Source organism: Drosophila arizonae, chromosome 3, assembly GCF_054131065.1.
Source record: "Drosophila arizonae isolate 15081-1271.41 chromosome 3, UAZ_ARI_1.0, whole genome shotgun sequence".
NCBI classification, from domain to species: domain Eukaryota; kingdom Metazoa; phylum Arthropoda; class Insecta; order Diptera; family Drosophilidae; genus Drosophila; species Drosophila arizonae.
The window spans coordinates 28,020,543-28,142,438 of NC_142923.1; the positions used below are offsets into that span (position 1 = coordinate 28,020,543).

Genomic DNA, 121,896 nt, shown 5'->3' on the forward strand with positions numbered 1-121,896 from the left:
CAGCTGCTTAAGTTCTCGGCTGTAGAACCGGTAGCAATTGGCTGCCACCGCAGGTTGCTACAGCAAACAAATGTAATAACCGATTAAAACATATTTAAACGGGTGATTAACACAGCGGGCGGTACTTAAAGAAACTGTGGCTATGTCGGAGTCGAACGGAACAGAACCGGATTTCGATGCCAGCAGCAGCAGCCGCAGCAGCAGCAGCAGGAGCATCACAATTTATTTGCCTTTGGATCTCTTACAGTTTTAGTCGGCGCCTCTGGGAGTTTACACCTTTGGGCTAACCCCTGGATCAGCGTCCACCTTTCATTCACCTTTGCTGTGCACCACATGCGGTCTCGCGGCTTCTGCTCAGTTTTTAGCTTCATATTTGGCTCCAAAAAAAAAAAAAAAAAAAAAAAAAAAAAAACAGAAGTCGCGTTCGTTGTCGGGTGATTATTTCATAACTCACGCGAACGGAGGCGGAGGCGGATGAGGAGGCGGAGGCTTATAAATCTCTTTAATATTATTTTGATAGGCCAACTAATTGGTGTAAATATTGTTTCTAGGCCAACTTAATGGGCCTTTCCGAATGCTCAAGCACCTTGAAACTGTGCGTATTTATAGGCATTATAAGGCGAATGGCGCCCGCTATCGCATTGTTTATTGTTCAACTTGTTGTTAACTTGTTTATTTGAAAAGCAATTAGAATTATTATGAACAGAATATATTTATTGCCGCTCGATGGGGCAAGACCAAGAGAAAGAATCAGAAAGAGAGAGAGAGAGAGAACTAAACAATAAACAGTCGCACTTGGCCAGTGATTTGGATTTGGGATGCCAAGCAGCCTCGCTGGCCCTCAAATATGAAGATGCAGAGCTTGTCTTCAGGCTGAGGACTGGAGTTGAGCTTGCAGAGCCCCAAATTGCCGCTGACTCGACCTTAAATTATTTCCAAGTTCTTTCTCAAACAGACAGGCGAACAGAACGCAAGAACAGCGAGATTTTTGCTTAGTTCCCATAATTTAAGTGTCAAGTTTTGTCTATATTCAGAATGGTTGCATTCAGCTTCACAGTCCTCGGCTAACATACTCCAACTTTCCTCTTAATCTCTGCAGTCACACGCCCTGTCTCAAGCTGACTCGAGTCTGGCTTAAATGCCATGGTCAGCAGCAAATTGGCCTCATTTTGTTCCGATATGAATATTTTTGATGTTGGTAAAGGTTTGATCGTTGAGCCGGATTTCATATTAAACAAACGGAGAGAAACATTAAGAATGTTGCTCTAATTGATTATATAGAAACTGAACAACTGGAATACTAAACAATTAACAGCGTCTTTGTCTGCAACACCTAGCTTCGTCCCCTGACTTCCTCAATCTTATATACAGTACTGCTATTTCTTTGATTATATGGTTCTTAAGCACATACACGTTTTTTTTTTTTTTTTTAATCAAATATACACAATTTTTGTGATGTTGGCTATAATAATCATTTTATTTGGCATTGCTTTTGAATATGATAATTCTCAAATAGCCGACTTGAGCCTGAATTGTGCTCGTCTCTGTCAAAAGGTTTGCCGTCAACATAAATAGACTACTTCAAACAGACATATTTTGCTCAGCTGCTTAACTCAGTTGCTTCTGAGATCTTTGTTTCCGAATATGCTATTGTAATGAAATTTGCTTGGCGAATACTCTACTATTTGATTGTTTATGGATATTAGAGAGCTGCATGGCCGCACTCATAACCTAGCAAAATAGAGTGCACTCGAATTGTTACTGAGTGAGTGAGTGATAGACATAAAATGGTTGATTGAGTTTGAGTTCGCATGCACTCAATATCCATTGGATATATTATTGTTATGCTTTACGACATTAATTAAAATTTAGCAAAATTAATAAAATTAAATTAAAATTTTACTTTAGTAAATACAATTCTAGCAATCACAAAAAAATTAACAAGTAAGAAAGCTCTAGTCGAGACTGCTCGACTACGAGATCCCCTGAACCCTTGGAGCAATAGATATTTCAATAATTTTTCGCGTCTTTCAGCTTACACAAGAAACACGCACACACACACACACACACACGCACGCACGCACACACAGGCATACATACACACACACTCATACAGACACACACACACACGCATACATACACAAACGCATACACACACACATACACATACACACACACATACACAAACACATACACACACATAATAATAACTTTATTAACTTTATGGACGTACGATCTTCATGAAACTTTCAGATTATGATTATAACATGAATATGCATGTAATTGCCAAAGCACAAGTCTCTAGTATTTGAAATACGCTTCTTACAAAAGTGAGGGTGAGGGGGTGAATTTAGAGGTGGGGGGTTAATTTTAACAAAAACCGAAATTGTATAAATTGCATATAAGCATACATTAAAAATTTGGAGACTCTAGCAATAAAGGTGTAGAAGATATAATTTTATAACTGGTTTTCGATAAGGTTTTTTATCGATAAAAAAAGATCGGGATGAGTTATCGATTTTTAATGATAAACTTGATATGCGCGCTGTAATTACGGACATTTAAAAATTAAAAAAATTTTTAAGTCTCTAGCTGTTATATCTTCTGAAATCGACGCGTTCATACATACGGACAGACGGACAGACGGACAGGGCCAAATCAACTCAGCTCGTCGCCCTGATCAAGAATGTATATACTTTGTGGGATCTGCCACGCCTCCTTCTGCCTGTTACATACATTTCAACAAAACCAATATACCCTGATTTCCCATTGAAAATGGGTTCAGGGTATAAAAATAATATATTAAATATTAATTCTATAAGCTAGCAATAAGATTTTAGCAATGTACATAATTTCTATGAGCTAGGTGAAAAACCAGAAATAGGCCTTAAAACTACAAAACTTCTTCTACTAAATAAAATAAAATAGAAAAATAAAAATTATTATTTCACAATATATCCATACAAAACTGTGCTCCAATTGTAAGTGCTAGAACAGAAACCCGAACCCGATCATAAAACTTCTTCTTCTCCTACATGCACTTCAATAAAAACAGTATGCCCCAAAATGCCCTCCCTAAGGGTATAAAATAGGTTATTGAAAATACTGGCATTTGAGAGCTATTAAATATTAGATGCAACGCCGACTTTTGTATTAGGAAAATTTCGTAAACTTCGTGCCTCTCAGTAATTTGCCACTCCAAGTGGTCTCCAATACGCCAGCCCACGACATCAACTGCAACAGCAACAACCACAACAACAACAGCAACAACTACAACCACAACAACAACAACAATGCCGACTCTGAAGTATTTGTTGTACAAGTCGGTTATTACTGATATTCTCGCACGCTGTGAACCATTGTAATTTTCATGTTGCAGTGTTACAGCTCCATGCCTGCTCAGTCAAATTAAGAGCGACAGAGAGAGAGAGAGAGAGAGAGAGAGAGAGAGAGAGACTGACACGAATTGTATGCCAGACCGCGCTGATAATGGCAAATCAAACGATGACACATAAAACGATCGTGCTGGAAAATTGGCGACGGGCCGCAGCGAGCGAACGGATGAGGGAATGAGCGAATGATTGGCCATTTGTATAGGAGGAGGGCAAGAGGAAGAGAGACAGAGCACAGCAATCATGACGATCATGACGACCATGACGATCGTGTGGAGGGGAAGTGCTCCAAAGGAAGTGCAACATTTGTTTGAATTACAGAAATGCCAAAAATTATTTCCTCTCAAGTCGCTGTCCCGAGGATCGAGGGTGCCCTCAAATAATTATTTATTATATATGTATATGCACTTATCAGCTGTAGAGGCTCACGGAATTCAACAGCCACTTAAAAAGGAAAGACGATCAGAAAGCTGTTGCTGCCGCAGCTTGAACAACTGTTCAGCTGAGCTGAGCTGAGCCTGGGAACTATATTCATATCGCTCATCATCTACACAGCAGAGCATTCCATTTTGCGACATTTTCCACATGCCCTTAAGGATCGAGGATCGAGGATCGAGGAACGAGGATCGAGGATCCAGCAACGAACCCAACGAGGCCCAGTCTCACTCACGCTTAACGATATTCAAAATTCATTACAATTGATATTGTTTCGAATGCATAAATACAAACAAATGGGCATATGCCAGACTCACAGTCCGAAGGACCATTGAATTCGCTTCCAGCTCCAGCTCCAGCTCCAGCTCCAACTCCAGCTCCAGCTCGATATCAGCGACGAAGCATCTGTGAGCTTTACAAGAAATAACAATCTTACTAATTGGCCGACTTTAGCATAAACAAATGTATTTTAGCTCTAACTAAAGTCCAGGCACCAACCTCCAACCAGACCAGCAGCCGGCCGGACGGCTCCAGCTCCACATTGGGGCCCAATCGTTTTGTAGCTCTACTCGACCGTTTTGCATACGTGGCCGCAGCTCTGTTTGTGAATTGTTCCCAGCAGAGCGGAAGGGCCGCAGCAGCAGCAAGGTTGTTAGCTGAGTGGCATTAGAATTGGTATGCGGTGGATGGGTATGCAGCTTGGTATGGGGCATATCGGTTTAGTGAATGCTGTTGAATGAAGAGATCTGAGATCTTTCACCTGGCTTACGATCTTCATAGCAACGGGGCCATTCATAGCATCTTCTATCTTCCATCTGCTTGATCTGCAGTCATAATGAACTCTTTTTATTTTCTCGCTCATAAATATTTATAAGGCGATGTAAATGCAGTCGCGGCAGACGCCGTAGCGCCTCGACTTGTGGGGCCGGCTAAATTACGAATTCTGAAAGAGAGCCCAACTAAGGCGTACAAAAAAGTCAAAGTCCGCTTTTGGTAAGCCACCAACTAGGCGCACAAATCACAAGCACAAACACAAGCTCAAACAGAAACAGAAACACAAACTTAGCCAAGATCATGTCACTCACTATGCTTGAAACAGGGGGCGGTCAGGTGGGCAGGCAGGCAAGCGGTGGGCAAGTTGGCTGGTGGGCAGGTGGGCAGGTGGGCAGCTGAGGGGGCAGCGGGCAGCTTTATGACGGCTTCAAACGGCAGCCGAACGGCAGCGAGCGCGTCGCATAAATTGCAAAACGCTTTAATAATTCACCTCTGGCTCTGCCAATATGGTCACTGCTCGGCGGCCCCATTGGTGGGACCCGGCCGTAGCCAGCCGCGCACAGAGTCATACAAATCACAGTTATGATTATTGCCACGATTAAAAACTGTCGCCCGCCACGACAGCAGCCGCCGTCGCCGCAACTGCTGAGCCGCTGGTGGCCACTGCGCGTGCGGCACTCAATGAGGACGTCGCGACGTCCGGCTCTCCGCTGCACTGCATCACGGCACTGCGGCACTGCATCGTGCGGCAATGAGTCTATTCGACATTGATGTCGCCGCTGTCAAAGTTGCCATAAATATCATCTTTTTCGCAAATCTCCAGCTGAGCACTTGCAGCACTCGCAATTGCCGAGCCGAGTTTTTGCCTCTGCTTTTGTTTCGCTGCCCCAGCGGTGATTAATTAAACAGTTGCTGCTCATGATTTATAATGATGAATTTATTTAGGCCTTGTTTCAGACTGAACCAGTCCGATTTCGCTCTACTGCGGCCGACGGCGGCGCCTTTTACTGGACTTATTCAGCTTTAATTCAATCAGCGACCACAGCGATCGACTGAGAGGGAGACTTACGACAGTTCTCTTCTCTTCTCTATCTCTATCTCTATCTCTATCTCTATCTCTATCTCTATCTCTATCTCTATCTCTATCTCTATCTCTATCTCTATCTCTATCTCTATCTCTATCTCTATCTCTATCTCTATCTCTATCTCTATCTCTATCTCTATCTCTATCTCTATCTCTATCTCTATCTCTATCTCTATCTCTATCTCTATCTCTATCTCTATCTCTATCTCTATCTCTATCTCTATCTCTATCTCTATCTCTATCTCTATCTCTCTCTCTCTCTGTCATATTGAGTGCGCACGAACAAAGAGCTGTAAATAAAATTTATTTAACTGCTCTAAAACAAATTGCATAGCTGTTCAGACATTTGGACTAAACTTTAACTGACATCTTACATAAGGAAAATTATACAACATACGACTTAAAAATGGGTGCACACACACACAGACACACATTTAACTCCATTTTAATGCGATCAAGTTGCCTGAATTGGGGGTAAAGGCACTCCGGAGGGTAGGCGACCCGCTGAGCAGGCGTTCAAAGGCCCCGAAAAGAGTTAATTTGCATAATTACGTTGGAACCGGGTAGAGGCGGAACCAAGCGGAGAGGGCCGGGGCCTGACTCCATGGTGCATAGCCAGTCAGTGTTGAGGTGTTTCTATCTGTGTGAGTGTGGGTGGAGAAAAGCGAGTGTGCGCAGAGGGGGGCCAGCGGAGGGAGTAGAAAATGTGCAAGGCACGAAACGAGCCACGAAATAAAAAAATGAAGTCGCTTTATCATTTTTAGCTCGCGGCGCTGTTTGCCCAAAGTGTGGAAAATAAATGTATGGAAATTTGCATACGAATTTCGAATTTCAAATGGCGTTGCCGCCGCACCGTCCCCTCACTCACTCCGCCCACCTCCCTCCGTCCCTTCCGTCCCCTCCTCAACCCCTCTCCGCTCTAGCCATGTGCCGCGTCTTCCGTTCGCTCTATCCAATGGCAGCGGATGGTGCTCCGTTAGGTGGTGCCCGCCTAGCCGTGGCCACTTAAATTCCAGCCACGCCCCCTCGCTCACATCACATTTGGCTGGGGCGGGCCCAGCGGCGAGCCATTGACGTCATTAAATTATTTATTATTGTTATTATTTGCAAAACGGAATGAAGATGAATTGGAAATGGGATTGGAATTCCAATTGGAATCGGTATTGGTATTTTTATTCGTATTTCGTATTGGAATTGGGATTGGGATCGGGGCTGGGATTTGTATTGGCATTGTAATTGGGAGGCGGAAATATGCGCTGGTGTTGGATTATTGCGGTCTTTGTTGATTTAATTAATTAAATCGCAGTTGTTTTTTTAATTGATTGACAGATTAAAAACAAAACCAATTAACAATTTTAATACAAAATGACAACCACATAATATGCTGTAATAAAAACGGAAGGCAGCTGAAGAGCGGGCACTGAACGCACACTATATACATAGTATATATATATATGTGCATACATGATAAACACAAACTGAACTGGGATGTCATAATCCGAAAATGCGCATTAAAAACAATTTTAATTACTGAACTTGGCTCCAGGGAATGGCCAATGGTGGCCAACAACTGGCAGATTAAACATTTTCAGGGCATATAAATTGTGCGCCCTCATTTGGATTCCCAAATCAATAAACCGCCAATATTATTTAATTAGATAAATAATTATGCACATTTGCGATTTGCAAATTGGAAATTTGCAACATTCACGTTCTCACCGTGTCGCATCTGGCCATAAATATGTGCGAAATGTCTCTCGATTAATTCAAGTTGAGACATTAGTTTCGCTGCCATGGGACATGGGAAGCATTATTGCAGAAATTAAGGCGACTTAAAATTCAGCTTCGATCAAATTCATATTGAGTCCAACATATAAATAACTATTTTCAATTAATAGAGACAAAGCGAATCGCGAACCGCCAACCCAAACAAAAGAGTTATGCATAACAAATGCCCTGGCACTGTGACAATTTGAATAAACATATTCCCACGAAAAGCGAAGAGCGCAACAGGTTCAATTCGCACGCCATAATCAGTATCAGTATCAGCATTAGTATTAGTATCAGTATCAGTATTAGTATCGGTGGACGGACGCGTTCATTTCGGATTCATATTTCTAGATTGTGATTTAGGCACTGAAATCGAGTGAGTCATGAACGGGATTTGTGGCTGGGGCGAGAGATAACTCTCAGATACAAAAGATACATTCTCATGGCTGGGATATTTTGTGATATGGCTGAGGCAGTTGCTCTTGGCCATTTCATATGCAAAACAGCAATGGTCAATCTCCATGGCAGTAGCTGCCGCAGCCAAGAGAGACCGAGCGCAAGACGAAGATGTCAATAAATCTGCCGCATTGGCCTTGTTTTGCATTTCCGCTAACAGCCAAAGCAACAGCCAAAGCAACAGCAACAGCAACAGAAACGAAAGCACGCAAGCCAGGCCAGAACTGGATACAGCACAGTAGCCCCACGTCAAAATCAGGTGATTTAGAATTGTCGAATTTTATTTAAATTGGATGCAAACATGCGAAATTTATTGTAGAAAATCAATAAATAAGAAAATCACAAGCTCAAGAAACTGGATCTGGCAACGCATGTGCGTACACTTTTGACTGCCACTGTGCCAGAGTGCCAGAGTGCCTTTGCGATTCGACTCCATTTCGTTCCATTCCATTCCCTTGGCATTCACAATTTGCATGCTCCGATCGTGGACTCTGGCGGCGATTACAGGTAAAAGGGACGAATGCGTTACCTGAGCACGAACTTTGTTTTTGATAATTTTGTGTGTGGTGTGCAGCTCTGGCCTCTTCATTATTTTATTTCTCTCCTGCACATTTCATTTCATTTTATTTGCTATCGATTTTATTTTTATTGAATCTTTGCAGTTCATTAAAATTTCGTTTTCGGCTAATAAATATTTCGTGGGTATTCCAAAAGTCTTGCTTCACTTTGCTCTTTCGCTGAGCTGAGGCGCATGAGTCAAGTGACAGCTCCCGAAGTTTCCAATAAAGAACCAACTCATATGCAATTGGGTTGGCCAAGAAAGTCACTCAAATTGAAGACTTTGTGCTGCAGAGTATCAGCCATTCGGCAATGGACTCTCGAATTTCCTCTTCTGTTTTTGGGGCAGGGAATACTGGACATACTCAAAATCGATGACAGCGATAGCATAAATGAGTCCCTGCTGCTGCTTAAGGTCTGCGGTTCGTGTCTTGTATCTGATTGCCTTTGACTTTTAAGGTTCTCTGTTAATTAACTCCAATTAGAATTTTGCCAAAGAGAAGAGAGACATATTTTTGATATGGATTAATAATACTACAAGAAATGGTTTAATGACAACGATGAATCTAAAGTGGGTTCAACTTACTTTTCAACTCCTTTTAAGCTTCTCTGTCAATTCCGGTTAGAAGTTTTCAAAATCAATTAATATTACTATGAATGTTCCTAAACATAGAACTGCCTCTCATCTAATATTCCTTGAACTATTTTAGTAACTTCGTTCCAAGTATAATTATGTTAAACATAAGAAACTTTAGAACAAAATATTCAGTCAATAAATTATTAATGTATTTTTTTTTTTTTTTTTAAATAAGATGTACGGGGTACTTTAGAAACCCATTTGCGATTTTAGTATCAAAACTGTAACCATTATGAACAATATGAAAAAAGTAAAAGTCATATTCAATATTTAGTCAACTTGCTTTCTTTTAATGTAAACATATTTTTAACTTTCAGTGTTAACTGAATGCAATCAAAATGTTACCGCAATAACAGAATAATGCAGTATATGGATGGCAATACTATAAAGAGTAAATAGGTTACTTCGACGCAATTGGGATTCGGAGTATAAATTTACATTCCCTTTAGAGGTTTCTATAATTTAGTTCCAATTAAAATTGTGATAAAATTTACAATAATATACAGTCTATTCTCGATAATTTGTACCTTGCTAAATAAAAAAAAACGCGATAAATAAAAAAAAAAACAAATATCCACTTAAAAAAGTTGTTTTCGATAATTATCGATATTATAATTTCTATGTAAATCGAAAAAAAAATGATCCGTAAATTTAAAATTAACTCGACTGAATTTTGTTAATAATGCCTTATACTTGTATGCATGACAATATGTCGAATCAAGATATTCTTCCGGCTTATCTCAACTAAGCTGACTTTGGACTATCCTTTGACCTGCTTCAATTGGCACTTTTCTTAGACAAGTGCGTTCTAAAGATGAATTCTAAAGAATATTTTCAGATACCCAGCTATAAGTAGAGTCCACATCGGCTCGACCCTCAGCAGGCACAATTCCTTGAAAGCGAGAAACCAGCTTGATGATTCTAACCCTATTGAAATGCCATTGGCCCAGTTATATTTCAGCTCGCATATATAGTGGCATTAGCATTAGTTATTATCAAATTGGGAGCATATGCATTGGCATGAGGCATGAGGCATGAGGCGTTACCCTCACAGCTGGGTTTCCCAGTGCGAAAGGGGAACTGCAGGAGCAGAGTGTCGCGAGGGTTCGTTGCGTTTCTAATTAATGTGCACAACTTTAAAAGGTGTTAAATGACAAACAAACCATAAAACTCTGATAACAGTTGACACTATGCCAATGCCAGCGAGGCATTTTAAATATGCCAAACAACGACTGAAATAACGAAAGAAAAACAGCCCCTAAAATGATATACGAGGCAATATGCCGGCCGCTCAATGTCTTCGAACTCACCCACTAGCAACTGCGGAGGAACAGGTGCATGATGCCGAGGGATCGCCCCGGCGATCAGTAGAAACGCGCAATGTGCGTTGATGTCTGCTTATCGAGTTGTCATTGTCCTGGCTCAGTCCCTCCGCGACGCGCCCAATTAATACGAAAGGATCAAGGCGACGGCGAAGGCGAGTGTGAGCATGCATGAGAAATGCGCAAACATGCACTTAATTAATATGGGCCTTCGGCGCATTCACTCCAAGCTGCCCTCGCGATGTCCTTTCACAAGGCGCAGTCGCAGTCGCAGTCACAACTTCCGCTTGAAGCTGCGGGCAATGTTTCATTGGCCCAGGATCAGAGTCAGCTGATGCTTATCGCTGGCTTTTTGCAATTCGCGCGCTTGTTTCGCCTTGGCAGGAACACGTGGTCAGGCCGCATACTGCTACCGGCATTTAAGCCCGCTTAAGCTCTCCATCTGATTTATGGCTGACTGCCGGCCAGGTACGCGACAGGTGCTTCGCAATGCACCCAAATTGTTTTGTATCTTCGACTCGAGTTTGTTGGCCTACGCCACCAACGCCGAGGCAACAAATGACACCTAGCCCCATATCTAACCAGACTCTGACTACGACTCTGACTCTGGCTCAGGCTCTATCGGCATCGCCGCATTCATAAATCAAGCGCCTAATTAATGGCAATGCAACGGCTGATAAAGCACCAGAATTAGAACTCACTCGTGTTTATCAATTATATTTTCTCTACTTAATTTCTGTGCCGTTTTATTTGTCGGCTGCTTTGCTCTTAACTTTTCAAGTCTCCTGCCTCCAGTCTGCTGCCTCCAGCCTCCTGCCTTCTGCCTCCTGCCTGCAGCTCTCAGCTAATCTGCATGAGTTATTCTTGCAAATATTTTCATATCTGCATCGCTCCATTGCTTCATTGCATTTGCAACAAGTTTGTGGCTCTCCTCTCGGCCTTTTAGTCTATGTGGAGTCTGAAATTCCATGATTAAATATCTACGGCAAGCAGCTCCGGAATGAATAATACGAATGTAAATGCATTTCTAGAGTGGGCTAATGAATTAGGATAACTTACGTATTCAAAGAGATCACATATCATATGTTCTCTCAGTCCAAATTGCATTTTATATAAATTAATGGGAATGATTTTTAAAGAGTTTTCTATTGACAGGGGATATTTAAGTCTTATGATTAAAATACATTTTTCCGTATAAAAAGTTTTCTTTTATATTCTTATATATTTACACACATATATATATATTTAAATATTATTAAAATATGATGATTAAATAAAATCAGCTGGTTAAGACTTTATTAAACACAAATAAAAATTTGGCTTAATTGAAATTTGAATCATATAAAGTAATAGTTTTTTCCCTTTGACCAGTTATCTCTTCTACAGACGGAATTATATTATACTCTATACATAGTATATATTGTATTCTATCATATACCAGTATTGAATTCAATTCCCTAAAGTCATATTTCATTACCTTAGGCCATATGAAAGACTTTGTTCCTTAAAGCTTAAAGCCAAATTCTGTTCCGTAGATTGTTACAGAAAAAACACCTGCCTCTTTAAAGGCTCTATAATGGGATCTTTTTGCCAAATGTTTGACCTTAACATTCAATCATCGACTATATGGAATCACTTCCTAGTTACATTTTCCGTACTGCTCGAACAAGACGCTTACTCCATAACGAATCGGGCCAGTCAAAGGCAGAGAAGAGAACCGAAAGAATTCGCGCAGAAGCAGCGGCTGATTAACGTGCAGGGCATGATCCAGCCAAAGGCGTTGCCATAATTTGTCAACACCCCAAATACTTTACGAGAACTCATTGCAATATAATTGGGCCCCTCAGCCATATCGTATTCGCAGTCTGCTGTTTCATTTCACATTTCGCATTATTGCGCATCATAATGGCCGCCATATGTCTGTCCGCCCGTCTGTGTGCCCCGATGAAGTCCCCTCACCTTGGCTTGGCTTATGTTTTATGTATCAGAGCAGGCGGCTCTGCGCTATGTGTGTAGCTAAAAGATACAGATATGTATGTAAAAGATACAAATGTATCTATATAACATTTTAACACGCAGTCCGCCAACCCATTGTGTCAAATATAAATCAGATCATTTTTTCCGCATGAAACCCAAAAACGACAAAAGGGGATTACTCTGATCAGAAGTGACTGATGCCGAAATACCCTAAGTACAAGGTAGAGTTGTTCTCAACAAAACCAAAAGTCGTTTCTTTCGATTGACAGTGATGTGCCACAAGTTGAGAAAATACTTTTGATTTACTCTTATCTTAAATACCTTTCCTCATATAGTTAAAGCTAACTTCTATCCCCTTGAGCGGTTTCTCTTGAGCGAATTAATATATCAAACTTACTTATCGAAGGTCATAAAACCTTCGATAGATATAGGGTTGAATTGAAAAGTGTATCGATAAACTATAGGATAACATCGATCTACAGTGCTGATGATGATGGTGCTGATGATATATCTGCATTCTCTATAGCATTGCCTACGTCTCTTTCTGGCTCTTCAAATATTTCAGCGAAAACATTATACCCCTATTTAAAGCTTTCAATGGGTGTTCATTGTAAAAAAAAACATATACCGAGGGCTTGAGTTTGTTTTTTATCGCAGAATTGGCATAAATTTATTGCGGGCGGAGGCAAAAGCCGCTTTAAAATTTTGACAAACATTTTGGTGCGCCATAATACTCCCAACATTTATATCGGGCCAGTAATTTTTGAAAGTGTTTTGATTTCGTGGCTGTAGCTGTAGCTGTTTCTGGCTGGCTGACGGGCTGATGCCAGAAATTAAAATTCAATGCACATTAAAATGACAAAAACGAATCAAAAAGCGAGTCGAGTACATTAAAAAGTCATGCCAGTATCCGAGTAACTGACAAAATGCCCGTCGCCCGAAATTAAATCGACAAATAAACCGAAAAAAGGCAACACATCAAAATGTAGATCATACGTCATTGAAGCTACCAAAAGCCCATAGTTTCGATGGCAATAAATAAATTTAACACGCTGCCAACACATCAGCATTCGAGCACTGCGAACGGGGCTCCAGACTCAAGACTCAACTGGAACGAGGAGCAGAGAGTCACGAACCAATTCAAGAATATAAAATTGTATGCTTCTATAACGGTTTATTGCCAATTTAATGCGCTGCCAATTCGCCATTGTCCATTCGAAAATACTTGTTTTATGTTTTACTCAGCTAATCAGTTGCTTCATCTGTTAGTTGGAAGATTTTATCATTTAAGTATAAACATTTCGGTAGATAAATATTATATGGAATTCGTGAATCCTAAAACAAATATTTGTCGGTACAAATTTGTGTTTCACAATCCATGGCCTTTACTCTAAAGCGCAGATATGGGTTTTCCCAATTTGGCCACGATTCTTATATACGTAAATATTAAATATACAACTGTTTCAATTGCCTATAGAGAAGGTCAAGAAGAACCACAAAATTCGAACCTAATTTTCCGAGGCCAAAAGCCAAGAAAGGCCAATCTTCTACTAAACAGTATATGAACTGAGTATATTTTTTTTAAATTTGCAGTTAATACTGTGAATTCACGAGAATGATTTCAAAATATTATTTTCCTTTCGGCACAATAAAAGGAATTGAATTTAAAGGTTATGCTCCATGTACAGTAGAGGAATTGCATTTAATCTTTAACTATACTATGTATAGTAGTCATTGCTGGGACAACATTCTTGATTCCTCATTCTCCCTAAGCATAATTACTTCTCAGTTCGTTAAGGTGGTCTTCTCAGTGTGCTCGTTGTTGGTCAAGAAATAAATAGTTTTCAGGCTGAAAACGAAAATAAATAATTAAAATTTTATTGATAAAAAAAAAAAGGTAATGAAATACAAAGTGTGAAGAGCTCATAAGAAAATTTGTATTAATTTATTCTATTAGTAGCATATTATTAACAAATAATTAGAAATGTGAATGGTAGTAAATAATAAAATAATAATATTAATAAAGTATTTCATATATAAAAGACAATATAACAATTGTGAAAATAAAACTTTATTTTTTCGATTTACACAGAAATTCAAATTATCGAGAATTATCGAGAATAGGCGATTTTCGATTTAGTGGGGTTAGAATATTGAGACTCGACTTTATATTTAGTAGTAATAATAGTAGGTAAGAAGAGTAATGTACTTATTTAATATTAGTAGTAGTTGGTAGGAAGAGGCACATATGTAGCTATAATAAAAATTCATATAAATATATATTTCAAACGAACTTCTACAGAATTTAACAGGTAACCCTACATATATATCACAGATACATTATATAAATCTTCTTTTCACTCCCTTGAATGTCTATGGAATGATGCGAGAGTGCATAAAAGTTACATTCAATTCAGTTTACCTTTAATTTCTCACACATTTTGATTAATTTTGCAGCAGAGGCGAATCCTTTACCTCACAAAGGGCATACAAAATACAAGAAGCCTTTTCAGAAATGTATTACCAGCAGAGAAAGTGGCTGGGGGAAACGAGAGAGAGAGAGAGAGTCGCAGCCTGAGCCCATTGACTACGGCTGGGCGATATGGCGGATCCTTTGACCAGATGACCGACGCGAACGACAGCGCGTCGATGGATGCGAATGCGAATACGAATGCGGATGCGGATGAGGCTGTGGTGCTTTCCACGTTGCCTTTTTGCCATTGGGCAGAAGGCAGAATCAATGCTTTGCCCGTGGGATACGTAATCCGGATTTTACCATTCAGAAAGTGTAAATGAAAAATCTGTTTTTGGAAGCATTTTAGCGTGAAAATGCAATATTGAATTCATTTAAATTCAGCAGCGCCTGGCTGGGCGGCGTAGGTGGTTGGCAACCCAAAAAGCAATTACATGACAGCCAGCTCCAGCATCAGCCGCCACACCTCCCGCCCACTTCCTCTCGAAACACGTTCGGTCCTCAAATTTGTACACGTTGCTTATTGGATCGACGGGCGATGTCAATGTAAAGGATGCAATATATAAAAATTGTCACAATTTTTGTATTTTCTTTTCGCTTCTGCAATGCAAAAGATACAAAAAGGTGAGGCAGGCCGAGGTGAGGCGTCCCCGGGCGGGAGAGAAGTTCAAACAGGCTGCGCCGTATTGAAAAGGGGCATTAATAATAAACAGAAAATGAAATGTAAATACGGGCAGGAAATCTCAGGCAGCGACAACTCATAAATTTTGTCCACAAATCGCCGGCGAGTGCACAAAATCTGTCACCTATCAAAAATACCCTAAAAGGGCATAAAGTTCTGAAGCAGCAGCCCACGTCTGCCTCTCTCTCTCTCTCCCTCCCTCTCAGCCCCTCCATCGACGTTCGCCTTTTTTTAAGGTTTGTTGCGCGTGCGCAGACGTCGCAGCAGCCACCGTCTCTGACAATCGATGACAATCAATGTTTGCATTGCATTATTATTATTGGAATAAATGAATAAAGTATCGTGGCTCAGTGGCATGCAGTGACAATGGCTCTGACTGCGACTCTTTGGTCTCCCTCTCTCTCTCTGTCCAACTTCGACACATTCTGTTCCTGTTCCCCATGTTTCTCCTGTTGTTGTTGTTGTTCTGCCTGTCTGCCCCGTGGCCCCGCTTGTTTATGGGATTTATGTATGCCTCTGTTTTAGCAGTTCAAGGGAATTGTCAACGCGTCGCGTAGCAGTCAAAATCGTCGACATCAAATATCGAGATCGGTAACAAGATCAGCAGAAGCCGCTGCCGAATACGGCATACAGGAGACTCTGCTCAGCCAGACGAAAGCAAATCTCGGGAGTCACAGTCTCTTCCCCATCATATTTCGTGACTCTTCACGAGAATCTTTTGCCGTGACGATGGAATATTATTCCTTAGATTAAAGGTAAAATGATTATGAAAACTTTTTCTATAATGATATAATAAATATGAAAATGTATTTACTATCTTCAGACTTGGAATCTTATTCCTTGCGGGAAAAATAATTATTAAACAATTATCTAAATATATACATATAATAAATATTAATTATAATATAAGTACTTCAGATTAAAAGGAAATTCGACAGGGTGATCTATAATATATTTTTAATACATTCTCAAAATTTATTGCTAATATAAATAATATAATATAATTGATGCCTTTTTTTAACGTTAGAATTTTTGCTTTAATTGATTATTATTTTTATTTGTATTTTATTTTTTTTTTTTTTTAGACTACAGGACATATAATATTTAGCTTTATATATTTAATTTAATGTAAACAACAATACAAAATATTAAAAAAGATATAAACAAACAGTTTACTTATCTTCAAAATTTCTAATATATACATAAATGTTTGTGTATATAATTTAATTATATATAAAATATTCTACTATATTTTTGTATTGACATTAAGTTTGCACCACTGTGCCTGCACAATTTATGTTTATCAAATAAATTCTATCCGTGTGAGAGACAAACAAACTGCATATGATTGTGATTCGTTCACGCTGAATTCCAATAAGAGTTCCAATAAGAAGATTCGAGCACCGATCCGCGTTCGTCGTCTCAAATCCAAAGATTTCTATCATATTTTGCATAGAATGGTTAGATTAGACAGCCTCGAGCTCTGCCCAGTTTGGATTCAAAATATATGTGAGTGTGTGTGTATGTGTGTGTATGTCATACATATGTAGACACACGAGTCGAATCGAGTCGAGTTGAATCGGATGCATAACACGCCTAAAGAAGCTCCGATGGCATCTCATCGCGCTGTATCGGGGCGACTGGGCGAACTATTTTAATATTTCACTCGGCCTCTGCAGCTGAAGATGAAATTCAAATCGCGGCTGCTGTTTTAACAAACACGTAAGCTAATAATGCGCTCGAAGACAATGCGACGCCTGCTTCGATCTCGCTGCGAGACTTCCGCCGGCCCCCGATGCCCGCCAATAGCCCCCGAGGCAGGGCTCCCCAGACGACGCGGCCTTTGTCTTTGCCAGGGCGACAGTCCACTCGCATTGCCAGACAGCGTGTCTGAAGCTGTGGCTGTGGCAATGCCAATGCCAATGCCAGTGCCACTGCCAGTGCCAGAAGACGAGGACGTCGACGAGGGCGGGAGGCTGGCCGCTTCATTTATGCAGCAGGCAGCTCTTTTTGCGATCTGGCTCTGGCTCTGGCTCTGCTGCTGGCTCTGGCTTTGTTGTTAAACAATTTCTTCGACACCTTTTTGCAGTCACTTGAAGCGATTGAGAGCGGACAGGAGGCGGCGGAGGCGAAGTTCCGAGTACGTCTGCGACCGCATTGCGCATATCGCATCTGTGTGAAAAATGGAAATCCCTTTTTGGCAATTTTTGTCGCTTTTAGGAAGCGCTCTGATCGGCCACTTTGCCGACGACAATCTCCTGGGTGAATGGCGCAGCAACCCGCCAAACCGCCAAAGTACCCAACCGGCGAATCGTCAAAGATCGCCTTGCATATTTCCAGCACTTGCAGGCGATGTCCTCCTCCTCCTGCTGCCTGTGCTCCTCCTCGTGCTTTGTAGGACGACGCGTCGGCTAGCAGACATCAAAACTGAGTAATATTTATGATCATTGCGATATTTTTGTGTTTTGTTGCACTGTGTCCATCTGTCAGTTGAGGAATTGACGCTGCCTTCCCCTTCCTCTTGCTGTTGCTCTTCCTCCTGCCCTTCCTCTTGCTCTGTTCGGTGCTTTTGCAGTTGCTTAATGTGCATTGGAATGCGGTTCTTGGCCTGTCGCACTGATTTACAGATATGTCATTGAGCGATTCAATGCGAATCACACACACACACACACACATCAACACATGCATTGACATACGATGTTTTTAGAACGAAAACTTATTATATATATGTATATATCGTTGGGATAGTTTTGCATTCTGGAATTTAAACGATTTCCAGCTTAAACATAATTGAATGCCCAAATCGATCAACACTGGAGAAGGAAAGGCTGTTCTAGGAAAGTCGAAAAAACCAGCAAGATATATGTATGAAATACTTATTTTTTACTATGCAATATCGTTTCTTAGGTTTATATTTTTCTTGATAGGTATTTCTGATTACCGATCCAAAGAAATAATTTAAATAATAATAAATAATATCAGCATATTAGCCGACTAATTAGTTCAGGATTTGAGCAAAATGCTCAATAAAAATAAATAAATAAATAACGATAAAAAAATATAAATAAATAATATTTTCGAAAACTTTTCTCTACCCCCAAGCTCGCAAAGACTGTATTTAATATGCTAGAATTAATAATATATGAGAAGTAATATAAATAATTTTAAAGCAAATACAGCACATTTAATCTAAATTAATCTGTGATTTTATATTTTTATTCACTCCAACAACAGTAAATGAATACATTTTACTTTTGCCTTCCTGGATAAAGGCTTTAGAGCTTGAATGATTTTAATGCTACTGAACATTATTAAATATAGTGAACCAGAACTCCATGAATGCGTATAATGGTATTTACTAATATTTAATTTTCAATTTCAACTACATACATAGATCCGTTATGCGAAATGCAATCTGTGTATAATATACGTACAGACGGCAATCGGAACACTACTCAAAACCTGTATACTCTTCACACTTTGTGAGCAGGCATAAAACAATCGCATAGGCGTATTATAGGCGTATTATATACATACATAAACCTCGATTGACGAATAACGCCCGCAGTTATTCAATTGACTTTCCTGAGACTAAAATGTCATTTACAGCACACAGCAAAACTTCGCCCGTGGCTAAATGATGTAATTTTAAAAAGCACTCCCACTGAACACACACTCGCACTCACACTCACACTCATACTCACACACACTCACTCATTGCGTGTGCAGTGCCAGGCCACGCCCTTGCTCTATTATTTTGCCATAAATGACAAATGAGGGGAGACTCTCTTCTTCTTATTCTTTTTTTGCATGTACAACGAGGACAAATGTCAAAAACAATAAAGGCAGCAACAAACGCGAGTGGGAAAAATTTTATTGAAAATTTATAATTGAAATGGGCCCAGCACACCTGAGGCCGCGGGCCATGTCGCAGCCCATCCAGAAGCTGCCTGCGCCCCAGCAGCGTAATTGAATTTGACATTCGAAATGGCGACTGCCTATATAGGCGTGGCACACACACACACACAAACTGTATTTATATACATCTCGATAGATGGATCCATCCAAGATTTGGCTGGCAAATATTTGCCAGAGCAATTCGTGAGCCAGCGCACCAGAGACACGCAGCGTAATTAAGAAGAGAGAGAGAAAAAAAAAACAGCTCAAGCTATCGAGATGACAATGTGGAGCCGGGTGCGGGGGGCATTAAGCTCTGTGCCCGGCAATAAGTAACAAAATAATTGAACAATTATGTCCAAATGTCCGCCTGCCACTCATTATGATAGACAAAACTCTGGCGTCTGTCCGACGGACTGACGCAGTGACGGGCCTAAGGCGAGCCTGGAAGGACATTTATAATTACCTCGGGGTATTTGGGGAATAATTTGCCCGTCCATCTGTCCATTCACTTCTCCCACATCCACGTCTCGGCGTTGGGCTAATGGCCAACAGCAACGGCAAAAAGTACGGAGCATTTCTGGCCAGATTTGACCCACCACCCAGCAGGTCTCTGCTCTGCTCTCCCCTCCTCTCCTCTCCTCTCCTCTCTCGACCACAGACCCAACACCCATGCTGACCAATCCCTCTGGCAACCGCTTCTGGCTTAATGAGCCAGATTCTGCTGGCCCAGGCCCAGGTCGCAAAGTCTGTACGAAGAAGCCATCATCAGCAGCTTTTGTCCATTTTTTCTTCTTTCTATTCCATTCTTTTCTTTTTGTGTGTTTTCTGTTCTCTTCTTTCGCTTGCTGCGCGTTTTTCTTGCCCTGCCAACTGAAAAATGTTATTGGCCGCAATTTATATGAAAACTGCGAACACGTACCATATTCCCCATTCCCCATCCGCCTCCCCTCGTCCTCCTGGAGTCCAGGCAACAATAATTTGGTATCCGCCCCGCAACGAAAATGAGCAAATTTTCTAAATGAATAAACTTTGCCCACTGCCAGCAGCAGCAGCAGCAGCAGCAGCCGGAGCAGGAGCAGGAAAACAAAGGGCACATCTCGATGTCGCCTCGCATCTCATTGTCAGCATCTCTGATGAAGCTGAGTAGCCGAGCAGCTGGGTGCGACGAGGCCAAAGCTGGAGATAAAGAAATATTACCGCCAACGGTGGTGGACAGCGCCAAAGTGGCTACGTGCGACGTGAGCAGAGCCGAGCCGAGCCGAGCAGAGCCAGACCAAGCAGAACAGAGCCAAGAGCAATGGCTAATTCTCATGACCTCGCAAAAATTAAGAAATTAAAAAATTGCTTTTGCTCCATTGCTGACGGTGCGGAAAATTCACAGGGTGTTTTTGGCATTTTCTCGAATTGGATGGCAGGCCGTTGAATAATTGCATTCCATAGTTTTCACAGCAAGAAAAGTGAGGAAAGATGGGCGACAGACAGAAAGGGAGAAAAGCAGACAGAGAAAGAGAGAGAGAGAGAGAGAGAATATAAAATGCAAGTCAAGTCGCTTGAATTAGAGCTTAATTAAAGTGTTAACTAATGAACAGGATTAAATATATTTTTCTATTTTTCTGTTTTTCTAACTTTGCAGATTGGTTTTAGAACTCTTGAAGTCGAGAAATAAATTCCAGCTCTTAGTAACTTGCTATAACATGAAACATTATAGCAAGAAACATAAAAGAATTCTAAGTGAACTAGTTCTGTATAGATGCATTGATGCACTCCGTCGAATCCCGTAAAATCGCATCGAAAAATCAGCAGCACAAAGTCGTAGTGCTCGGATAGCCTTCACAGACTTGTCAGCGGTGTTCAATGGCTCAATGGATCTACGCACTAGCAGAGTTAAAATAAGCAATCGGCTGCATATCTTTTCAAAATGATTCTTTATTCCCAGAACACTCTGTCACTGGAGAAGACGGGAAATACTCTAGCGGATATACCTAGTATACGTACAGGACCATTTTTATTTTTATACCCATTCATCTGTCCGTATGAATGCAATTTTTTTCGACGTTATTGAAGCTAGTTGCATTCTCTATATCATTTTTACATCTAAGTAAAAAAATCTTTTAAAAAATCTCTCATCTCGGTAAAAGTGTTCCATCATCCCAAAAATAACTCTAGCTGTACATCTAATCATCTAGCACTACCAGACCACAGCAACCTAGAAAAACTTTTACAAACGCAAATTATAAATTTAATTTAATTATAGTAGAAAAAGCGTTGAGTCCCGATTCAAATGTAGCTCAGTTAATTCATAAACTTTTAGGGAGAACTTCTGGGTGCCATTTTTTGAGTCATCTTTTCCTCGGCTTAGCAGTTGGCCGTCTTGTAGATTTGTAAACACATATATTTATTGTTATTAAAATTAATTAATATATTTACAACACATTTGGATAAACATTTACAGGCCTAGGTCGTTATTTACAGGTGATTATTGTATATTTTGTCCTATTTGCTTTTTACTATTTGGGAAATGCTTTACCTAAATTCAAAAATTTACTAAAAAATCAAGAATTTGTACAATCAGAACTCTTAATAAATTCCCGAAAAATATTTACTCAAGCACTCGACGCGTCAAGCTGTAAATTTATTAGAGCATACTTTGCGGTGCTCGAAAAAAGTCAGCAACAAATATGTAAACACTTCAACAATTTACGGCTCTGAACATTGCTGCGAGCTTGACTACGGCGGGGGCCACCCCATAAACATGGAGTGAACTTAGCAACGGCTATAGTGAAATATCGAAAGATGTTTAGATTTATTAAAAACTTTGGCTCTATTTAAAAGTTTTTCCATTAGCAGACAGCAAAGTGGGTGAGTGAGCCAACATAACACACTCGGGCTGAGATAGATTGGATAGGCATGCGGTGTATGTATGTAATTACGGGCATTTCAGTAGTCCCACCGATCGTCGCAATCTGGCGAGGGTTCATCATTAAATAATAATCAGTAAGTTGCCCTGCCTGGTGCAGTTTAATGGTAATTTGTTACGCCTAAACGTGGGCACGCGTTCCTAATCTACTCTATGCCCCCACTCGCTCTCCCTCTATCCATCTCTGTCTATCCCTGTCTGCGATACCCGATACGACTAGCTCATTCCCAGTTGGAAACTAACTTTGGAACTAACCGCAGCCTGCACGCAATGGCCAAGGACGGAGTATTTCGTGACTTTATGGCTGACGTGTCGCGGTTTTGTTGAGGAATGAGCGCTGCCTGGGTCCTGTCAAGTCCTTGATTGACTCGGTAGCGTTGGCGGTGGTGGTGGTGGTGCTGGTAGCCACCCCTTGTTTGCATATTACTTAATGGCGCTTGCATTTGAAGTGTGCCAGAAATTACCTGTCCGCCGGCAATTAACTTTTTAACTCCCTACCAACTGAAGAGCCAACTCTGAAAGTTTGGCTCATAAGCGCGAGCTAATTTTTGGCAAGGAGTCGGGGGGCACTCCAAGTGGGCGGCAAGACAACGGGAACGATCAATCAGCACAGACACACACACAGAGAGAAGTCTTCAGCAACCGTTGGCTAGTCAACACTTTTTGTGGGGGGTTTGTGGCCAGCCACCCAGCCAGCCACCCAACCACCCGCTACTTTGCTAGGCAATCAGAGCATATGTTAATTCAAGTGGAATTAATTGTTTCCGGTGTTTAAGTTTTTCCGCAAAGCAAATTTCCAGTCACTGCTGGCGTTGAGTGGCTCCTTGGCTGCCTGTTGTGGTTAGCCGTTCCCGCAGAAAAGGAGCCAACTAAACGCGTCACGAACACCATCAGCGCACACCTACACACCCACACACACTCTTGCACAGACATAGCCCCTCTGTGTCCACTGTGGCCCGTCGAGCTTCGATGAATTTTTGACTTTTATATTTGATTTGAATTGTTGTGGTCGACTTTGTTTGCATTTAATGAGGTCAACCGAGTGGAAGCAATTTCCTTGGCCCGGCTCTATGTAGTGCCTACGCCATGTCAGTGGGACGTGGGCAGGCGCCTTTTTTGATTACAAAATCCGAGTCGTAAATGAAAGTAGGACTCCGTGGTCGCTCGTGGGTTGCATAAGACATGAGCACACACGGATGGAGCTCAACGCGAATTGGTTCATCGGTGAAAATAGATGCCCTATATATACGTATCGTAAGTCCCATTCCAGTGCTGCATAACGAAAATGAAAATCCTGTAATCGGAATTTTAATTACTGCGAATTTTTATAAAATTCATTCACAATTCCGGGTGCGCTTGCAGTTCCATCCGCCTTGTGCCGGATTCCTTTTAATCCCTTTCGATTTTCACATATTGCCATTTTTATGGACACGCGGTTGAGCCTTTTGTATTCGGAATGGGAATCGGAATCGGTACAGACGTTCGTAATTGTGATTGATTCCACTGACTGCAGTTTGATGTGCTTTTAATTAAACTTTTAGTGATATGCATAAATACGCCGCGACGTGGCGCAATGTTGCCCTGACCGCGGCCATCGATTGATTGTGTCCACATCCAACTTATCCGCTCCGCATTGTGACATTTCGTATCTTGCCGAATTTCGAATTTATTTTATTTAAAAATTCAAATACCCTACAAACATGGTATATTAGTTTAGTTGACATGAGTGATGAAAAGAAGAAGGGATGTCATTAGGCTCTCAATAAGAAGTAACAGCTGCATCAATTTAACCCTCTCTTAAATTATATTAAATTACATCTTCTACATCATATTAAATTATTAAATTATTGATTTATTGAATTATTATTAAATTATTACATTATTAAATTATTAACAGTTTAAACTAACATTTTATTATATTAGTATATTATTATAATGATATATGTATTATTTTATATTAGTATTACGCATGTGGCTCAGTCTCGGGTACTGGGAAAGTCGATGCTTTGCACTCTATTAGAGATTCCATCTGGTATACAGTTAATTGCACATTATGTGCCTATCTATCATAAATGTGTGAGTGTAAGCTTGTGTGTATGGGTGCATATGTTTCGTGTACAGCTACAAGTTAAGTCGTTCGCAGCAGGGTTCACAGTATTGGGCAGTCGGGCAGCCCCGACTCGCGTCTCAGTTCGTATTTGCATTTTCATTTTTGTCATTACTGCAGCCGCTTCAGTTGCGAAAAGCGATGTAAATCTCGAACGAATTGAAGTTTTCTGACAAATGAAAAATAAACAAGTTTATATCAAGCGCGCGTCGCTGCCCGCCGCCAGCCGAGTGGAAGTGGATCATAGCTGGCGGCACCCCTTTAGGTCCGCGTGCAGGCGCAGTCGACCAACCCTCGACCCCTGCCTACTCATTGTCATTGTCATTGTCATTGCCATTGTCACTGCCGATCGTCGGGCATTGTCTCGCGCTTGTTTGCACACATGTCATACGGCAGAATTTTGACAAATCACTAACAAGCGTGTTAATAACTGCAGCAACACAAATGTGACAAATACAAAAAAAAACATAGAGCAAAAAGGATGCGGCAGCCCTAAAAAGGATGTGCAGATGGATGATAAAGGCTGCTTAGCTAAGCGGAGACGGTTGACATTTCAATCGATCATCGCAGATGGGCAAATGCATTTTAAATTACTAACCAAATATGCTCGCAGCTCGCTCAACTAGAAGCCCCCATAGGGCCTAGCGCCGGCAGTTATAACAGCCATTTTTAAACTAAACACAGTCTGAGCTTGGCCCTCCGTTGGCCAGCTTTTATTTTCTGTTTTTCTATTCATCAAACAGGCAATTTTGGTCATAGTTTAATTTAATTACATGCGCTGAAACGGTTCATCGATTGAACAACATTTATTTTAATATTCGCAAAAAGTCGGCCGGCAGCTCGCAAAGGACTTCAATCAATCCGCCAGGCCAGCCACTGGTCTGGGGCCCTGTGACAATTGCCATTTTTGCAATTTCACGAAATTGAAATGCAACATTGATTTGAGCTGCAGTCTACATCGCGGACGAGCGGACGGCCGGACGCTATTGAGGTGCAGCTCGGTCCGCCGATTTTGAACTGTGCATCGTGTTGCACTGTCGACTTTTTATGCTCGTTTATAGCAGTTATTGACACGTACCAATTGCCCTGTCCCGGCTCAGTCCACGGCCCAGTTCGCTCCGACATGGCCATAAAATAGAAGCCAGCCAATCGTCCAGCTTTTGGTCCGTGCACGCAAACACACACACACAGAAACACACGTACAAACGCATACTACGTAGGCATTCGCGCTTATACATATGTCTATTTATAGTACTCGCTCATGCTGCTCAAAGGAGTGTATGAGTATTTGAGGATTAGAAACTAGAAAGAGGTTCGATCCACAGTTCCTGAGATTGGCGCTTTCACACATACCAGGTAAATAGACGGAGGGCCATATCATATCAAGAATATATTTATGGGATGGGACCCCTTATGGGGTCTGGCCAGCCTCCATCTGTCTGTTACATACATTTTACAGAAACAGTATACCCTAATTTCACATTTTCAATGAGTTTAGGGTATAAAAATACATATATCATAATTTATACACTCGTATGAACTCTGTATATCTTGTTCAGCTCGATATTTATTATAGCAGGCGCTTTCAAAAAGAGGTTCTTTAAATAGGACCTTTTCATAATTTCAATTTATTATATAGATTACCTTCTCTGGATTCTAGAATGGCCAAACCAGATTTACTTCTTAAAAATATTGAGATAACTAGAGACAACTTAAGATCAAATATTAAGGTACATTATATAGGCTAAAATGACTTTATTTACCAGTTTGGCCAGCTATGCCTGAGTTCAGAGATATCTGTGGATATAATACGATACTTTACAAATTAATAAATAATAATTACTTGTTAAAGTTAGATCAGATTATAGATTACATCAGATAATGCTAGTCAGATCAGATTATATAGAATTGATAGTAGTTTTAGGTCTAACATCATCAACTGACTCTATCACGCGTTGAGATATGGCGAATCAGAATACAACTCTCCCTTAACTCTTTACATCAACTCAGCTTCTATCATGGGCGAGTATTATGCAGTTGGCCACAGCCACCGCCGCCAGCCGAATTCTGAGTTGTTTTAGTTTGGAATCGCCTGCTGCTGCTCTCTGTGTGTGTGGCTGTGTGTGTTAGTTCGTCTATTTTTTAGCGCTTCTGTTGCCGGCGATATTCAATTTCGTTTGACTGCTGTTGTTTCTCGCTGAACAATTTGTTCAGTTTTCGCACGATGTTTACATTGAAAAGTCGAAAGCGCGGCAATATTTCAAAACGATTTCTATGGCCAGCACAGACAGCGCGGGCCGACGGACGGACGGACGTCGTTCGTCAATCACATCTGCCGTAGCGACGCGTCGACGTGACTCCTCGAAATTGGCAGCCTATTAGAATAATTGGAAACCGGCGGAGTCGCGTGACTTTGCCAAATTCTCATGGCACCCTTCCCCTCCCTCTCCCTGCATGGCTGCTCGGCTTATTAGCAGAAATTATGAATGAATGGACGGGAAAAGAGTTTAGTCGCGCTCTAAGCGGATTACCATTAGCACATTTGTGCGAGCGAACGACGCTCGCTACGGCTGCTGGTGTCGCATTCTCCGTGCGTAATCTGAGGCGTAAAGCGTGCCACGGCTCAGCTCTAATTATGAAATTAAATACAAATTAAAATGAAAATCGCCTTGGAAATGCTTCACGTGCTCACCAGACTTCAAGTGCCAGATGCTCATATTCTCGTTGTCAGGACTCTCTCTCTCTCTCTCTCTCTCTCTCTCTCTGTCACTCATTTAACTCATCATATGATCCACCAAAAGTCTCAAGGCTTGAATAAATGAGAGAACATTATTCAATATTCAAAGTTGAGAAAGTTTGAGCTTACGCTCGGATTGATCGATGACATTGAGCTCGACTGTCTCTGGTGTCTGCTGGTTAGGAATACATAAAAAAAAATAAAATAAAATAAACCAACCCTCCTTGGGCTGGCTCTGAAGCGCTCAACCACTTCGCATGATAAATTTAATTCCGCTTCTATTTTGATGGCACTTGTCAATTCAAATACTTTTGTCATTTTTGTTTTCGTTGTTGGCGAAGTGCTCTTCACGCTGCCACGCCCACTCCAGCCCTGCACCGCCGCCCTGTGCTCATTGTGTACGCAAATGCTGCGAAAAGTTGAAGGATTTTGACGCTTGACGAGCGCTGCCGAAGGGCGGAAAGAGCTCCTGCCTCAATCATGACACCCATTAGACTGGCGCACACCTGCAGGCAAATTAATGTATTTGTTATCATGCTCCGCTCCGCTCCGGTTTGCTCTGCTCAGCTCTGCTCTCCTCACTCCGCCGTTGCCATTTGAGTCTGGCGAAGTCCAAAAATAAAAGTGCGAAACAAAGAATCGACTTTCAATTATGCCCCCTGGGCGTGGCAGCTGATGCGCTTAAGATGCTAAGCATACATATGAATTGATAATATATATACACCATATAGAGCTCGGGGGTTATCGATTGGGTTGGCAGCAGAAAACTTGTTTAATTATAATATATAATATATCAATTTTAAATTATTAAAATGATATTAACTTTTGTAGCTCACAAACTCTATTCTATATTCTACTGCATACTTCTAGGTCTATCAAATATTAACCAAGGCAAGAGAACGTCTGAGTCACGTGGAGGCATCTCCCAAGCACAGATGCCTCCACAAACTTTAAGCACTGCCTTCAAATTGAAGCTGACCCCAACTGAGGAGGACAACTTAAACTGAGCTCTTATTCCCCAGAGGCGTCCATCTCTTCCGAGAGGGCAGGCGGCGAAAAATGACGACTTAATGCAGGCAAATCACAAAACTGATGGATTCCTCTAGGGTGCTTTTTATTTGTCACAGACGCAGAGGCAGCTCGAGTGCCCGCCGCGATTCTCTATGACAGCTGCAGAGCTGGGCTGAGCGAAGGCTACGCTCGATGGCGTTTATTAGTTATTAAGCGGCGTGATTTATGCCTGAATATACACGCGCAAAAAAGGAAGCGGAAATTGGAGCCATGCTGACTCTACAATTGGTAGATAATTGCGCGTCTTAACGAGCTCTTCCTGCCTGACAGAGGGCAGTGGGCAGAGTGCAGCGAGGCCGTTCAGTCGGGACATCTGTGGTCTGGGCCAGGCACTTCATTAAAACGAGCATGTTAAACAGCATATGAACAAGTGAAATCAAATGAAAAGCAGACAGAAGACAAGCTGCTGTCCGAAAAAAAGTGCCAAAGTGAAAAGTGAAAGGGGGCGAGCCACTGCTAATGGGCGGAAGCAGATCCTCGACAATGCGAACTGTCACGCGCGTCTCTCTCGGCCAGTTAATGTCATGCAGCACTTGCACTGATTCCACGGCCATGGCAGAGGCAGAGGCAGTGGGAGTGGCATCTACTGACTGCAACAATATGCTGCCGTCTTCAATCTGCCTTTCACAAATATTCAATTTTTTTCCTTTGTTTATTTCAGTGCTTAAAAAAAGAGCGAGCTCTATAAGCTGGCAGCCCTCGGAAATGGGTTTTTGAGACACCCTGCATGGCCATTTGACTTGGCTCTAAATTGAGCTGTGACTGTGCGCTTCTATTTGTTTATACTCATTTCATTTTCACACTACCCTCAGCCGAATCATCATCATCAGCATCATTATCACCATCATCATCATTGGCAACCATTTTTCGTTTGAACTTCGTTGCGTCTTCTCAGGTTACTTTGTTTTCCTTCGCTTCATTGTTTGTTTTCATTTCCGTTTCACTTTTCGTTTTGAAAAATGTACTTTGCAGTTTTTTCTTACTTTTAATTCAATTGCGGACTGCCACAACCCCCACAGGACGACTCCCGAAACGCACGCAGTCACCCCTTTTTAGCGAGCCTGCGCCCTTCGCCCAGACCTCCCCCTGCGGCTAATAAAAGTTCCGTCAGCCTTTTCCGTGTCGGCAAATTATGGTTTAAAATTTAAACACAAATTTGTCAGCAGATTGACGAACGGCTGCAGCCCAGCGTGAAGCCCAACTTAAATTATTAACTCTGATAAGCGAACGTCGAATAGGAAACCCATTTAGAGTGACGGCAGGCAGAGTCTCACACTGACGGGGCTTACTTCATAATACTCGTTCGTGGTACTACCAAAGGGAACAATATATTATAATGTTGATATATTACAATATACTATTTCATATTTACGGAGACATAAATATGTCTATACGTCTTACATTAAAAGGAAATACTTTATTGTTTGTTTGTATTAAATAGGTTTTAAAAGTACGACTATCCATTTGAATAATTATTTATTATTAGAGTTATACATTATATATGATGAACACAAACTGAAGAATATTTTGAAAAAAAAAAATATTAAAAAAGTGTGAACAAAGTTCTGAAATAATATTTTGAATTCACCATTTCTCACTAACAAATATTATTGTTTTAAAAAATATATTTATACAATTTTAAAAAGACACAAGTGACATTAATATATCACTCTCGTATCAGAAATACATCATCTTGAAGAAGAAGTAGTAACACACCTCGATATTTTTGACTGTTTATTGCAAGACTATCTATAGGAATCAGATATGAGCGATATCCCATTTCTTTCTATCATTTACCAAGTTTGAAAGATAGAAAATATATCAGATAATGTTAAAGGTGACTATATCACATTAAATGCAAATATCTACGAGCTGATACATATAGATGATCGAGCAGCTAGAATCAGACTACTCAATATCAATATGCCCTTTCCCACATCTATTTACTTAATCTACGAATTAATAAATGACACAATTTCCAAATTCTAAATATTATTCAGTGATAAGATCGTGAGTCAGAGGAAAAGCCTGGGCACGCTCTTTTAAAAGAAAATAAAAAATACAGTAGTCTGTTCAAGTTGAAGCGTTCACGTGCTAGTCTCACACTTAATCCTTTCCGATATAATCCCCGGCGTGCGCACAGATTGTAGGCAGTGTTGTAAGCCTTCACTGAAATTGCAGCGGAAACCAGAAACGATGCCACGACGATTTGTGTTCGGGGTGGAGCAATGAGCAACAGAAAGGGAGAGGGAGAGGGAGTCGGAAAGGGTGAGGGAGAGACAGTTGCGACCCATTTGTCATTTTCATAATGGTCGCAAAGTCAGTTTTCAGCAGGCGGAACGTGTCTGCGAGATTAGATCCTACGGATTACCAGGGCGAAAGAGGCACGGTGCACGTGCGCGGAGAGTGTTAGAGATCGCTAACACTTGATACACGAATATTTATGTTAAATTAAGACTACGTATTAACCGAAGTCAGCAATCGCGCCCTAACCCCAGGAAAGTCCTGCAAATGACACGTAAACCAAAACTTTAAGAGTGGCCAAATCCGTTTGCGCTCTTATTGTGATTATTAAACGGAAAATTGCTGAAGATCTTTTTGTAATTTATGTGGGGGTGCTATAAGCCGAGTTTCATGGGGGCGTCGACTGTCACTTCTAATTTTTTGGGGCCATCCGAGCTAAATTGATTGATTTATTTTGGCAATTATGTGCATTTGATTAAAAAGTTCAACTCGAAGTCACGCGGTGCTCGCTAATAATATGCAGAGGACATACAGACAGTCCCCCGCCCCTGGCCAATTCTCGGGCCGCCCACGACTTGCCTAGCGCTAGGAATAAGAAAAAACAGGGACAAAAACAACATAAATCCCTGAAATATCCCACGGAGCTGGGGATTACATGGCCATGAATTGAAAACCAATTGCGCTTGGAATGAAAAATCACGCTAACAAAGCACAGCGGGCAGGAGTAGGGCAGGAGGAGGGGCGGGATGACGGGGGAGCTCTTCTTGGGGGCGCCTATGTCGGAGTTTTTTTTTTTGTGTTTTGGACAAGGGGATTTCAATGTTTTGCTGGATTTTAATTTTGAGCAACGAATAAATTAAATCGACCGACAGTCAAAATAATTGCCGGAAATTGGAGACGTTGTTGACTTTCTATTTCCATTCTAGCTGACAACAAAAATCCTGTTTATATAATAAGATTACGCTAATCAAGGAACCAACAGGAATGATGGCCTTTTTAGCTTGCATAAAGATATACTTTATATATACTTCCTTGACTTTATCTGTATACCTAGCCAACTACTCAAAAAATCGTCTTTGAATTTTGATATTATATTTGCGATTTCCTATGATAATGCAAACAGCACAAAATCATGGGGGAATCTGGGCATTGAAACAACTCTTAATGGCAATCTAATTATGAATAGATCCAACACTCGCAAGGTAAATGAAAGATACTAAATAAATGCACGCAATATATTGTATAATTACAATATCCCCAACTAAACCTTCAAAGTTATCAGGAAACCGGAGAGCTGCTCAAAGCATCTATCCAAAATATAATGCAGTCCATTTATAACATACTCGCACTCAGCTGTTCGACTGCCTCGTACGCTCGCACAAATCAACAAATCAAAAGTGTGTAGTAATAAATTAAACAAGTGGTAATTATTACTTCTGTGTTCTGTGTTTGCTCGCCAGCAATCAAAATATTTCAGGGCCGTGCAGAAGTTAGTAGAGCTCATGCTGGGCCTAGGCAGTAGTAGGCCTAGCCTGCACCACCTTACTTAATTCAGAAAGAAGAATGTAAATGAGTCTCTAGCGACTAATAAATTCCCAATTACACGTCGACTTGACCAAGAAGCGCCGGCACATGAGGCGCATGAATTCCCCAGCTCGACTCATAAAACTGTGCAGCACAGACCCTCCCTCCTCCAATGCCAGCCTGATGGTCAGGCAATAAACTAAAAAGCATAAATTCTTCTTCCTATTTTGTTTCTTTTTTTTTTTTTCTTTTTGCCTGAAACGACAAATTCATGCACTACCAGGGGGTGTTAGCGACTTCCGTCCCCCGCCCCATCCCTTAGCTGTTTTCATTTCAATAATTTTTTCACGCAACGCGTCAAGTCGAAATGGAAATGGAAGTGGAAATGGAAAATCAAACGGAAAACATGGAAAATCACAATTATTTGCGGACTCCAGACTCCTTATCCATAACATTGCATGAAGGGTCGCTCGTCGGGTCACAGAACCTGCCCACTTGAACCAATGTCCAATTATTGGTAGCGCTGATGGCACAAATATAAACATCTGTGACCTCGCCAGGCGAGCGTGAAAGGCCCTTTGGCATTCGCATTTGTTCCGCACTCTGTTCTCGCCAAGTGCCGAAGATTGATACCCGAAATGATATCAGATGCTTTTAACGCGGCGCACAATTGTAATTGAAAGCATTATTAACGCACCGCCACACATAAGACATTATAAAACTATCAATAGTGGTATCAAGTAAGAAAGCTCTATTTGGGCGATATTCTCAACCCCGAGTCAGCACCTGAAGATTTTTAATATTATTGCTTGTTATCCAAAATACCATAAAAGCTTAAATTATATAAAATATACATAAATGCAAACTTCAGAGTGTTTAGCTCGTATAATGTACGAGATATAATTAAATAAATTGCTCAAAATATTTTAATTTTTGTAGTACGTGAATCGATAATTATCGATAATTTTCGATAATTTAAATTTCATTTAATTTGCGTATGCAATAAAAGTGTAACTAAATAAAAGTGTAACTAAAAATTTTCACTGCCGTAACACGACTAACAATTGTCTGAATTATATAAATATGTATATGCACATACATATATAATTATTCTTTAGTTTACCTATATATATATGCATTCTGTATTTCTGCATGTAGAGTGATATGTGAGTGTATATATATGTACATATATGTATATATATGTATATCCGCTGCCTTGTTGTGCCTCGTTAAAATTCCTACGAAATCACTGCGTGCAAAAAATAACAAAAATTCACAAAAAAAAAAAAAAAAACGAAATGGTTACGACTTTTCAGACTCTTCTTCATGTTTTACGATTATTCGTAACAATTTTTGGTAAGCATGTGTGTGTGTGTGTGTGTGTGGCAGCGAGTTTCCCAGCTCATTTTTGTGTGCAACATTCGTTGCCATAGCCCCACACTCACACACACACACACTCTCACACATTCCTCCCACATGCCCCTTCCCCATGCCATTTGCAGGTTCTTTGTTCGTTTTATGCTGTTTTTGCATACTTTATATATACACACACATACACCCATCCATTTACATATATATAAATACATATATACGTATATATTTGTGCAGAATTTATGTGCGCTATTGTTTTTATGGCATGCACCCATTTTCCCCATATGCCCCCAGCTCCAGATCCATAGCCATGCCCATTTCCATGGCCCATTCCAATCTTCATTCCCATTTCGAAATGCTGAAACGAAATCCAAGGTTGAAAGGCAAAAAATTGTATCCTTGTTGTGCCGCTTGGCTCTTGGCTCAAATAGTAGTGGGGAGCCGAGTCTCGTATGTGTGTGTGCGTGTGTGTGTGTGTGTTGACTCTGCTGGCACTTTTCTGCAAATTATGGCACATGAGGCAACAGAACAGTAAAACGGCATGCCTTGTAGTCAGCATTATGCATGATCCTTTCGTTCTTATGCATATATCTACATGTATGTATGTATGGGTATAGCCATCTCTCTTTCGCCCTATATAGATTGGCTTACATATCTATGTAAGTGTGTGTACGTGTGAGTGTCTGTGTGTTGCCACTTAAGCTGCTTATGTGGCGAATACATAAAATAAAAAGAAAATCCTCGCATAACGAGCATTTCCTTCTGCCATATTTGCGTTATTTTATTATCATTTTTCTTCGTTGTCGTCCTCATTCGCTTATATACACACACACACACGCACACACACATACACGCATGTATACACAAAATGGCGGCAGCTAGTCATTGTTGTTGTTGTTGTTGTTGCTTAAGCTTTTATATCTTTCAGATATGAGTTGCCATAAACTGAAATACATGTACACAAGCTATATGTATATGTATGTAAATGTGTGTGTGTGTGTGTGATTGTGTACATATATATATGCATGTATATACATATCTTTGATACAAATCCAATTTCTGTACGCCACAATAAAACTCAGCGCTGCTTTTGTGGGCGGGGCAGCAGCTGCCGATAAGCAGGCAAAATGGCGAACTGCCTTATGAGGCGATTTAACGGGATTCCATGTGCTGATTATGGGCATAAATACAAACCCCAAAAGAAATTTAAATAAACCGATAAACGAATCCCACACTAAGCCCTCCCCGTAAAAAGCTCCGCTCCGCTCCGTTGTTGCCTCTGCTTCAGCTTCTTCGTGGTCTTCTGCCTCTTTGGGTTACTTTGCTGGTTGCATGCTTGGGAGATACAAAACTAAAGACAAGCAAACTGCTTTAATTAAACTCGCCAAAAAGAAGCAAAACAAACACAAACACAAACGAAAATAAAAATAAAAATAAAAATGGAAAAGAAGTCGCCCAGGATCGCGCCCCACATCCACGCATCGCTTGTTTATGACCCGCAGCAGGCGCAACGATCAGATACAATATCTTCACCTGACACGGTCGCAGCCCGTCTTGGTAGCCAGCCCCAGTTGCAGTTCGAATTGGAAATGGTGCTGAAGCTGGAGCTGGAGTTGGAGTTGGAGTCGCGTCTGCCACACTCGCCACGCGGTGACAATTTATGACGTACAACACTGGCGCGCTACAAGAACAGCAAGGAACAGCGTCCAGCGTCGTCACGATGTGGTAGCTGCAGCAGCAGAACCAGCAGCACCAGCAGCAGAAAAGAAGGGAGAAGAGGAGGACGCCGCGCAATGCAAATGCAGCCAATGGCCGCAACGTTTATGAAAATCATAAACATTCGCCGACGGCCACAAAATGACATCGGAGCAACGAATATGCATTTTAATAAAATATCCTAAAAGCCATATAAATCACACAACCAACAGAGTCGCCTCGCCGAGCTCAGCTGCCGCTTGGCCTGTTTATCGCGTGGCTTTATCCAGCTTCTTCTTTTAGTTTGTTGCCTCAGTTTCGTTTTAACTGGGCATAGACCTTGATCGCGGCATTCGTGCCAGGACTGTCCTGGCACATGCAAGCAGTTACGCTAATTGAGCTTTTATCGATCCATAACGATTTGTTTTGGCAGCTCGCCGTCTCCTGTGCAGCATTATAATTGATGTAATAACTAATTACGGAGCTAACTGGATAACGAATTTGAGCTATTCTAGAGGTTTAATCTTAGTGTACTCGAATATGATATCAGGAAAGGCTAATCTGGCAGGATATACTATACATTTTCTCTACACTAACATACCTCTTGAAGTATCTTTTCAAATGAGAGGATTTAAGAAGGATTCGGAAGTTTTATAGTATTTCCCTCAGATACATTGTCCAAAATTTACTGAAAATAATTGTTTCAATGAATCGCAATATTTAATACCTCGTTTTCTGATATTCCAATGACATCAAAAACGGCTTGAAAATTTAATAATAGAAAAATTTTTCACAAGAGTGGTAAGGGAGTAATTTTAGTATCAGATGTATTAATCTGAATTTAATGAAAATCTATATCTTTTAATATACGATACAACGATGAGATGAGTTAAGAAGTCCAAATGAAAGGTTTTAAGATCGGAGGTCTTATAGTATTTTCCTCACATATATTTTCTAGAACTTACTGAAAATAATAATAATAATACTTCGTTTTCGGATATTCCAATGGCAATAAAGATAATTTAGAATTGTAAAAATAACATTTATTACAAGAGAGGTAAGTGTAAGGGAGAAGTTATACCGTTAGATGCATTGATCTAAATTCACAGAAAATCTCCCTTTCATCGAATCGCAATATCTAATACCTCTTTCCAGTATTATCTTTTGATAAACGATATTCCAATGGCAATAAAGATGACTTAAACATGCTTTACAAAACATGCTTTAAGTTCATAAGTAAGTCAGATACATTTAGTTAAATTTACTGCACAGCTAGCTTTCATTGAATCTGTTGCCGGCCTGTTGTCGTATTTTGAGACACAAATTGTGAGCTTCCTTCCCGTCACTAATTGCAGAATAGTCTTCAATTTAAGCCACATTGTGCCAATCAAGTGCCAACTGTCAAATCCCGAATTCGGCTTTTGACTTTTTAGTCTAGACTTGAGCAGCCGCAGGCGCAGTTGTTCATACTTTTTGGGCCAATTATGAGGCGAGGCATCGGCCCTGGCGGAGGGTTCTGCTCCAGCTATAATTATGACAGTTGACGGGCAGCCGGAACCCTTGTCAAAACGAAAAAGGATAAACGCATACACACATACACACACGTACGATGTACATGCATATTTCAGTTTTAGTTTCGTGGAATATAATGCTCTTGACACATTTGAGTGCCAATTTAAAAGTCACACATGATTCGAGCTGCTGCGATTATGCAGCGCACACTCAACCTGATGCGCACACGAAATTGAACAAGAGTACTGCAGTGGGGACTGCTCGACCATAAGATACCCTCGACCCTACAGCAGAGCTGCTACTTCCTACCTAGATTGAGGGATCTAATCTGCATTCATGATTAAACACTCACTCACATCGAGATGTTCCTTACACTCCGGTATTTCCTGTTCTTATATAGAGATCACACACACACATGATAACTTGGGTTGTAGATGTACGATCCCTATTACATTATATAAATACAGATACTTCCACTGCTCTACTTTTTAAATTTTTGAGTGTATGTTATATATACAAAATCGTAAATTTGCATAATCAATCTATATATGAAACTAAACTAATATATTAAACAATCATACTAAATATTTATATCTTTTTTGCAAGAAAAATTTATTATATTTTTGTTGTTTTTAATATCGATATTAATATGATATGGACAGCGAAATGATTAGTTGGTATTGAGTATACTCTACTATAGCATACATTTTGTAATTACCTAGATCTTAAATATTATATTTTCTTCACCTTTATAATTTGTTCCATATGAGGCTAAGTGATTTTACTAAAATATAAAAAATAGTATTTCATAGTGAATTCAACTTGAGAACGGTACTAACGCTCTTTCTGTATTTCCAGCGGTTACCCATTGCAATGGTTCCGGTCTCATTGCGTTCCCACAACATCAATATACCCCATTTACCAACTTTCAATTGGGCTCAAAATATAAAAAGTGTTAAAATATCGAATAACGAATAGCGTCTACCAAATATATGTATGTATGTATATGTAGACAGCAACTTGTGCCGCCTGTTGGCGCTGCTTTTATGGCCATGCTGATATATACATATAACAACAACAACCAACAAAAAAAAGAAAAAAATAAAATGAAAAGTAAATACCAAAAATGCAACCATAATCAACGTGCCACAACGTGCCCTCGTCTCCCATCGCCCATCGCCCATCGCCCATCACCCTCGACGAGCAAACATTTAACGATAACACCCAAAGATATCAAAATCGAAATATCGTTAGACAACCCAGACCTGAACGCCCATCCATCCATCGCAGCCCAGCCCCACACAGACACCCGCACCCGCACCCGACCCACACCCACTCCCGGCTCGCCGCATGCGTAAACTGCTTGACAAGCATAACAAACACAAAGTACACGAAGCCCCGCAACTTGACTGGATGACTGGATGGCTGGATGGGTGGATTGCTGGGTGCCTGGGTCTCTGCTACGGTTTTATGGCGCTGAAAACCATCCCCCAAGTGAACCCAAAGCCGAAAACCAAGGACCCATCGCACATTCAACATGGCGACGTTCTCGGTTGTGTTTCCTTTTGCGATATAAACGAAGTTTAGCAAATAAATAAAACCGTGCCGTACTTCCCTCCCTCCCCCTCCTCCTGTCTTTGCCCCCCTCGCACCATTCGATTGTATTGCAATATATATCGCGTACGTGCTGGCATGCCATAAATATGTGTGCGTCTGCATGAGAGCCAAACAAAAATTATATTTCTGTTTGTATTCGCAACAATTTATTTTGACTGCGTTAACGCCCACAGGCGAAGCTCCACAGAAGGAGGACCCCATCCTCGGACTCCCAATGGGGCAACCAGCTCCTATTGCCCTGATGGCTTATGGCAGCATTTCACTTATGGCTCAGCTGAATGGAAGCAACCCAGTTAGCATCTGCTGCCACCTGTCGCCTGCTCAAATGCAAATTCCTGGCCAAGTAGAGGCAAAGCCTCGAGCTAACCACACACAAAGCCTCGCAGCAATTGCAAGTGCAGAGGGCCACAAATAGGAGCCCATATTTGAGGAGTTCTCGTTGAGAAATAAAAAGAAAACTCTATAAATATTTACGGCCATCTTTGAAGTGGCTCTGACCTGAGAGGTAGTAGCCAGAGCAAGCACCGTCAATAACTCAAGCAAGACAGAAATTCGGAACAGGCAATTCAATTATTTAAAAACAAATTAAATCTTTACTCATACCTCGCATCTAAAGTATATTTGATTAATGTCGGCCAATGTATTGTTAGGATGAGCAGGGCATATATTGTAGTTCTGTTTAGTATAGGAAATTGGCAAACTCAACATCGCCTTAGCAGACAGCAGAGAATAGTCGAGTATCAGAAATAAAAACGAATAGAAGCATTTCAGTCGGGCATAATTGGCTGTACAATACTCGTTAACTTTTTGAAAATGGAATTTTTATGAAAGCGAATATACTCTATTGATTTTTAAGGGTATAGAGCATACACGAAATTCATAGATTTTGTATTATGTAAAGAGGACAACAGTTATACTGCAAATTATGGTGAAAATAACTCTAAAGACCGGAACAATATAGTGCTTCTATGTATTTTACCTACCGGCCCAAGAAGCGTGAATATATTATTTTTATAACTTTCACATATTATTATTAATATTATAATTATATGCTGCTAAGAGTTACCTATTCTCCATCCACGTCGCGTTGCCATTGCACAAAACCAATACACCCATACATATATCGAGTATGGCGAGTATTTAGAAAACATGAGAACCCTCAAGCGCAAGGAAAAGAAAATGAAAAAGAAAAATAAATGGAGACTAGCCAACTAAAAATTTAAAATGTGCAAAACTTTGCAGTTGTAGTAGTTGTTGAAATTGGAAAATGGGCAGCGGGAAAATAGGGGGAAAACTGCGAGCGAACCGCAGCTAACTGAGCCAAAGCTCAGCTGAGCTAAAGAGGATAGAACAAAGTCGTCTGCGGCATTCAACGTGGCCCGTGTGTCTTTGTCTAAGCGGGAAGGAGGAAGGGACGCAAAAAGGTGCAAACACGGAGCAGGTACGAGATACGGGCAGGCGAAAGACTTGATGATGATGATTTTCAGATATATATATAATATATGTATGTATATATATGTATCTGGCTACATCTATCTCTTCCAGCATGTCTGTATAGCTGCTGCTGCTGCTGCTGCTGAGATTTTCTTTGTGGTTTTCCACTTCTTTTGACAAACCATTTTCATTTTTCACAAAGTGCGCTGCAACTGAAGGCAACCAAAGTAAACTTCAAAGGACCTCCACCAAGGACTCCCCTCAAGGACTTGAGCTGGGTCGCCATTTTAGAACTCCGCCAGCATTGGTTGACGCCCACACGCTGTTGTGGCCAACTCCTGCCACTGCTACTGCCCCTGCTCCAGCTCCTGTTTCTGCTCCTGCTATTGTTATGAAATATGATGAAATATGAAAATGATATTCCACCCCAAAGGCTGCTCGTGCGCAATCGCATAGTGCGCTAACCCCGAGGGGGCACACACTGCCGCACTACCACACTGAAGCACTCCTATATCAGATGGAGAACTCGTTTCGACATGCCAATGAAATTGCGGCATAGCAAATATTATCACAACAGGCCACACAATTGATGTTCGTTTAGTCAGTCTTTGGCTCTCGGCCAGCGCACTCATCAATCAAACGCACTCAGAAGCTCAACCAATCATCCAATCGAACAATCGCTCAGCCGTAATGCTCACTCGTCGCAGCCACAGAAACACAACAATTTTCCAATTAAGCGACCAAAAATTTGAGCATATGATGATTATTGACGATAAGAGCTCGTAAGGAGCTCCAATCCACTCGTAAAATGTGCAAATAAATCGCACAATTGTTTCGTTGTTGGTTCTCCCCGTCTCTGACCTCCTCCACTCCCCCGCTCAATGCCAGACTATCTACGAGCATTGAAACTAAAAGTAATCTGCGGCCAAGCCAAAACAAAGAAACTTTCATTTCCAATTTTCTTGATGTATTAAATTATTTACGCCCTCTTGAGCACAGGATTTTTCGTGTGCGTGGCCAGCCATACCGACTATGATGAGATATGTACATACACAACGATATATGAGTACATATATGGCATACTATATACATATGTATAAAGACTACATAAAAGCATGTGTATTCATCTGGTTTTGATGTTGTTTCACCATATATTTTGAGAGTTTTCTGACAGTATTTGAGTATTCGTAGCAAAAGTATGAGGAATGCTTTTATTTTACGATATTTACACCCTAAATAAAACTAAAGAAATCAAGATATAATGGTACATCAGATGCAAATAAAAGAAATAAAATTCGAACACACTTTCACACGATTAGATATAATTAATAGGCAAGACGCTATTAACCAAGTAGAAAGTGTTGAAAAGTGTCTCCAACATTTTTCATCACGTTAATTGTAACGAGTAAGAACGTTGTAATCGGGTGCAACTGACTGCATGATACACGTTCACGCTACTAGGCCAGATTAATTTAATTTAATTTCTTTGAGCATCATTGTTTTCGGGCATTAAAATGATTTCTCTTTCCGTCGAATAGATTTCTTGTAATACCTCTTTTACTGAGTGAGCACAATGTTTCATTTTACCTCTAAAATCATCTGTTCACTTATAATTTTTAACAGAAATGTACAGCAGATCAATTACGAATCATTTGTGAAATTATTGTATTTTAACTCTCAGACATAGATAAAATAGCTTAAATTATATAAAAGTAGAGAAAGAATTGAAAATTTTTTTATTTTATCTACTCAAATTTTTAATATCTAGTTCCAATTTATTATAAAAAATAATAATATAAATAATTTTTAGCATCAAGTTCTATTTCCTTCTGCTTCCGTATCATAATTTTGATTGATTTTAATATGAATTTGGATAGATAATTTAATCATAACGCCAATCGAAATTAAAATACTGAAGGCATTTCATTAACCATTTCTTCACTACTTCATTACTTTATTACGTTAAATAAAAAATAAAATGTTTGCCCTTTTATAAATTCCAAATTAAATGTTTCTCCAGATTACATTAATAGACTGTTGGACAGACTTTCTAATTGCCAGACTAGTTTCTCGAGCCCAATATACTCTCGTACACTTTGCGAACGTGTATTTAAAACTGTCCCTAGTTAACAAATAAACTAGGGTCTTCCCCCTGGGGGCCGCTTTCATTGTCAGATTGCAGCAGGCCGGCGCTCCTAAGACACATTTCGTGCAAGCTTTTTACAGTCGCTGCGCAAGTTGGCGGCGAAGAAAAGAAAATTTCTTAACTGTACTCAACTCAATTTCACCCACCGGGGCCCACTGCACCAAATGTGCAGCCTAGCTCAGAGCATCGGCGGCTTGCCGAGGCCAGCAACCCAAGCGATCCATCTTCTCACATGTGCAGCTGGCTGCGCTGCGAGGGACCAGCCGTGGCCAGCTCTTTGGCTGCTTAATTGCATTATGGCACGCATCATAAAAATGCATTAGATTTTCCAAAAACTGGCGGCTCATTGCTGCTGCTAAAACTGCTAACCGTTTTGAATTGCAGCTCTCCAACTAGGCTCTGGCTATTTGTTTTGCTTGAAGTCTGTTCTACTAAACTAATTTCAGATTGGTAGTAATTTAACTTGAATAATTCTTTAACAAGCTATGCATTTCACAAGTCAGTTTGTTATACCCTGTTATACCCTAGATAACTGTGTCCATTTTCATATAACTTAAGATCTTAAGTGTTAATTCCTTTACACATCCCGGATTAAACTATTGGTCATTGTAAAGTATATATTGCTGTAATTTGGCTCATATATACACATAATATATAGTGATATTCCAAAAGTTTATTTTACTCACTCACTTTAAAGAATCACATTAAATGTATCAAATAAAAACAAACCAGCTGAGTGATTTGTAATTTTGTAATTTTTTCCCATTTTCATAAAACTTTGTTATTGCAGTACATTTCAAAGACACAATTTTAAGAAAATTGTTAATTCAGATAAAATATACCTTTAATTCAATGTGGATAAATAAATAAAATCGAAAAAATCTAATTGCAAACATATTTATATGAATGTACTTATATCCTATATATTACTTTCAAATATGTATTCAGATATATAACCATATAAAAACCACTTAGCAGTATGACTAGGATATTATGTAGTCAAGCAGAAGCTTAACTCTGTTGTGTACTCTCTATAGATGTAAGTTGGAATAATTATAATGTTCATCACGGCCACAGGGTATTTGCTAGTGAGGCACTCTAAACAAGATCACTCTTACTTGCTTCTCACAATTAGCCATTTCATTTGATTTTATATTTTTCTTGATGATGATTAACTTTTGTTTTTGGTTTTAGCTGGAGCCCTGCAACCTTACACTTGAGACTTGTACCAAACGCCCTTAGCAATATATGCATACGTATTACCAGATATCCGGCGAGGCGAAGAAAGATCTGTTCAATAAAAGCAACAGCAGAAGGCAATGCATTTGGCCAGCTGAGTCAGTGCAGCAGCACGAATGCGATCTGAGCATGAATGAGCAAGAGCATCCATCCCATCCATGGGTGAGCAAGTAACGAATACATGTCAGCCCCATAACGCCAAATGCCGATTATACCGATCAAAGAAAGGCAAATTTTGAAGAAGAGTAAACAAAAAGCAAAAATATGGCCAATTTTAATTGGCCAACACCAGTGGCAGCCAGATCTCGCCTCGTCTTTCCAACTGAGTGAACAGCCTTGGCCATGGATCGCAATTTATAAAAGCAACGAGTCGACAGCGTTTTCGCTGGAGTATCATTCGAAGATCGTTGGCGGTTGGTAGCAAGTGGAAGTGGACTCAAGTCGGAATATTCATACGATATATCAGCAAGCAGAACAATGACGCGTCTCGAGTGGCTGCTGCTCCTGGCGTGTGCCGCCAGCATTGGAGCGGGTGTGGAGGCCGCCACAACTCAAATGCAGAGACGACGCCGGCACAGCATCGTTGAGAGTGCACAAGCTGCCCCTGCAGCTGCAGCTCCAGCTGGCAGCAGCGATTGGGGATTGGGACCGGAGCTGACATTGGCCCGGCGTGTTTACGACGATTGCCAGGGCAAGAACGACTTCGTTGGCTGCCTCAAGCAGAAGGCGCTGCACGCCTTGACGCGCGCCCTGGACCAGGACTCCATTAAAATCGTGGACGGTCTCGTGCTCGAGAAACAGAACCACAGCGACACTGAGAGCATCATCGGGTCGCTGACAGATGCCAGGCAGTTCGGCAACCTAGCGCCCATCGATCGCGCTCTGCTCTCCAAGGCTGACAAACTAATGCGCACCCATGCGCTCAAAGTAGACATGGACCTGGACTTGGACGTGGGCGTCGGTCGCGAGCATGAGCATAAGAAGAAGAAGCACAAAGACGGCGGACACATCAAGTATGTGATTGCTGCCCTGCTAACGGCGATGGGCATTGCCGGCCCGCTCGGCCTGAAGGCGCTTGCCGCTATTGCCGGCAAGGCGCTTGTGATTAGCAAGGTCGCCCTGACCATTGCGGGCATCATAGCGCTCAAGAAGCTCTTCTCGCACGATCACAGCGAGGAGACCAGCTTCCAGGTGCACGCCGGCGAGCACAACAGGTAACTCTGACCCTCTACGCATGCCCAGTCACAAATCAAGTACAAATCAATCTCCATCAACCATTTTAGACGCAACACGTACGTCATCAGGCCCGTCTCGAAGACAAATGCTGGCGTGGGCGTAACAGCTGCCGGCGGCAGCTCCCCGGTGGATCCATATCGCTACTACTACGAGTACCACCAGAAGTAGATACAGAGCTCAAGTCTTTGCTCAAGTTGCGTGTGCGTGCGGATGTGGGTGTGTGTGTGTGCGTGCTTAAACGTCGTTATTCTCCAAAGCCGATGCAGCTAGACTACCAAAGAATCGAGCCGATCCGAATGCAGTGAGGTCAAGTCCTTACATCCTTTTGTGCGTTAAGGGACGGGCGCTAGCTCTTATTGTAGCTCTTTAGTTTAAGTGTAAAATAGGTTACTTTCAAGTGGTTTGCACATAATAAACAAGTATTAAGTGTTACAACAAGTTTTACAAAGCCGTTTTATAAAATACTTTATTCGGAATGAAAGCTGTAAATGGATTGAGTTTATATCCATGAGACAATCGATCGGCACAATCTGTTTTTGGAGTATATTAAAAGTGTATTTCTAGTTCTAGTTACTAAACTTGTTAAACGAAACAAATATTGTATATACAAACTTATTAATACTAACAGAAAACGAGTCGATCGACAATACACAACTAGGAAATTATAGCCGGGTGCAACCCATTGAAGACAATTTTGAAAAGTATTTGCATTATTTGTAATGTTAAATACTATCATATACATCTTAGTCGGAGTCATCAGATACAACGTAGGTTACTGTTGCCTTTGCTCTACGTCCCCTACTAGAGGCTTCCAAAAGCCCTTGAGCAGCACTTGATGAATTCTGAGCGAGAAAATAAATAATGAATAACATGAATCATAGGTAGAACTGTAAAATTAAGCTTACTTTAGTGTTGACGGACACATCTAACTTAGCTTTAGCCCGAGTTGCAGCTGCACCTCCTCGACCACGAGTTCCAGCGCCTCGACCAGCTCCGCGGCCAGTAGCTCTGGCACTGGATGTCACTTGCGCATCAGACAGATCGGCTTCATTACTTGTCTTAATGTTGGCAAGTGAGCTCTTAGCTTCTGTCTTAACGCCAAAGTCATCCAGCATTTTAAGCAGATCATCAGCTTTGTAGCGCTGCCTGAAATTCTCAATTTCATCATTTATATTCTCAATGGCAGGCAACGTGTCCATCAAATGCTCAACAGCCTTTTCATTGTAAAATCTGCAATTTGAATATTTATAGCAAGTATTTTGTTTGTGTTGGCTAAAACAAACTTGAAAATTTGGTCCGCGGCATTGTTGTCGGAGCGCTCGACCATGCGGTAGGTAACCTCCGCCAGTGCCTTGGAGTGTAGAAGCTTGAGCGGATTTTTGTCTTTGACTTCTTCGAAGTACCGATCGACTAGCTCTTCCACGCGTGCCGTGTTCTCCACCTCCTGCAACCACAATGAAATTATTAGCTTGTAAATGACGATTTAGATTTAGAGAAGCTCCTTACCATAACACGCTGCATAGCATCTTTATCTATATTAACCTTATCACTTTTCGTTCTCTTGATTAGCTTTTCAAATTTGACAACATCTGCCCCATTGGCCACACGACTGCCAAAAATTTGACCGAAACGAATGGTATTGAACATGTACGTCTCATCAGTATAGCGAAGACGTAGACGTATCAGAGGAATCGTCGGCTGCTTTGGATGACCCGTGAGCAGAGTTTTGGCCTGCTCAATCATGTCCTCTACACGCTTTATGGCAAAGTTATACACCTTTGTGGACGCATCGCCCTGCTTTAGGGTCAGTTTGTCCACATAGTCCTCTAGATCAATTGACTCAAAGATAAATGGACGCACAGTTTGCAGCGGCAAAGGCTTGAGATTAAACTTTGTTTTGTAAATTTCTAGCAGACCCACGTGCTTTTTTAGCGATTCACCTTTGGCCAGCGAAGTAGCCACTGACGAGCCTGGTTGGGACACGTAGAAATCGCGTAAAGCGTTTACTTCCGGCTCAATGCGACAGTCGTGCTCATGGCCCCAAATTACCAAATTCAGAAAAGCTGGCAGTAACTCTTCAGGCAGATAGTTCTTCGGACCGCGATCTGCGCGATTCTGATGTACAACCATTAAATGGAACCAATCTTCCTCGGACTCATTTGGACAATTAATAGTCACTTTAAAGTCCTTAAAGATACGCACTAGGCGTGCATCGTGAATATGGCTTAATCCATACAGTGCCAACTTGGTTTCGCCCTTACGGATCAAGATGGGGCTTATCTCTACTTTTGTAAGATCAGTCCAGCGACCAAAGTAGTTAATCAGACCCGTTGTGCTAAGCAAATCTAAGGAGCTCAAACGGCCAAAGCCACTCGGGTCGTCATGATTACCGTGTATAGAAAATACTGGTATGGAAATATTTAAATTGGGATCCTCGTAGTTTACCGACTGGTTGACAGCATTGTAAAAACATTGTGACTGATCACTGAGTATTTCAAGAGGTACGGGCTTGTCTCCAAATGTATAACGCCTCAGCAGTTCAATGCATCTGCAAGAGAAATTTCAATTTATAAACAAAAATGGAAGCTCTGCAATAACAACCCGACTCACTTGTACATAGCATTCTGGCTTGGCACTGAGTCATGAAATAAGTCACCTCCAAGCAATATCATATCCACATCCTCGGACACTGCCAGTTCCAAAATTTCCTCAAATGCTGTAAAGCTGTCTTCGCCGCGCACTGCGTCCTTCTCAGCGTAGCCCAAGTGATTGTCCGTGGCCACTAATACACGGATAATATTATCTACATCCTTTTCAGCTGCATCCGCCTCTGCCATATTTAATTCAGTTTATTATGACAGATTTACTTTCCAAAAAGGAATTTCACAACTGAAGCGCGGGCCGTGACGCGATTTATCGATAAGTCAGCAATCAGCTGTCGTTGCTGCCATAAGCGTCGCCACGGGAAGTCTGGCAACGCTGCTTAACATTAAATTAGTATTTATTTCACACACATACATACATACATAGTCAATTTGAATATCAATCAAATCAATTCAAATATTGATATAGACATCCTTGAAGTTTAAGCTAATAAGCCCGTATGCCCATCGTGATCAAATGAAACCTTTCTTGGTTTATTCATTCATTCAATTCATATTTATATATGTATTTTACCTCTGGCCAAACAGCTTAAAGTTTTTTCAAAACTACCGAAGCAATAAGAGAATAAAATTGACCTTATATCAAGCTATATATGTTTGCGTAAAACAATTTAAAGTATACCTTTTACTAGACAAACATCGTATGAGCTTGACAATGCAAATATCCATATTTTGTACATAAATGTTAACAATCGACTTGTTCATTTTTTTCGCGCCGAGGTTTTATGAAACGTCTGGCAGCACGGCTCTCGGAATTAACGGCAGGGCTATAATTCTTTCACTATTGTGAACTAATCATATTTAAAAATCAATTATTGTGGCTATCAAAAGATGTGCTATAATTTCTTACCTAATACTTTTACAATTTAATCAAGACCTAGAAAAAAAATACATATACATAAATTATGTAATTATAAAAATCAGACAATATCAAGTTGCAACTATAAGCTCTTAATATAAGCTCAAACTATTTAGTAATTTCACAAGAATTCATATAATAATGTCTTATTCTTTTGAAGTGGTTATAGAAATCTCATATTATTTGTGCGTTCGATAAATTACAAGCGTCCAAGAGTAATTGTAACTCGATTGTGAAGGGGACAACGGTTTATAAGAATGCAACACTCAAATGGAACGTACTTTTGTGTTATTGGCTATCTTTAATTGAAAATCCTTAATCGCTTAGTAGCAGCTAGTCCACCTCTGCTAGAAGGTTCGCCACCAGATGTCGTCAGTGCATCATTCGGAACAGCGCTGCGGTTGACAGCTGGACGTTTATTTCGTGTCTTAGTGCCAAGGGAATTCAATGCATTAAGAATATCGTCAGCCTTGTACCGTCGTCTAAAATTCTCTATTTCGTCTTGTATATTCTCAAGGGAAGGCATCTTTTGCATTAGGTGCTCTACTACTTTATCACTGTAATATCTGCAATTGTAGTATTCATTAAAGACTCTTCCTTCTATATCGAACAAATAAACTCACTTGAAAATCTGGCCAGCTTCATGGCCATCCGAATGCTTCACCATGCGCAAAGTAACTTCCTTCAATACCTTGGAGTGAAAAAGCGTGAGCGGTATATCCTCGATATACCGACCTAGTAAATCTTCTAATGTCGTTAGATCATCCACCTCCTAATACATATTTACTTTGTTAGAAAAAATAGTAGGTGATTAATAATGGGTCCTCACCATGCCAGACTCCACAGCAGCATTTGCTGTATCATTTTCGGTAAGCCTCGTAAACCTCACAACATCCGCGACATTAGCCACACGAGCGCCAAAGAGATGACCGAAACGAATAGTATTGAACATGTGCGTCTCATCTGTGTATCGGAGACGGAGACGTATCAGAGGAATCGTCGGCTGCTTTGGATGACCCGTGAGCAGACCTTTGGCCCTCTCAATCAAGGCCTCTACACGCTTTATGGCAAAGTTATACACCTTTTCCGCTGCATCGCCTTCATTTAGGTGCAATTTCTCGACGAGATCGTCGAGATCGATTGACTCATATACGAATGGACGCACAGTTTGTAGTGGCAGCGGCTTCAGGCTCTCATTTAGTTTGTTTATTGTCAACAGACCGACGTGTTTTGTTTTCGACTCCCCCTTTATGAGCGACGTGGCTACCGATGACCCCGGCTGGTAAACTTTGAAATGACCAGAAGCGCTCTGCTTAAAATCAACGTAGCAATCGTGCTCGTGTCCCCAGATAACCATATTCACAAAGTCGGGTAGACGATCCTCGGGCAGATATTTCTTGCTACCACCACGATCTACGCGATTCTGATGTACCACCATCAATTGGTACCACCCCTCTCCAGACAGATTATCATTATTAAAGTTGATTTCAGACTTCTCTAGCATACGCACTAGCTGTGCATCAGGAATGTGACTGAGCCCATAGAGTGCCAACTTGGTTTCGCCTTTACGAATCAAGATGGGGTTTATCTCCACTCTTGAAAGATCTGTCCAGTGACCAAAATAGTTAATCAGACCTGTTGTGCTAAGCAAATCTAAGGAGCTCAAACGGCCAAAGCCACTCGGGTCGTCATGATTGCCGTGTATAGAAAATACTGGTATGGAAATTTTCAAATAGGGATCTTCGTAGTTTACCGAATGATTGAGTGCACTGTGAAAAGAAAGCGATTGATCACTTAATATTTCCAACGATACGGATTTATCTCCAAAAGTATATCGCCTCAGCAACTCGAAGCATCTGCCAGAGGAATTCAGGTTTATTTTCAATTTGAAGATTTATTGTCAGTGATCTACTCACTTGTACAGCGCATTTTGGCTAGGCACTGAATCATGAAATAGGTCCCCGCCAAGCAATATCATATCCACATTCTCTGACACTGCCAGCTCTAATATTTCCTCAAAAGTCGTAAAACTGTCTTCGCCTCGCACTGCATCCTTCTCCGCGTAGCCCAAGTGGTTGTCCGTGGCCACCAATATGCGAATACTATCGTCTGCATTATTTCCAACTGCGACTGTTCCTGCCATGTTCTCTATAGGTCTACGATTTTTGTTTTACGGAACGGGATTTCTCAAGTTAAGCGCGATAAATAGGAAATCACCTGTAGACCTTATCAGACGTGACCCAGTACTGGAGTGGTTTTGATGATAACAATATACTTTGGACCCATACTGATAACTTTTGGCTATGTATAGCAGTGTACGAATACCCATGCACTGCAAGTTTCTTCGATTATCCCACAGTCACTTGAGGGATTATTCCCTTCGACAGCCTGCGCTTTACTTTGAAAATGTTCAGAGTTGAAGTGAAGCTTCGCAAGGTAACGTAACGTAATCCATTGAGTGTAAATTATTTAAGTATACTTAAACAATTGATGATCCTTGTCTTCGAATTCCCAAACATAGCTATCTACAATAGGTAGCGATTAGCCTATTTTTTAATTATTAATTTAACAACTGATGCAATTAATTTATAGATCTTCGAAACCAGACTTTAACAAAAGCATAAAGTTTTGTTGATGAAGCATCATTTTAATGGTTCAATTTATTTTGTATCAATTTTATTTATGTAGTAAAGAGTATGTATATCGTTTATGTCTAAGTATAGTCGTATGTCTAAGTATAGTCGTTGATGACGCTGACTAATGAAATGCTATTATGACAGGAGCTAATTACTTGATCTAATAAAAATATAAATATATGCTTTTTGAGAGCATGAAATAAATCTTACCAAAAATAATTTAATTGCATTAATTATTGATTATTATTTTTGTTGATTAGTCGTTGATTCAAGACTTCAACATTCATAGAGTTCTCTGAAATGCGAAAAAAGCTGTTTTTCCGATATGCTCACATTTATTATATAATTTCCTACTTTATTTCACAAAAAGTTAAAATTAAAAATAATTAAAATTAAATAATTCTTTTAAAACTTTCCTGTCATAATATATAAAGGTAGACTGTTCACTTTGTATAAATATTTGTTGTTGGTTGATAGCCTTAATCTCCATTGCAATTAAACATATCTTTGAATTTCTACATATAAAAATAACTATTTAACTAATTATTTTATAAAAGCGGATAGAACTAAGCTATCCATAAATAGCATATGCTCGAGAATATTTTTGATTACTCTTACTTAAATCAGTTCAAAATAAAATGTTTACCCATTCTATTCCACTCCTTTCGAATCACAGCCTGCTTCTACTCGCTTAAAATTGAATTTGTTTAATCCAAATATGGCATTATAACTTCATTGATAACTCCTTTGTTCAAATGCCACGAAAGGTGATGTACGAATGGCTTAACAATAATAATTAGTTTATTAGCTTCCAGTAAGGTCTTCAATCCGATTGAGTCATTCATGTAGATTTCCCGTTTATAAAACGGAATCACATTCAATGATTCATTGAAGTAACTAAAATGACTGAATGAAACATAGTTTAATAAAATTATATATAATATTTATATTGTATAGATTTGTATATGTTACCTAGATTCCCATGGTGTAATAACATCATCGTTTGGTCCTCCGATTAGGACAAGCTTATTCAGCCGTACCATTCCCATTTTGAACGAAGTTGAATTGGAGCTCAGCTTCTCATTGTTTATCAAGGGTAAGAATTCACTATATTTCATATATAGGTCTTGCTTATGTGGGTCATTCCAGTAGCCGCCTACAGATGTGTGTTGCCCCACCCGCGAGTAGAATAGCTCAAATGCTGTCTTTGCCGCAAGATCCGGGAAAATTAAGTGCAAGAAACTTGCTGAAAGCGTAAAGAAGTTTACTAAATCTTAATCACATATATTTATATATATTACATACTTCCATATTGTCCAGCTTGAGGTGATGATAGCGATATAAAGGTTTTTACATTGTGGTCGGGTAAGCTTTGAATCGCCGCCCTCGCCAAGAGCCCGCCTTGAGAGTAGCCTGCATAGAGGATCAGAAATCAACAACATAGTCCAAAGATGATTCCTAATATTGACATACCTAATACAATTATGCCTTCCGGGTGCAGTTTTCCAATTTGATCTAAAATTATACAGAAAAAATTAATAGATGAGATCTTTTAAATAACATTAACTCACCTATGTAATCTTTTATTTGTTGGACTTGCCGCCAGGCATTCTCCAGGCTGTACCACCCGCTGAACTTATCGCAATTGTATACGACTGTACCCGGATGCAACTAAATAGAAAACATATAGAATTAAAAAATTGACTTTGAACTTGTCATTGGAGGCAAATGGACAATAACAAAGAACGGTTCGACCCCCCGCACTTACTTTCTCAATATGTCGCACCAAAACAGTCATAGATTCAGCTCCCGATAATATGCCATGGAGTATCACAACAGGCTTGTACGCCAAAGACCCAACAAAGTACATACATACTATTAGCAAGTATTTTATTCTCATTTTATAATCCGCAGACGATGTGCGTCCTACCGAAAAGATTTTCTGCGTTTGTTTTATTTACATAGCTACAAGAAACTGCTGTTAACGGAGGAGTGAGTATGTCCAGAGAGGAGCACAACTGTTAGTTATCCGACTGTTATTAAATTAAAATTAGTATGCAGCTCAGCGTTTACAGTTTGAGCAAAAAATTTATTAGTATTCGAAAAAAAATATTGAATATGGAAAAGCTCCATATTGGAAATAAAAAACTTAATTTCTATAATTATGCTCATTTATTTCATTCTCACCTTAGATCAATTTTGTTATGTACTTTGCACTATTAAATCTGTTCTTAAATATATGTATATGTGTAGATGCGGCAAACAATTAAATACATCGAACTTATCAAGCCCTTAATTTCCGTTTCAAATTTTAAAATTACATTTTCAATATATATACATATGCATATATATATGAGGATGATTTACTTGAAGCTTCTTTTTAACATTTATTTATTACTAATAATAGAAGTGCTCGCCCAGGCCGTTCGTTACCTCCGCTTCAGTTTCAGTTTCAGCTGCAACTACAGGGATTGAACTTCACCCAGCCACCTCTTCGCTGACAAAGTCCAGCTTAACAACCTCCGCGGGCAGGCACTCCTCCACATCGTTCTCCTGCACATTTATCCTGTTCAGTGTCATCGACACATCAGGTCCGCACTTGAGACCAGCATTCGTTGAGGTGTTTGATGTGGTGCTCACCACATCCTCTGCTACTACAACGGCGCCCACTGCACCAGCTGTTACAGCTGTTGCTCCGACACTTGGCGACAATACTGAGCTATTTGAGTTGGCAGGCACAATGATTTGTTGTGTAGCAGTTGTCGCCACAATTGGCAGCGATGTCTGCTGCATCGCTGTCGTTGACGTGGGCTGCTGTATGATGATGTTCTCTGTGATGGTTGGCGTATTGGCGGCTGCTGCTGCTGCTGCAGCAGCTTGTGCTGCGGCTAAAGCTGCTGCTTTTTGTTGCTGCATTTGTTGAAATTGTTTGATTGTCACTGTTGTTGTTGTTGTTGTCGTTGATTGCTGCGGCTGCAATATAATTTGTTTTGCTTGCTGCTGCACTTGTTGTTGCTGCGGCTGCTGCTGCTGTATGATGTGTGATTTGAATACGTGTTGCTGCTGCGGCTGCTGCTGCTGCTGGACAATTGGTAACTGTTGCACTGTCTGTATAACGTGTTGCACCTGCTGCACGGGCACTTGCTTTGCTGGTATGCCAGCATCCTCAAACGCCTTCTTCTTCAATGCCTGTCGTATTTGGGAGCTGTAGGAAGCAGAGTTTATTTTATTGAGGTCATATTATTTCGTATCATGTTCTCTCGCTCTTACACTGTGCGATTTTTAATGCTTAAACTGATTTTGCTCAGATCATCGGAGAAGCGCATTATGGACGAGTGTAACATGTCAATTTCCTCATCTGTCCATTTACTGTGGCATAGCGAGGGAACATGAAATTCAGTTGTACTTAGTTCTTTATTAAAGCTCTTTTTCATTTATAGCCAACTCTCACTTACCCAGAGGGAGATTCGGCATTTGGATGCAATTGCATTGTCAGATCGCCGAGTCTGCTGAACGCTTGGCCGGCTGCCGTGAAAATTTCCCCAACCTGTGCAAAACGACAAATATTTATATACGTGCATTCAAATCGAGTTGTTGTTTATGTTTAGCCTTAGCATGCGTTGCAAATTCAAAACAAACGCGCCCCATGAAGCAAAACATTTCGCTAACATTCGCTTTCGAAGGAGTGAGATGAACTGAACGAATGACGCTCAGCCGCCAAAAATTTTGCAACGCACATAGGAAAAGAGGCATTTCAGTTGAAAAAATGCACTTGAACTAATTTTAAAAAAACTGCGTGTGCTTTAAATATACCTTTGTTGCCGAATTCATGGCCCACTTAAGCAGAATCACTTTTTTTTAATACAAGATTTAATATGTGTGTGGAGGCTGGTCGATAGCTGCTCGATCTCTTAGCAATGCAACTCTTGTATTTTCAAGCTATCAAACGCATTGTTATCGTTTATATCGATAAGCTCGCTGACAGTGTTCCCTCCTTAATTTACTTTATTGCATTGTTGTATGGGGCGCCAAAAGTAAATTTATTTAAACCATGAGTGCTTCAATTTAAAATGTAAGTTGTACAAATGGCACTCATTATCATAATTATACACTTAAACAAATATATCCTAAATATACATATAATCACTCAACGCTGTAATACTATGAAAAATAAAAAACACAAACAAACAATTTATTTTGTTGATGCTACAGCATCGATGCCAGCGACTTGACGTAGTTCATCCAGCTCATCCCGTCGCATTTTAAGAGCCCTTTTGGCGTATTCATATTTGTTGGAAAGCGTGGAAATTTCCTTCTTTTGCGCCTCTAATTGGGACTGTAAATGTAAAACAATTTGGAATAGTTTTTACTGTTTACGTTAAATTATTCAGAGGTATAAAGACGTGTACCTTAAGAGCGCTGATTTGACCAGCTGTTTGGGACGATATATTGGAGGTATCGTTATTTTCATTTTGTCTTAACTGATTTTCCAAGTCTTTTATTTTATTATATCGATGACGACACAGTTGTATGCTATCATGGAACTTATCAGTCATCTTTTTTAACTCCGCTTCTAAAGTGGATTCTGTTTGAGTCTCAACCGTTTTCCCCTCAACAGGAGTTCGGCTACTGGCCGTGATGGCTGCAGAAGCTGTGTAGACGTTTATTTTACTCATAAGTTCCGCGTTCTTTTGCTTTATACGCTTGATTTCATCACGCGCTTTGGCTTGTTCATCAAGGAGACGTTTCTTTAATAAAGCTGTCTCCTCCTTCAATGGATGGTTCTTCAACTCAATATTTAAAGCAGTCACCATGCTTTCCTTTATGAACAGCTCGCGCTGACAATCCTGCAGCTTTCGGTCAAGTTCTGCACAATTGCAGTTATTATCTGAATGAGAAGTGGATTAACTGACTGTTAGAGTTTATTAGTTCTGTAAACCTACCCACGGGATCCGTCATGCAGCCCACATGACGGCAATCATTCCAATAGGATTGACGCCTTCGTTCATCGTGTGTGCTAATTCGTCGATTTCTGCGCACCTCAGAATCAATGCTCACAGATTTCTATGGGTAAGATACACGTCTAATAATTAAAAATATTCGCAAGTTACGATAAAAAAAACTTTTTACCCTGGGCTGGTTGAAATCACGATCCACACTTCTTCTAGCACCAGGCGATGTACTCGATGCGCTTGAGTCAAATGAGGTATTGCTTCCATTAGTTTTCATTCGTAACTCTGCCTCCAGCTTCTTGAGTATCTCCGTGGTGGTGCAAAGTTTCTCCTCCAAGCTGCGCTTATCCTCCAAGAGACTAGAAATTGTGTAATCCAGGCGTTTACGTTCTTCGTCAAAGATGCTTCTGTTCGCTATCTGCATTCGAGCAATGGTGGCATAAATGTATAACAATTAAACAACTGAGAACTTACCTGGGAAGCGCGAAGATTATCAATATCTTTTTGTAAGTTTTCTTTTTGCAATCGCAATTCATCGATAGTTTTATTATCTCCTGCAAGAGCCGTCGCCAGCCGCTCCTCCAGTTGTACGAAAGCTATCTTCTGTTGTTCGGAAGCTGTTTTCATGGCATCGCAGCTTGCTTCCATGGCGTTTAGCTTGTTCTGGAGTTCAGCTTTATTTTCATGGAAACGGCGCTCTTGATGCCTCAATTGCTGCTGCAAAGCATCGCAATTTGCTTCCTTATCCAGTAATCTCGACTGCAGCTCAGCATTAGCCTCTTTTAGTCGTTCTTTATGCACCAGAAGTTGAGTAATTTCTCCCTCTAGGCGTGATTTCTCCTCTTCGAGTCTAGCACTAACCTCTTCGAGCCTGATTTTCTCTTTTTCGATTCGATTTTTGATTTCTTCGAGTTTTTCTTTGTCCACCTGAAGCCGAGTTGTGCTTTCTTGAAGTCGAGCTGCCTGCTCTCGTTCTCTTTTCAGAAGATCCTGTACATTTAACATATTTCTAAGATTAACTGTGAGCTGATTGCGTAAGGCATTCGCCTTTAGGTTTTGACTCACCAGTGAATCAAGTCTCAATTGCAGCTCCCCCTTCGCGCTTTCCAGGTCCACCAACTTGCGTTCGAATTGTTGAGCCTGTTGCACTATTTCCGCCTCCAGTTTTTGTAGTTTATTCACTAACTTGGACTGTTGGGAGCATCCCTGTTGCAAATCCAAGTTCAGCTTTTCAACTTCAGCCTTTCGTGTTGTTAGCTCATTGTTAGCCAATGACAATTCACTTTCAAGATTCTCCACTTTATGAGTGAGCTTTATGTTGAGATCGTTTTTCGCACAAAGATGAGTTTTGATTTCTTCATGGTCCTGCAGAAGTTTCTCCAAATCAGAAGCCTTTAGATTTGCCTGCCGCAGCTCACTTGACAGGACTTCAATCTTGGCATTTAAAATTTCAATTTTTTCCTCATAGTCAACCTTTTCATCGGCATACGCACTCAGCTCAGCATGCAACTGTTGCGCCAGGCTCTTCTCCTGTTCCCGTTCATCCTGCACCTTGAGCAGTTCATTGCTCAACTGTTCGATCCTCAGCTCGCTTTCAGCAACAGACGACTGCAATGTGCCCTTCTCTACCTTCAGCTTCTCCAAAGTAAGCTCATGCTCGGTCTTCAGCCGCTCGTACTCATGAATTTGCGATTCGTACTTCTCGCGAAGCAGCTGCAGCTGATCATTAGAAGATGTGACCAATGCATGCTCTCTCTGTGCGTCCTGTTCCTTGCTGCTCAATTGAGCTGTCATCTGTTGCACTAGCTTCTGGCTTGCATCATACATTGACTCCAGATCTTGCTTCTCCTTAACCAATTGATCGACAGCTAGATTATTCGCACTCTTGACAGACATAATCTCAGCTTCGCTATCGGCGCTCAGTTTGGCACAACGCTCCTCAGTCGATGATAATTGTATTTGCAATTCCTGCAACAACGCTTCGTAACGGTCCTTGCTCTCCTCCCATTCAATATTGTATTTGCGCAGATTTTCACGATACTCACACTCGCTGAGCTCAATTTTCTCTAAGTACTCGAGCTGAATGTTATTCAGATGATCCTTATTCTGTTTCTCCATCGAATTCAGCTCCTTTTTGGCATTATCCAGTTCGATTTGAAGCTCGGTAACACGTTTCTCGTGTTCCTCCTTTAAGCGGTCCAGTTCTGACGGCTGTGTAAGACGCTGTTTTAATGCTTCGGCAGCTTCTTCAGCCTTCAAGCAACGCTCGAGCAGCTGTGCATTGGACTCCTGAAGTTTATCGATGCGATTTGCATCTTCCGTCAATTTGGCAGCTTGCTGCTCGAGTAGTCCCTGATTCGTCTGAGCATTGGCTTGTAATTCCGCGTGTAATACGTCCATGGATATAAATCGGTCGTTTAGCACGTGTAGCTCAGACTGAATCTTTTCAATCAGCTCATCCTTCAGCTGGATTTGCGATTGCAGGCGATTAACCTCAGCATTCAAATCAGATAATTTGGCTGCAACATCCTCGTTGCTTTGCCTCGACATACCATCCTCCTCACTCATCAGAGTCTGTGCGCTGTTCGACATGATCTGGCTCTCGTTAATAGTGTTCTCTTTGACTTTCTCCTGCAACTCCTCGTAGACCATTGTCATTTCGGCATGCTGCTTCTCGAGCGATTCGATTTGCCGTTGATAGTCCTCAACTTTGTTGACTATCACCGACTTCTCTAGCAGTGCCGACTCCAGATTCGTCATCTGCTCACGCATCTCATTAATCGTGCCTTCCGTTGCATCTATAAGACTGTTCTTCTCAGCAACTTCACTCTCCAGTTCAGCGATATGAGAGAGCAGCTGCTCGATCCTCTGGTCCTTTTCATCGCTCAATTTATCTGTTGCTGCTTGATGCTGTTTCAACTCCTCTTGTAGCGCGTTGCACTGTTCGCGGAGGCTGTCACCGTCCTGCATGCTGTCAACCAGCTGATTTGAAAGATCTTCGTATTCGTGCTGCATTTCATTATACTTGGCCTCCAATTGCGCTAGGTTCGCGACGAGTTCATCATTGTGTGCCTTCAGCTGCTCCAGAAGTACGGACTTATCTTCTTCATTTGTGGTCTGCAGCAGCGTCTTTTGCACCTGCTCGAATGATTCCTTCAACGCACTAATCTCCTGCTGCAAACTTTCATTTTGAAGCAACAGCTTTCGATGCTCCTCCTCTGAAGCCGCAGTGGCTTGCTCGAGCAGTTCATAATCCTGCTGTAGCTTTTGGTACTTTGTCTGAATGGCATCGTACTCGGCCTGCATTCTTCGTATGACCTCATCCTGCTGTTGCTGTGCTATCTCCAAGTCGTCGCATTTCTCCTGGAGCACAGTCTTAGCTTCCTCGGCGGAGATGACATCGCGGCTTAGACGGTCACATAGCTCCGACTTTTCAGCCACATCCGTTTCCATCTGCCTGTAGGCGCTCTGCACAGTTTCCAGCTGAGCACGCGTGTTGGCGATCTCCGCACGCAGCTGTTCCCGTTCAGAATCAATGACCTGGGCGGCATCACCGTTAGATGTTGTCTTTTTAAACTCCTCTAGCATGCGCTCCAGATCCACACACTTGTCACAGATGCGCTCGCAACTGACCTCAATCTCCGGGCACATGGAACGCATATGATCCTCCTTACTGTTGCGTAGCACATCCTTCGACAATTCCTTGAGTGTCTTCTCTAGATTATCTATCGTGTCCACCTTCTCAGATAGCACCGACAGCAGTTCATTTTCCCGCAACTTCGACTTTGATTTATGGTTCTCGAACTGAAACTCCAAATCGATTGCAGCACGATTTTCCATTTCCAGCCTTTCAACAGTTTGCTTCAACTTCTTCAGCTGCTCCTCGTACTGCTCGATTTTTGTGTCAGCTGCTTGCTTCGACTTGGTCAGGGCATCTACCTCGGCCTGAAGGGCTTCACAGCTGAAAAGAAAGAAAGCAGTTAGTATCGATGGCAGATCAGATAATAATTGCTTAATTGCTTAAAGTGAATTCTGAAATACAAACACAAATTGTTCAAAGAAACGCACAACTTTTAAGTTCGCTTGGCCGTTGTGGCTGGGATCTACTTTTCCGGAACGTGCATTAATTATAGCGAGGCACCTATAAATAGAGACTGCTGCAGCTGCCTGCAGATGCTCCCAGACAGTCTTCCAGTTGAGGTTGGAGCTATAACAAATAGACACAGCACACACACACAGACATGCGCACACGCACACATACACGCGAGCATATTTACAAATATAAAAAATCATTTGCTGTGCTTGTTGCATTCGCTTTTACTCATGCATATACATATATATGTATATATATATTTACTCACACACTACTTAAGTTTGGTTGAGGGCCAATTTACTTGTGAGTTACATCAGAGAGCATTTGGGTATAGAGTAGTTATGAGACTGGCTGAAGACGTCATCGATCGATGTGCGGGTCGAGCGGTAGGTGCGGCGCGGACTGTTGGACAGCTGCGTTCGAAGTAAAATTAACTTCTGGAGCAATAACATTTATCGACGAAAACAACGTCAAATGGTTTATTGTTAAGATCGTTTTTGCTTATCGCATTCGCGCTCAGTCAAACGTCAGGGCGATCGGCTGGGCCAAAAATTATTCGCGAAACCCGCTTCCATCACCTATGCATGTATAGGTGTAGTAGTTCAGTGCTATCAAAACAAAGCACTCGCTTAACAACAACAGCTGTGTGAGTGGGCTTTGCTAAGCATTTGTTTATCTTCCAGCCAGCTTGATGCAGCTCGTGCGGGTCTCTCGCTCACGTCGTTGTCGGCAACTGATTCAGAGAAGACGAAACGAAACGAGCGCCACCTAATAGAAGAGACGCCAAACAGAAGTTCAACACGAGTTGACTTCTGGCATAGGTAATGGAGCGCACCTGAAGTGGTGAATTGAGCATTCAAATTGAAAGCCAGCGTAAAAGTTTTATTGAGGATACAAATAGAATATATTTTAAAAAATAAAACAAAACATTTTTAAAACATATGAAACACGAAAAATCAAGTACATACTCCATTGAATCCATCGGAATGCGCTGAATTGTTCTAAATGTATGAGTGTTTCCAACTGTTAATCCGTCAGCTTATTTGCTGTTATAAATTTAGTCAAATATAATATCTAGAGACTTGAAATTATTATAGTAGACTGGTATGTTCGATGCTGTAGATGTTAATGTGACTGAGATCATATTAATTTCTGTGTATGTTAGCCGACGTTTGACGCATAGTTCAAAGCCTACTAGAAATATGTGGATATTAACTATTCTCGAATTCGAGCAAGAAAAAATACTAAAATTGCCGGGTTTTCAAAATTATTAAAGAAGGAAGTAGTAGAACGAACAAACACATCAGTGCTCAGTAAGCGAAAGCAGGAAATGAATCGCTTTCTGTGTAGGTACGAATACCAGAACCCCACAGGGTTAAATTCCGAGTAGAGCGTACAGGACCGACCTCCTTACATAATGACATCAAATCATTAAAGAAAATCTCACCTCCGTTCGCTCTGGAATCATGCTAGTTAGGATGCAACTCACCGCTCGATTAGATTGACTCTCTCAGACTGCAGCTCATCAACTTGAGCTGTAGCCACAGCAAATTTGTTATTTAGGTCCTCCCACTCGTTACCAATGTTCTGCTCTAGCTTCACGAACGTTGATAATTCCACAAGATCACGCTCGATCATTTGCTTACTACACATGTTTGGCATTTATGTTTGATGGGAACATGCGAGCGATTATGATTAATATGAAATATATGAGATGATTAGTTGAGTGAGTTTGATGATGACGTGATTTATGATATTCTAGGTTTCATATACCTGCGTTCATCTCCTTGCGATATGCGGGGAGTTAGGCTCAGAGGAGGAAGGATGCGACTATTGGTCATCGGGTCCGGGACATCTCCAAAGTTGAAGTCAGCAGAGGGTTTAAATTCTTCCTCCTCGGTTACTTCCAGAGACTTCATAATGTTTATTGTTTTGGGCGCATTTAGGCCGGGTCGGTGGCTCAAATACGGAGTTGATGGATTGAAAGTGGGCTTCGGCAAACCCGAAAATTTGCGCTGTCCATTGAAAGCAAACGTAGCCGTTGGACTGGGCGCGGCCTCGTCGCCGTTGGCTGCCACAGGGTGTGGATTCGATGTGGCTGGACACCATGTACGTCGACGATTCTTATTGCGGTTATCAGCGATCGTATTGCTGCTTATTATTTTCAACGTATCCGTCTTGATCCTTTGCTCCAAGAGCCGCACCTTGATCTGGCTCTCATTTCTGCGCTGCTCCTCAGCCAAACGATCCTTGAGCTCCTTAATTTCGCGCTCTAGGCGCTTCATCATGGTCGCATCGGATACAATTTCATTCATTTGTGGTTTAGAGCGGATTTTCTTTGCGCGCATTGCGAAATTCAATGTCGACTGAGATTCCTCCAAAATTGAGGGCTTGATGCTGCATATTATGGACGTAAATGCATTCCCACCCAGCGATGCTTGCAATATACGCGTCAGCTTCGAGTCCCGAAAGCTAACATATTTGTTCTCCTCGTTCTCAGCCAGGCTCTTGATCACATTGCTCAGGAAATGAAGACTCTTATTGATGTGTCCGCCTTCCTTCAGGCGAGCGCCACGCGCTCCCGTCTGATCGGCACGCTCAGAGCCCGCCAAATCCACCAGGTTCAGCAGACTTTGAATAACAGCATCGTCATCATTCCGATCGGTTTTACGCGACTCAATGATCTACAGAAGCAGAAGAAATATATATCTTATACATGAAAATATAATAACAAAATTGGGGCTTACGATGCGAAATATGGCATGTGAACGACTGGAGCGTTCATTCATATTGGTTTCACCCACAGTGCGCTCCTTGTTGCCCATGCACAGGAACTGTAGCAGGTCTTCCTCGCTGGTAATGATGCACTCTTCACAATTGACGTGTACCATGCCGTTGCTCTCGTGAATCTTGAGATCCTGATTCTTCTTATTGAGCAAATCATAGATCTTCTCGTTGTAAATCTCAATGTAACCGACCCGCAGCAAAAAGTCGCGGTCGTTGTGGCGAGCAATCTGTTTAAAGATCTCCTTTGCAGCCAGAACCATTACACCTGGATTTTGCTCATCGCCCATCATTGTGTACGTCTTGCCCGACGAGGTTTGACCGTAGGCAAAGATTGTGCCATTGAAGCCCTTCATGCACGCTTCAATAATGTGCTTGGCCATGCAATCGAATACAATCTGATTGTTCGTATCCTGATCGAAGACATAGTCTGCAAACAAGGATTCAGTAGATGCATCTCAAGAAAGAGAGGGCTTTTGTCTTTCACTTACCGAAGACGCAGGGCTCGGACTGGCCATCGATGATCTGAATGGCGCGATTGTCCTTCACTTGCCACAATGTGGTCTTGTCCTGCTCGCATGGACGTACCTTGATGCACACCTGTATGGCGTTTTTAGCGGACATATTTAAACAAAAACACAATTAGACAATTTTTCCAAGATATTTTTTAAATAAAGAACGACACTACTCGACGCACGAACTATTTTCATATAACATTTCTTTACAGTTAATTCGAAACAAATGCCGCTTCGAGCTTCTTCTTTGTCGTTTGACACTCACGACCGCAGCAAGCGTCTTTATCGAAATCGATATCGTTGCTTTCATAAATACTGAAATGTTATCGCCCAGATCGCATTCAGGGCTGCACAATTGATCGTTCCGTTATGGTAAAGTGAAATTCAAATTTAAGTTGAGAATGAAAATCAGTTGGTTGGTTCTTTTCAACGCATTTTTATTGTAATTTTAATAAATATTTATAACTTTCTAAGCACACGGATCTCTACTTAAATTGCTTATGTAACTTTTATTTAACTAACTCATTTAATTCTAGCGACTTAATTGCATACTGTGTGTGAGTGTGTTGGTGGTGTTTGTGAGTGCATTTCAGGTTTGTCTTTTAAAATGCATATTGCAGTGGGCATGCTTGAAATGAAACAAATATAAGCACAACCAAGGTAAGTGGACAGTGAGTGAGAGATGTAAACAAATATAACATATTTGTATATACTTATAACTTGCTTTATTTATATATAATATAATTTATTTTCTACTCATTTTCCATATTCAATAAAATTTATGCTAAATATTTGATGACTCGTGTAATTTAGTTCAGGAAACACAATTACAAAGCGACCAAAAAAAATATATGTATATGTGTATATGTATATGTATATTCAAGATTGCGCGCTTAAATAATAACATAGTTAAATTAATTGAGGTAGAAAAATTACTAAAAATTAACACATATTCATAATTATAATAAGGCAAGTGGGGGAGTTTTTAACTCTTGTAGAGTTTCCTCTTCAAACTAACAATAAAACTAGTAAAATTTTGGGTATATTCAAACTAAATGTACATGTAGGAGGAAATCGGACATATAATAATATGAAGAAACCTTTCAATTTATCTTAGTGCAATTCGTGTTTTTCATTTTTCATTTTCTTTTGTGCTTTGTATAAATTAAGGGTGAACTGAGTATGTTGAGGTATTTGATTCAGTTACATTTAACCCCAAAACAAATTGGTTTGCAATTAAAACTATGCACACATATATAAACGTATATATGCATACAAATGTATGTGTATATGTATTTGTAACTCTCCTTCGTATAAATAATATTTGAAATGTACATTGCCTGAAAATCGTTTTTATATCTATAATATTAAATTGGCTTGAGTTTTTCTAGTTTTCATTTTCTGATCTTGATGCTTTTATTTTTATTTTTATTTTTATTTTTTTTCTTGCACTCATCCAATGGAGAACCTAAAACTAGGCAGCTGTCAAGTCTGCTGTGAAAGTTATATGCATGTATGTATGTATATGTATGTTATAAGCAAGTCTGACCATAACGAACGCAGAGCTATATGGAAGATATATTACGAATTGGATGGTTCACACAATTTCATTCAGCTGAGGTAGTTTGGTTGTTCTGCGTGTATTCCTGAGATATGGTTAGCATTATAAATAGTATATATATATGCATATATATATGTATATGTATATAGGTAGGCTGTGACATGGCACATCTGAATTGTTTCTCTTTCACAATAACACACACATATACATTTCAAAAACTGAGACGGATTTTCGTAGAGTATTCAATTGGAGTATGCGTATAGTCCGCTTAAATGCTTTCTTTGCTTGCTTGCTTCTTAGCTATTTACAGAATTGAGTTGCTAACACTAAATTATATATGTATCTGTATATATTCAAGTTTAGGTTTACGTTTAGGTATTTTGGAGTTGAATTTGAAACTGTCTTGGTTCTTGCATTCCTAAACTGCATTTTTACATACACACAACAGGTACATGTGTATATATATAGTTGTATAAAGCATATATATGTTATATATGGATTAGTATGTATATGTACGTGAGTATATTTATGCTTATCTCCCTTCTATTCCAACCCACATAGGTATTGAATAGCAGCTTGTTCTGATTCTGTCTTTAAAAAGCACAACATAGATTCTACTATATATATAATAAACGCAGCACATGTCATGATATTATTTCATGAACTGTTTCTAGGTCCTAGGTAACTATCGTAACTATCGTATGCATATATATATTATATTGTACACGTAAACTGGTATACATGAGGATAAGGCTACTCGTTACAAATGTTCCATTTTCTGGGTATACAACTGTTCACGACGAAGACGAAGACGACGACGAGGTTGATTCTTCGCGTTACGATATTCGAATATCGTAATACATCTATTGTTCTTCAAAATGCGATATGCGAATACCGTAATATCCTAATATCGTAATATCTTTTTCTCTCTTATAAACGACCCGCTCTCTTTAGGTGTGTATGCGTGTTTCTCTCTCTCCCCTCTCTCTCTCTCTCTCTCTCTCTTTCTCTCTCTCTCTGTCTCTCTTTGTGTGTGTGTGTATTGCCTCTAGCTTATGTGTGATGCACGCCCTCATCCTCAGAGAAGTTATCCTCGGCATCGGAATTGTTTGCCTCATTGTTGCTGCCCGACTGATTGTTGTTGTCGAGGCCCAGGCCCAAGTCCATGGGCTCTGACCCATCCCGTCGTATCTCAGCCTCGGCATCCACATCCACTTCATCGGGCTCCCCACCCGCGCCAGCGCCCAGATTGCCATGCATATGAGCCATCGAGCTGAGTCCCAGCGCTCCGTTCGCATCAGGGGAGAGGCTGTTCCCGTGCTGCTGCTGCTGCTGCTGTTGGTCGCGTCTCAGGATTGGCTCAATGGAGAGTCCAGCGGCGCCCTGGCCGAAGCCACTCGCTGCTGCGCCAGCCGCGCCGGCCAGCTTGCTGAGGTCGAACTGGGCTGGCAGCAGACCCGCCGGCAGTTTGTCCAGACTGTGACCCATGGCATTCAGCTGCGCCATCTTGGCGGCATGCAACGCCGCTGCAGCCGCATGCTCCTGCGTCATGCCCATGCCTGCAACGGAGATAAATGTCATCAACTGGAAATCAACGCGAATTCCCGCAAACCTACCGAAAGTATTCTCCGTGATGAACTGCAGATAGGTGTCCAGGAGCGATTGCCCCGCATTGCTGCTGCCGCCGGCAGCGGCGTTGAGTTCCTTCTGCTGGCCAATGGCAGCCGCTGCAGCTGCCGCCGCCGCAGCCTCGGTCCGCATGCGCGAAATGGTGGTGTTGGCATGCCCGAAGTTGCTCAGCAAGCTCTCGTGGTAGCGGCTCAGGTCGTTGGCATTGTTGCCGTAGAGCACGCTGCCGGTGGTCAGATCCTCGGGGTCGTCGTCGGAGTCATCGGCGTCGTCCAGGGGGCCACCGCTGGCATTGCTCAGGTCCAGCTTCTGGGAGCCGTTGCCGCCGTTGCCAGCGCCGCCGCTGCTGCCGCTGCCGCCGGTGGGCGAGGCACGGGCGCGCAGCTCCGCGGGCGATATCTTGACGCCGGCCTTGGCCAGCAGCCGCGAGGCGAGATCTGGATCGAAGGCGCTCGGCATGGGCAGCACGGGCAGATCCTTCGTGGAAATGCCGCGATGCTGCCGCGACATGTGCGAATGCAGCGAGTTGCGCGACTTGGCCACGGTGCCGCACAGCACGCACCGGTAGCCGGGGCACACCGTGTGCTTGTCCTCCAGGTGGGTGCGCAGCGTGTGGGCCGAGCGATAGATCTTGCCGCACTTCGGGCAGGGTCGCGGATCCGTGGCACGCACGCGCATCTCCAGCGAGCGACGCGAAACTGTTGATGGAACAAACACATAGATGTAAGTAAATCAATACAGCTGCAACTATTTGCGTAGAGAAGATTCATTGAATAGAGATTCATTCACTCGACTTTTCTTCGTTTGCTCTTTATTATTAAACAAAAACATAATCGCCCCATCGAGGCGTACATAAATTGAGGATACATTTCTTGCCTTTACGAGCTACGCGTTCTCCAAACAATTGGCCAAACTAAAAAATATGTATATATAGTCAGATATACATATATATATTCCTATGTATAGAAATTATAATAGATGTAGGACTACACATACATGTACACATGCATATGTGCATATGTATTTGCTATGGGTCACACAACTGTAAAATTGTCCGTGTCGAAATGGAATATAAGACGTTTTCTTCTTCTTCTTCTTCTTCTTCTTGTTTGAGTTTTTGTTTTGTTTTAATTTTAGTTAGTTTTTCTTTTTCTTTTTCTTTTTCTTTTTGATTAACATTATAGGAACCTTTTTACGTATGCTTTTCTCTCTTGATGCTCTTGCGACATACTTATATACGAAACTAGAAATCAAATGACAATTTTGAGCTCTTTGGAAATTTGTCTCTAATAAAATTTGCAACTTCTCACTTGTCTAAGTGTGTTTGTGTGTATGTGTGTGTATTTTATGTTTATTTTTTGGTTTTTCTTAATTCTTTTGTTTTTTTTTTTTTATCTTGGCTAAAAATATATTACGCAGGCACATTCTATTTTGTAGTATCATTATAATTAATTATAATAACTATTTATAATTGTTTCTGCTTGGTATTCAGCTCGTATTTATCTACAAATACCTTGTTTCATATACTAAATATATATCATATATATTGTTTATACGCTTATACGGTAGATAGTATACTATGAATTGTGTATGCAGCTCTCTTGCGCTTCGTTCCTATGTACGTATAATACTGGAGTTTAGTGGAGTTCCTAGTGCCATGTAAAGCGCCATCTAGCGTGTAGTAGTAGTAGTAGTAGTACGTTATCCAGCAGCGACTACACTTTACTAAGAATTACATTTAACTTGCAGCTCTGCTACGCCTCTCTCTCTATGTGTGTGTGTGTGTGTGTGTGTCTGTGTAAGTTTGTTTACTAAATATGGAATTCATTATTATTCATATTATCATCTCTGGGCTCTTTCTTTACAGTGTAAAACTAGCTTTGCATGTTGTACATACATATATAAAGTTGCACATACGCAGTAGTGGAAGTACGAATATGTACTAGTGTTAGTATAGTATACTATGCTTCTTTTTTTTAATATAGGAACGTAATAATTGTTGTATGCCAGCCTCAAGTCGCTTCAGCCACATTGCCAAGAAATTTCAAATTAAATAAATGTAAAGAAAATAAATTGCAAACATAATTTTCCTTTTTAAACATAACTGAATTTATATTTTGTTTTCTATGCTCAAGTTAGACCCGAAGAATTATGCTTGAAATGAAACCGTTTTTGGCAATAAAAAAGAAATTGGAACAGCTTTCATCTTGGCCCAGTGAAGTGGCTTTTGGCGCTGCCGGCTCGATCGAGTCTAGTACTACGCTTGCTTTACTTATTCTGTTGTCTTTGGCTATCTACGATAGACGCGAGTGTCCCGAGTCTGGGGCTTAGGATTATTGTCGCCTTTTGACCAGCTAGCAGCAACCTAGAGAAGCATTTGTGGCCGCCCCTAGTGCGAGTATCTGCGGGCATATTGGCTCTGGAAAAGTGGGTGCCGGGGGGGCGTGCCGTCGGGCGACACCAACTAGTTGGCCGCTTCGCTCTTGAATTTGAAGTCGGGGCCGCCGGCGAAGGGGCCGCCGGAGGAGCGCATCGCCTTCATTTTGGCCCACTGCAGCGTGTGCTTGATGCGCATGTGGTTGCGCACCGAGTTGGGATGGGCGAAGCGACGGCCGCACTCGATCACCGGGCAGACGGGACTGTCGCGCGGATAGTGCCTGTCCAGGTGCTGGCGGAAGACGCGCTGCTCCAGCGGCGTCTCGCACAGCGGGCAGGGCAGCATGTAGTTGCTGCCAGCGTTGCTGCTGCTGCTGTTGTTGCTGCTGCCACCGGCTGCAGCGGCAGCGGCCGCAGCCGCCGCAGCAGCCGCACCGCTGGTGCTGCTGGCCAGGGCAGAGGCTGTGGCCGAGGCAGTGGCAGTCGCTGCTGCTGCTGCTGCTGCAGCCACCGCTGCTGCCGAGGGGTTCTGGAATATATCGGGAAAGTCGCGCGACCGACTCAGGGCAATGGTGCGCGCCATAAACAGATTGGCGGTCAGCTGTTGCTGGTGTGACACGGAAACGGATTGCTGCAGCTCGTCCAGATATTGCTGCTGCTGCTGCTGCTGCTGTTGATGTTGATGTTGCTGCTGCTGCTGCTGCTTGAGATGTGGGCGATGTTCGCTCTGTTGCTGCAGGTGCTGCTGCTGCTGCTGTTGTTGTTGTTGCTGTTGTTGCTGCTGCTGCTGTTGCTGCTGCTGCTGACGATGCTGTTGCAGGGTTTGGTAGAGCGTCGACTCACTGGCCTGACAACTGCGTTTCATGGTCAGCGAAATGGCCGACGAGGCCGAGCTGGAGCGTTCGTCCTGATTGTAATCCGGCTCCTCCTCGCTGTCGTTCCAGGAGCGCGCCGACGGCGTGGGCGATGAATTTGTCGAGCGATTCTTCTTGAACATGCGATCGTTGTTATTATTGTGGCTAATGGTATTGTTATTGTTATTGTTGTTATTATTATTGGTGTTGTTGTTGTTGTTATTGTGGCTGCGACGCTCGAAGAGCTGCGCCAGCTGCGGCCGCTGCATCAACTTAGCCAACTTGCACGCCACTGGCTGACGATCGGCGGCATGCGCCTCGTGCGGCTGCTCCTCGACAGGCACGTCCATGGCCTCCTGCTTGATGCTCGCCTGCTGGCTGCTGAGGAACGTACCTGCAGTTGGATACAGTTCGCAGTGTTGCGGGAGGTCAATTGAGAATCAGAAATCAGTTGGCTCTAAGCTAAAACGTTTCGTTATGCAGTTGCAAATGCGTCTCACCCAATTTAGAGTGCGTGTGTGTGTGTGCTTTGTGTGTATATACGTGTGTGTGTGTGTGTTGTCTTCCCATTGACAGCAGTTGCAGGCATTTGGCAGCAGCAACAACAACAACAACAGCAGAACTGAATTATCCTCCTAACTGCATTACAATTTCTTTTGTTCCAATTGCATTATTTCCATTTCTCATAGAATTTTTAACGATATTAATCAGATTTGTGCCAATTGAATTTGTATTTCGGTTATTCACTTTTTTTTTTTTTTGTGCCGGGGGGAAACATTCAGTTCTAACAGTTCCAATTGCTTTTACTACCCATCCACACACATTGATCGTCCAGTTATTGCCAATTCGGTTCACTTAACTTAGGAGCTTTTGTGAAAATCATACTTAATACATATTCGGATAGATATTGAGATTTATTTAACAGGCAGGCAAGCAAATGTTTCTATATATGTATGTATGTCTAGTTTGGCAAACGGTGCAAATTACATCAATTTCAAATATATTTAATAATTCAAGTACATATATATTATATACAAACATATATAAGATCTTAGAATATTAGAAACAAAATTAATAAAACAAAATAATTTATGTAAGTTATGTAATTTAAATCATAGGACAGCGAAACTCACAAAGATTTCAATTTCAGTCAAGAAATGACACATAGATGGTGCTAATAAAAAATTACATATGATTTTGAGGCGGTTATCAGACCTAGAACGTGCTACGTTTTAGATTTATATATAATCTCTTAGATTTATATTCGTTTATTTTAAGGAGTTTAGATCAATCTTGAATTTTCTCGATAGTTTGAATTTCTTTAGAAAAAAAACTGATCTTGCCATTTAGAATTATCGGTACTCGACTATAAAGTCAAGTTCCTCTTAGATTTAGATTTATTTGCTTAATAGACTTTGGTTCGATGGGAGTCCAAATAGTTAATGTGTGCTGGAAATTATATAATTAAAAAAACTTGTTTTCAAGAGTTACTAAAGTTGTATTCGAAAAAACGAAATCGAAAAATGTAGATTTCCCAGATTTCCATTTTAGAGGGCCTTTCAGATGTTTGCGCCCAATCATCTATAAGTTGGCTCGTAATCCCAGCACACCCGAAAGGATTAGATCAATTTGGAGACCGTGACAAAAGCCATTCACATGAAAGCGAGCCGAAGTGCGAGTCGAGGTGCAGGAGGTTTGAGGGCACGGCATATCGCGTGCCACGCTATCATTGGGAGATCTGGCGAACAACTCTATATATATGCTCGGGCCGCACATGACGTGCAGGCACACCATATGCCAATTGGCGTGGCTCAGAGTGGGGCTGATGCATTCGCATTTGTGTATCGTTTTCAATATTCGATAATAATAAATATTTGAAAAATAGAAACGCAATTAAATGTGTGGAAAATTGGCAGCAGCAGGGCGCTGCCAGACCATTTATACACACATGTATTGAGTCAGAGATTTGCATTGTGCACACACACACACACACACACACCCAGAAGCTATTAGGGGCGTGTCTCTGGGCGATATGCTCATATGGCAAACGCCATTTAGCCAGGGCTCGGGCCATGACGCAAGAGCGCCCAAAATGAAATCAAATTAAACAATTTTCTTTTTGCCTTTGTGCGTGACAACTCAAGGGAAAATGCAAACAGAATTTGTTGCACACATAAATATATCAATATATGCACACACACACACATACATGCATATGTATATATGGTATATATATTGTCTATCTCAAGTGAAAAATATAATAAAATTGAAAATAGAATACGTTTGTATATACCTGTCAAAGCCGTCGGTGCTATATACTAATCTGCATGCATATAGCCGCATGCAGCATGCCGCATGCCCCCAAATGTGGCTGCCTCATGCTGGACTCCTTCTGAGCCACTCGATTGGCTGCAGCTGAAGATGGCCCTGGCTTCGGCCTGGCTAAGCGACGCAGAGGGGATTCCTTTGACCAGCCATGCAGCTAAGTGTGCGCCTGTGTGTGTGTGTGTGGGTTGCAAATGACAACGCAGGAGGCGAGTGCCATGCGAGTGGACTTCAATCAGGCGTAAGATCTCCCATCTTGCACCCTTCCCCCTCCCCCCAACAGGTGAAATTTTTGTGCGCTTGTCTTTCACTCAGATTTCGTTGATTCCTTTCAGAAGGTATTCAAGTGTTTTGGAGTGCTACTTTCTGAATAGATATTTCGCTTAGAGTGTGCGTTGGCCTGAGCGTAATGCAGCCCCCAGGTGCGTCACTCGATGTGCATAATTAATGAAATATAAAATGCAAACTTAATTTTCCAAATAGTTTTATGCACTTTGCACAGCTATTTTTATTATTTCATGTGAACAGTCAGTGGAGAGATGCTAAGACAAGGATTCGAGAGATGCAAGAGAGTTATTTGAGCCCTAAATGGGCTACGGTTGATTAGGTAAATAGATTTAGGCTGAGGTGTTTGGCTGGGGCTGTGTTATATAAAACACACATTTAACAATATTTGTTGACAATTGAAAGGAGTTCTCCAAGGTGAATAAAGCATGTTCCAGAAATCTTAATTGAAATGGTAAAATCTTCTACATTTCATATTCTATAAATATCCGAATGTATGCAAAATTAATTTTAAATCAATTTAGAAGTTACGAGAGATAGGAAAAGTAAGCCTAACTATAATCTGCTCAGTTTTAATATACAAACTAATCATAGAATACCCAAGAGAGCCCTTTTCAGATAATATTCTAGAGTGAAAACTTTATAGTTAATCGCATCTATTAAAGCTAGATAATTTAAATCGTCAATATAAGTATGATTATTTTAAAGATTCTGCCATATAAATGTAATCTTTTACGGAAGTAATATAATATAATTTTCAATTTTCGATTTCCAACAGGGTAACTTCTAGTTGGGTATTCTCCAGGCAAGCGCATGCACCAACTGGTTCACACGCTCAGCTTTGTCTAGGTCCAAATGATATTAAATAAAACTGTGCAAATTGACCAAGCTAATCACGTCAGATTGAAATAATGTATGCATATGTATTAAGTGTGCATGCGTGTGTATGCATGTGTGTGTGTGTATATCCTGTTGTGCTCATATCCTGTATCTGGTGCCTAAATGACCTGGGCTTGGTGGCCCGAACTCATCAATTATAGCCGCATGCCCATGGGCGCCGCCAAACACTTTGCTTAAGGTGTCCCACAATGGCGCAGTTCACACACACACACACACACAAAAGCAGACATACACACACACATAAGATATTCAAATGTAGAGCAATTGCATGTGGCACCCCTCGGAGCGGAACTTAATGGTTATTTAAAGTTGGCTTCGCCTCGCATTCGCCGCGAATCCGTTTCTGATTCCGTTCCTGATTCGGATTGAGGAGTCTTAGACTTCGACTCGCATGTCGCAGCGCTGTTAGCGTCAATAGAAATTAGCTTTATTAAAGATAGAGCCCGAGTCAAGTGAGGTTTCCTTTGCCTGCGCTGCTATGGCCTGGTCATTATTTTTAGCCCCCACCCCCTGCCCGTCCAGCCGCTTGCGTCGTTTTGCATTTGGACGTCGCGACGAGGCGAGCAAATAATGAATTTTTCTATATAAATCACTCGCGTCAATGGGGCCGGGCCCATTGATATTATAGAGAGGGTTGCCCCGCTGCCCCTCTATAAGCACTTCGTGGGCATTCTGGCAGGCTGTACGAAAGGGTTGCAGCCCGGGGGTGTGGCAGCTGGGCCGTAGGTGTGTTTAATGGTCATTTTTCGATGTCTTGCGATCGTTATCACCTTGCTTATTATTATTATTATTATCATTATAATTATTATTAGTCGAATGCATATTTCTCTGTCGGTTGCTTTTGGCACTGACTGTAATTTGTCTGCCTTTGTTCTTATTGGAATTTATTACTTAATAAGTTGAAATGCTTTTGGCCATTTCATAGGCCCGCCTTCGCCTTCGCCTTCTCCAAACTTCTTATACATATACAATATATCATATATCTGAGGCGATTTTTACGAGCGCCGTTTCAGCGAAATTTTTGTTGTTTTTCAGTTTTGAGCTGGACACAGCTCAATTTCAACAGAATCTCAAAGATAATAAAACTATAAAAAGGGGTCAGCAGATCAAAAGCTGCTGAGAGCGAAAGAGACAGATAGTGAGAGGGAGGGTGGGTGGTGGAGTTGGTGTATGGGGTTGCAGGCCGGCCTAAGCCACGCTTTTATTAATTTTTATGGGCTCGTTTTATATGCGCACACAAGTTTATCAGAGTCCTGGCAATAAAACACATAATACATGCCGTCTCAAGTATTCCGTCTGTATTCCCTGACAAATTGGCGACGCAGTTTTACGAGCGTCGGCAGAGCGCCGCGCGCCGCTCAGAATTGTGATTGAATTATTGATAAAGTGATTACACTTCGCTGACCTCCGAGCGTATTCATAGGGCCAGGCCGTAAAAATCGTTTGACCGAATTCATTAGACGAGCATTGAGTTAATTAGCAGCAGAGCCAGAGGCAGCGGCAGCAGCAGAGGAAACGCGCTGCATTTGGAACTTAAGATTTATCGAATATCCATTTTAGATTGTCCAGATGGCAGGCGACACACGACTCTCAGCAATCCATCTCTGTATTTGTTTATCTTACGACAGCAAAAAGAAAAAAATTAACAAGAAGCAGAAAACTGCAAACTTTTGATGCGGGGGGAAATGGAAATTCAGGCATCGGACGTATGGAGTAGGGTGTTCTGTCTATCTACATCTACACATAGCCCGGCACGTACGACGGACCAAGCTAAGAAAAAAATATAAAACACCAAACGAAACGAAACGAGACGAAATGTTGTTTAAACTTTGCAAACAAGTTTGCTTGCTTTTTTTTCTTTTCTTTTGTGTTGCGTTTTTTGCCCACTCTGCGAGTGTGCGTGTGTGTGTGTGTGTGTGTGTGGACTCGCTCGCTGTCTCATAGATAGCATTCGAAATTGAAAGCGAAATTGCCGCTGAGCATGTGTGACAACAGCAGAGCAGCAGCAACAGCGAGAGGACGCAGGACTCAGGCAGCAGGACTGAGGCATTGCCTGAGCCTCTGATATATTAACTGACAGCATCGCTGACTTCGGGGCAGCGCCAAACACTGGGCGCGTCCAGTGTGACCAAAGGGGAAAGAATTGTAAGTGACAATGCCTGCACACACACACACACACACACACACACACATACAGGTACACTCATGCATGCATGTGTTGCCCGCCTGGATTAGTTTGGGTTAAGCCGGCGCAGGAATAGCGTAATTAGGTTTATGTGCGAAATGTAGCATACTTTCTGGGGCGAGGCATAAGAAATTATGTGAAATAAATAAATGGAATATAAATAAATAGGAATATTGAATAATTACATAATATTTTAATATTTAGCTAAAACCGTAAAAATCAAACCTATGAAGAGTTGCCTCTTCGACCTACTAAGGCAAAGTATGAGACATAATATTAATGAAATTAGTTATACATACAAATAGTTACTAAATTGTAAATAAAATTGTGAGTTTAAATGAATAAAATAATAAATTTAAGTATGTAATAATTATATCAAAAATATTAGCCTTAAAATGCAAAAAGTAAAGTTTTATAACATTACTTTATTCGACTTCGACTTCTGAGCATAAGAAATTATGAGAATAGTAGAATAAATGAAATAAATAATAAATATAATTATTCAAATAATGCAAAACTAGATGAACATGTCACTAAAGTTTACAGAAAATTTTGTGAAGCAAAATATATAATTATATATATATATAATTTAAAAAAAAAATAGAAAAGTAAAATATACTTTTTTAAATAAACTGCATAGGGTATATATTACTCATTCGAAGTTCAATATCCATAAGAAAAATATGTATTAGTTATGTAAAATATATTAAATCTATATCGCCGTAGAGCATTGCTCATTCGACCTCATTCAGATTACTTAGATTGTTTGCCTTGGACACTTCAAGTTTTTGGCACAGCTTCTAGTTTTTTTTTTTTTTTTTTTTTTTTTTCTTTTTAGTTTTTCTTTTTGACATGTGATGAATGGCGATAATGCTGTTTGTTGTTTCAACTTTGAAATGAGAAAAGTTTGGGAGAAGTCAAAAATCGAGGCAAACGATTGAAAAATTGCATATGTTGAGCGTGTGAGACAAACAGAACCGGAAAACAGTGCCTAGATTTGGAGAGGGGCAACTGAGAAGTTCGCGAAATATTGCGGCATACATTCGAGAGTTGTCCGTAAACAAAATAAGCTAACACACACGCACATGGTCACACACACACACACACACATATACAGTTGGCTGCTTAGTTTAAACCCTGCTTAGATGATGCCCTCTTGCGGTAATAAATTAGTTACGGCAGAGATGTGGGCCGAGCGAGAACAAAAGCAACAGCAACAGCAACAACACACACGCACACACACACATACGGACAACATAGACAAACGAGTGAGAGCCTCAACATAGTATGGGTGGACAGCTGTAGCCAGGACTGCAAAAGGAAAAAGTTAAAAAGGATAAATCGCTTGTGTTCATCGCTCTTCGCACATAATAAATGTATCTTTTACTTGTGCACAGCTCGCAGCTCGAGAAGTTGCCCAGCGTCTACTTGGCGTGGGCGTAAGTAACTCGGCCACAGCCACCCTCAGCGGGTGCGACGGAGACAGCAGGAGGCGCACAAAAGAGCTGGCTATAGCGGCGCCCATGTGTGTGTGTGTGTGTGTGTGTGTGTAGTATATAAACTTAACAGCATTTGGCTATCTTTTTGCAATTGATGTATTACACATAAAAGTTTTCAGACCCTGCCGCCCCCACACCCCCGCGCACATGCCCAGCTCCATGTACTCGAATTGCTATTCCTATTTCTATTGCATGCGTGTGTGTGCCCGAGTGTGTGTGTGTGTGTGTGTATGTACAAAAACGTCGACGTCCAAGACGGCCACGTCCGCAAACAAAACGCACGCATACAATTACAAAACTGTTACACGTATGTGCGGAGAAAACCAAGAACTACGAGAAGAACGAAGAAGGAGGTGGCACAGCAACAACGAGAGCCAGTGCGAGCGTGCGAGCGAGACAGAGAAAGCGAATGAGGCAGAAAGGGGTTCAGGGCAACGGGTTCGGTTGGCTTGGTGCAAAAGGAATATTGTTAACCGACTGCAAAATAAATACAAAAACTTTTAATGCCTTCGGCTGGCGTCGCAGTCGTTGAAAAATGCTTCTGCTTGCCCCCTGCCCTCGCCCCTAAATACATACACGCACACACACTCACACACACATACACATAGTGTGTGTGTTGGCAGTATGGGGTAGGTAGCGTCGGACGGACAAGCATTGAACGTCTTCGGACTCATTGCCACTTGCAAAATGGAACTACACACAATCACAGCACACACACAAGCACACACACGCACACACAGAGCAGACAAGATATGCCTGCATGTGCTTGTGTGTGTGCTCGTATATGGACATATGCATGCGAATCCTCGCCCTCGTTTGCCTTCTCGCCCATAACTCATCTATCAATTTTCACGTACTTGGGCCGCAGTTGCTGTCTCGCTTTGGGTTTGGGTTTAGGTTTGGGTTCGGGTTGGAGGTTTTGTGTTCTGGTCTGGGTCTTAAGCCTGGACCTCACAACTTGAAATGTGGCGTCTTATTGCCCGAAATGTAGCCTTTTGCTTCTTCTTTTCTACTTTTTACTCCTCATGCACAGTGATGCGAAATTGAAGAATATGGAGTATTACTGAATATTTTGGAAATAATATTTGAGACATCGCTGTTTCACCTATACTCTAATCATCACATTATATCTGAGAGATATCTCCAAAATCTAATTAGAGCAGAGTACATATTAGATCTTAGATATTCTCACATATCAAAAGTCCTTTATGAAAACAAGATATACTTTCCTTCATAACCAATTCATTCAATATTGTACATATACCAAACCTCCCATCCCATAATTTTCCAACTCACAATATTTTTCAAAAATTGGTTTTTAAGTTATTTGTAGAATATATATAAAGCTATTTATATATATTTAGAGATATAGATATATTTACTTAGATATATATTTAGTATGTTGACTAAAGCGTAACGTTCCTTTCCTATTATTATACCCTACTTCTTCTTCCCCATATTTAGTAGTTCATTCTGATTATGAATTATATCTATATTAAGTTGCATAAACGGTATTGAATCAACCGATCAAGGAATTATTTATATCTGATTTTCAATTGTAGTCGAATTTAAGAGTGGATCTGGATCTTTAAAGTTATATTGTCGAGGTCCTGTCAAATATCACAAACAATAGCGAAATTACGTACTATACAAAAATATGGGATATCTTTCAAATAACTTCTTTATAGAACTCAATCATAAATATTTACATATTACACTCATTTGAAATACATTGAAGAAATATAGTTAGATGATATTCAAGCTGCGTAAAGTTTTGTTATAATTTGCTTGTGTTGCACCACTGTGCGGTACTTGCTGCCCGACTCCTCGATGCTCTGTGTACTTAAAGTTTTCATCTTCACGCACACTCGTGCACTCGCATGAGTTTTGTCGGAGCCAAACTCAATACAACACACACACACGCACATGGACAGACACACACACTCACAGACGGACAGACCTTACAGAGCTGGGTAACAATGAGAGCTGACAGCCCCGAAATGTCATTCTATCTTGGCGGTCATTAGAACGGAGTTCTGTCTCGGCAGACCTTGGTTTGCTGGCAGTTTGTCGGCTACAGCCCGGCTACACCCCCTGCCCACACACACACACACACACATGCAGACGGAGACACCGACACAGAGACAGACACAGACACAGACTGCGTCTAAAGATGTTGGTTCCTGGCAAGCATTTGGCCAAGATTATCTCCTTTACTTTTGGTGGCAACAACTTTTGTTGTCCTTGCCTGTCCTGTCTGCAACGGCAGCTCATCCGTTGTGCTGTGCTCTATGAGATATTCGGTTTTTGGCTCGGTTCTGCATGAAGTATTTTACTCTTTTTCCATACACTCTCGCACACACACACGCACACACACAGACACACACATGCCGAGGGATCCATGGATATATTAACTTGGCTATTGTTTTTGTAGTCGTTGTTGGTTTTATTTTAACACGCCGCATGCAGCCCGAACTAGGCACACACACACACACAAAGCAAGGGAGGCAAACCCTTATATGCCAATGTATGCGTGTGTGTTTGTGTGTGTGTTGTATTGATGCGGCTAGTTTGATGTATTACCCCAAAAAACGAAATGTCTGTATCGCTTATGCGGGGCCAACACAGAATAGAAATGGGCATTTTGGCATTTCGATTTAGTGCCACACACACACACACATACATATTTATATATACATATATACATATACGAATGTGTAGAGAGACAAACGATGATTACGCCATCGGATGCTCTCATTCTCGCACACTCACACACACACACACACACACACACACACACACTCACACATATACAGATCCCAGGCTTTGGCAGCTTTCCTTCTGCTACTGCCGCTGCCGCTGCCGCTGCTGCTGCTGCTTTCCCTTTCCCTCTGTCTCTCTCTCTCTCACTCTCGCCGTCTCGCTCATGCGGGCCTTTTTATGGGCATTTTGTATAATACATCATCGACAAACATGTTTGCAAAGTGTGTACGAATATTATATGGGAATATAACTGTTATTGTTGTTGCTGTTGTTACAGCTTTTTGCGCACGCTTTCGCTCTCGTGTGTTTGCCTCTACCCCTGGCCCCTGCCCACTGCCTTCTGCCTACTGCCTCCTGCCACCATGGCTGTCCAGCGTGTCGCTGGGGTAGGCAAGAACAATTGCAAGGACATGTGCGATGGATGCTGACGTTGACGCCAATGGTGTCGCTAATGGAATGGCAATGGAGCGCAGGGCGTCGGACGCTGCTGCGAGCTGTGCTTAGGCCCGGTAGAGCAAACTATACTGCGGCCATCTGCTGATGGGGTTGGATGGACGGACTCTGTACGGACTCTGAAATTCGTATTTCGCTTTGAATTATTCCCGAAAAATATATACGACATCAGCGTCAAAGCCGAGGCCGAAGCCGACGTTGACGTTGACGCTGGCGTTGGCGCAGACGTTGGCAGCAAAAAAGTTTGCCCAAAACTTGTTGTTGTTGTTGTTGGGTCGCCCATGCTGCGAGTGTGTGTGTGTGTGTGTGCGTTTCGGTTAGTTTGGCGTACAGTTTTGTGAATTTGAATTAAATGTACATAGTTTTAGATTGCGTAATTCATTAGTACAGTCAGAGCACTGCTAGACCTAACCAACACCCATTTCCCAAGCGAGCCCCCCCTCCCCTCCCCGCTCCGTTCCCCTCTCCGGCGGAAAGCAGACCCCATCCACAGCCTCCCGTCGGCACACACACGGGCAATGATGAACGATGTGGTTGTGTGTGGTTAGCATAGAGTTTGGGGTAATTTAGATGTGGGGGGAAAGGGTGCCAGGGATTTGATACGGCATGTGCGTGTATGTGTGTGTGAGTGTGGGAAGGGGCACATACAAGTTTTGTTGGCCGGGACGTTTGCGGGCGTGACAACAGCAAATAAGCATAGTTCCACTAGAGCGGGCCACTGCCAGCACCGGGCTGATCCCTTGCGCATGGTGGTGAGAAATCGAATGCCAAGCAGCTCTTAGGTGAGCTACAAGAGAGTCCCAGATGGATCTGCAGCTGGTCCACACACGAGCAATGAGCACAGCACCCAAAAGATGAATTGCTCTACGGCTGCTTAAGGCAGCGAGCGTGGCGTCAAAAGGAGTAAACTACCAGGGGGTAGACGGTGCTAGCCATGCTCCAGCCCAGCCCAGCCCAGTCCCGCACTGGCTGGACGACCTTCTGTCGACTGTCCCGCCCGTCGAACACTTGCGCCGCACTATTTATGGTACAATTTATTACTTTATGAGCGTAGAGGCAACGGCTCGCTCCACTCGCCCGTCCTGGCGTCCTGGCATCCTGGCGTCCTGGGCGAGTCGCTTTGTTTACGGGCCAGCGATTGTATTTAACATTGCGAGCGGCTGGGGCGGGAGGCGTCTGAGTGGGTCGTCCGAATGGTGTGCGAATGAAATGCGCTGGTAATGAATGTATGAATTTAGAACGCAACTGAAAACCGGCGAGACATTCGGGCGAGATAGTTTTTGCCCACTATCAGCCAACCCGATGCCAATGCCGATGCCGATGCCAAAGCAGCAGCAGCGGCGGGAGAGCGAATGAGAGAGGGCGGGGGTGAAGGAGAGGGAGAGGGAGTGCAAGAGTAGGGGCAGGAAATGAGTAGAGGAAGTTTTAGTTTCATATTCATTTGGAGGGCTGCCGACTAGAGGAGGACGAGGAGGGGGAGGAGGAGGCTTGGGGTCGACGCTGCAGAGTTTGAGGTTTCAGCTCAGCAGAGTCATTGCGATAGCGTTGTTGCCACTGCGGTTGCCGCAGCCGCCATGAGAGTGGGCGAGACATGGCTCTAGTGCTGGCTCACTCTGGCATGCGTGTAGCTGCCCCAGAGAGTGTGTAAATGTGTGTGTGTGTGTGTGTTAGAAAGTTTGAATTGTATTGAAATTGTATTTTGTTAAAATTCATGTTTGTTATTGCTGCCGTTCGTGTTGTTGTTGTTGTTGTTTAGACGTCGTTGGCCAACCATTTTGTCGGCCTGTCGCTCTCTATGTGTGTGTGTGAGTGCGACGACTGTGTGTGTGTGAGTGCGACTGAGCGTATGAGTAATTTTATTTAACTGCTGGGCGTTATATATATGTATGCGTGTCTGGGTGTGTGTATGTGTGTGCGTGTTATTTTCTCGTAACGCAACTAAAAACTCTTTTCCACATATTTTCGTACATTGAAGACCCAACGCTTAGCTGTATCTGTGTCTGTGTGTGGCTGCTGTTTAGAATTGTGTGTGTGTGTCTCTCTCTCTCTCTCTCTCTCTTTCTCACTCTCACTGTATGTGTGTGTGTGTGCGTGTCGAGTGTCCAACCAAATAAATCGCACAGCAAAATAAATACGGCAACAATAAATCAATAAGTACACTGAGAGACTTATTTAAGAGCGCATTCGAATAGAAATAGTTGCACGCCTCATATGTATAGCTTATAAATACATATCCTAATATTTTTAATATACATGTACCCGGCTATAATCTATCCCGGCTAGCTGCAAATTGGAACTCTTTCTGAATTGGCCAAATATCTGTGCTCTGTTTCATTTCCATTGCGGGTCAACTGGACGCGGAGCGGGGGCAGGAGGCAGAAGGTTCATGAATTGTTGCCACAAATATATATCATCGACACGTTAGGCCCCCACACGAGTGTGCGTCTGTGTGTGTGTGTGTGTGTGTGTATTTGTATTGGGGTCCACAGGATTCGATCGCACAAATTGCTCATTGCTAAGGAAATATTTGCAATAAATTTAGTTTATGGCTTCGGCTGTTGGCAGCCGCCTGACTGACACCCACACATCGTATATACAGAGGCACCCCCGCCCACACACACACACACTCTCTCTCCCTCTCCTTCTCTCTCTCTCTCTAAATGTATTCAGAAAAACTTCACACTCTGTCAATACCTGAATTATATGCGTATGTGCGTGAATACTTAGAAATATTAAAATGCAGCACTCATCCTCATTTGAGCCCACCCCCTCGCCTTCGTCTGCGCCTCTGCCACTGGCACCGCCTCCGCCCTCAGCTGTGGTCAAGCAGGACATTCACGTATCCGCAATGCTCGGTTCGCTGTGGGGCGCTAGCCATTCGGTTTATTGATGTAATATCCTTCAATTATTATGGATATTTGGCGCATTCCAGCGTATCCGCATGTGCGAATGGGTTGAGTGCTTTGAGGGGCTGTCAGGGCGAGGCTTGCGGGCCCCGAGGCATCTGACGCCGCTTAATTAACTGACCCTAAACAGAAACCCCACGCAAAATTCGCTGTCAACTAAGAAGCTAAAGTGGTTGGAGCCACGCAGATCTGAAGGAAATGAAATGCAAACAAACCATGTGTGTGTGTGGGTGGGTGACCCTCGCTCTATCTCTCTCCCTCACACACTCTGTGCATGTGTGTGTGTGCGTAAAAGGATAAGGCGAACGCAAGTGGCAGACCTTCTCAAGTCGCTCGTCCAGAAACGTGCGGCTGGGCGGGGCAGTAGGATAGGGGGCAACTACTTTCGCATGTGCGGCAATAATTCATCCATTAAAAGGGATATCAATGTGAGGCATTCGGAATAGGGGTGGAGCGGGGGCTGCGACGGATGAGACACAGTAGATGCTGGAGATGAAGACGAAGTAGCAACGGGGTCAAATGGAAAAGGCCGAGCGAAGCAGCCGTTGCTTGCCTTACCGTACAACTTCCGTTTGAAAACCGCACGCACACCCAAGACACACACACACACAGGCATAGATACACACACACACTCGCACAGACACAAACTGGTAATACAATCGCCGGAATTTGAAGGTTGAACGTTTCGGGGCGTTTGTACGGTTGCTCATCGCCTGCTTACGGCTATCAATGGGTTCGAAAGCGAGGCAAGTAGCACTCACAGCGACACACATGTATCCATAGATACACACGCACACACACACACACACACACACAGAGCAGCAGCAGCTTTGTGTGATAAGCAAAAATACCGAAATGTTGCATGCAAGAGTTCGTTTCAATGCTTCGCCCGCTCGGCTCTTGTCACCGGCACGTGGCCCAAAGACGCTGGCTAAAGATGTAGGAGGATTTACCCGGAGAGGGGCATCAAATGGACTCAGTCACACACACACACACACACATACGGGCTCACACTCACTTACACTTGGACATGCGGCATCCATATGGATTTATGTAAATTCTATGCCCCAAAAATGACCTTTTTCCATGCGGCTGGCGCTGCCGGCTAGAGTACCGGAGTAAGGAGTACCGGAGTATACCGGAGAGTTTTCGGCGTATGTGGAATGGTTTGTGTCTTTGACTTTTGTAATATTTTGTAGAAATAAATTCGCATTTGAAACGGATTCGGATTCGTAAGCGAAATGCTTAAGCATAACACCGACGACACCAACACGCACACACATCTATTTATATTTATACATGTGCGTGTGCGCGTGAGTGTGTGTGGGTGTGTGTGTGTGTGTGAAAGACCACTTGAATTTAAAATACGACATGGCTGAAAGGGCTGGGCATGCCAGGCAGCCCGTAAACCCAGGGACCAACCCAAAACCAAATAGTTTTCAAAAGTTTTGCATTTGCCTGGGCTTTGTGTCTATATATCTAAAAAGAGAGAGAGAGACAGAGAGTCTTAGTCTATGTATACCACATGTACATGTACGTGTGTGTGTGTGTGTGCGCACGTTAAACTCAAGTAGCAAAACAACAAAATTTGTATAAATTTAATGTATTTTCTATGACAAACACTTGGCCAACAACTGAGCCTGCCTCCTGCGCCCAATCCCATTCCCTGAGCTTAGCATATCGAAATTATAATGATAATAATAATAATAATAATGTTCTTCCTTATATATATACATTTTTTTTAGCCTTTTCCATTCCCATTACAAATATGTGTTTTTCTCAGAGACTCTATGCTAAACTATTTCAAATGAAGTTTGAGCTGAAAATTAGAATTTTCAAGTGCTGCAATGGGCTTTCGGCTATGGACGCTGCCCAGATCCATGCCCCATGTGCTTGGGGTATGCTTTCAACTTGCTGTTGCTGTTGTTGTTGTTGTTGTTGTTGTTGTTGCCGCACACACAATGACATAATCCCTCATCTACATAAACATTAGAGCGAGAATTTAACTCAAAAGTTTTTAGTTTCGGTTTCGTTTTCGGTCCACTCCCAGTCTCAATCCCACCCACTCTCTGTATGTGTGTGTGTGGCCGAAAGTGTCCCTAGCATTTTGTTTTTGGATCAAGTATATGGCATATAGTTATATGTACATCTATATATGTATGGATTAGATATATGTGTATATAGGCATACATTGTAGCTATGTGCTCAGCCTGTGTGCGTCTATGTGTGACGTGCAGCAGATGCGAGTTTTTGGCGTAAATTAATTTGATAACAAATTTTCATACACGCCTACGCAATGCAAAGGAGTATATTGGAATTGTAACTGTGGACTTCCAATAGGAGAGCTGAGATTTTGTTGTATACCGTAGGCCTTTTGAAAAAGCAAAGTCCTGATGTAATATTACAATGAATCTTTATCCTGTTACGTACTTTTCGAAACTTCATATGTGGTATATGTAAATACATGTATGGATATTCCGAAATTCAAATCGGAACCCAATAATACAAATTTAAGACTTAAGATCTTTAAATATTCCTGTAGTACTCTCCTCCTCATTCTATATTGCAATCTAAATTCAAGATTTATGGATATTCACATTTTAATAACTTTTGGTATATTTGAATTCCGAACGAGCATTTTGCAGTCGTTCCAGCTCGTTTGCAATATTGTTACATAATTCTAGTTCTATTGTTTGGCAAGTGGGCGTGGTCACTTCAAGAGCCCTAAAAACGTATTAAACTTTTTGAGTGTGCAATAAAAAGTTTTGGCCAGAGAGAGAGAGAGAGAGAGATTTGGAAGGAATTCAAAAATGCAATTTAGTTAAGAATTCTTGTTACCACAAGTTGAGTTGAGTAAATAACTCTCTGTATCTGTATCTGTATCTGTATCTGTATCTGTATCTGTATCTGTATCTGTATCTGTATCTGTATCTGTATCTGTATCTGTATCTGTATCTGTATCTGTATCTGTATCTGTATCTGTATCTGTATCTGTATCTGTATCTGTATCTCTTTGCTACACAATTAAAAATCGGTAACAATTATAGACATACACCACGGCAGATGGCGATTGGGTAAATCATGTGAGGCAAGCACGCACTGAGAACGTATTTCCAATAATTTTACTCATTATTCTGGGCAAAAGTTTCTTGCGTTTCTTGTCTCTGGCTCCTTCATTCGGATGCAGGCGTGTGTGTGGGTGTGAGTTGGGCAAGTCAAGCTGGCCAAGTGGGTGTGGATGAGTGTGTGTGTGTGTATCTGTGTGTGCTATGGAGGGAGGTATAGCTTGCAAGCGTGTTGGCGTTAATGGTTCTTGATGAAATGAAATAATGGGTGCGTTTATTCACGTAATGTATTTGTATTTGTTACAGCAGCAACAACAGCAAAAGCAACAACAGCAACAACAACATATTTACAATAATAACACAGCTCGTAAAACGAATGAATAACTGAATGGAATGATTGAATGCCGCATGGAATGAAAGCGGCGCCCAAGCGACGGCAACGGTAAAGGCGAACAGCGTACGGCGACGTCTAACAAAACGCTTTTCGTTAGTTTTCATTATTTTCCGCATTTAAGCGTATTTATTCCGTTGTTAATCGAATTTATTAAATGCAAACACGCCAACATATATAAAAGACTGCCATCATACAACAACAACCCTCCAATCCCTACACTCACACACACACACACACACACACACAGGCACACGCTCCCAGAGTTTGGCCAACACGCACACGCACACTCACACTCACACTCACCTGGAACTGGGCGCGTTTTGTTTGGCTTGAGAAATGTTCTTCGCATGATTATTGCCGGCTGCTAATTTTATGCTTTACTTTGTGCCCATTGAATGTCTCTATTCCCCCGTCACACTCTGACTCCCCCTCTCCATTTATCTGCTTCTCTTTCTATCTCCTTTTCTGTTTCTCTACTGTCCAACTATTCATAGCAAATATATATAAATATATCATTCGAAGCTCCACTTTTCGCTGGAAACGTAACTGTAAATATTTATGTTGCCTATCCTTAGGCGCTTCAATTGCGCTCAGCAGATTGAGGAATAAGTATTACAACTTTAAAGCGATTTGAATCTTCATTCCATTTAATGATTTTATGGATAATGAAAGGATTATCAATTGAGCTAAATCTAGTTGCATAGGTAATACCAGAAAATGTACTTTAATAAATTACAATATTTTCTAGTATAATGTTACAACTACAGATTCTAATACTTCATAATATAAATATATTATTATTTAAAAAAGAGAAAATTAATTCCAGATTTTACAACAACAAATTTCGCTTTATAATGATTGAATCTGGATTGCATTTCAAAAATCAAGTATTATTCCCTAGTAAATTACAAAAAAAAAAAAAAAAAAAAAAAAAACAAAGCAAAAAATTTAAATAAATTCGGAATCATAGCTAATAAAATAGTTTATGAATTAAGCACTATATATAGCTCCGAAATTTTCCTCTGCAAATATTTTCTATTTTAACATTCTCTTGAAATAATGTAGTCGAAGCTTAAGGCTTTATTAAATTAATGTTTTCAAATAGATATTGTTTTAAGAGAAAAGATACGCCCAATTGAAGAGAAAAGTAACTAGGAAAATTCCGGGTAATCGAAATGATTTGCATAAAGAACTTCATTTACAGCTTAGTATATATTTTATGTATTATTTAATATTATTTATTATTTCTTTATTATTTATTACTTTCATCTGTATTATAGGTATTACGTGATATTACTCATATCACGTATAGTCTTAGCTATTTTGAAGTAAATCCCTTATTACCTATTACATTTGAGATCGAATCGTAAACTGTCGCTTGAAAATAGTGCTGAATGTGATTTTTATGCGAATGTGGCTCTAGATGTAATGCATTTCAGTGACGGGGCACAGCTGGTAAATAAAACTGAAAGAAACTTTGCGCATTAGTTGGCCAGAGTTAGCGTCCGAGCCAGCGCCAGTTGGTCCGGCCAAGTCCGAGCTTGATGCCAGCGCCCCTCTCCCTCTTTCCCCTTGCCCTCTCCGTGGAACTTTTGCATTTGATTTCGGCACAAGAAATGAGCAAATGGCCTTATATGTCAATGATTTTTCTTCACCCACGTCTTCTGATGGCGCCAACAACTGCACTGGCTAACAGATAACATGAGCTGGGGCCAACGTGTGTGTGGGCCAGGGGGGAGAAGGGGCAACACTTTCTTGACGCCTTGCAACCAACAATGCTAGCCAAACAGATGGCGCTGAATTGGTGTAAGGACTCGTTGCTCTGCCAAAAAGTCCTTACCGTTGGTCTAGGGATTTTTTTTTTAATTTTCTCCACACACACACCCACACACACACACACACATACTGACAGACATGGAGGGACACACATTTAGATTATACACCCACACGAGCTGCTGCACCTCCCCTTTGCTGTTATTATTTTGGCTTCCATTTATTTGCTGTCAATGTTTCGACTGCCTGCCGCCTGTCCAGCCCGCCCGAGGGCTACGTCCGCTGCTCGCATTTCCTCGCTATTTTCTATTTTTCGTTTTTCTTTTACTTTTTTTACTTTTTGCTATCATTTTCATTTTAAAATGTCGCTCAGAGCAACGTCATGGACGGCAACGCCTCCTAGAGGTCAGCGTCAGCTCCTACGCCCCGCTATTCGCCGGCCGTCCCTTTTTTCTGCTGGGCCCCAGTGCCCCGTCACCTAGTCCTAGTCCAAGTCCCAGCCCGCCGACTGCTGCTGCTTCTTCTAGACATTTGGGGCTGGCCACTTTATAAATGTTTCTGCAACGGATTTTGCAAAGTAAACTTTTTCGCCTTTGTAGTTTGTTTTTTTGCGTCTCTCAACCACAGGAAGAAGCAGACGACGAGGACGGGAGCAAATAATATATTAAAATGCAAACCCAACTCATATTACCGAACTGAACCAGCGCGAACTGGCCCACAAAAAAAAAAAAAAAACAACTGTACTGGACCGGCTTGTTGGCACGGTTAGTGAGGGGCGAGCGAGGGGTAGGCGGGCTCTCTAGCTCTCAAGTCCTTGCGCACACATGTGCGCAATTTCCAAGTCCGTTTCGGCTATTGCCAATGTCTTCAAATAAATCGAATGCACAAAAAAGCAATAAAATGAAATAAAATCTAAATATATGTATGCATGTGTGTGCCGCTGAGGAGTGTCGTCCTTTTTGTAGTTGTCCTTTCGTGTCTACTCCAAACGAGCTCCTGGAACGGAGGCGGACAGCTAATGACAAAGAACAACAAACAGAATAGAACCGAACCGAACCGAACAAAACGGGAAAAAAGAAGAAGGCAAAGGAACTTATCATTTTTATCATTGCACAAAACTTTATCCTTTTCAGCTCGGGCCGTTAATATTTTCGTTTCTAAATGCGAAATGGCCGAGTCGAAAAGTCCCAATACCAATACCAATACCAAGTACAGCCTAGTGCCAACACGTTACCGCTGTCCGGAATTTCAAATGACTTTTCCCTCAGCGTGTGTGTGATGTGAGGGCGTGCAAGTCCGAGGCTTATTGAATGTTTATGCTTTATTAAATTTGATTTCTTTGCAGCTCGGAGTCAAAGCAAGCAGGGCAGCTGCGACGACTGTCCGCCCGTCCGACCGTTCGACAGACCCATCGACCCATCGACCGACCAACTGGTTTACAAACCCATCGTCTGGTCCTTCGAGCCAGCAACTAACCAAACAGCCGGTCAACATTTGCTGCAATGATCTATGTGCGCTGAATATTAAATGGCCTCGCCGGCTTAGCGACGCTCTAGTCCCAGCTCCTCCCGGTTATGCCTCAGCCCGCATTAGGTGGACGATGTCTTAGGCTCAGGCTAAGGCACCATTATCATTTTAATGCGCGATAAATGCGACATTTGCGACGTTATACAAAGTGCGTGTAATGTGCTCGACTACCCAAAGCCAGAGCGGGGGCGGGAGAGGGAGAGGGAGCGGGAGAGGGCGTGCGTGGGCTGGCAACGTCGACGAATTCTTGACTTCGGAAAACGGAACGGAACGATTCATATTTGTAAACGGGTTTTGCCACAAGCATCCGGCTGTGCTTACGCCAATGGCAAACCCCAACGCCCACGCATAATATCGAATGGTAATCATAATCATAATAATAGTAATAGTAATAGTAATAGGAATAACAATAATAATTCGAAACATTTGCACATACGTAAATGAACATTACGGCCGTTCGCCTACCCCCGGAATATGTTTATAATCACACGCCAAATGTCCCAAACAGCAGTTGTCCAGGCCGGAAAAAAACACAAAAACTTGACTCGTTGTTTGGGCCCCTAATGCGACACGTGGCCCGCGCATATTTCTTCACACTCCGAGCCGATTGGCAGCGATTGGTATTTAGAATTGGAGTGTGGCTCCCTCACTCTTTATGGTTAGTGCTAGTTCCACGTGGGTGATGGGTCTAATGATTGCCTGCGTTTTGGTAACTCGTTAGGCGTGATATGAGCTTTATGTGTTTGTGTTTATCTGCCGAAATGGCTGCGATAAGTGTTATCGCATTAGCGCATTATCGATAAACTTATATTACGACTCGGTATTTGTGAGTTTCGCTGCGCACAACTTAAATGAGAATTAACTAAAATTGATCACTATTTATAGTAGTTTGTTCGTATGCAACTGATAATTGATAATGATTAACAATAAACCGATAACAATCGATATACAGCGCACTTAACTAAACTTATATGTACATCTTTAATAATTAGTTCATTAATTTTGAGTTCACTTTTGTTCTTTGGCCAATTGTTTGTCGAATTGTGAATGCTCTGCCGTTTATCGGTTTATCGATAGCTATCGATAGATTAGTAACGAGCTTGTAGCAAATGCAAATCATACGCAAATCCTCGCGTCAAACGAAATCATACACAAGAGGCAAATATCCAATAAGATACGAGTATATATAGATAGAGAATTAGGGAAACTTCAATCGATCTTTCGACTTACCAAAATCACTGCCGCCTAGGCCGGAAGGTCCTGGCAGCAGGCCGGGTATGCCCTGCAGGCCGAGGAATGCATTTGGAAAGGAGTGCGAGCGCTGATTGTCCATGCCATCGAGAGTGCCGTCGTGGTGGCCATCGCCACGATCCGAGGGTTCCGTATCGCTGCTATTGGAGTCCTCGCCGGCGCTCTGGCCGAGATCGTGTTTCTGCAAAGAGTTCACGGAAAATTGCCAGCTCGCAAAGGCATATGTTCAATGCGAATCAACGCTCCACCCACCTGATTGGCCTGCTGTCCGTTGCTGTTCTCCAGTGCCTGGCCGAGCAGAGACTCGCGCAGCTCCAGGTTGCGATCGCGATCCTTGGACGTGTCGCGGCTGCGGTTGCGCGTCAATGGATGTTGCCCCGCCACGGGAAAGTCGCGATCGATTAGCAAACGCTCCGGACTGATGCCGTGCTGTGCCCGAAACAGATCCGCGCTCTTGATGCGCTTCTGTGGCGGCGGTGTCAGGTGACTCTTGCGACTGCCCTCCATGTCGCTCAGATCCCAGTGGTTGTTGCTGCTGGCCTAGAGTGGATGGAATGCACAGAGGGAATTCGAATTGGGAAATTAGTTAGGCTTGTGACCCGTCGCAATCGGAATGCATGCGAGCGACTTTACTTTGCTTGGATTGGGATTTGAGTTTCTTACGGGCGACGCTGCGGATGCCTTCAGCTCCTGGATGGCGGGCGTGCCGCTGCTGCTGCTGCCGCTCTGTGCTGCGCCCGACTCCCGCTGGCCCGCCTGACCCTGGCTGCTCCCGCTGCTCAGTGGCAGGCTGGCAGCGGCCGCCGCAACGGCTGCCGTCAGCGAGGCAGCGGCAGCAGCTACCGCACTGGATGCCGACCCTGTTGCCGGCGTCTGTGGAGTGCTAAATGTCGAGCTCTGGCTCTGGCTCTGGTTCTGGTTCTGGTTCTGGCTGTGGCTCTGGTTGTGGCTGTTGTTGGCGCTGGCGCTGCTGTTGCTGTTGGCATTCAGCGCTGTGGGTAAATAGTTGCTAATTTTGTTGTTGTTGTTACTGCTTTCTGCATTATTATTGTTGTTGTTGTTGTTGTTGTTGCTGCTACTGTTGCTGCTGTTGCTGAGTGCCGCGGAGAGCGCCTTCGAGTAGGGATAGCCGCCGTTGACATCCGCCAGGCCGCGTATCTGCAGCAAGTGCGCCGTCTTCAGAAAGTCCGGCAGCTGCTCATGACTCACATTCACCTCGCCATTGTACATGAAGCTGCGAAGAGATTTTAATTACGATTTACAATAGCGCAGCAAGTAAAGTCGAGACTGCTCAACTAGTAGATAACCTCGCTACCTTGAAGAACTTTTCTTATAATTTCAGTTTCTGCATCAGACTTTTAGAGCTTAATAATGATATTCATATGAGTATACTAGATAAGGCAGAAGTCTCTGATAGATTAAAATGTAAAAATATAAGAAATTCACTGTAGTTCTTTAATCACAGACTTTTACTACCATAAGTTACGCTTAAAAATCAAAGCCAAATTATCGATTTTTATCGATAACAACATTCTACCATGAACGATCGAATATAAATTAGTAATACCCATACTCCTTATGGTCTACACATTAAATTTGAAGTGTCTTGCTCTTGTGGTTTACGAGATTTCGGCGTTTATACAGACAGATGAACGTACAGACAGATAGGCGGGTGGACGAATGAAGAAACTAACGCATAGATGGGCAGAAAAGTCAACCCTTCGTCTAAATCGAAAACATATGCACTTTATCGGACTACCCCAGCTCCCACTGCCTGTTACATGCTTTCTCACACAGGCATTGCACCGACTTCCCGTTTTCAACGGGCTCAGAACTTCATTAATGTCGAAAATTCTTCAGATTGTACTCACCTCAGCAGGTTCTCAACATCGTCGCTGCGCACATCGCGCAATATGACAATGGGATGCTCACAGGGATTGGCCTTAAGCAGCTTGCGAAAGTAGGGACTGCAGGCGCTGAGAACAACCTTGTGTGCGGTGAAGGAGCGCTCGTCGCAGGCGAGCGTCACATCCACGAAGTCCTCCTCGTCCCGCAAGTGCCGAAACGAGCTGAGTATTGACGTTTGAAAATCATTCCATTTAAGCGCATAATGCTGCTGCTGCTGCGACTGCTGCTGCTGCTGTGGCAGGGGCGGCGTTGCTGGGGATAGCGCCGTGCCGGCGCCAGCGGCTGCTGTAGAGGCCAGGGCGTGCGTGTGCGAGTGGGTGGAGGTCGCCAGTGGCGGTGGCTCCATTTTGACCACGCCCGCGTTGTTATTCTCCGCCGTTTGCAGCTGAGTGGACTCGGTCATTTATAGGAACTTGTGCCGTGTCCTTGACTCTTTCGTTTACTTCGGCCGCTTTGTATGTCTGCCTAATGTCCTAATGGGCTCGATCCAAGCGCGCTTTGTTGCCGAATCCTATTTCCTAGTCTCTATTGTATTGTGAACGTATGTTTGCTCGTGTGCAGCTTTGTGTGGAGATTCGCAAATATTTACAGTGCCGTTCCGCCAATCTTGATGCTTACTACTGCTGCTGCTCCAGCTGCTCCTGCTCCTGCTCCTGCTCCCTTGTGCTGCTAATTGGGCGAAAGTTGTGGCAATCTCTGACGGCCTTTGTCCATTTTCACCGGACTCTCTCACTCGGTGCCTCAACCATGGACGGAACGTTTACAGAGTCGGGCCGGTTTGGGTTGAGCTGGGGGCAGCGCTTCTCTCTCTCTCACTCTCTCTCTCACTCTCTTGCTCTCTCGCTCAGCTGTTGTACACTGTAAAGATAGATAGAAACTCATGAGTCTTCGGCTCATTTCAGGTTCAATTGCCACCGTCCACAGCATGAAGTGCGGCAGGTGGCCCCGCTCAGCAGCATTGGTAGCCCCATCATTAAATACTATTACCAATTATTCATACTTAAGCACCGAGACGACGACGCTGGCGGCTGATGGTTGCCGATTGCCTCTTACCAATTGCCCAGTTGTTCAGTTGTTCAGTTGTCCAGTTGTTCAAGTTGTTCAGTTGTTCGTTTGGTCAGCTCAGTTCAGTACGGCGGCCCTCCGCGGTGTCTAATGGAATCATTAATTACGCGAGCGCACCGAGCGGGCCACTTGTCGGGGGCATTAGACGCAAATCAATTTAATTTAACCGTTTACAAGCAGCGAACCAGCGCACTTTCCCCCGACTCCGACCTCTACACACGAGTAGAGTTCGAGCTACAAGCCGAAGAAATACAATGTAATTGTATAAGATCATTAGCTCTTTGCACCACGTCGCGCTGCAGGTTGTGGCTGAGGTACTCGCTGACTGGGAGAGTACGTGAACCGACGCCTCTACCGGAGAGGCCTCAGAGTCTGGATCAGAATCGGAGATTCAGCGAGACCTGATCGATGTGTGCTGCCTTCATAATATTTATAAACCCATTCATCTACCCCAGACTTGGCTCACGATTATGATCTTCGGCACAATGCGAGCGGCACGCCCCTCTATCAAAATAATAATCACAGAAGCCTAATGCCACAAACTTTTCGATTGCAATTGGCGCCTGCATTTTGTGGCATGCTCATTTTTCATGCCACAGTCAACTTGGAATTTCCAACTTGGAAAGTCAGTCGTGGGTTCCTGTCTACTCTTTTGTTTCTATCTGCTTTTGGGCTTCTTCTTGTGTTTACATCTTCGTCGGGTGCTCGCTGGCCCCGGGACTTGATTAATGATGCGCTGCTTGAAATTCGATTATGAACATCATGTAGAACTAGATTTATGTACACCTGTCTTGGGACCTCAAAACTATTGAAATCCAATTGAAATTCATTAAAACAGATCAACGACTGAGGGACCTCAGCATATTCTAATTTCCAACTGGGTTGAAGGAGCAGTTGTAATTCTCTATATGTGACTGTATCTCCTCCCCCGTCCCCATCTCCCGGCCGCTGTCTCTGCTTTTGCGCTAATTTATGAAGTAACCCAAAACAATTTCATCATAACACACTTGCCGACAATTATTTCGTTTATTGAACAAACATTCGCGTCGTATCGCATAAATTCGAAAGGGCGACAGCAACAACAATAACTAAACAAACCCGACCCCATATATACAGTAGAGCCAGGACAAAAACAAGTACGAATGCTCAAATGGGGTGTAAGCAACTGAAGAATACCCGTGCAGAGGCCAAAACAGTTCTATTTGATCAAATAACGGGTGGTAAAAATAAAAAAAAACCATGACTATTTATCTATATGTAGTGTTAAAATCCTAACTCTATATTTATGGCCAATAGAGCTATTTCTGTTTTGCCACGCCCTAAAGAGGCATATAATTATCTATTTTAGTCCGTCAATCGAGTAGATCAACAGCAAGTCACTTTTCAAATTTTATAGTTCTGGCTTTTCTAGTTCTACTATTTCTATATACATATCTTATATCACCAATAGATATTTCCACCTGGCTCTCGCATTAACAACTCAACAGCTCTACGCATTAATTTGCACCAAACCAATATACTCGCTCTCTCATTGAGCGGGTATACAGCGAAAAAAAAACAACAACGCGCAGCCGGTTGGTAACCAGAAAAATATGTAAATGTAAACGAAAAAGAAATATAGTCAGATATATACACATAATATTTATTATACATATATAGAGGATGATATCTACACCTGTGTATGTGTGTGTGTCGGTGTGTGGGTGCAACGCAATTGCATTTCTCACGTTAGCGCAAAATTTGACAACAACAAGAACAAGAAAAAATGTTGCAGCTAAAATGCGAGTCAAAGCGCAATATCAATTCGCCTGTCTAAAGCAAAACATATCAAAAATTTGCGTGGAAAAAACAAGAAGCCGTCCATAATAAAAAGGCCAAGCGAACACACGCACACACACACATGTATTTTGTGATATGTGAAGTTTGTGCAAAATAGTCGAGAGGGGGTGGAGTTGAGGGAGTCCTATCATAATAACAAATAAATGTAAATGATAATAGTAAATAAAAAACGAATTACTAAACAACACACAATCCGCTTCATATCCAATCATGTGATGCCACCCAAATACCCCTATAAATATATATAGAGAGAAAAGAGCGACATATAGAAACAGAGAGAGAGAGAGAGAGAGAGAGGTAGATATATGTGTACGGTGTAGAGCACACGATATGCGTGCAAAGGAGTTCGGGATTGAGACAAGTAACAACAGTTGTTGTTAGACAAGCAGAGCAGGAAGCGGCCCACACATAAGGATAACAACATTTATGCCAACTATTTGAGTAAATTGATACGGCGCCTTGGCAAATGAAGCAACGACCCACCAAATATAGCCAGAGAATAAACATAGCGTACGACCTCCTTCCAGTACACTAAGAGAATGACTTATCTAATACGCGTCGAATTGCATATAAACATAAAAGTTCTAATGGCTATAAACGAAATAAATACATATATACATATGTATATGTATATATATGTTAAAACTCAATTTTATTGGTTGTAAATACGTTCCTTGGTAGTTTCTGTTGCTCAGGTTGGGTCTATGGGGTTTCTCTCTCTCTCTCTGTGCTCACTAGTTTCTTTAAGTGTATTGACTGGCTACTTAAATACACATTCAGATTTTAAGTGAATAGGTTCTTCTATAAAACAGCGATTACACAGGCAAAGAAAATTGATGTATATATATACATTCAAGTTGGTTTCAATTCTATATTACATTTAACGACTACAAGAATAAATAAATCCCTGAAAGCCACTTGTCCAATTCAAATCGGTTGTAGGGACTGGATTAAGTATACAAATTATGAATTATTTCAATAAAGCATCTTCTGCCTCTCCCGCTTGCCACCGCCTGTTGACTTGTGTTAGCAATATTACGAATAATCGAAGAAGCAATTTTACGGCTCTGTATTTATTTACGGCAAATTACTTGAGGTATTTAATTAGTTAAACAATATGAGGTTGGATATTACCAAGACTCTCTCATTCACTGCGTAACTCGGAGTCTTGAATTGCAAATATTTTCGGATTAACTCAGTCCAAAATATTTGCAGCTTTAAACAAATTTGAAAGCATTAAAATTGATTAGAATTTAATTTGTCCAAATAAATTATGTACAATGTGTAAATTATAAGAAAGTACACATGCACACAAATGCCCACACGCACACACACACACACACACACACATACACGCACCCCCATATGGGCAATTGGATTGATACTGAAAAGGGATGCAAGCAAATTAGTTAAAAACCAATTAAAATTACGCATACGCCGCATAGGCCGCACGCCCAATTTGTAAACCAGTTTGATAGTCGATGCATATATATTTATATTATAATGTGCTATACATACATACGTATATTTGAGCGCACACAACCAATACGCACAAATGCGTTGAGAAAGTTTTTCTAAAAATCCAAATTAGAATGTCAATAAAATACGCTTTTAATGAAATAATTAATTAGATTTTGCACATCAACAAACCGAGGCGCAATTCGTACACACACACAACTGTACACTGAAATATATAGATATGGTATATACATATGTATATGTATTCGATGTCTATTTACTTGCATTAAGCGGTCATCGCATCAGCTCACCTGTCGTCCCGCATCCCCTCCCCCTCCCCCTGCATTCTATTGTATTTTAGATTTTCAATTCGCATGCGTTTCTCTGCTTTTTTCTTCTTCTTATTATTAGTTCTGGTTTCGTTGCGCGCGATTTATTCGATTTTCAATTATTTAAATGGTTTTCATTTCGGACCCACACACAATTCTAATTTGCATTTAGAGGGAGAGGGAGAAGAGTCGCCCCTGTCTCTAGCCCCGCCCCCCAGACACGCATCAAAGTGCCACTGAGTGGCACAAAAACTAAAAATGTCTGAGCAGATAGATAACAGAAACAATAAGAGCCGCAGCAGCAGTAGAAACAGCAACCAGAATTGACTTTTCCTAATTGCCTCAGAGAACTTAAATTGAGACATGAAATTGAATAATTCAAAATAATTAGCCAGCCAGGACAGACAGAGAGAGGCAGACAGCCAGTCGGTCGAGCAGCGTAATTGCATTAACGATTTTGATAAATGACAATCGCTCGAAAGTCTCCTTCGACTTTGACGCACACAATCTTAGCACCTGAAATATGGCTCAGTAACATTTAAATATGTTAAGTATGTACAAGCTGAAATTCGAAAAAGTCTCATTAAAGACATAACTGGAAAGTCCAGGCAAAAAATACATTATAACTATTGGAATGGAAACTTATAAAGAAACTTGGATAAATGAGTCCTCAAAATAAAGAAAAACATCACTTACACCAGTCAAGTCCCACTGAGGTTAAGAAATTTTTAAGTCAAGAAGTTTAGAATTGAAACATAAATGCAGTTGAAATATGAAGATAAATAGTAAATGAAATCTAGAATTAAGACTAAAATTATTTTAAATGGAATGGAGAATGAAGTGAATTCAGTTATTTTGGAAAAGATTAAAACAAATATTAACAAATATAAAACAATATTATATTATATATTGAATTATATACCATAAAACAAAAAGTCATGAATGGTAATATATTTTAAATAATCTACAAAATTCAAAGCACTATGAATATTTTCAGTTCTGATGCGGAAGTCAAGCAAGTGAATACAAAATTACATTTAACTTCAAATTAGGGAAAGTGTGAAGAAAGTCTATGTGAAGTTCATAAAAATTATTCAGTAAAGTGAAAAAAAAAACAAAAAACACACAGTATCAATCAGTCTATAAACAAAAACTTAGATTCGGCAAGCTATTTTCTAGAGTGTAATTTGAATATTCTCATTAAATTCGATTCAAAAATCAATCAAGAAATCGAGTAATACTGAACTGAAACTTCAATTCAAGAACTAGAAAATCAAGTCAATGTCATTCGTAGCTCTAGCTCGAAATCCCTGTCGAGATGATCTAAAGCACAAACACTTTACACATTCTACAGCAAATGCGTAAAGAAAACTAGTCTATCAACTTTGCTCTCTATCGACAATGTGTGCGGATCAGCATAAGCTCGAGCAGCTGCGTGAGGGCTATATTGCCGAGCTGTCTACACGATCCATTTCGCTGGTCGCATTGTAGTCATAGCCAAATGATCGCAAATCAAGTCGAATCGCCCAGGCTGCTAATTAAACTAATTGAGTAATTTCAAATTTCCAAAGTACAAAATTAAATGAGCAAATAGACGAGATGCAACTTAAGATACGGCGAGACATAGACCAAAACACGAGTAAAAAACCTGCCCAAAATTGTGAGGCGCAATCGAAACCTGAACTGAGTATACCAAATGCTCAACTAGCAGGTGGATATGGATATGGGCTGATGACTTAAAGCCTAACTTAAGCCTAGATATGGATATGGGCTCTTAAAGCAAGCAGATCTCATCGCTCTCTATCTACAGCTGTAAATCGCTGTTTGAGTCTATATAACGAGCGTCTTTGGTTTAATTGAGTATTGTACTGCTCACAAAGACTTATTTGTGGGTTTATGAGCACCCACACTGAGTCGAGTCGCGCGCTTGCTTAACCTGTGCTAATTAAATTCCAACTTGGTCCAAAATGACGCTACTAATGGGTGCGGGCCACTCTCTGATAGGCATCTAATGGGCCGCAATTAGACGTGCAGAGCTAAGAAAACGTTTCGCATGCTAGAGACAACCAAAGAGAGAGAGAGAACGAGAGAGAGAGAGAGAGACGTAGCCAAATGTATGCAAATGCCAGAGCAACTAAAAGAGTTTCCAACTTTCTTTTGACCATACCAAATATACCAAATACAGATACAGATACATTGGTACATTTACGAAAATCCAGATACGCATTTGTCGCTGCTGGGAGAAATGTCAATGAACTGTGCGACGCACAACAATGAACAAATTTTAAGAGGAAGAAACTAACAAAAATGGTTAGTATTGAGAAATTGGAGAAAAAAATCAAATAAAGAGCTAGAAAAAAAGGTACCACAGAAAAAAAATCGAGTCACTAAACTAAAATACCCCAAGAGGGAAAAAAGTATATAATATTAATAATAATAATAATATAGAAACATATGACAACAACAACAGCTGAATGGTATTAAAAAAATTTACATAAATTGGCTATAAATTCAAATAGTCAGACCCGAAGCGATCGAGGTAGAAAAAGTATCTGATAGATACGTAGCTCCATCATTATTCGAATACAATTAACGCCGCAAGAGAAAGCGCCTGTATGTATGTATGTATGTATGCGTATGTATGTATGTATGTATGTCCAACTACCGTCAATGTATGTGTGGTATGTAACCATGCCCACTACAAGCATCATTTGTTGTTGTTTGGCTCACAAAGTTTTATCTTTTGGCCAGGGCAATAAAACCAAATCAAAGTGAAAGACTACACGATCTCGCAGTCTCGCATAAATATATATAATTTATTTAGTTTTTTATCGAGAGAGAGGGGGAGATGGGGAGAGAATAAGAGGGAGAAAGAGATACGGTAACTAATCCAAGTATAACTAAGAACTTTATAGCTGCGCATATCCGACTGCTTAGCACTCGTTCACAGCAAACTTTATTGAAATACAGTTATCTACGCATTGCGTGGATCGTCTAAGTTATAGGACTATATATAGAGCAAATCAAGAGTGAAACATTCGAGGTATATAACTATGGAAAATAAAGTCTATTATAATTTTGGCCAAGTCAATCTACATATGTATGATGTCTGATAGAGTCTACCTGATAAGCTGTTTAGAAAACTCGTTTTAATTTGTTTTCTGAATAAATGAAAGTAAATAATGCGATTAAGTTTCATTTCTCAATTTCTATTGACCACCTGAAACTGAAAATTAAGTTTCTTGAAGCAGTATTTAGAATTTACATGAAACTATATAAAGGTTTACCTACTTCATTTAGCTCTACTAATACTTTTTTCTAGATATTCCAGTATTCAATCTTAAATTTTTCTTCAGTTTTTTTTTTATCGATTTACACAGAAGTTCGAAGTATAGGGGATAGAATTTTGTATGATTTATTGCGATTTTCGATTTAGTTAGGGGTACTCCACTGTAGAACACAATTTGGCTCATTGTAAAAAACAATATAAATATATAATTTTTTCTAGCTATAGTCCGTGCATAACACAAGTATAGGAATTACGCAATATAGGTCTTTAATGTCTCCATTTGACATTATTGCGATTATCCACGAACAGCCAATACACTCTCACGCACTTCCGTGGACGAGTATCCAAATCGTAGATACATATGTAAGTGTCATTGGCTTCCATCTAAGCGCGCTGCTTAGCTCTCGCTCTCTCACTCTCGCTACCTCTCTCTCCCTCTCTCTCTCACACAGACACGCTATCCGCCCGACTCTCTACAACTTATAACATTTAATACATTGTTCGGTTCGGTTTGGTTTTGGCTTTTTATGTGTTTCTCATTTCTCCCTCCCTCTCAGTCTCCCCCGCCCCGCAGCTTCACTAAGTCTCGATCGTTTTCGGAGTAACTATCTGCCCTTTGTTTGTCGCAGCTGCGATTGCGACTGCGCTGCCGATCTCTCGCTCCAGCCTTCGCATTGTGTGGTTTGTAATGTGCTCTGGCAATGGCCACGCGTATTGGCCAAGTTGTTGGCGCTCGCGTTTTTGTCATTAAATTTGCGTTTATTTCATTGGTTAACTTGTTTTTTTTTTTTTCTTTTTCTTTTCTATTTCTATTTGTTTGTCATTATATAGCCACTCTGTACTCGTGTGTGTATGTGTGTGTGTAGTTGTTGTTGCTGTATTGTTTCGTTATTCAATGCTTTGTTTAACGATCGTGTTTACATCAGTTGATCCATCTACATAGTTCGCCCACGGTATTCCATCTAATTATTTTTGATAGTATCAACCATTTTGTCTTTGCCGTAGCCGGATTTACTTTGGACAACCCATTTTTCGGGTCAGCAACTCGGTTTCACACGTTCTCATTTGATTTACACTTGTTTTCTTTTTTGTCTTTTCTGTTTAATTTTTATCTCTATTGATGCTAGTTACGAAAACTAAGTCAGGTGTTAAATGATATTCGACCCGAGAAACGCTGTACAATTTTTGAAAACTAACATGAATCAAATCGAATGCAGATTCAATCTGAAAGCCATGAAGCAAAAGTGTTTGCTGACTGAAATTTGCTCAGTTTCTATTAAGTTCTGTTTCTCTAAAGTTAAGATCTGGGTAAAGTCAAAGATTTTTATAAGATTCTTATATTATTTCGATATGTACATGCTAATTTGAACAATCATTTGATCTAATATTCTCTTCTCAGATAAACCTTTTTCCAAATATGCTTACACACAAAAATTTAGAATAGGGAAATGTGGAAAAACTAAGATCAAAATGGAGAAGCCTTACTACATAATTTGACTTAGATAAAAATATGTTAAATATTTTTCGGGACTCAATGAAATTTTATTTTAGTTGAAGACAAATTAGGTTTACAGTTTTGGTTCGACAAACTTATTTATTTTCTACGTTCTACGATCTAGAAAACTTGTAAAATTGCTTTTAATTTTATTTTTACTGTTTGACAATAAGTTACATGTTTAATAATATTTAAATGAAACGAAAAATGTATTAAGTTCAATTAAAGTCTCATTTTCAATTTTTAAAAGAAAAATTTTTTAATATAACATTGCCGAACTTTGTAAAAATTGTAATCTAGGTTCTTCAACTCTAGAATTCTCTGCTGATTAGGAAAGATTATAAAATTAAAGACAGATTCATTTGAGATGGATGCTCAAATAGAAACAATCTAGAGGCAAACTTTAAAGAAACAAAGAGTTTAAAGTTGATTCTAAATTTAAAATTGAATACATTTTTAATAGTATGGATGGATGATCAACTAGAAACATTCTAGAGTCAAACTTTAAAGAAAACGAAAAGTTAAATCAATTTTAGAGCATTGAGCTAGTAGTTGATGCCCTTTGCCTAGAGCATTCCATTCCTTGCTCTCGGTGTGGTCCTAAAAGGCTTAGATACAGCAATATTTGCGCTGCTCGTTTAGCCTCGTTCGATCTGCAACTCAATCAATTGATTTGAGTCGCTGGCCAATTTGTTGCTGTTTCTCACACTGGGCCACTGTGCCATTAAATACATTTTATGTGTGTTCAATCGATCGATACCCGAGCACTTGGCTTGAATGTTGTGATGCGGCTTCTTTTTTTTTTTGCTTCTTCTTCTTTTTATTTTGATGTGCCGATTTTGTTGCGCGCAGTAGGTTAATTATAAAATTAACATTAAGCGATTGACAACTGGTCAGCCAAGGTTCCATACGCCAAACTGACACGCCGCACCGCCCCACCCCGCCTCGCACCACTCTGTCCCGCCCCTGCCCGCTCCATTTCTCTGAGCTGACAATGCCAACACATGCGCTGATTTGTGAAGCGGAAGGTGTTCGTCGCATCCAAATATACATTTACCCATACAGAGAGCGTTGTCTATATTTCCAGTTCGCCTGTGCGCGCCCCACTCGCCCTCACCCCTCCTCAGCTCTGCAGCCACGCCCCTGGTACTCATTTGGTGTACGATAAATTTCACATGACATTATTAGGTGACTCTTTTCTAGCTGTTGTTGTTGTTGTTGCTGCTGCTGCTGTTGTGATTATGTCATAATTTTAGGAAAATGAAGCGCTCAACCAAAATAAATTAAAAATTGCTTTCATGCATGAATTGTTTGCGGGAGCCAACGGAACGCGCTTAGCACCCTACAACAACAGCAGGAGCAGCAGCAGCAGGAGGAGCGGGGGGAGGAGAGTGGAGCAGCCACGCAAGTACGCTGCGAATCTTGGGGCCAACTTCATTATCCACAGTATCCAAATATAACGTCAGTTAGCTCACATATGAATCGATCCACACACCCACACACACATACACACATACACTTAGATTCATTCACATGGGAAGCTTAAGTGTTTATGGTCGATTTGAAGTTTATAATGGATAGTTGGGAATAGCTTGACTGCTGCTCTCAAAATTCGAAATTGGAAATTCAGAATCGAAATTGAAATTCAAATTCAAATTCAATATTGTGTATATGCATTGAAATGAAGTGCGCAATATTCAATTAAAGTCATTGTTATTAGTAATTTCCCTTCAAGCTGATCGATCGTTCTTCATTGATTGATGCTCGAGTGGCGGTCGCCCTCGCCATCGTCGACGTCGTCGTCGTCGTCGTACCGGATAAGTTCATCAATTTTCAATTTGTGTGTATTAAGGCGACCTCACACAACCGAACCGAACGAACCACCCACCCACCATCATCTACCCACCCATCAGTTGATCACTTGTCCGATCCGACCCGATCTGCCCCATCTGCTGCCATAATGAGCCATTATGCAAAACCATATTTCGCTAATGAAGTAGAAAATTTCCACGCACGGACGTCTTTATTAAAAGTAATTAAGCCTCTGTAATTTTCATTTGTCGAGCAAATGACAAGCCATCACAGTTACATCTGCTTACATTCCAGCATATACATATATGGTGTATATATGCACATATATATGCGAATGAACTAAGCTCCCATTTGATAGCCAATCGAAAGACTTTTATATCTATAAGGATTACGAGTGCTATACCATCAAAAAGTACTCTTTCAGATTCGGCGTCACTGAAGTACGTAATAATGAAGTATCTTAATGCGTACTGAGTTCATTTGAATCTTAATCAATTTTATCGTTATGACATTTGCACGAGCAATTGGTCTGTTTCTAAAAATATGCCAGCTATTGTAGGGCAGAAGAAGATGCTTTCAAAGCATTTTATATGCCCAAAAATTATTGGCTCTCGCTCTATTGTTGTTGTTGCTATAGTTGCTATTTGTGAATCTGTTTCTGTTTCTGGTTCTGTTGCTGACCGAATACACGAGAGTAACAAAAATTGAACTCAAGTGCAGACAATTGAAGCTGTTCGAGCAAAATCGGCGCGCCAGTCTTTGGAGAGTGAGCCAAGGGGGCGTACTGCCTATGGACGCACCCCTTTGAAGCAGGAAAAAAAATAAACAAAGATGTATGGGTAGTGAAAGTCGGGTATGCTCGACTATGAAAGAGCGCTTGCCCTTTCTACTAACATTTTAGGTTCGAATCAGTTGAGCTGGGCAAGTTCGACATTTATCAAGCATGTAAATATATCATATCATGTATAGACTCCATTTAAAGTTCTTAAAAATATGCATTCTGTATTAGAAACTATATCCCTAGTTCGATATCCCTATAGTTCAGATGGTCCTAATGAAAAGTAAAAAAGATAAAATAAACATTAGCCTTATTTATCAATATAATAAAACTGATATGAACGATTGCAGAAAACTATTTAGATTCTGGTATATAAAACTCACAAGAACATATATTTCATATTTCATGCGCCCAGTTTTAGTAGGACTCGAGTTAGCCTCATTTAGATGAAGGCACAGACAGACTAAATAACAAGCCTAACTCAACTGAACAAGCCAGGCTTTCTCAGTTGCACACATTGCAAGCAAGCCAATATACCCCATTCTGAAATGGGCCTAGGCAGTTCAAATTTTGCCTATTGCCATTTGAAAATTCTTTTTCTTTTGAACTTTTGGTGCGGTTTCAGATTTTTGGACAATTTGTTTACTATTTGCCGTTTGTTTTGGAAACAGTTCCGAATCGAGTCGTACTCGCGACATTTGGTTAATTGATTTGAGCTCGTCCGGGGTAAGGGGCGCGGTGCATTCATTGCTTGGATTGGGTTGGGTTGGGTTGAGTTGAGTACAGCAACTCGCTGGCCGTAGAGCACTGAAGAGCTTTCAGTTGTCCACAATTACGTTGAATTAAAACTCATATTGCGTCGGTCTTTGATTCTATTAAGATTATTAAGCGCTCGCTCGCTCACTCGCTCGGCTCCCCGGTGTTTCGTACGCATTTAACGAATATCAGAAAGGAGCATTTCAATTGCGCGGCATTCAATTAGCGAATTGATTTGCCAATTCCCTAGCCGCTGGCCCATGCAGACGGCCATTGAATATACATATACTCACATTTAGTAGTCGTGTGCTGGCTGTACTTGTCGTCCCGTTGCGATCTGTAGGCGAAGAGAAGAAGGTGAAGCATTAGAGCGAGATCTTAGGACTCTTCGACAACTACCCCCAACGATAAAAGTGTCGAATGTTATAAAATTTATTGCCGCACGCTCGATCGCCCTAAATTCCGATTCGATATGATCGTGCCCACCTCTACAGAGAGTGCTCTGGCGGTTGCCTTTGCACCGGCCTCTACCTGACTTCTGACTCTTCTAATTGCAGCCACTTAGCACTCCGTCTGGCTGTCCGGCTGGCTGCATTGGACCGAACATCAAAGTGCACAACAATTGCTGTTGATTTTTCCAAGATTTTCGTCGATACTTGCTCAGTCCAAAAATAAATTTCCTGCATGACAGTGACTCTTTTTGTTTGTGTTTCGTAAATCCGTGCAGGATCAAAGATTCGAGGAGCATTCGAGGACCACTGACAGCTGCACTCGCTGCAATTGTTGTGACTACACTCGATTTTTCCATTGTTATTGTTATGTTTTGAGGGAAACACACAAAGGCTGCCAATGCCAAATGCCGCAAGGGACTCAATCAAGGGACTTAGAACGAAGAGTTGTTAGCCAAAGAGACTAAAGCTTTTAGCTATTTCCAATTCGTAGACAAATTTCAACTACATTCGCAGCAGCTCGAGTCGGCTGAGACAGTTAAAAGTTAAGAGCTATACAACTGCCGTCAAGAAACGTGAAAACAATAAGCAAACTAATTACAAATACGCGTGAAAATTTCAAAAATCTTGCCCAGGCATGTAAAAAAGGGTTCACTTAGGGGGTTGGCCAGTGGAAACCCCAAATGGAGGCAGATGAAAATTATGCGCTGCAATTTTTATTGCTTCATTGTTCTTTATTTTGAATACGCTGAGCCCATTACAAAATTTTAATAGGGTATATTGAGTTAGATAAAGCGTATGTGACAGGCAGCATTGGGAGGGTCCACAAAATATAAACTATATATGAGGTATGATCAAACGAGGTATTCCAGTTCTATTAAATTTGTATATCTTTGATTGGGTTAGTACATCTAAAATCTTCTAGTTTTAGAACAAGCAGATATAAATTGCTTCAATCAATCTGAAGTTTATAGAGTTCTTCCATCATATCCCACTACTTATAAGAACAACAGTTATCAAATTTAACAAAAAGATTCCTCTTAACTATAGAGAGGTTTTGAGCAATTCTTTTTTGATACCCCCTTACAGACTACAGAGAGTTTTCAAAGATTACATTTGTCAGTTGTAATTCTCAGTCGGTCAGGGTATTTCCTAGTCATGCACTTCCGACTCGAGCACTTTTACTTGTATTGTTGCTGGCGTTTGACTCCTGCCTGGGTTCTTTGCATTGTGTTTTTGGTACGCTTTTTGGGTTAATGTTAATTACCAAAACTGCTTTGGCACTTCGGCTGACCGACAGAAAAAAAAAACAACAACAACCCAAAGCAATTAAAATTTTTATGACGCACTGAGTTATTACTTCAAATCCACAAACTTGAGTAATGCCAACGCCTCTGCGAAAGGACGTGAGAAATTTTCAAAAAAAAAAAAAAAAACTGAAAAGGAAAATGTACGCCCCCGAAACGAAGAAAATGTGAAAAGCAAAAGAAACGGCAGAGATATTAAAAAGATTTATTGTTTTATGATATCCAACAAGAGAAGAGCGAGACAAACAGAGCGGGACAGAGAGAGGGGTGGGGGAGAGAAAAAAGGTAGCACTGAGTGCGCAATTGCGCTGCTACCTGTGCGGCCAGAGGTCAAAGGTTGAACGGATCGCATCGAATCGAATGGGATCGCAGTTGAAGTCATGTGTTGCCAATCGATAGACGCTTTCCCTATCGAAGTAGAAATGCTGTAATTAAAGTCTAACTGTCAAATTCCAATAAATTATTCCATTTCCAATACAATCTGAGATGGCCAAGTTCGTTGGCTTCTTGGCCATTTAATTGATCATGGCAAGAAAACAAAGCAGCGATCACTTCTTCTCTCTGACTCTCTGTTGCTTCTTCAGCAATAATTTACATAAAACGATTCGACATTTTTACCACTGCAAGTGAAAATGTTACCAAGGCGGAGAAAAAGACTGAAGATGTGAAAGTTTATTAATTAGACAAAGCCAGAAACAAGACGAAGCCCAACTCTCCATCGAAAGACAATACATTTCGGATATGTAGGTCTATGACATCGCATACTATTGATAATTCCGTAATTACTGTTAATATATATATATATAAATATACTAGAATTACAATCTCTCTCTCTCTCTCTGGCAATGGATTGCATGATAAGGGCGCATATCAATTACAGTTACACGAGCCAAAAACTGTGCGATTAACATAAAAGGGCAGCAAATCCAACAACAACAACAACGCAAAGTAGTTAAAAAAAAAAAAAAAAACAAGTAATAGGCGTAATAAGAATAATTGGCGCTGAGCGCCAAAGCCCATGTGTGTGTGTGTGTGTGCGTGGGTGGCTAAAGATACGGCTGAGGGGGAGGAGGAGTCGGGGGTGGTGCTTGGCAGTGCGTGTCCTTCGACTGTCTAAGGGTTGATGGCGTTGACTTGTGACCATTTCATAAATACCGTTATAAACAAATTACGACAACAATAATGACCCAACAACAACAACAACAATTTGCTACTAACACGGTAACTAACTAACAACAGCTACAACAACAACAACAACAACAAGGAAACAAAGGGCTGCCAGGATAACAGTCACAGCAGTAGGCAGGAGCAGCAGCAGCAGCAGAAAGCAACAAAAAAACTACATGAAATTCGTTTTTTATTGCTCACATTTACACATGTACAAGTGACATCCCACCCAGCCGAGCCCCAGCACGCACCCCCCCCCCCTCCTCCTCCACGGACACCCACTGACCGACGCCGCCTCCTGCTACCCTTTGACCCTAACGCACACTGTGAACCTATTTATGAATTTCTAATGAAATTAAGCGTAATGGGCGCACGGAACACATGTATACAGCACATCTATGTACACTGAGCGAAAATCTTGATTACTTTTAAATGAAGAAATATTGAACAAATACAAATTCAGGTTATTCTTGGATTTGTCTAATTACAATTGATAAAAGTTAAGTATTTTAGGCGAATGCGTGTACATATACACTGAGAGAAATAAATTAAGTGTATATTATAGCATAGTCACACTGCAGGGTATATCCCAAGTTATAAGAAGACCTCTTTTATTGCTAAGCCAGATAAAGGCCACTAAATTTCAAAGAAATGATAATCTGAAATATGCTTATTTTCTTTAGATCACTATACACTGAGCAAAAAGACTTGTTCATTTTAACCGAAACTAATATATTAATTGACAATTTTGGTTTAACTCCAAAATTATCAAAAATAGTAGAATATACATTAACTTATTTTATAATTCAATTGGAATAAAAATAAAGTTAATTTTTTTTTAATGAAAAAAAAAATTATTACTTTAATATTAATCAAGTTTGAATTCTACAACTAAAGATTTATTTTATAACTTAATGTGATTAATAAAAACAAATAGTTTATAATAATAATATGAGTTACGCATTTCAAATTTTTAAGTGTCTATGCAATTTTTTCTTGGAGTGTATTTTTATGTGCATATGAACTGACCTCCCCAAGTCTTTTGACAGGGGGCACCACCCGTCGACAGCTCAGCTCAGTGTGGAGTGGGGTGTTTATTTGTCGACGGGTCGCGACTGTTTAACACACACACATACTAGCACACACACACACACACACACCCACACAGGTATGCGCTGGCCGAGAACAAAGCTGCTGTTGACCCTTAAGACCTGAGCGCGAACTCAACCTGAAGTTCGCTTCGCGCTTGGACCGCGCCTGGAACGTACAATTAACGTTTTACCCTTCGGCTGGCACCTTTGCTGCTGCTGCTGTTGCTCTTGGCCAGTTGCAGGCGACGCACATTGTAATTTTTGGTAATAAAAAATATGGTAACTTCATAATTTCGTAGGCTGCTCTAGTCCTGGCGGGCGTGTCGCCTGCCCTGCGCAACGAACACACAGGATAATTGCGTCCATTTGAATATTCAGCAGTTGCGCTGCATGAGCCACGACTCAACCTCAAACCCCAACCCAAACCCAAACCAAGACCAAACCCAATTACATTCCATGGCAATGCAATGCAAATTCGTGTGAATCACCTTCCAGTTAAGGCCAACAACTTTACGGAGTCAACTGTCCAGTTAGGCTTAAGTAGGTATTAATTTCTCGCCAGCGTCTTTTACGGCCCCCGCGACAGCACGCGGAGAGAATTTTGTGCGCGTCTCATCGATACGCAACTTTTTGGCAAGGTGTGGAGTGTGGAGTGCGAAGTGCTGCTAGGGTGCTGTGTGTGCTGATCCGGCCAATGACCAGCAAAGAAACACCCAAAGTTGGCTAAAAGCGCGCTCCTCGTTGCCCGTTGTCCGGGCAGTTACTCACAATCGTGTAATTAATTAAGCTCGTCAGCTGGACAATGGACAAGACGGCTCCGACCATTACGAAGGTGACGCACAGTGGGACTGATAAGCCAAGGCACAGAAATAAATCAAGAAGTAAACAACAGTCAATAGCCGCTTATTGATATACCTCTATATTCTAATGTCTATAAACTGTCTTCAAATCATAGTCCCTGATTAAAGTTTGAGCTGCCTGGCACCACTGTGCAGCACTTCTGGCTGTCAGCAAAGCCTCATGCTGGGCTCGGGTTTATAACCTGCCCAAGGCACACCTGGGGGCGACAGAGACAGAGAGAGAGGAAGGGGGAGAGAAGGAGTGGGGGCGGGGGAGAAGGACACGCATTGTACTGGCCTGGCACAAACACACCTCAAATCGCGTTTTGTCCTTTATCAGGTAATTCACTTTTTAACTTGCTCTTCACATTTCATTTTGTAATTCCAGCTTTGGATGCGCGCAGCTCGTTGGGTTCTTTTTTTATTTCATTGTATTTTTTCTCCCTTTTTTGTAATTGTTTGCCATTAATTACAGCAACAGCGACAACAACAACCAGAGCAATGAGGCAGAAGGAGATGCGTAACCCAACAACAACAGCTACAGCAAGAACAGCAACAACAACAACACTTGAAGCGCAAATATTTCCGCTTGTGCTTGCGGTTAATTTTATTTATAAGTCGCAATGACACACCTTCCATTTCGATTTACGATCTGCCGCATTAACGGTTAATGAACAGCTTACCAAGTTCTGTCCAAGCGTGCGTTGTTAAAAGAGTGTGAGAGAGAGAGAGAGAGAGAGAGCGAAAGGGGGAGGCGAAGGTAGTTGAAGCAATTGCCTTGGTTCAATTCTCTTATTCGGTTTGCATTGCTTCTAATAGAACTCGCCCCGATATGATTTCCTTTTCCGGCGCCTTGCCTCTCGCTCTCTCACTTGCTCGCTTACTTCTGCCGCTCGCTCAAACACCCACATTCTTTCGGCGAATTCGAACAAGTTCGAAACGACACGAAGTGCAAGAAAGACAACAACGAAGCTAGCACGAAACCAGGCAGTCAGCGTATGTGGCTGTGTGTGTGAGTGAGCGTGTGTGTGAGGGTGTGGGTGAGCGAACATTCATTCAACGATTCGCCAAGCCGGCATAGCGCCAAAGGAAAACAATAACAAACCTCAGCTGAGGAAACTAGGCGAAAACTTAAGAGTCGGACTTAGCAAAAGAGAAGCAATGAGTGAAACAGAAAGAGTGCAAGGCTGCTAGTGCAAGTGCAAGTGCGAGTGCGAAGGCGAATGCGAATGTGAGCAATGCATTCAACGATTGCACAATTGGGCAAAAAAGACACCTACACACGTCGCAATGGCGGCGGCTCTTCAGGCTGGCCATGGGCAAAGGTGTTTGAATGCCGTAACATCCTCCGTATGTAGAAATATACATATATGAAATAAATACATACATATATATATTTTGCAAATATCTTGAGAAATATTTGAGTAAATTTGCTGTCTCTGCGCTTGGCGTTCGGCCAAAAAAGCAGCCAGTAAATCAATAATTTTTGCTGAAGCAAAAGAAAAAGGCACAAAAGTGGGCAAGAAATTGCAATGCAACTACGACTTGGTCAACGCATTTCCTATTGCAGCTCATTCGAAGCGAGGGGGCGGGGCCAGGTGCTAATCCCACGAGACAAGCGAAGGCTAAAAAAGCGAACGGCAAACAGCGAACAACTTCATTATGAACATCATCAATAACGGCTGCAAGCTGCCAAAATCATTATGGGGTTTTCCCTGTTTTGCTCTGTCTGTGAAATGCGAAATGCGAAACAGAAACAACAGCAACGGCAAGCGCAAGCATCAAAATCAAAAGGAAATTCACAAAAGCATAAAAATCAAATAAAGCTCAGCAAAAGCCGTGAAAAACAGCGAGCAAACGAGCAAAAGCGAACGAATTGGCGACCATGAAAAGGGAATAACAGTGAGGCAGAGAAGCAGCAAGAGCAACACCAACACCAACACCAACAACAACAGCCGCAGCCGCAGTCGCAGTCGACTGTCGTCGCAGCAGTAGCAGCAGCAGCAGCGAAGCGCGTGGAAAACAAAACGTCACAAAACGCAGACAGACGACTTTGACGTCGACGTCGACGCCAAACTTCGCTGGCAATGACGATGACACGTGCTTTTTTCAGCTGTTTTGTGGAAAACTGGCAAACTGTGCGAAAAAAAGGACAAAAACAAAAATCAGAAACGAGAATATGAGTGGAGATAGCAGCAAGAGCGCCAAAGAGAGAGATAGTCCGCAAGAGAGCGAGGTAGAGAGAGAGAGAGAGAGAGGCCAAAGCGAAATCAAACAGCAAATAAAATGGAGAAGGGGACAACCAAGCCCTGCAGGTGGCAGCAAGAATTGCACTGTTCTCTGTGTGTGTGTGTGTGTTCAGTGTGAGTGACTGCTTATTGAAGGCGTGTGCATGTGTGTGTGTGTGCGTTTGTCGTTCGGGCTGCCGACAGACAGCGAAGCTTACGGCGCTGTTGGTCGTGCAGTCTTTTTGGCGCGTGACGTCGACAACTGTGTGCGGAATGGGCAGTTGTATGTGTGTGTGTGTGTGAGGAGTGTGCGGGTAAACGGGTGAACGGGTAAGCGGGTGCCGGGCAGCTGGCAAATTGCATTATTATGCGAGTGTCTGCAGTCTGCAGTCAGCAGTGCAACAACAACAACAGCGAACGGCTGGGACAGTAGCACAACAAAAACAAATTGCAACAAAATACGCAAACAAAAACAAAATCGTACGATTGCTCCTCCTCCTCCCGCCCTCCGCCTTTTCACCTCACACTTCCCATTTCCCATTTCTCTGCTCTTCTCCCCTGCTTCATTCAGCATTCTATGGCGATTAGGCAAACTGCACGCAGCAGTAAATAGTGAAACGGTTCTCGTGTGGGCGCGGGGCGGGAACTGCGGCTGGGGCTGGGGCTGGGGTGGTGGATTATTGGGGACAGACATTACATGCAGTGTTGTTCAAAAATTAATAGAATTTCATAAGCATTCAGCTCTGTCTATCCCATTCGCATGTGTTGTGCATCGCTCTCTCTCTATCTCTCGCTCTTTTTTTGCTATTCGCTTGCTCGCTCGCTCGTATGCTCTCGCTCTCTCTCCTTCCCATTGGTTTGCTCTCTTTTGCACGCTCATGCCTGCTCGCTCTTTCAAATGTTAATTTGAATTTTTATTAGGTTTTAGGCTTTTATTGTTGTTGGCCAAAAGCTGCTGCTGCTGCTGTTGTTGTTGCTGTAGTAGTTTGTTTTATTTTCACTTAAAACTGCAATTGTTGCTGCCGCTGCCGTAGCTGGCGTTGACGCCGTTGTCAGCGTCGAAAGTGCGGCTGCGTTAGAAAATTGCATTTGACAATAGTTGCACACACACGCACATAAACTCATGAACTCATGAGCACACACACACACACACGGTTGGTTTTTAGGTCGTGGGTTTGGTTTTTGGACAGCCTAAAAATAACTTTAAAAAATATTCTAAAAATTTGCAGTTTTTTTTTTTTTTTTTTTTTTTTTTTTTTTTTTTTTGAATAGCGCCTTTTCTGTGATTTCCACCTCCTAACGATCTAACTGTTAACTCTGGTTAAGGCTTTAACATAAAAGAGCTAAGAGCTTTTTAGTCAATTTATTTATTAGTGATATAGCATATCAAATATTATATTAAGTATTATATTAAGTATAGGTATTCTGTATATTCTCAAAATGAAAAATAATTGCAAATTAAATGCATAAATTAAGTATTACAGTTACGAAAGTGTGCCAAAAATTATGATGAAAAAAAAAATAAAAACTTTAAATTCTGATTGTGATAAAAATGAAATTGAAGTTTTGGAAAAATATGAAGGGTATTCTGTATATGAAATAAATTTAAAATAATTGCAAATAATCTTAGTCTTATAAAATGTATGTAATATATATTTATATAAATATATATATGCCACAATGAAACGTGAATATTTTCCCGAATTTTCTCAAACTGTAAACTCAAATGTCGCCATCGATATTATCACTCGATGGCCCCGACTTGAGAAATGGCAAATCATCTTCTCAGAACAATGGCAATACAATGTTCAGAACCCACAATCATCTCGAGACTCATGTGTGTAAAGCATTTGCCACTGCCGGGCTAAACTAAACTAAACTAAACTCAACTAAGTGCATTTCAATTTCCAGCGCGGATTTGCCATTGTGTTGGCCGATCACAAATCTGTCCAGTCATGGCCAAGGCGTGGAGGCGCCGCTAAGAAAACAATTGTCCTTCCAGCCCGAATTTGCTTTGCCTCGGCTGCAATTACCCATTTGCACCTGTGTGTGTGCCGAGCAATGGAAAAAGTCATTGTCATTGGCCAAGTCTTCATTTACCGACGGCAATTGGCCACACGTTTTGGCCACTTTGAATTTTTCATGAGAATTTCAAGAGTTATTTGGGGGCAGCTAATGGCTAACGACAAAGACGTCTTCAGCACCCTTTTCCTTTTTTTTTTTGCGGGCAATAAAAACATTTTCCTTTTTGCCCGCCATATAATAATAATAATAATAATAATGAATAATATCAAGAAAAATACTTTTTATGCTTCTTCTTATTCTGCTTGTTGTTGTTGGCGAAACAGAAAACGCATTAAGTGCGCGGTTTTTCCATTGTTTATAAAATTATTTGTTATTTTTCTTTTTTTTTCTGTTTCTGATTTTCTGTGTCCAGTCAAAATGGGGATAATTAAGAATGCTTATTTATCTAGAACGGCGACGAATGAGGCCCGACGGCCCAGTCCTTGACCACAGCGGGGGGCATGGTTAGGTAGTTAAAAAGCCAAAAGGAGAAAAAATGAAGAAAACTTTTATTTTTTAATGATAAATTGTTTGAGGCCTTGCTAAAGACACTCAAGCACACACACACATTCAGAGAGTTAGAAGGCGCCTGTCAAAGGTCATATCAGTGTCCCCGCTTGTCTCTCTCTCTATCTATTCTCCACTCTTTCTCCTTGGATGCTTTATTGCAAAATCAATAAAGGAACAAGTAAAAGTGCTCAAGTCTAATGCACACGACTTGAAGATACCTCGTACCAAGTGACATGCAGCTATTCGGCTTTTATCTAGGCTCACGGAGGAAAAGGTGTATCTCTAGAGGAAGTAACCCATATCTCTAAATACTTTGAGAGCACCTACATATATATATAGAATTTTATTTAAATTCTAAATATTATTATATAAGATGGAAACAAGTAATATTCTGAGATCTAAAGGCATTGATATGGAATAGGAATGATAACAGTTCACCAAAGCTTAAACCACAGTTAACACTTTAAAAGTTCTAGCTCCTTCCTAAATGAGATTTGATCGAAATGGTGACGGCTCCGTTTTCATAGAATGAAGTAAGAGCTCTAAAACATATTTGATTTGGATGGATCTTTCCGTATAGTAGTTTTAAATATCAAGTACTTTCGTGATACATCAAGTATATAAAGGGAGACTCCAGCTGTCACAGCTCCAACCTCCTCTGCGGCTCTTTGCTATGATACTCTTTATTATTTCAAATGGCTTTATAATATACCCTACGAAATCCCTTTAACTAGAGCACTAGACCAATCTAGAGGATTCGCATCAACAATTTAGCAAGACTAAAAGCAACTGAGAAAACTAAAATATCTAAAGTCGTAATATCGATTTTAATCGAATTGAGATCTTATCTGAGCGCGCTTAAGAAAGTGACATTTGGAAGAGGACTAAGCCTAACACTTTATTTAAGGCATTACAAACACATCTCGATTTTTATCGACTTCAATTAATTTGTAGAAGCTATCGATAACTCGAAGCGGAATGGCTCTGTTCTCGAATATCTTCAGAGATTGACAAATTGACGAACTGAGCTAGATCGCATAAGCTATCGATCCTTACCAAAGGTAGATGTCAACACCGTCTGTTGCCTGCATCCTACATCCCCCCTGCCTGCTATGCATGCCAACGTAAACCCTGTCATCGTCTAACCTGTCCAACTCATTTTTAATGGATGTATGTAAAGAAATGAACTGAGCCATTACCTCGTCTTCTAGCCAAATTCTTTTACTAATTAGCTACGCAAGTTGCTGAGTTGCAAATTACAAGCGGTACAGCAGCAACAAATTTGAAGCACTTCAAAATTGTTGTCGTTGTTGCTGCTGTTGTTGTTGCAAAAGTTGCCTGTGGGGCACGCAAATCACTTGTTTTTTTATTTTTTTCTATTTTTTGTGTAATTAGTTGGCTCACTTCAGGGCAATGGTTAGCGACGACTGCTGCAAACCCAAAAGCTAAACTCAACTTTGACTTTGAAGCGTAATTAACCGAAAACCGATCGCTGGCATACAACAGCAACAACAACAACAACAACAACAACTACCGCAACATACTGTGGGCCGCACCGTTCTCTGTTTGGTTCAGCCCTCAGCCTCCAGTTTGGATAGAGAATTCGCTTGGAAATCTTCTCGTTCAACGACCGATAAAATTAACTCCAGCTCTCTATCCCCAACCCGCTAAGACTAGCGCTTCCCCCACCCCTCTATTGGCGTCTTGGCTGCTGCCTTTTAGCGGGTTATTGATTATTAATATTTGTTGTTGTTGTTTTTTTAGTTTGGTTTCCCAAACATTTTTTTTTCTCAATTTTTTTGTTTTAGCATTCGCTGTAATTACAGCAACGCGTTAATTGTTCAACTCCTCTGCATTTTTTTTTTGTGGTATTTTGAGGGCTTTAACTATTCACTTCTGTTAGCTGCCTCGAATGTTTTCTCTATTTGTATTTGCTTTGTTGTTGGCCCGAAAAAACAACATTAGCCGGGGCGAGAAAACTACACTTACGCAGCAGCATCAGCAGCATCAGCAGCATCGGCAGAAGCAGCCGCCGCAGCATCCGTAACTCGACATCCATTATCTACCATTACCATCATTGTCTCTGCCATTACCAGACCCCCTCCCCTTCCCTTCCCAGATAACAGCTAACTATAGTTGGCTAAAACTGTGAAGTGCTGAACTGGTTATTAAATATGAGAATTACTTCGATTTGATTGATGAAATGCAAACACAAATCGCAAATGGACTTGAATTCTCTCGATGACCCAATATCCTAATACCTAGTTTAGTTCCCTAGTTTTATACGATCCAAAATTGATATCTTTTATTGGTTTGATGGCCTATTTTCTATATAAAATAATTAAAAATTTATCTTGGATAAATGACCTATTTTTAGTTATATCGCATATTATTTAAATTTTTACTTTTGTTTACTCTTATTTAATATCAATTTTGTAATTACAGATGTATAGCGAAAGATTCTACATTTTCCATTTTGAAATAGTTTTTCTTCATTTCATTACTCAACATAAAATAGATTTTTATAGCGAATATAAACAATATATAAAAATATTTACACTTAATAATTATTCCGATTTTTCCTAGATTAAAAAATCTAAATTTGCTTACTTTTATTGGAGATAAAAAACCGAATTTGATTCTAGCTTAATTATATCTATAACTCCTTTGAGCTTGAAGATTGTATACTAGTCTAAAGAACAGCTAAATTTTTGCTATTAATTAATAATAAAATATTTTAAGTTTCTAATCCAAAGAATCATACGACATACATATACATATATGAAAATATTGGATGGATATGGATAGATTGAAGAAAACTAAACACAATCTATACTTATTCAATAAGAACCCAAGTTTCAAAACATTTTTTGAAAATTTCTGCAATTTGTTTACCCTATAGTAAATAGTAAAATTAGCCGTGCAAGGCCGGGTAATTATTAAAATAAATATTTCAATATGCACTTACCAAATGCCGTTGGATGATTTGATTAATTTAAGTTCTGTTTAGGAATAGTTAGTTCCGTTCGAGCCGTTAATATTTCTTTAGTATTGATGTCTTTTGGCTGTCGCACACAGAATTCAATTGGGAAAATCACAAATTCGGAAACTTTTTGCAATACGATTTCGAATTTTTGTTGTTGGTTTTTGTTTTTCTAGATGTTTATATATATGTATATATTTGGGGGAGGCTGGACGTGTAAATTTGTTGGTCGATTTAGAATTTAGAATTTCTGTGGAGGCGCCTTTTTTGTTGTTTTTGTTTTTGTTTTTAGGGATGCACAAAACACCGCAAACTGCAAAAATTGAAACGAAGCCAATCAAAATCAATGAGGGGGGCCACAGTGCAGCACAGACAACAACAATAACAACAACGAGAACAACAGCTACTGCAACAGAAGCAGCGAACAGCGGCTAAAGCAAAGTAACTGTAAAAGATGACGCTCAGCGCAGTGCATTTGTGCGCTCTGATTTTGTTGTGATTTTATTGTTGTTGCTGTATATTTTCTTGTTGTTGGTTTTTTTTTTTGCGCTTCGCTTTTGGGCTCTGTGTGTGATTTTCGCTTTTATTAATAAAATGCACAACTTCCGTTATTAATTTTGCAACAGCAGCAATTGTAGTCTATGTGTCTGTGAGCGTGTGTTTGTGAGTGTGTGAAGCACGGACGACAGCTACAACAGCAACAACAACTGCAAGCGTTGAGCGCGATGTGTCACCAAGGCGCTCGCTTAGGGGAATCGCATTCGAAATCGAAATTCGCAATCGAATTGCATACGGTATATAAACAATTGACAGGGCTGAAATAGGCGGGCGCCGGGCAGTGAGCCGTCTAGGCTCTGGTTAACGGGCAAGGCGCGGATTACGCTGCTGCTGCGCTCCTGTGCACGCGACGCTGTCGCCGCCTCCGTCGCCGTCGCCGTCGCCGTCGCTATTGCTGTTGTTGCTGCTGCTGCTGCTGCTGCATTCATTCATAAAAATCAGGTTGTAAAAAAGCAAAAACAACACTGATTTTTATTTATTTATGCCAATTTGCCGCTGCTTTTTCTGGCTGTGTGTGTGTGCGTGCTATTATGATTTTTTTGCTGTTGCTGTTGTCATCGTTTGATGTGGCTGTTGCTGTTATTGTTGTTGCTGATATTTGCCTAGCCGCAGGAGGCGAATTGTCACTGATTTTCGTTGTTGTTTATTTTGATTATTGTTTTCGCCTGCATTTGCGGCAGGCATTGCAAATTAACTATCACTTGAACGAGGCACATGTGGCAAGTGCACTAAATTATTATTTTGATTGCTTTGATTGTATTTTGGAGCACAACAGATACATGGATAGATAGGTAGATCGTTCGCGTCAATCGCATGTGATTGTAAATTGTGAATGAGTTGTAATTGAAATGATTATCCAATTGCAAAGCCAGTCGGCCGACTCGACCACTCGGACTTGGCCAAGAAACCAAAACAAATCACAAATAGTAAGTGAAAATGAGCCGCACTTAAAACACGACACCTGCTGCCCGTCTGATTGCTGGAAATGTACTGAGAACACCCGCGTAATTTTTTTTACTTGCTCTTGCGTTGTCTTGTTGGACTTGCTTCGGCTTGTCGGACCGAACGAAACGCGCTCGGCAGCGCCGAACGCCGGCACACACACAAAACAAAGCGTCGAACCGAACCACGTTGCAAGTCAAACTGGTTGCAATCGAACGAGCGCCGCGCCGAAGCCGATGTACGATGAGCAAATATCTAATGTCGTGTAATTGCCCTTAACAGAGAACTGTTAGTATGTGGATCATTCTCTTAAGGCTTAGAATACATACAATGTCGGTAAGATGTCATTGCAGAAATGGATTTATTTTAGCAATTGATATTATGCTTAGGTAATCGATAGTGCGATGTAATTTTCAGCTAATTTAGCAATAAATAATTAGCCAATAGAGTTTGTTTATTTGCTTATTGTTTGACTTACGCGCATACTTTAACATTCTGTTAACTTACTGCTTGACATGCAACATCAAACATGTTCGATGCTCGCAACTGATGTACTCTAACTGGTCAAAAATTAACATGATGTACTCAGACATGTGCGATGTACATACATATAGCGTGTAATACCCCTTTGTTTGCTTATTGGCAGGTGTTTCTAAGAATTATGCTATAAGTAAATTTAAAATATATTTTTATGCTAATTTCTAGTACTTAATAGATGCTTTTATTCCTAGATATATATATAAATATATATATAATTTTTTTTTCTATTATTTTAAGAGCGAGAATATCGTCATCAAAATACGTACAAGTATTTAAATAAATTTATAATCATAGCGCTCGGTACATAAAATAAACGATATAAATGTTTATAAATAAAGCAAAATGCAGATACATATGTGTGTGTGTGAGTGAGAGTATATGTGCGCCTGTGTGTGTGCGCGAATTAATAAGGTGTGGGACCAAACGCTAATCTTGTTAAGTAACAAAGTCATTCAAATTTCATATATGAATGTTTTACTGATGAAAATATTTTTCATCACCATTTGATTAATAGCTGAATTCCAAGTATATTCAATATAAATATATAAATATAATTAATAATATATATATATATATATATATATATATATATATATATATATATATATATATATGTATATACATATTTAAATACATACATAAAGCAAGTACTATCTAAAACTTGAACCTCCCACGATCTTCCGTTTCGGATTCTTCTGCTTCTTCTTCATTGACAATTTCTGTCGAGAATTAAAACAGAAATAAAATAAATGTACACTTTTTGTTGTTATTGCTGTCGGTATTGTTGTTGTTGTTGTTGTTGTTGTTGTTGCTGTGTGCTATAAAAATATAAAATTAAAGCAAGACAGCCAGAAAAACAAACACACGAATATTTTAATTAGAGTATAGATAAAAAATAGCAACAAAAACAAAAACTACATTTGAAAGACAAACGCGTGAAATGAGCATCAAACAACAAAGATACAAGTAAGAGTTGGTCAAGCAGGGAGTGCTCGACTGAGAGATATCCTTCAACATGAACAGAGTTGCCGATTCAGGTATTTCAGGTTGCATACATACACACAAATCTATGCGCCTGCTACTCTTGGAACTACAAGTATTACGAATATGTCCTTAAGTAACTCGACTTTTAGATGTACGATTTGAGTGAAATTTTCAGAAGAGGTGTGTGACATCGAAATGTGTGCATATACTAAAGAGTAAGACTCTACTGCTTTTAATATATTTGTTTTATGCAAATTTGGGAAGAATATTGGAAATAATAAGTTATCAATAGTCATAGCATTCATGTCTTCGAGTATAAGATCGGAATTCCATATTGAGTGTCTCCAGTCAATCAAATCCAGAAAATGAAACAAAAATCGATTTTTATCTATATAAAGAAAATGGAATGAGATTGCAATCCAAGTTCTAGAAAATTTAAGACCTATATTTTTATAGGAACGGACAACCTCTATCAGCCAGCTCATCATTCTTCTAAGTGACACGCCTCCTTTTAACCGTTACATCTGCTATTAAGAAAGACAGTATACCCATTTTGAATGGCTTCAGGGTATCTACGGAATATGAACAATAATTATACATGAAATAACAAAGACAAGCAAAAAGCAGGGACACTATAGAGGCGAGATCATATGAGCTGCCTAATTCATATAAATTTCGAGCTTTCCACAATATTTATAAAAATAAAATTCCACACCCACTCGCACTCAGGGAAAAAATGAGAAAAATGAATTTAAGAAAAGTACTAACAGAACAGAATCGACCCTATCGATGGAGGCGCACCGTCCCGCCCCCCTCCACGTTGATAAAAATAAAAATTCAAATGTCGCCGGCATCAATAAGATATAAATTAAACGTGTACTACAATACCAAATGTTAATTAGAAACTCACGTTGGGAATGCTTTCGATCTACCCACTCCCATCGTCC

General features: G+C 41.2%; 7 protein-coding genes and 1 long non-coding RNA gene across 20 annotated transcripts; 2 read left to right on the forward strand and 6 right to left on the reverse strand.

The window, feature by feature from the left end:
* Positions 1 to 42,624: 42,624 nt before the first annotated feature.
* On the forward strand, positions 42,625 to 44,749 carry Osi21 (Osiris 21). Of its 2 annotated transcripts, XM_089464281.1 has the most exons (3): positions 42,625 to 42,743; positions 43,030 to 44,288; positions 44,358 to 44,749. In XM_089464281.1, the coding sequence occupies exons 2-3, from the start codon at positions 43,552 to 43,554 to the stop codon at positions 44,476 to 44,478; spliced, it is 858 nt and encodes a 285-aa protein (XP_089320407.1). In that variant the 5' UTR covers positions 42,625 to 42,743; positions 43,030 to 43,551; the 3' UTR covers positions 44,479 to 44,749. The 2 variants fall into 2 exon arrangements, with proteins under 2 accessions (XP_089320407.1, XP_017860404.1); XM_018004915.2 differs by lacking the exon at positions 42,625 to 42,743 and having other exon boundaries at positions 42,965 to 44,288.
* On the reverse strand, positions 44,750 to 47,252 carry LOC108612033 (double-strand break repair protein MRE11-like). Its single transcript, XM_018004914.2, has 5 exons — positions 46,921 to 47,252; positions 45,817 to 46,858; positions 45,594 to 45,754; positions 45,216 to 45,540; positions 44,750 to 45,152 (listed from the first exon to the last, which is right to left on the reverse strand). The coding sequence occupies exons 1-5, from the start codon at positions 47,145 to 47,147 to the stop codon at positions 45,054 to 45,056; spliced, it is 1,854 nt and encodes a 617-aa protein (XP_017860403.1). The 5' UTR covers positions 47,148 to 47,252; the 3' UTR covers positions 44,750 to 45,053.
* A 531-nt stretch (positions 47,253 to 47,783) lies between these two features.
* On the reverse strand, positions 47,784 to 50,391 carry LOC108609675 (double-strand break repair protein MRE11-like). 4 transcript variants are annotated; one of them, XM_089465765.1, is made up of 4 exons: positions 49,749 to 49,883; positions 48,662 to 49,572; positions 48,456 to 48,604; positions 47,784 to 48,398 (listed from the first exon to the last, which is right to left on the reverse strand). In XM_089465765.1, exons 1-4 carry the CDS (start codon positions 49,780 to 49,782, stop codon positions 48,134 to 48,136), a joined length of 1,359 nt encoding a protein of 452 aa, XP_089321891.1. In that variant the 5' UTR covers positions 49,783 to 49,883; the 3' UTR covers positions 47,784 to 48,133. The 4 variants fall into 4 exon arrangements, with proteins under 4 accessions (XP_089321891.1, XP_089321890.1, XP_089321889.1 ...); XM_089465764.1 differs by having other exon boundaries at positions 47,785 to 48,398; positions 48,662 to 49,601; positions 49,749 to 50,391; XM_089465763.1 differs by having other exon boundaries at positions 47,785 to 48,389; positions 48,662 to 49,688; positions 49,749 to 50,391.
* A 583-nt stretch (positions 50,392 to 50,974) lies between these two features.
* Positions 50,975 to 52,457, reverse strand: Ppt2 (palmitoyl-protein thioesterase 2). Its single transcript, XM_018003910.2, has 6 exons — positions 52,237 to 52,457; positions 52,040 to 52,139; positions 51,942 to 51,983; positions 51,774 to 51,881; positions 51,441 to 51,714; positions 50,975 to 51,374 (listed from the first exon to the last, which is right to left on the reverse strand). The coding sequence occupies exons 1-6, from the start codon at positions 52,366 to 52,368 to the stop codon at positions 51,176 to 51,178; spliced, it is 855 nt and encodes a 284-aa protein (XP_017859399.1). The 5' UTR covers positions 52,369 to 52,457; the 3' UTR covers positions 50,975 to 51,175.
* A 164-nt stretch (positions 52,458 to 52,621) lies between these two features.
* On the reverse strand, positions 52,622 to 54,429 carry LOC108611338 (uncharacterized). 2 transcript variants are annotated; one of them, XM_018003908.2, is made up of 4 exons: positions 54,282 to 54,429; positions 53,924 to 54,015; positions 53,739 to 53,837; positions 52,622 to 53,673 (listed from the first exon to the last, which is right to left on the reverse strand). In XM_018003908.2, the coding sequence occupies exons 1-4, from the start codon at positions 54,297 to 54,299 to the stop codon at positions 52,947 to 52,949; spliced, it is 936 nt and encodes a 311-aa protein (XP_017859397.1). In that variant the 5' UTR covers positions 54,300 to 54,429; the 3' UTR covers positions 52,622 to 52,946. The 2 variants fall into 2 exon arrangements, with proteins under 2 accessions (XP_017859397.1, XP_017859398.1); XM_018003909.2 differs by lacking the exon at positions 53,739 to 53,837.
* Positions 54,430 to 54,589: 160 nt separating this feature from the next.
* LOC108611336 (uncharacterized) lies at positions 54,590 to 63,063 on the reverse strand. 2 transcript variants are annotated; one of them, XM_018003903.2, is made up of 10 exons: positions 62,789 to 63,063; positions 62,261 to 62,727; positions 61,287 to 62,197; positions 61,003 to 61,158; positions 56,486 to 59,381; positions 55,895 to 56,410; positions 55,599 to 55,838; positions 55,412 to 55,532; positions 54,878 to 55,356; positions 54,590 to 54,804 (listed from the first exon to the last, which is right to left on the reverse strand). In XM_018003903.2, exons 1-10 carry the CDS (start codon positions 62,919 to 62,921, stop codon positions 54,661 to 54,663), a joined length of 6,063 nt encoding a protein of 2,020 aa, XP_017859392.1. In that variant the 5' UTR covers positions 62,922 to 63,063; the 3' UTR covers positions 54,590 to 54,660. The 2 variants fall into 2 exon arrangements, with proteins under 2 accessions (XP_017859392.1, XP_089321884.1); XM_089465758.1 differs by lacking the exon at positions 61,003 to 61,158.
* Positions 63,064 to 63,246: 183 nt separating this feature from the next.
* Positions 63,247 to 119,541, reverse strand: ab (BTB/POZ-zinc finger protein abrupt). 7 transcript variants are annotated; one of them, XM_089465761.1, is made up of 9 exons: positions 119,445 to 119,541; positions 117,911 to 118,238; positions 105,581 to 105,624; positions 92,430 to 93,324; positions 91,192 to 91,792; positions 90,811 to 91,098; positions 90,538 to 90,739; positions 65,990 to 66,700; positions 63,247 to 65,932 (listed from the first exon to the last, which is right to left on the reverse strand). In XM_089465761.1, the coding sequence occupies exons 4-9, from the start codon at positions 92,867 to 92,869 to the stop codon at positions 65,427 to 65,429; spliced, it is 2,748 nt and encodes a 915-aa protein (XP_089321887.1). In that variant the 5' UTR covers positions 92,870 to 93,324; positions 105,581 to 105,624; positions 117,911 to 118,238; positions 119,445 to 119,541; the 3' UTR covers positions 63,247 to 65,426. The 7 variants fall into 7 exon arrangements, with proteins under 7 accessions (XP_089321887.1, XP_017859395.1, XP_089321885.1 ...); XM_018003906.2 differs by having other exon boundaries at positions 91,222 to 91,792; positions 119,431 to 119,539; XM_089465759.1 differs by having other exon boundaries at positions 119,431 to 119,539.
* LOC149269993 (uncharacterized) lies at positions 70,235 to 71,120 on the forward strand. Its single transcript, XR_016269492.1, has 2 exons — positions 70,235 to 70,325; positions 70,383 to 71,120. It is a non-coding gene; the product is annotated as an uncharacterized LOC149269993 (long non-coding RNA).
* Positions 119,542 to 121,896: the final 2,355 nt, after the last annotated feature.

Bases quoted from the DNA above. Each gene is read 5' to 3' on its own strand.
- Osi21 (XM_089464281.1), top strand. From the start codon at position 43,552: ATGACGCGTCTCGAGTGGCTGCTGCTCCTGGCGTGTGCCGCCAGCATT. The intron at 44,289-44,357 runs GTAACTCTGACC...CAACCATTTTAG, and splicing joins CACGCCGGCGAGCACAACAG to ACGCAACACGTACGTCATCA.
- LOC108612033 (XM_018004914.2), bottom strand. From the start codon at position 47,147: ATGGCAGAGGCGGATGCAGCTGAAAAGGATGTAGATAATATTATCCGT. The intron at 46,859-46,920 runs GTGAGTCGGGTT...TTTCTCTTGCAG, and splicing joins AGCCAGAATGCTATGTACAA to ATGCATTGAACTGCTGAGGC. The intron at 45,541-45,593 runs GTTTGTTTTAGC...TTCAAATTGCAG, and splicing joins GCCGCGGACCAAATTTTCAA to ATTTTACAATGAAAAGGCTG.
- LOC108609675 (XM_018001398.2), bottom strand. From the start codon at position 49,975: ATGGCAGGAACAGTCGCAGTTGGAAATAATGCAGACGATAGTATTCGC. The intron at 48,605-48,661 runs GTGAGGACCCAT...AATATGTATTAG, and splicing joins CTGCTGTGGAGTCTGGCATG to GAGGTGGATGATCTAACGAC. The intron at 48,399-48,455 runs GTGAGTTTATTT...CTACAATTGCAG, and splicing joins GAAGCTGGCCAGATTTTCAA to ATATTACAGTGATAAAGTAG.
- Ppt2 (XM_018003910.2), bottom strand. From the start codon at position 52,368: ATGAGAATAAAATACTTGCTAATAGTATGTATGTACTTTGTTGGGTCT. The intron at 52,140-52,236 runs GTAAGTGCGGGG...TTTTCTATTTAG, and splicing joins TGGTGCGACATATTGAGAAA to TTGCATCCGGGTACAGTCGT. The intron at 51,882-51,941 runs GTATGTCAATAT...TCCTCTATGCAG, and splicing joins GGAAGGCATAATTGTATTAG to GCTACTCTCAAGGCGGGCTC.
- LOC108611338 (XM_018003908.2), bottom strand. The intron at 53,838-53,923 runs GTAAGTGAGAGT...GCTATGCCACAG, and splicing joins AATGCCGAATCTCCCTCTGG to TAAATGGACAGATGAGGAAA. The intron at 53,674-53,738 runs GTAAGAGCGAGA...TGCTTCCTACAG, and splicing joins AGCATTAAAAATCGCACAGT to CTCCCAAATACGACAGGCAT.
- LOC108611336 (XM_018003903.2), bottom strand. From the start codon at position 62,921: ATGTCCGCTAAAAACGCCATACAGGTGTGCATCAAGGTACGTCCATGC. The intron at 59,382-61,002 runs GTGAGTTGCATC...CTTTCTTTTCAG, and splicing joins AGAGTCAATCTAATCGAGCG to CTGTGAAGCCCTTCAGGCCG. The intron at 56,411-56,485 runs GTGAGTCAAAAC...TTAAATGTACAG, and splicing joins AATTGAGACTTGATTCACTG to GATCTTCTGAAAAGAGAACG.
- ab (XM_089465761.1), bottom strand. From the start codon at position 92,869: ATGACCGAGTCCACTCAGCTGCAAACGGCGGAGAATAACAACGCGGGC. The intron at 91,793-92,429 runs GTGAGTACAATC...ATCTCTTCGCAG, and splicing joins GATGTTGAGAACCTGCTGAG to CTTCATGTACAATGGCGAGG. The intron at 91,099-91,191 runs GTAAAGTCGCTC...CATCCACTCTAG, and splicing joins CAAATCCCAATCCAAGCAAA to GCCAGCAGCAACAACCACTG.